This window comes from Capra hircus, chromosome 2 (genome assembly GCF_001704415.2).
Source record: "Capra hircus breed San Clemente chromosome 2, ASM170441v1, whole genome shotgun sequence".
Lineage (NCBI taxonomy): Eukaryota > Metazoa > Chordata > Mammalia > Artiodactyla > Bovidae > Capra > Capra hircus.
Genome location: NC_030809.1, coordinates 17,239,760 through 17,361,655, shown reverse-complemented (window position 1 = coordinate 17,361,655; position 121,896 = coordinate 17,239,760). Strand labels below are relative to the sequence as shown.

The window sequence follows — 121,896 nt, the reverse complement described above, 5'->3', positions numbered from 1 at the left end:
CTACATGATCCGGGTCCTAACCTCCATCTCCGTCTGGAGAGAAGCCTCTTGCCTCTGCATTCCCATGACAGTGTCGCAGGTTTCTGTTGTCAACCCCTGGCTACACTGGTGAAGCAACCCTGTAGTCAGGACACCTTAGACCCTTGCACCTAAGATGTCAACCCACATCACCAACTGGGCTCCACTCTCCAGCCCCAGGGCCTTGGAGGTTCTTCTCCTACCCCTGGCTGATTTCTAGGAATGCTAAAAATGTTCTCCCCACTTTATAAAGCTGAGCATTTGGGCTTGCTTCTGCTCGGTGTCCAAATGCTGGGACCTGACTCGGTTGGTCCAGGCTCTCTCACAGGCTGGAGAGAGGATCTGAAGTCTCTGTCTTTCCCTCTTCCCCTGACAACCATCTCAGCAAAGGGGAAGGGGCACACCTGAGTTTGCTCTTGACCCCATACTAAACTCTGAACCGCCCTGAGAAGGCAGAAGCCTGCAGACAGTTGGGGTCACGCAGATATCATTGCTGCCTTTGCACAGACAGCTGGACCCCTGGGGGCTGACCCGGCCGCTCCCTTGGCCCTCCAGGCCCTGAGTGTCTCTCCTTGTCTTGCATCCCTGGGACCACATGTCTTGATGGCTGGAAGCACCAGGGAGCTGCGGGTAGAGGGAAGGAGCCAGTGTCTGCCCAGCACAGCTCACTGGCAAGTACTTTCACTTCTGTTTTCCCCTCCATGGGCGGAGCCGCCAGCCCTGGATGAGACCCAGAGCTGACTTCCTGCTCGGCGCTCAGGGCTCCGGCAGCCTCTCCGGACCCAGGCTGGGGAGGCTGGAAGAATCAGAGGCCAAGCCCAGGCCCAGGCCAGGCTGGGCGGGAAAATGGCTGGAGAGGGCAGAGAGCTCAGCACCAGGTCAGTCTTTCTCCCTCTTCTTCCGCCTTTCCCTGTGGCCACACTGCTGTTCAGTGCTGTCTTTGGACTCTGCACCGAACCTTTGCTTTCCACCTGGTGTAGGGGAACCTTTGCCTGCCATATAGGGCTGGCCAGGAATGTGTGCCGAGGAGATGGGATTTCAAACTGCAGCCTCAGGGCGCCTGCCGGTTGAGTCCTGCTGCCACAACACACATGACTGCTTGCTTTGCAGCTACGGCTCCGCTGGCCCGTCTGCCTGAAGGCGCCTTGTCCTTTATGACGCTTTATTTCCTCGTGACCCCAGATTACTCTCATTTCCCTCTTGTCAGTTCTACCTTTGCATAGATCATTTCGAAGAAGGTAGTTTAGAAAACACAAAATTCAGGGTAAACCCCTGACATTTTGAAACCCTGGGTGGTGTGGGCTCACGTCTGTCCTGTCGGTGACACCTCTGTCAGCTCTGGAACTAATCTCGTTTCTGACTGGGGGTCCTGGGCTCCTCCTCCAGCCATCCTGAGCAAAGAAACAAAAGGAAGAGAAATGCCTCAAACTGCCCAGGGCTAACACAGGCGGAGTAATTTTACGTTTGGTTTCATTTTCTATTCTGGAACAGGTTACATCTCTACAAGGAAACAAGTCGTGTTTCTATCTTTCTCTAGTAACGGATCAGAAATAACATTACTTAATATTTTAAAATTTTAATTTTTTTAATGCAGAAGAAATACATATGCAGTCTGGCTCATAAAATTTCAAACAATACGGAAGTAGAGAGAGGGGAAAAGTCCTGTTCACCACTCACCCCCTCGCAGCTTCCAATCCCGGTCCTGTTAGAGTTGTAGGCATAACCCTCCAGATTTGCATTTATGTACATAACTCATTTTCCTACATACATAATGTGAGCCCTGTTTTTTAAAACATGGAATTATATTGTAAATGCCATTTTGCATTTTCGCTTAGTTTAATAGTGAAAATCATAGAGATCTTCTTAATAATCATGGGCTTGCCTTATTCCTTTTAACAGCCATATATAATACTATTCTGTGGAATGGACACGCCATAGTTTTATGTTGTTGTTGTTTGTTTATTTCTTTAATTGAAGTATAATAGTTTTACAATATTGTGTTAGTTTCAAGTGCACAGCAAAATAATTCAGCTGTACATATACGCGTATATATGTATAGACACATATTCTTTTTCATTCTTTTTCCATATATGTTATTACAAAATGCTGAGTAAAGTTCCCTCTGCTACAAGCAGGTCTTTGTTGTTTGTCTGTTTTATATAGTAGTGTGTATATGTTACTCCAAAATTCCTAATTTAACCCCCCTCCATATGTTCCCTTTGGAAACTGTAAGTTTGTTTCCTATGTCTGTGAGTCAGTTTCTGTTTTGTAACTAAGTTTATTTGGATCAGTTTTTTACATCCCACATATAAATGATAGATGATATTTGTCTTTCTCTGACTTACTTCACTTAATATGATAATCTCTGGGTTCATCCATGTTGCTGCGAATGGCGTTGCGTTTTTTTCCTGACTGAGTAACATTCTGTTGAATGTATATACCACATCCCCTTTACCCATTCCTCTATCGATAGATATTTAGGTTGTCTCCATGTTCTGGCTACTGTAAATAATTCTGCAATGAATACTGGGTCGCACGCATGTCTGTGAAGTATGGTTTTCTCTGTACACATGCTCAAGAGTGGGATTGCTGGACCATATGGTAGTTCTGTTTTTAGTTTCTTAAGGAACTTCCATACTGTTCTTCATAGTGGCTGCACCAATTTACATTCCCATCAATAGTGTGGGATTCCCTTTTCTCCACACCCTCTTCAGCATCTATTTGTAGACTTTTTGATGACGGCCATTCTGACTTACACCATAGTTTTTAAACCACTCCAGCGTTCTACTGACAGACCTTCAGGTAATTTTCAGTTGCTCACTTTTGCCAACAAGCTATGATAACAAAGATAATTTATTTCTTTATATTTTTTGCACATATACAAGTGTCTGTGTTGTGTCAATAACCAAATAAGTTATAGTGCTGAGGCAAAGGGCACTCATATTTAATTGTTTATAGATTCTTCCAAATGCGTAAGTAGCGGAACCAATATATCTCCCTACCAAAAGTTAGGCTTCCCTGGTGGCTCAGTGGTAAAGAATCCATCTGCTAATGCAGGATACACAGGTTCAATCCTTGGGTCAGGAAGATCCCCTGGAGGAAGGAAACGGCAACCCATTCCAGTATTTTTTGCCTGGAAAATCCCATGAACAGAGGAGCCTTCAGGGCTACAGTCCATGGGGTAGAAAAAGAGTCAGACACGACTTAGCGACTAAAAAACAACCCAAAATTAGACAAGCCATCTCCCCACACCCAAACTTTGCAGATGTGGTGGATAAAGAGTGGCATTTTGTTAACTTCATTTCAGTTCAGTCACTCAGTCCTGTCACATCAGGCTTCCCTGTCCATCACCAGCTCCCAGAGCTTACTCAAACTCATGTCCATTGAGTCAGTGATGCCATCCAACCATCTCATCCTCTGTCGTCCCCTTCTCCTTCCGTCTTCAATCTTTCCCAGAGTCAGGGTCTTTTCAAAGGAGTCAGTTGTTCACATCAGGTGGCCAAAGTATTGGAGTTTCAACCTCAGCATCAAGTCCTTCCAATGAATATTCAGGACTGATTTCCTTTAGGATTGACTGGTTGGATCTCCTTGCAGTCCAAGCTACTCTCAAGGGTCTTCTCCAACACCACAGTTCAAAAGCATCAATTCTTCAGCACTCAACTTTCTTTATAGTCTAACTCTCAGATCCATACATAACTACTGTAAAAACCATAGCTTCGGCTAGACGGACCTTTGTTGGCAAAGTAATGTCTCTGCTTTTTAATATGCTGTCTAGGCTCGTCATAGCTTTTCTTCCAAGAAGCAAGCATCTTCTAATTTCATGTCAGCAGTCACCACCTGCAGTGATTTTGGAGCCCCCCAAAATAAAGTCTTTCACTGTTTCCATTGTTTCCTAGTCTATTTGCCATGAAGTCATGGGGCTGGATGCCAGGATCTTCGTTTTCTGAATGTTGAGTTTTAAACCAACTTTTTCACTCTCCTCTTTCACTTTCATCAAGAGGCTCCTTAGTTCCTCTTCGCCTTCTGCTGTAAGGGCGGTGCCATCTGCGTATCTGTCGTTACTGACATTGCTCCTGGCAATCTTGATTCCAGCTTGTGCTTCCTCCAGCCTGGCATTTTGCGTGATGATGTTCATCTGCATATAAGTTTAACTCTGCATATAAGTTAAATAGGCAGGGTGACAATATACAGCCTTGACGGACTCCTTTCTTGATTTGGAACCAAGACAAACAACTGGACTGTTGTTCCATGTCCAGTTCTAACTGTTGCTTCTTGACCTGCATACAGATTTCTCAGGAGGCAGGTCAGGTGGTCTGGTATTCCCGTCTCTTTCAGAATTTTCCATAATTTGTTGTGATCCACACAGTCAAAGGCTTTGACATAGTCAATAAAGCAGAAGTAGATATTTTTCTGAAACTCCCTTGCTTTTTTGATGATCCAACAGATGTTGGCAATTTGATCTCTGGTTCCTCTGCCTATTCTAAACCCAGCTTGAACATCTGGAAGTTCACAATTCACTTACTGTTGAAGCCTGTCTTGGAGAAATTTAAGCTTTATTTTACTAGCACGTGAGATGAGTGCAATTGTGCATTGAAGTGAAGTCAAGTGAAGTCGCTCAGTCGTGTCCGACTCTTTGCGACCCCACGGACTGTAGCCTACCAGACTCCTCTGTCCATGGGATTTTCCAGGCAATAGTACTGGAGTGGATTGTCATTTCCTTCTCCAGGGGATCTTCCCAACCCAGGGATCGAACCCAGGTCTCCCACATTGTAGACAGACGCTTAGTTTGAACAGTTTTTGGCATTGCCTTTCTTTGAAATTGGAAAGTAAACTGAACTTTTCCAGTCCTGTGGCCACTGCTGAGTTTTCCAAATTTGCTGGCATATTGAGTGCAGCACTCTCACAGCATCATCTTTTAGGATTTGAAATAGCTCAACTGGAATTCCATCAGCTCCACTAGCTTTGTTTATATTGATGCTTCCTAAGGCCCATTTGACTTTGCATTCTAGGATATCTGGCTCTAGGTGAGTGATCACACCATCGTGGTTATCTGGGTCATGAAGATCTTTTTTGTACAGTTGTTCTGTGTATTCTTGACACCTCTTCTTAATAACTTCTGCTTCCATTAGGTCCATACCATCTCTGTCCTTTATTGTGCCCGTTTTTGCATGAAATGTTCCCTTGGTATTTCTGATTTTCTTGAAGAGAATTATTGTCTTTCCCGTTCTATTGTTTTCCTCTATTTCTTTGCATTGATTGCCGAGGAAGGCTTTCTTGTCTCTCCTTGCTGTTCTTTGGAACTGTGCATTCAAATGGGTATATCTCCTTTTCTCCTTTGCCTTTAGCTTCTCTTCTTTTCATAGCTATTTGTGAGGCTTCCTGAGACAATCATTTTGCCTTTCCTTTTCTTGGGAATAATCTTGATCACTGCCTCCTGTACAATGTCATGAACCTCCCTCCATAGTTCTTCAGGCACTCTGTCTATCAGATCTAATCCCTTGAATCTGTTTGTCACTTCCACTGTATAATCATAAGGGATTTGATTTAGGTCATACCTGAATGATCTACTGGTTTTCCTTACTTTCTTCAATTTAAGTCTGAATTTGGCAATGAGGAGTTCATGATCTGAGCCACAGTCAGCTCCCGGTCGTGTTTTTGCTGACTGTATGGAGCTTCTCCATCTTTGGCTGCAAAGAATATAATCAATCTGATTTGGGTATTGACCATATGGTGATGTCCATGTGTAAAGTCTTCTCTTGTGTTGTTGGAAGAAGGTGTTTGCTATGACCAGTGCACTCTCTTGGCAAACTCTGTTAGTCTTTGCCCTGCTTCATTTTGTACTCCAAGGCCAAATTTGCCTGTTACTCCAGGTATCTCTATCTCTTATTAACTTGATTCTCTTAATTACATGAAAGATTGAAAAATTTTTGTGTTTTCTATGATTACTGGTTAATTTATTGACAATGTGAGTTCAGATGATTGTTCTTTCTTTAACAATAAGAATTTGCTAAATATTCTGAAAGTTATGAATATACTTTTCTTGCCTTTTAACTTTGCTCATGGGGACTTTTTCTTTTTTAATATAAATGTATTTATTTTAATTGGAGGCTAATTGCTTTACAATATTGTCTTGGTTTTGCCATACATCAACCTGAATCTGCCACGGGTGTACACGTGTTCCCCATCCTGAACCCTCCTCCCACCTCCCTCCCCATCCCATCCCTCTGGGTCATCCCACTGCACCAGCCCCGAGCATCCTGTATCATGCATCCAGACTGGACTGGTGATTCATTTCATATTTGATATTATACATTATACATGTTTCAATGCCATTCTCCCAAATCATCCCACCCTCTCCCTCTCCCACAGAGTCCAAAAGACTGTTCTATACATCTGTGTCTCTTTTGCTGTCTCGCACACAGGGTGATCGTTACCATCTTTCTAAATTCCATGTATATGTGTTAGTATACTATATTGGTGTTTTTCTTCCTGGCTTACTTCACTCTGTATAATAGGCTCCAGTTTCATCCACCTCATTAGAACTGATTCAAATGTATTCTTTTTAATGGATGAGTAATACTCCATTGTGTATATGTACCACAGCTTTCTTATCCATTCATCTGCTGATGGACATCTAGGTTGTTTCCATGTCCTGGCTATTATAAACAGTGCTGCGATGAACATTGGGGTACACGTGTCTCTTTCGATTCTGGTTTCCTCAGTGTGTATGCCCAGCAGTGGGATTGCTGGGTCATACAGCAGTTCTATTTGCAATTTTTTAAGGAATCTCCACACTGTTCTCCATAGTGGCTGTACTAGTTTGCATTCCCACCAACAGTGTAAGAGGGTTCCCTTTTCTCCACACCCTCTCCAGCATTTATTGCTTGTAGACTTTTGGATCGCAACCATTCTGACTGGCATGAAATGGTACCTCATTGTGGTTTTGATTTGCATTTCTCTGATAATGAGTGATGTTGAGCATCTTTTCACGTGTTTGTTAGCCATCTGTATGTCTTCTTTGGAGAAATGCCTGTTTAGGTCCTTGGCCCATTTTTTGATTGGGTCGTTTATTTTTCTGGAATTGAGCTGCAGGAGTTGTTTGTATATTTTTGAGATTAGTTGTTTGTCAGTTGTTTCATTTGCTATTATTTTCTCCCATTCAGAAGGCTGCCTTTTCACCTTGCTTATAGTTTCCTTTGTTGTGCAGAAGCTTTTAATTTTAATTAGGTCCCATTTGTTTAGTTTTGCTTTTATTTCCAATATTCTGGGAGGTAAGTCACAGAGGATCCTACTGTGATTTATGTCAGAGAGTGTTTTGCCTATGTTCTCCTCTAGGAGTTTTATAGTTTCTGGTCTTATGTTTAGATCTTTAATCCATTTTGAGTTTATTTTTGTGTATGGTGTTAGAAAGTGTTCTAATTTCATTCTTTTACAAGTAGTTGTAAAAGACCACTTTTCCCAGCACCACTTGTTAAAGAGATTGTCTTTACTCCATTGTATATTCTTGCCTCCTTTGTCAAAGATAAGGTGTCCAAAGGTGCGTGGATTTATCTCTGGGCTTTCTATTTTGTTCCACTGATCTATATTTCTGTCATTGTGCCGGTACCATACTGTCTTGATGACTGTGGCTTTGTAGTAGAGCCTGAAGTCAGGCAGGTTAATTCCTCCAGTTCCGTTCTTCTTTCTCAAGATTGCTTTGGCTATTCGAGGTCTTTTGTATTTCCATACAAACTGTGAAATTATTTGTTCAAGCTCTTTGAAAAATACCTTTGGTAGCTTGATAGGAATTGCATTGAATCTGTAGACTTTTTTCTTATTAGAGCTTAAACTTCAGGTATAGACTTCTTATTCTATTGATTTTTCAAAACAGATTCACCCTTGTTATTTGGAATAAATAAAGCCATTCAGAAAGTTACTGATGAATTCCATGTGCACTGTCTTTAACCATAGCCCTTGTGCTCTTAAGGTGATAGATTCAATTCTACCTTTATGGTAAGGTTCTCTTCTAGTATATCCAAAATTATTTTCTTTTTCAATTTTTGGATAAAATTATTCTTTCATTGTAGCAGTTTTAGCCTTCATAGCATTTATCTGTCTTTCAACTTTTATATCTTTAGCATTTTGCTTTCTGCTCATAATGATTGTCTCAAACTTTTCTTCATGAGAATTATTTAATATTTAGTAGTTTTTGGTTTCTTGGTGTTTTTTTTTTTTTCAAGTTGACTGTGTTTATTTGGGGGATCTTAATTTGTTTCTACAGCTCTCCTAACTTGAAACATTTTGTTGTTTTATCGCCTCATCTTCGTGCTCTTTATTGTTTAGGTCTTTGTGTGATGCTCAGTGCTTTGAGGATGTTTTCTTCATCCTCTGGGTTATCTTTCCAGAGTGATTCTGTTTGCAGTTTGGTTTCACGCGCTGTTTAACTTTCTCGTTCATGCGCCTGCCATGGATTTACAGCCCATTTCACTTCAACTTGACGTGCACAGCTCGCTGGTCACCCACAGTCTTGAGTTGAGTAAATGGTTTTGTTTTTTTACCCATATTTTCTTTAGGTATCTGAGACCAAATTACTTCCTGTCTGATAAAGCGTCTACTTTAATTCTTGTCAATTTCAGTTTGAGAACCCTGTGATCGGTTAAACCATCCCTTTCCCACTGATCTGCTGTGCTCCTCTTCTCATTAGTCAAGTGGCCATATCTGCAGGGTGCTGTTTAAGTGCTCTCTCTTCTCTGCCATTGACCTATGGCAGGCTTTCCTTATGTGTCTCCATACCGTCATGGAAACAAAAGCTTCACATGAACTCCTAAAAATGGTAGAGTAAATCTTCCCATGTTCTTTTCTTTTTCCAAAGTGTTTTGGTTTTAGCATTTCCAAATCAGTTTGTCAAAATCTTGTTGAGTTTTTGTTTAAGATTGTGTTGAATATGTAGGTCAATATTGTCTTCTATGTCATTATATGGCATTTGTATGTTATTAATTTAAAAATTTTTCTAATAAGATTTTCTGCCTAGAAGTCTCACACTTCTTCTGCTAGATTTATTCATAGATACTTGACATCTTTCTGCAATTATACCTATGTAATTTCAAAATCAACTTTCTAACTGCTTGTTACTAAGATATAAAAATAAATGGAAACTTTGCCCAAAAATTCTAATAACTTGTATGGAGATATATACTTTTGTATGGACGTAAATTTATGAAACATATACGCAATGACGGCTTTGGTCCTTCTAATCTAATCCTTATTCTTCCTACTTCTCTTCTAGCCTTTCTGTGTGGGCTAGGACTTTGGGTATGGTGAACACAAGTAGTAGCAGTAATCATCTCTGTTTTGATTCTAGTTCCAAAGGGAAGGCCTTTATCATTCATTGCACAATTATGAATGATGTTTGATGTAGGTTTTCTTTTTTAATAAAACGGCTTACACAGGTTAAAGAAGTTTTATACTTGACATCTGACACTTTTCATAAATGAAATGTTTGTGGCCCTGTTTTCTCTTGTTTCTGCCAGTTCTCATGCACAAATTTTATTTTTTAAGTAAACTTCGTTTTTGGAATAACTTTATATTTACAAAAAAGTTACAAAGGTAGTACAGAAGTTTCTAAACACTGCACACCCAGTTTCATATCCTGTGATGTTACCCTCTCATATTATTGTGGTACACCTACCAAAACTAAAAAACCCCATACTGTTAGGTTATTCAGTTCAGTTCAGTCACTCAGTCGTGTCCGACTCCTTGCGACCCCATGAATCATAGCACGCCAGGCCTCCCTGTCCATCAGCAACTCCTGGAGTCTGCTCAAACTCTTGTCCATCGAGTCAGTGATGCCATCCAGCCATCTCATCCTCTGTTGTCCCCTTCTCCTCCTGCCCCCAGTCCCTCTCAGCATCAGGGTATTTTCAAACGAGTCAACTCTTCGCATGAGGGGGCCAAAGTATTGGAGTTTCAGCTTCAGCATTAGTCTTTCCAATGAACACCCAGGACTGATATCCTTTAGGATGGACTGGTTGGATCTCCTTGCAGTCCAAGGGACTCTCAAGAGTCTTCTCCAATACCACTATTCAAAAGCATCAATTCTTTGGCACTCAGCTTTCTTCACAGTCCAACTCTCACATCCACACATGAATACTGGAAAAACCATAGTCTTGACTAGACGGACCTTTGTTGGCAAAGTAGTATCTCTGCTTTTTAATATGCTACCTAGGTTAGTCATAACTTTCCTTCCAAGGAGTAAGCATCTTTTAATTTCATGGCTGCAATCATGATCTGCAGTGATTTTGGAGTCTGACACTGTTTCCACTGTTTCTATTTCCTATGAAGTGATGGGACCAGATGCCATGATCTTCGTTTTCTGAATATTGAGCGTTAAGCCAACTTTTTCACTCTCCTCTTTCACTTTCATCAAGAAGCTTTTTAGTTCCTCTTCACTCTCTGCCATAAGGGTGGTGTCATCTGCATATCTGAAGTTACTGATATTTCTCCCAGCAATCTTGATTCCAGATTAGGTTATTAGGTTACTATTAACTAAAGATGGTGGCTCAGATGAGAAAGAATCTGTGTGCAATGCAGGGGACCCGGGTTTGATCACTGGGTCTGGAAGATCCCCTGGAGAAGAAAATAGCAACCCATTCCAGTATTCTTGCCTGGAGAATTCCATGGACAGAGGAGCCTGGAGAGCTACAGCCCATGGGGTCGCAAAGGATCAGACATGACTGAGTGACTAACATCAACACTAAACATACCTAACTAGAGCCCAGACTTTTTTTGTTTCACCAGTTTTCCCACCAGTGTTCATATTCTGCTGCAGGACTGAATCCCAGGCACCGCAATGCATTGAACTGTCCAATCCCCTATTCTCTTCTGGTGTGTGACCGTTTCTCAGTCTTTTCTCGCCTTTCATGACCTTGACAGTTTGAAGAGCACCAAGCAGGCATGTTGTAGAATGTCTTTCAAGTTGGGTTGGTCTTGATGTCTTCCTCAGAAGTAGGCTGGGGTTACAGGTTTTATGAAAGAAAACCACAGAGATGAAATGTCCTTTTCATCACATCCCATCAGGGAGCATGTCAACTGACTTATCACCAGGGGTGTTGACACTGATCATTCGAATTAGGTGGTGTTTGCCAGGCTTCTCCACCTATCAAGTTACTAGTTTTTTCCTTTTTATGCTCTATTCACAGGATTATTTTGCTTATATAGCTGGTTATCTTGGACTATATACTAGCACTGTATTTGGAAAATTATTTATAGGTAAAATTTGGGGCCGCAGTGAAGGTACGAAACTTTGGAAAGGATTTCTGTTTGTTACATCCAGGTGCTTCAAGGCACCCCCTCTGGAATCTCTTAGGTACAAGCTCAGAGACTGAGAGAACCTGGGGGAATCCGGGTGATTTCACCAGGAATGCAATTCAGTAATTCCAGGGCTGTTCCTTCTTCTCTTTATTCTCTCTATGAAGATATCAAAGTCAGGAACTGGACTCCCATTGGACTCTGCACCCTATGTGGACTCTAGACTTTATTTCTGTCCATCTCACCCCTTAAGGCTCTCAAACCTGAGGTTCTGATTTTCTGGGATCAGCAAATACCCTCAAATCAAAAGTGTCTCTATGCTTTGTCCCTCCCCCTTTGCTTTTGCTGGCAAATCCTTACTGCAGTTTCATCTCTTCAGTTATTGATAACATTTTTAAATGCTCTTTCCAACTCCTAAGTTTTTTCAACAGAACACTGTAATGCTTGTGGGAGCTGGTGGGAGACAGATGTTTTGAATCCTGCTCCACCACACCAGAAACTCGCTGTCATTGATTGAAGGATTGATTAATTGGTTAACTGCCAGTTTTCAAAGTCTATGGTTTGAGGTTTGATGGTGACTCATGAAGTTTCCTCTGACTGCTTCTGAGATTTTTCTCTTAGCATTTAAACAGTAGTGAGCCTAAATTTGTTTGCCTTTTGCTTTTGTTTTGCATTTATCCTATTGGCGTTTTCAGTTTCTTTAATTTGTGACTTGATGTCTGCTTTAATTTGTGACTGATCACTTTTGGAAAACCTTAGCCATTATCTCTTCAAATATTTCTTCTGCCCTCCCCCCAGCTTCTTCCTCTCTCTTTCCAGGACTGAAATGATTATACTAGAACTGTGGCAGTTTCTCACATATTTCATGTTTTTCTGCACTTTCCCACTTTTTAAATATCTGTACCTTGGTTGCATATCTCTTATTTAGCTGTCTGTCTTCTAGTTAGCCAGTTCACAAATTTTGCCTTTTTAATTCAATCTTCTGCTAAATCCTGCTATTGAGTTTTTAATTTTTTTAAGTTGAAGTACAGTTAATTTACACTATAATATTAGTTTCAGGTGTATAACAGAGTGATTCAATATTTTTATAGATTATACTCCATTTAAAGTTATTATAAAATAATGGTTATATTTCCCTGTGCTGTATAATATATCCCTGTTGCATATTTATTTTACACAGGGTAGTTTTTGTCTCTTAATCTCATATCCCTATCTTGTCTCTCCCTACTTCCCTCTTCTCCCTGGTAACCATTAACTTGGTCTTTACATCAATGAGTCTGTTACTGTTTTGTTATATATATCTGTTTGTTTTATTTTTTAGATTCCAGGTACAATGGATAACACAGAGTTTATGTCTTTTTCTGACTTATTTCACTGAGCATAATACTCTCTAGGTCCATTCACAGTGTTGCAAATGGGAAAATTTTTAATGACTAATACTCTGATTAGTGTGTGTGTATATTTCATCCTATTTCATCTGCTAATGGGCACTTAGGTTGACTCCATGTCTTGGCGATTGTAAATAATGCTGCTATGAACCTTAAGGTGCATGTATCCATGTCCATATACTCATGTCTACCAAGGTTATCCTCCTTGTGTCTTTTTTCAAACACCTTTCATATACTGGGCTTCCCTGGTGGCTCAGACAGTAAAGAATCTCCTGCAATGCAGGAGACCCGGATCTGATCCCTGGGTCAGAAAGATCCCCTGGAGGAGGGAATGGCAACCCATTCCAGTATTCTTGCCTGGAGAATCCCGATGGACAGAGGGAGCCTGGCAGGCTACAGTCCATGGGGTCACAAAGAGTCGGACACAACTGAGCAACTAAAACTTACTTCATATACTCAGAATTCTAGCCACATTCTCCTATATATTATACTAATGCTTGATTCATTCATCCACAAATATTTCCTGACACCCTATTCCCAGCACTTAATTAGGTGCTGGAATATAAGGGTGAGTAAAGCAGACCAAGTCTCTGACCTAATGGAGATGACATTCAAGACAAAGAATGAGCAGATGAACAAATAAATTTATAATTTAATGACAGAAGGTAGTAAGGAAAAAAAAAACCTATGGGGTACATGCATAGGGTGTAATGGAAATGTTTTCTAAGAGGCTAGTATTGATATTTAATGGAAGTCATGAATGAATGAGTGAAAAGCACCACATAAATTCGTGAAGAAATGGTCCAAGTAGAGGAACAGTCAATGAAAAGTCAGGTATAGAAACATGCCTGGAATGTAAGAAGAAAACTTGGCGATTACAGTGCCAAAAGGCATTGATCCAAAAGAAGAGTAGAAAAGGAGATTGGAAAGGTACCAAGAGATAGATCATGTTGTTTCTCATAGGTCACGGTCAAGAATTTAGAATATAAATTGTGAGGGTCAGGGGAGGGTTTTTCAATAGAGTGGAATAATAGAATTTCAATTTCAAAAAGATCTCTATTGGTATTTAGAGTTTGGAGAACAGCTGCAATATGACATGAGTGTAAACAAGAAGACTAGTTGGTGGTCATTGCAGTAGCCTGGTGTTATTGTGGTTGGGACCAGGTTAGAGCAGTGGATACAAAGAAAAGATGTGGGATACTGGATATGTTTCTATGGTAAAGTGAAGGACTGTTGAAGATGGATAAAACATTAGGTATGGGAGGAATAGAAGTGTCATAGAAGACTGCAAAGGTTCTAGCCAAAGAAACTAAAGGATGGAGTTGTCATTTACCTAGAGGGCAATATTATGTAATGATTAAAGGGTCTAGACTCTGGTCCAAAGCCTCATTCTGTTCTTTAGTAGTTATGTGGCCTTGCAGATATCTCTTAACATCTCTGTACACCTGTTTCTTCATCTGTAAAATGGGATGATAAGAGCATATACCTCATGGGGGCTGTTTTATGTATTTATTAAATCCTATAGATGGAAAAGTTAGAAAAAAAGTATGTTTCAAGATGTGGCTCAGGTCTGCAATCAGTTCCTACATGGCTAAGTGTAAAAAGCCTGCTGGCATCATCACAGTGGAGATTATTGTTGTTGTCTTTTAATCACTGTTATGTCCAATTCTTTGCAACCCTATGGACTGCAGCATGCCAGGCTCCTCTCTCTATGGGATTTCACAGGCAGGAATGCTTGAGTGGGTTGCCATTTCCTGCTCCAGGGGATCTTCCTGACCTAGGGATTAAACCCACATCTCTTGTGTCAGCAGGCAGATTCTTTACCACTGAGCCACCAGGAAAGCCCAAACATGCCTACTCCATTATCAATGTTCCCCAACAGACTGGTACATTTTGTACAATTTTATGAACTTACATTGACGCTTCCCTGGTGCCTCAGCTGGTAAAGAATCCGCCTGCAATGCAGGAGACCTGGGTTTGACCCCTGGGTTGGGGACATCCCCTGGAGAAGGGAAAGGCTACCCACTCCAGTATTCTTGCCTAGAGAATTCCATGGACTGTATAGTCCATGGGGTCACAAAGAGTCGGACACAACTGAGCAACTTTCACTTTCAACCTACACAGACACATCATCATCACTCAGAGTTCGTAGATTACATGAGGATTCATCCTTGTACACTGCTGTTGCTGTTCAGGCACTAAGTCATGTCCAACTCTTTGTGACCGCATGGACTGCAGCATGTCAAGCCACTCTTTTACTATCTCCAGAGATTGCTCAAATTCAAGTCCACTGTGCACTGTGGGCTTAGACAAATATATAATGACATGTGACCACCATCACGGTATCATAGAGAGTCATTTCTCTGCACTAAAAATGCTCTGTACTCTGCCTACTTATCCCTTCCCCGAATCCCTGGCAAGAACTGATCTTCTTACTGTCTCCCTTATTTTGCCTTTTCCAGACTATCATATGGTTGGAATCATACAGTATGTAGCCTTTTCAGATTATCTTCTTTTGCTTAATAATGTGTATTTTCTTTTGGCCTGAATAGTATTCTCTTCTCTAAATGTACCGCAATTTATTTATCCATTCACTCCCTGGGGGACATTTTGGTTGCTTCCAAATTTTGGCAATTATATATAGATTTTAAAAATTTCTATATAATTGGCATATAACGTTATATTAATATCAGGGGTATATCATAGCAATTTGATATTATGAAATGATCACCACAATAAGTCCACTTAACATTCAGTACCATACATAGTTACAAATATTTTTCTTGTGATGAAAACTTGAAAATATACTTTCTTAGTATTTTTAAGCATACAATACAGTATTATTATCAATAGTCCCCACGCTCTGTGCTGCAATAGTTTCAGGTCTTACAGTTAAGTCTTTAATGCATTTTGACTTAATTTTTGTTTATGGTAAGAGAGGTCCAATTAGGTTTCTTATCCCTTCACTCTGTGAAGCTGGCTACCACCTGGGCTTCCCCAGTGATTCAGTGGTAAAAGAATCTGCCTGAAATGCAGGAGATGCTGAGAAGACCAGGATCCAGTTCCTAGAGTGGGACGATCCCCTGGGGAAGGAAATGACAACCCACTCCAGTATTCTTGCCTGAAAAATCTCATGGACAGAGGAGCCTAGCAGGCTACAGTCCATGGGGTTTCGAAGGGTTGGGCACGACTGAGTGACTAAACGACAGCAATATACATCCACACCCCATCTTCAGAAGTGTCTGCTTAACGTGTGTTCAGTGTCTGCTTAACGTGTGTTCAGTGTCCTTCCTTCCTTCCATTCTCTCATCCTTGCTTTCTGCCATGTCACTTTCTGACAAATGATCTCATGTCAGAAGGACATAATGCAGGTATGTTCAATCTGCCAGGTTTAACCAGAAGCACAGAAAGATTTTCTAACCTGTCCTGTCCTAGAATTCCTGAGATGATTCTCATGTGGTCATATCACAGTATGTTTTCATCTACCCTTGGACTGAGCTCACTAATATCTTATGAGGGGATTTAATAGTACATGTTTATAAGCAATATTAACCTACAGTTATCACTTATCTTGTGTTTACCTGGATTTGATAGCAGAAATGTGGCAGCCTCATGATGATTTGTGGTGATTAAAAAAATTTTTTTAACTTATTTTAATGATTGAAGACAAATATGTTCTGATCTTTGAAGGATGACTGGAAATTTCTCATTAAACTCTTTGAAACCGATTTCTGGGAGGGAAATGAGGAGAGGGCAGGCTTAGGACAGGTCTGGAAGGATATTATACATTTCTCCTATTCATTTTAGTTCTATTTATTTCTCAAGTTTTCTCAGTTTTGATCATTTCTATTTTCTTAAAAAGTAACAACTTTTCCTAGATTGTCAATTTATTGGTAGGAAATTATATAAGAATTTCTTTTATAAAATTTTAATCTTTTCTTTAACTAAAGACGTATCCCTTTCCTTATTCCTAGCATTGTTCATTTATGTCTTTTCTTTCATTCTCTTGATCAAATGTTCTATTTTGCTGTTCTTATCCAAGAACCTTTTGATTCTTTTGGTTCCATTACACTTATTTTTTGTTTGAGATTTAATTACTGTTTTTAAAAATAATATTTATAAAAAATTATATTTATCTATTTTTCTCTTCTTTATTCTAGCCTTCGGCTTTCTTGGGGGATTATCTTGATTTCTTATTCTAACACCTTGATTTAAAGTTTAATTTACTTTTCAATAGAGGAGAAGTATCGTATGACATCCCTTGTATGTAGAATCTAAAAAAGAAGTTATACAAATGAACTACTTACAAGACAGAAAAAACTGACAGACTTAAGAACGTATGGTTGCCAGGAGGAAGGGCTGGGGGAAAGGATAGTTAGGGAGTTTGGGATGGGCATGTAAACACCGCTGTATTTAAAATGGATAACCAACAAGGATCTACTGTATAGCACAGGGAAGTCTGCTCAATTTTATGTGGCAGCCTGGATGGGAATGGGGTTTGGGGGAGGATGGATATGTGTATATGTACATATGTGTATATGTATGGCTGAGTCCCTTTGCTGTTCATCTGAAAACATCACAACGTTGTTAACTGGCCACCAGTTCAGTTCAGTTATTCAGTTGTTCAGTTCAGTAATTGGCTATACCCCGATACAAAATAAAAAGTTCAAAAAAATCAAGTTTAACTTAGTATATAGTGTTTCCTATTTTTTAATAAATGCATTTTAGGCCATGAATGTTCGCCTTTGTGCCACTTTGAGTATGTTTATGGTTTTGTATGTATTGTTTTCATCAGCGTTTATTGCTCAACCATGTGTAATCTATATATTTATAAAATTTCATTTCATTTTGTTTATTTATTTACTTCTGTCTGCACTAAGTCATCATTGCTGCATGTGGGCTTTCTCTAGTTGCAATGTGCAGACTTCTCATTGCAGTGACTTCTCTCCTTGCGGAGCACGGGCTCCGGGCACTCAGACTCAGTAGTCATGGGGCACCAACTTGTTGCCCCTTAGCATTTGGGATATTCCCGTGGCCCTTGCATTGGTAGGCGGATTCTTTAGCACTGGACCACAGAAATCCCTGTAATTTATATTTTTATTTTCTTTTTAACTTATTTTAAAAAATTGGAATATGGTTGTTTTACAATGATTTGTTAGTTTCTGCTGTACAGTGAAGTGAATCAGCTGCATATGCACATATATCCCCTTCCTGTTGGACCTCCTTCCCACCCTTCCCACATCCTACCCTTCTAAATCATCACAGAGCAAAAGCTGAGCTCCCAGCTAAGGACTGTTGAGGAGGAGCGCTTTTTTTAATATAAATTTATTTATTTTAATTGGAGGTTAATTACTTTACAATATTGTATTGGTGTTGCCATACATCATCATGAATCCGCCACAGGTGTACACGTGTTCCCCATCCTGAACCCCCTCTCCCTCCTCCCCTCCCGTACCATCCCTCTGGGTCATCCCAGTGCACCAGCCCCAAGCATCCAGTATCATGCATCAAACCTGGACTGGCGATTCGTTTCATATATGATATTATACATGTCAATGCCATTCTCCCAAATCATCCCACCCTCTCCCTCTCCCACAGAGTCTGAAAGACTGTTCTATACATCTGTGTCTCTTTCGCTGTCTCGCATATATGGAATTTAGAAAGATGGTAACGATAACCCTGTATGCGAAGAGGAGCTTTGAAATTTTCTCAGAGGATGGTTAGGAAAGGTCTTTCTTTGCCTAGTTACTTATTCTGATCTTTTCACATATGATTAAGATTTTTTCACTTAATAGTCTACTGTTATTTCTTTTGTAGTCTAATGCTCGTCATCTTTGAGGCTTCTCCGTGTTTGAAAGACAGTATTGTGTAATGATTAATAGTGTAGTAGCTAACACCAGATAGAAGGAAGGGTAGAAGGTGAAGGGATAGGTACAAGGTTGCGAGGGATGTTTTGAACCCCAGGTCTGCCATTGTGGAGGTAGGGCAGCCTGAGTTTCCTACCTGTAGAATGTTGCTGTTCAAAAAAAGTACCCATTGTATGGGAGAGTTAAAGTGTGTTAAACCACATACAGGAGAAGGCAATGGCAACCCACTCCAGTACTCTTGCCTGGAAAATCCCATGGACGGAGGAGCCTGATAGGCTGCAGTCCATGAGGTCGCTAAGAGTCAGACACAACTAAGCGACTTCACTTTCACTTTTCACTTTCATGCACTAGAGAAGGAAATGGCAACCCACTCCAGTGTTCTTGGCTGGAGAATCCCAGGGACGGTGGAGCCTGGTGGGCTGCCATCTATGGGGTCGCACAGAGTCGGACACGACTGAAGCGACTCAGCAGCAGCAGCGACACAGCAGCAGCAGCAGCAGCAAACCACATACAAAGCCCTTAGAAGAGTACTAATAGTGAGCATTCAAAAATATCAAATGCTTACTTACAAAACAGAAACAAAGATATAGAAAACAAACTTTTGGTTACCAAAGGGAAAGAGGGGAAGGGATAAAATAGGGAGATAAGGATTCACATATAAATACTACTATACATAAAATAGACAACTAATGAGAACCTACTGTATAGCACACGGAACTCTGCTCAATACTCAGTGCTCCTTAGCTTTGTAATTGTTCGGTGTATCTATTCCAGTCCCTTGGGTTTGAATCCCATTGAGTGGTTTCATTCACATGTCCCTTAAAAATAGAATATAACTGGATTTTGTTTTCTACTCTCATACATATTTCTATATTTTGTCAGTTTTTACATTAAAATTTATTTTGACCATTAGTGTGTTTGTATTTATTCTTGCTATTATTAGTGCTTTGTGTGCATAAGGTACTCAAGAAAAATCGAAGGACAAAGCAGACAAAATTCCTATGCTTGTGGCATATGTATTTTGGGAGAAGATAGTCAGAGAATAAGATAATAAGCACTAATTAAAATAAATAAGTAATTTAGTATGTTAGGGAGTGATAAGGACATGGACAATAAAAATAGAGCCAGATTAAGAGGTTGTGAGTATGTAGTTCGGGTGGGAGGGCTGTGGTTGTGGTTTTGAGTAGGTTGATCAAAACGGTCCTAATTGAAGTGACACAGAATAAGGATTTTAAAAAGATGAGAGAGTCATTCATTATATAAATGTCTGGACAAAGAACATATCACATGGAGGAAAGAGCCAGCATCTCATTCCTAGAACTCTAGTATGCCTGGTATAGTCAAGAAAAAACAAAGAGGATGGTGAGGTACCCCAGACAGACGTGAGATAGAGGAGAGGAGAGAAGGGCTGGATCATTTTAGGTCCTCTGAGCACTCTAAGGACTTGGCTTTTACTCTGGGGGGAAGTAGGGAGCCATTGAAAGTTGTGGAGCTTTTTATATGCATAATGGTGCTTTTATTTCCACAGGATAGGTTCCAACAATATGACGGACTTCTGGGTCAATCTATGTGTCTTAAAATTTACTAGATATTGCTAAATCTTTTCTGAAAAGGCTATAGCAATTCTTGCTCATTCCAGCAATGCATGTATGTTTCTTTGAATCTTCTCCCACATTGCAAGGTCATCTAAGAAGTTATTTTTGCCAATCTAAGGGGTGAAAAATGGTTTCTCATTGCCACTTTAGTTTGTATGTATTCATATGTTTATTGGAGGCTTTTAGTGTCTCTTCTCTAAACTGTTCAAGTCCATTTTCTTTAGAATTATTTGTCATATTTTATCAACAGGCTGGAGCCTTTGTATATCATATATATTAAGCCTTTGTCATATTGGTGGAAAATATATTTATACATTGTATTTTAATGTCTATATTGTTTTTTACATTTAAACGTATTAAATCTTTTTCTACTTTCTTCTTTTAAATTAATTGTTATTGGGATAGAGTTGATTTACAATGTTGTTAGTTTCTGCTGTATAGCAAAGGGAATCAGTGATACATATCCACATACCCACTCTGTTAAATTATTTTCCCATATACTAATAGGTCATTACAGAGAACTGAGTAGAGTTCCCTGCGCTATACAGCAGGTCCTTCTTAGTTATCCAGGCTTCTTGGTGGCCCAGTGATAAAGAATCCGCCTGCTAGTACAGGAGATGCAAGAGAAGTGGGTTTGATCCCTGGGTTGGGAAGGTCCCTTGAGTAGAAAATGACAACCCACGCCAGTATTCTTGCCTGGAAAATTCCATGAACAGAGGAACCTGGTGGGATACAGTCCAGGGTGTCAGAAAGAGTCAGACACGGACTGAGTGACCAGGCATACACACAAACACACATTGGTTTTCTACTGTATACAGTCATTTGTATATGTTAATCTCAATCTCCCACTTTATTCCTCCCCGCTTTCCCGGCATCGTGTTTGTTTTCTACATCTGTGACTCTGTTTCAGTTTTGTAAATAAGTTCATTTGTACCATTTTCTTAGATTTCACATATAATTGATATCATATAGTAAGTATCTTTGTCTGACTTACTTCACTCAGTATAGCAGTCTCTAGGTCCATCTATGATGCTGCAAATGGCATTATTTTGTCCTTTTTAATGGATGGGTGATATTCCATTGTGTATATGCGCATATATGCACATACAAATGTGTGGGTATGCATATGTATGTATATATATATATACTGCATTTTCTTTATCCAGTCCTCTGTTGATGGATGTTTAAGTTGCTTCCATGTCCTGGTTATTGTAAATAGTGCTGCAATGTATGTTTTCAAATTATGGTTTTCTCTGGATATATGCCCAGGGGTGGAATCACTAGATTATATGATAGCTCCGTTTTTAGTTTTTTCAAGAAACCTCTGTACTGTTCTCCATAGAGGCTGTACAAATTTATATTTCCACCAAGAGTTGCATCCTCCACACCCTCTCCAGCATTTATTATTTGTAGATTTTTGATGATGGACATTCTGACCAGTGTCAGGCGATGCCTCAAGGTAGTTTTGATTTGCATTTCTCTAACAGTGATGTTGAGCCTCTTTTCCTGTACCTTTAGGCCATCTGTATGTCTTCTTAGGAGAAATGTCTATTTAAATTACATACAATTTCAATGGGATTACAAACTGCAAGTGTACCACACTTTTACAATAATTTTGGAAGGACTGACATTTTAAAGTTATTATGCTTTCCTGATTGGAAGCAAGTTATATTATCTCTATATATTTAGATCTTGTTTTAATACCTTCATTAAGATTTTATATAAATCTTATATTTTATATGAATCAATAATAAGATTTTATAGTTTTTCTTCATATTTTCAGGCGTTTATACACACATATATACTTGCTATTACATTTAAAATATTACTTTATTTCTTTTCAATTTATGGTGTTCCAAATAACATCTATAAATTTTGTTCAGGCACATTGGCAAATACTTTTTCTAGTTCTTATGGACTTTAGTTAGAACTCTGGGGTTTCTATGTATGCAAGTTTTTAGTATTTATACCAATCACTTCATCTTCTTATCAAAGCTTCTAAAAATATGTACATATATAATATACATATAACAATGATGGTAATAGTAGGCATCCCTGTCTTTTTTTCTATTAAAATTATTTCATCATTTCAATGTCTACGGTAATATTTGTTATTTTTGTAGACTTAATATTGTGTTCAGTATCTGTATATTTCACATAGATTTTACAAAATGGCTGTTAGGTCTTAAGAAATTCCCTTTTAAAATTATTATGAATATATTTATATACTTTTTCTCCTTTTGTTTGTTGAGGTAATAAATTGCATAAAGAGATTTCCTGATGCTAAACTATTTTTACTCATTCTCAGTGTACTATTTCCCATTTTCTTCCACTTTTAAAAAAAATAAACTCTAAACCACAAAATATCATCTTTGACCCAACAGAGTAATTTTTGTTTTGTTTCATAAACCTCTGGGTGGTTTATTTTCCTTACTATGCAGTCTATTTAGCTTCTACTGCTTATAACTTTTTGTGACATCATTTATGTTCAACACTGTGATCTGTATTGATCTGCATTTAAAGGACACTGGAGGGAAATGTTCTGTTTTCAGGTTATAAGATTAAATAATAAAATATTTTTGCTAATTTATCCAGAGCTTATATATTTTGATCATTTTTAAATATGTGAAGAGTCAAAAGCTAGAAGCGAACTGTTTCTCAATATTCATGAAACCTTTGCCCCATTATTTGTCTTTTGAATTTTGCTTTGAATTGGGTATTAATACCTTTATTTTTTGTTTTGTTTATATTTGAATACCATAACTTGCCTATCTTTGATTTAACAAATTTTGTGTCACTTTTTTTGTCTCTTGTTGGATTCTATTTTTGATCCTGTGCCTTTCAATATAATTTTTCATTTACATCTAGTGTTCTTAATGATACATTTTTCATGCTTTTTTCTTAGTTTTTAGAATTCTTTTGTTTTTCTTGTTTTGTCTTCTCTAAAAATGAAAACAATATTTCCATTTTATGTTATCTTTTAGTGCTTCACAAGGCTCTGTAAGAGTCTGATTTCACTCAACCAGTGGTTACTTTCAGCTTTTCAAAATAATTTAAATCTATATTTCTATATTTTTAGTGTTGAATTTGAAATCGTATATTCAAATTTTTCATATTTAAAAGAAATAATACAAATTTTCCTTTACCAGTAAAGTCAACACTGTTTGTTTATATAACTCAAAATCTTACATCGAACCAGTTACAGTTATGTTTTTATGCCAAGTTAAATTTGTCTCCTTCTAGAATAATTTTCTGTTTATTTCGATTCTGTATATATTTTGTTAGATTCATACCTAAATATTTTAAATTTCAATTAAATTAATTTTAAAAATACTTAGATATAAATCTAATAAAATACATACAGAATTGCTCCGTGGAAGGAAAGCTATGACAGATCTAGACAGAATATTTATAGGCAGAGACATCACTTTGCTGACAAAGGTCCATCTAGTGAAAGCTGTAGTTTTTCCAGTCGTTGTGTGTGGTTGTGAGAGTTGGATCATAAAGAAGGCTGAGCATTGAAGAACTGGTGCTTTTGAAGTGTGGTGTTGGAGAGGCTTGAAAGCCTCTTGGACTGTAAGGAGATCAAACCAGTCAATCTTCAAGGAAATCAACTCTCAATATTGATTGGAAAGACTTCCGTATCAGCTTGGGAGGCCAAAGATGAAGCTCCAATACTTTGGCCACCTGATGTGAAGAGCTGACTCATTGGAAAAGACCCTGATGATGAGAAAGACTGAGCAGGAGGAGAAGTGGCGACAGAGGATGAGATGGTTGGATGGCATCACCTACTTAATGGATGTGAGTTTGAGCAAACTTAGGGAGATGGCGAAGGACAGGGAAGCCTAGCATGCTGCTGTCCATGGGATCGCAAAGAGCTGGACACGACTTAACGACTGAACAACAGCAAATACCTAAATATTTTATATTTTTGGTGCTATTGTAAATGGTGTTGTCTTCAGTTCAGTTCAGTGTTCAGTCGTGTCCGACTCTTTGCGACCCCATGAATTGCAGCACGCCAGGCCTCCCTGTCCATCACCCACTCCCAGAGTTCACTCTAACTCACGTCCATCGAGTCAGTGATGCCATCCAGCCATCTCATCCTCTGTCGTCCCCTTTTCCTCCTGCCCCCAATCCCGCCCAGCATCAGAGTCTTTTCCAATGAGTCAGCTCTTCGCATAAGGTGGCCGAAGTACTGGAGTTTCAGCTTTAGCATCATTCCTTCCAAAGAAATTCCAGGGCTGATCTCCTTTAGAATGGACTGGTTGGATCTCCTTGCAGTCCAAGGGACTCTCAGGAGTCTTCTCCAACACCACAGTTCAAAAGCATCGTTTCTTCGGCGCTCAGCTTTCTTCACAGCCGAACTCTCACATCCATACATGACTACTGGAAAAACCATAGCCTTGACTAGATGGACCTTTGTTGGCAAAATAATGTCTCTGCTTCTCAATATGCTATATAGGTGTTGTCTTACTGCATTTCAAATTCCAAATTTGCAATGCTGGTATATACAAAAGCAATTGATCTTTGTCCAGCAACCTTGCTATACTTAACTATTAGTTTCAGATTTTGTGTGCATGTGAATTTTTGGGATTTTATACGTAGACAAACATCTTATCTGCAAACAAAGTTAGTTTTATTCCTTCCCTAACTCTGTACCTTGAATTTCCTTTGTTTCTTCTTCTTCTTCTTCTTTTTTTTTTTTTTGGTGCTAGCTGTCCCTTCCAGCACAGTGTTGAATAAGAATAGTGAAAGAGGGGATCTCTCCCTTGTTTCTGATCCTAGGAGGAAAATGTGCAGATTTTCAGCAGTATGTATGATACTAGCAACAGAGTTTTTATTAGATTTGCTTCCTCATTTTGAAGATGTTCCTATCTCTAGTGTTCTAGGGAATTCTACATGAAAAAGTGATAGAATTTGTCAAATGACTTTACTGCATCAATTAATAAGATCATTTAGATTTTTTTCTTTTACCTTGATTGATATCAAATATTACATTGATTGATATCAAATATTGAACCAGCCATGCATATCTGGAATAAGTTATACTTGGTCATGCTGTAATTTGCTAATACTTTCTTGAAAATTTTTACATCTATGTTCATGAGAGATATTGACATGTAGCTTGTCTATATCTGCTTTGGGTATTGCAGTAGTTCTGAGCTCATAGAAGAAAGTAAGTGTTCCTTCTGCTTTTATTTTCTGCACAAGAATGTGGAAAATTGGTATCATTTCTTTCTTAAATATTTGGTAGGATTAACCAGCGAAATTCTCTGGGCCTAGTACTTAGTGTTTTCAAAGTTATTAATTACTAATTCAATTTTGTAATGAATGTAGGCCTATTTAAATTATCCATTTCTCCTTGTGTGAGTTTTGGTAGTTTGTGTCTTTCTAGGGTTTGGTCAATTTTATTTATCAAATTAGTGGGAATAGATTTGTTCATACTAATCCTTTGTTATCCTCTTAATATTCGTAAATCAGTTGTGAAAATCCTACTGTCATTTCTGATATTGGTAATTTGTGATTTCTTTCTCTTCTTTTCCTTAGTTAGCCTGGGTAGAAGTTTATCAGTTTTATTGATCTTTTCCAAGAACAAGCTTTAGGTTTTGTGGAATTTTCTCTTTTGTTTCCTATTTCCAATTTCATTGATTTTTGCTCCTTTATTTCATTTCTTCTACTGTTTTAGGCTTAAGCTTTCTTCCCCCACATTCCAGCTGGAGAAACATATTGTTGATTTTACATCTTTCTTCTCTTCTCAATGGAATATATTTCTTTGTAGTCACTGCTTTTTCAGCATCCCACAAATATTGATAAGTTGTGGGTTTATTTTTATTCAGTTCAAAATATTTTAAAATTTCTCTTAAGACTTCTCCTTTGACTTGTGTGTTACCTGAATGTATTTTTAACTCTCCAAGTATTTGGGGGAATTTTTCATTTCTTTCTGTTATTTATTTGTAGTTTAATTTCTTTTTGTCTAAGAATGTACTTTTGTGATTTCTATTCTCTTACATTTAAGATGTGTTTTATAGCCCAGAGTGGATTCTCTCTTGGTAAGGGTGATTATTCCATGTGATCTTTTTAAAAATTTATTTATTTTTTAATTGAAGGATCATTGCTTTACTGATTTTTGCTGTTTTCTGCCAAACCTCAACATGAATCAGCCAGAGGAGTATGTATATTCTGCTGTGGTTGCATGGAGTATTCTAAAAGTATCAAATAGATCAAGTTGATTGGTAATGGATATTCAGGTCAGCTATATTCTGATGGCTTCTCTACCTGCTTGATCTATAAATTACTTTACAGAAAAAAAAGGGGGCTGTTTGTGTATCAAACTGAAATAGTGGATTTGTCTATTTCTGTCACTGTTCTATCAATTTTTACCATACACAATTTGATACTATGTGTTTACCATGTGTAAATAACATATTAAAGATTGTTATGTCTTCTTGAAAAACTGATCCCTTTGTCATATGTAATGCTCTCTTTCTCTTAATTAGTATTTTTTCTTGTCCTAAAGTCTTTATTTCCCTGGAAATAATATAGCTACTTTTTCTTTTGATTAGTGTTGACATGGTATCTCCTTCTCCATTCTTTTTTTAAGATTTTTTTTTTTTAACTGTGGACTATTTTTAAAGCCTTTATTGAATTTGTTGCAACACTGTTTCTGTTTTGTGTTTCAATTTTTTGGCCATGAGACATCTGGGATTTTAGCTCCCTGACCAGGAATTTAACCCCCACCCTCTACTTGGAAGGTGAAGTCTTAACCATTGGACCACCAGGGAGGTCCCTCCTTCTCCATTCTTAGCATGTGTCTTTATATTTATGGTTTTTTTCTTATTGACAATATAAGATAAGGTCTCATTTTCTCAGTCATTTTAACAATCTCTTTTTTTATTGAAATATAATTGCTTTACAATGATGTGTTCATTTCTGTGATACAATGAAGTTAATCAGCCATATGTATACATATGTCCCCTCCCTCTGGACCTTCTTCCCACCGCCTTCCCCTTCCCACCCATCTAGGTCATCACAGAGCACCACGCTGAGCTTCCTGTGCTTTGTAGACAATCTCTGCTTTTAATTGGAATATTTAGGCCATTCGCTCTGAAAGTAATTATTGATATACTGGATTACATTACCATGTTTTAACTCTTCTTTATTTACTGTATTTGTTTGTTCTGTGTCTCTTTTTACCCCGCTCTTTTTCTGCCTTCTCTAATTTTAATTGACATTTTATATGATTCCATCTTAGTCTTCTATTAACATACTAATACTTCTTTTAAAATGTTTTTGAGGGTTGTCTAGAGATTATAATACACGTTTTATAGCTCTTCCGCTGCAGCACACGTACCTTATAGCAGACTATATGCAGTTCCCTTCTCCCTTCGCTTATGACATTGTTGTCATTCATGGCACTTCTCTGTATTGGCCTTCTGGGTGGCACAGTGGTGTGAATGGAAAGGAAAATAATGATTGTATAGAAATTTTAGAGCATGCGTAAATTGTGTTTTTTAAATCTTAAATCTATATATTGACATAAGCATAAAGGAAAGAAAATTTTAGGAACAACACTCAAAATGGATGTTTGTAGAGTGAAATTTCTCAGCCCTGCATGGCTGGAGTTGTCCTGATTCACTCTGCATTTTGAAGGCCTAGATCTGTTACTGACGAGAGGTCTCAAGTTATTCTTGCCATCATCCTCAATAACTGACCAATTTCTTAATTCCTTCTGGAATATTTTAAGTTCTTCTCTGGTTTTTTAGGTGTTGGCATTTCATCACTACGTGCCTTGGTTTGGTTCTCTTTCTTAAAATTTAGTTTATTCATTTATTTTTGACTGTGTTGGGTCTTCTTTGTGGCGTGTGGGCTTCTTGGTAGCTTCTGGTTTGGTTCTTTTAAAATTCATTTTTCTAAGTCCTTTGAAGAAATTCATGTTATTCTACTCTATAGAGATCACATCTCCTTAAATAATTCTCCTGGTATGGTCCTCCTCTGCATTTTCGTGAGTATCTTCCTCGACTCTAATAAGGTTGCTGTTAGGCCTCTGAAGTCATCTTGGACTCCTGGGTGCTGTGCTGCGCTTAGTTGCTCAGTCATTTCTGCCTTTTTGTGACTCCATGGACTATAGCTTTCCACGCCTCTCTGTCCATGGGAATATTCCAGGCAAGAATACTGGAACAGGTAGACTATCCCTTCTCCAGTGAATCTTCCTGACCCAGGAATCAAACCTAGGGTTTCCTGCATTGTAAGTAGATTCTTTAAAGCTGAGTTACACTGGGAGCCCTAGACTCCTGTACTGTCTCTCAAATTTGCTCTTTTGTGTTCTTTTAATCTCTTTATTTTGGACTTCCCTGCTGACTCAGTGGTAAAGAATCTGCCTACAATGTAGGTCGGGTCAAGAAGATCCCCTGGAAAAGGAAATGGCAACCAACTCCAGTATTCTTGCCTGGGAAATCCCATGGAGAGAGGAGCCTGGCGGGCTGCAATATATGGGGTCACAAAAGGGTCAGACATGACTTAGCAACTAAACAAGAACAACAATCTATTTAATTTTCTGGGGAATTCCCCTAACTTTATTTTACAACCATTTTAGTAAATCTTAGTAAATTTCTAAAACTCAATTTTTAAAAAACATCTAATACCACTATCTCTTTCTCTGTTATTTCCTTTCTCTTTTCTTTTCTTTTTTTTTAATTTTTATTTTTATTTTATTTTACTTTACAATACTGTATTGGATTTGCCATACATTGACATGAATCTACCACGGGTGTACATAAGTTCCCAAACATGATGTTATTTCCTTTTTCTTTGTAAACAGGGGTACAATGTGTGTTCTCAAATCCTATAAAAATTTTAGAGTTTTTGGAAGTTTCTCCTACAATATCTCTGTTTCTCCTGGGGTAACCTTTTTCTCTTTTTAGTGTTATTATTTCTTCCTGAAGTTGAAGAATTTCCTCAAAAGTCTGCTGACCTGGGGTTATCTGTTTCTACTTAAAAGGAGGCTCTGGAAATCAATGCATCTGACTCACCAAATTAAAGAATAAAGAAGGAAAACTGTTGCAGGAAGGGGGACCCCTTCCAAGGCCCAAAACTGGGCTCTTGTCTAACACTCAGAAATGAATTGTCCGAGGAGACACATGTGCTGACAAAGCAAGAGATTTTACTGGGAAAGGGCACCCGGGTGGAGAGCAGTAGGGTAAGGGAACCCAGGAGAACTGCTCTGGCTCGCAGTCTTGGGTTTTATGGTCATAGGATTAGTTTCCAGGTTGTCTTTAGCCAATCATTCTGGCTCAGAGTCCTTCCTGGTGGTGCACGCCTTGTTCAGCCAAGATGGATGCTAGAGAGGATTCTGGGAGGTGGTCAGACCTGCGGGGTCTCCTTTTGACCTTTCCCAAACTCTGCTGGTTGGTGGAGGCTTATTAGTTCCGTGTTCCTTACCAGGACCTCCTGTTGTAAAACAACTTATGTAAATAGTTACTATGGTGCCTGGCCAGGGTGGAAGGTTTCAATCAGTGTGCTTCCCCTAACAAAACCATATGAACACCTCAATAGATGCATTTCATAATAATCAACATCTGACCATGGTAAAACTCTCAGTAAACTAGTAACAAACAGAAACTTCCTCTGTCACCTGTGTGTATCTGTGTGCATATAACATCATACTTGATGCATACATTAAATGCATTTTCTCTAAGGCTAGAAACAGTGTAAGGAAGAAAGAAAAAAGAAACAATTTTTGGAAAGGAAGAAGCAAAGGAGTTTTATTTTCTGATGCCATGGTTATTTTTTCTATAAAATCCAAAAGTAGTCTACAAATATATTACTAGAATATGTGAATTTAGAAAGCTCATGAATACATGGTTACTGTTTCTTAAAAATCAATTCTATGTTCATACAATTGTTAGAAATAATTTAAAAAGCAGAATCACTTAAAGTAGCCCCACAAAGAATAAAATAGCTAAGAATAAGTTTAAGGAAAGAAGTGTATGACTCCTGTGTATGTGTGTGTGTGTTCAGTCATGTTTGACTCTTTGCGACCCTATGGACTGCAGCCCACCAGGCTCCTCCGTCCATGGAATTTCCCAGGCAAGAATAGTGGAGTGGATTGACATTTCTTACTCCAGGAGATCTTCCTGACCCAGGGATCGAGCCCACATCTCTTGCTTCTCCTGCTTTGGCAAGCAGATCCTTTACCACTGCACCACCTGATACTGAAAGCTATAAACACTTCTGGCAAGACTAAGGAAAATTAAATAAATGGGTTGAACTCAGTGTTGTTAAGATGTCACTTTTCACCAAATGAGTCTAAAAGTTCGATGCAAACCCTATAAAACTCAAAAAGGCTTTTCTTGTAAAAATTGACAAATCAATTTTAAAAGACATGTGGAAAACCAAAAGACGTAGAAAATCCAAGGTAACGTTTTCCTAATAGACTTCAAGTCTTTCTATATGCTGTAGATTCAGATCAATATACTGTTGGCACAAGGGTAGGCAAACAGACAAATGGCACAGAGTAGAAAATCTAGAAATAGAACCAGGATTACACTTTAAATTAATTTTTGAATATTTTAATTAGCTTGGGGGAGGCAAAGATTTCTCAGATAGTACCTAAAGTTGTTAGCCACAGGGGAAAAAAATGATAGCTTTGGCTTTGTCAAAATTAAAAATTTCTCCTCATCAAAATACATGGTTAAGAAAATGAAGGCAAACCACAAAATGGGTGAAAATGTTCACAATACATTTCTGTTGCTGTTCAGAGGCTCAGTCGTGTCCAGCTCTTTGTGACCCCATGGACTGTAGCATGCCAGGATTCCCTGTCCTTCACTATCTCCTGGAATTTGCTCAAACTCATGTCCATTGAGTCAATGATGCCATCCAACCATCTCATCCTCTGTCATCCCCTTCTCCTCCTGCCCTCAATCTTTCCCAGCATCAGGGTCTTTTCCAATCAGTTGGCTCTTCAAATCAGGTGGCCTAAGTGTTGGAGCTTCAGCTTCAGCATCAGTCCTTCCAGTGAATATTCAGAGTTGATTTCCTTTAAGATTGACTGATTTGATTTTCTTGCAGCCCAAGGGACTCTCAAGAGTCTTCTCCAGCACCACGATTCAAAGCATCAATTCTTTGATGCTCAGCCTTCTTTATGGTCCAACTCTCACCTCCATACATGACTACTGAAAAAACCGTAGTTTTGACTATACAGACCTTTGTTGGTAAAGTGATATCTCTGCTGTTTTAATACACTGTCTAAGTTTGTCATAGATTTTCTTCCAAGGAGCAAACGTCTTTTAATTTTGTAGCTGCTGTCATTGTCTGCAGTGATTTTGGAGCTCAAGAAAATAAAGTCTGTCACTGTTTCCACTGTTTCCCTGTCTATTTGCCATGAAGTGATGGGACTGGATGCCATGATCTTAGTTTTTGAATGTTGAGTTTTAAGCCAGCTTTTTCACTCACAGTACATATATTAAACAAAACATTTCTTTTATAATATATACAAACTCCTACACATCAACAAATAATAAAAGACAACCCAGTAATATAAATGGGCCAAAGGCTTGAAAAGGCACTTCAAAAAAGAAGATTATGAATAGCCAATGAGCATATGGAAGTGTGCTCAATATTATCAGTCATTAAAAAAATACAGGTTAAAACTGTATGAAATACCATATTATATATTATAGGCTAAAATGGCTAAAACTAGAAAGCTTATTTCTAACAGACTTTGGAATAGTTTGATTAGATTTTAAAACTATTAAACATACTCCTACACAATGACCCAACAATTCCACTTCTAGTTATTTGCTAAAGGGAAATTAAAACATCTTGTCACCAAAAGCCTGTACAAGAACCACAGCTTTATCCAAACGAGTCCCGAACTAGAATACACCCAAATGTCCATAAATAGGAAAATGAATAAGTAGATTGTGGTTGGTCCACACAATGGAATATCTTCAACAATAAAAGAACCAAATTTCTGTTCATCTAACATGGATGATGAGCAAAAGAAGTCAGACACAAAGCACACGTGATGTATGTTTTCATGTATGCAGTGTTAAAGTATTAGTCACTCAGTCATGTCCAACTCTGCAAACCCATGGACCAAGGCCCTCCAGGTTCCTCTGTCATGGAATTTCCTAGCCAAGAATACTGAAGTGGGTAGCCATTCCATTCTCCAGGGGACCTTCCCAACCCAGGTCTCCTGCATTGCAGACACATTCTTTATCATCTGAGCCACCAGGGAATATGAAGTCCAATCATGCCTGCATGCTCAGTCATGTCTGACTCTTTGCAACCTGGTGGATGATAGCCCATCAGGCTCCTTGGTCAATGGAATTTTCCAGGCAAGAATATTGGAGTGGGTTGCCATGCCCTTCTCCAGGGGATCTTCCCAACCCAGGGATTGAACCCACAGCTCTTGCATCTCCTGCACCGACAGACAGGTTCTTTACCACTACTGCCACCTGGGAAGACTGTGTGAAGTTCAGTAACAAGTAAAATTAACGTATGGTTACAAAAAGGATAGCACTGTTTCCCTCTGAGTGGCTGTCTGGGTACAAGTGGTCAGGATGCAAACTGAGGGTGGAAGGTGTGATGTTCTGTTCTTAATTTTTCAAATAACGCAACAGTTTTCCACAACGTGTCTCCCTTGTGATCTCCACTGGGTCTCCAGGGTCCTGCAGGACTCACTGGTTGCTTTCCTGACCTCTGGGAGTGTTTTCCACCTACAACAGTGGTTAGCGATCCTCTGATCACTTTTTGTCTCATAAATTTTGGTAGAACCCTCTTATCTGCTCATTGCCCCTGCCATTGCCCTTGTCATTGTGAATCCAATCCCTTTATTAGCATTTTTAGTAGGGAGGCGGTGGCAATAATAAAAAGAAGATAAATTATTTTCTTTAATTGGCAGTATTTAACCAGAAACATTTTTTACAGGATGTTGATGCAATAAAGTGATTATTCCCCAATGCATTTTGGGTACTGAAAAGTATCCAAATATACCAGACAAAGGTGGATATCTTTATGATGGTTTTGATTGGGACAGACTGGAATGGGCTTCTTTAGTCCTGTACTTCAGTCGTTCTTAACTTCCACACTTCTCTTCAATTATATCATTGTTTGTTGTTTCCATTGCTTTTATTTCTTTACTGAAACCACTTATCTTATATATGTTGGTTCTTCACAATCTATCCTTTATATATAAAATGTTACAGCCTTCACAAGCATCTCGGAATCTTGATGACCATTTTCACATGATATTCTTCTTCCTTAGGGTGTCCACAGAAAATCAGAACGTGGAAGAAAGGCTTGTCTTTGAGACTGCACTCAGGCACTTCAAAAGACATAAAGTGGAGATTTCAACTGCAATTAAAAAGACATTTCCTTTCCTTGAAGGCCTTCGTGACCGCGAACTCATCACCAATAAAATGTATGAAGTAAGTGAGGTTTCTTATGTAACCATCTGGTAAACCATCCCCAAACTAAGTTATCCTTTGATATCCTGAGCACAGCTAGCTAACTGAGGAGTGTCCTACGAATAGAAGACTTCTTACTATTGTTGCAAATGTTCAAGTATTGTTGTGAGGTAGAAAGGGGAAAAGAGTGGAAACAGGCATCACTGGAGACAGTCCTTCCTCTGATTGAAGGGACGGTGCTCTTGGCAGCCACTGGAGTCAGGCAGGCTGGATCTAAAACAGTTGTGTTCCACAGATGTTTAATACACCACAGTACAGCATAAACTAAGAATTAAAAGTAAGTGTATAAATTCATGAATAATTTAAATGAGATGATTTAGTGAAGTAATAATTAACACAGCATTCCTTTTTGAAGAACATCAATTTAAATAGTTGGGCTTCCCTCATAGCTCAGTGGGTAAAGAATCTGCCTGCAATGCAGGAGACCTGGGTTTGATCCCTGGGTTGGGAAGATCCCCTGGTGAAGGATATGGCTACCCACTCCAGTATTCTTGCCTGGAGAATCCCATGGACAGAAGAGCCTGGCAGGCTACAGTCCATGGGGTCACAAGAGTCGGACATGACTTAGTGACTAAAGCAACCAATTTAGATCTGAGAACATTAAAACCCATAGGGAACTGATGTATTGTTAGGACAAACTTGGGAGTAGATGCTTGCTATTCTTTCTCCGACAGTTTTCTTTTTCCAACAGGGGTTTTTCTTTTTCCATTTATTTATTTTCTTATTTATGTGTTTATCTGTACTCTTTCTGGAGTCTTGGACTTTGAGCTAACTTTAGTGATAGACATTGTTGGAGATACAGGGGTGCAGGTCCTCAGCTTGTCCTCCGAACATGCTTTCCCTGTGGCCAAGTTCACAAAATGGAGCACTGTCCCCTGGCTTCCTTGAGCTCTTCCAGGCGAAGTCAGGATTGGTGAAGGGGCAGGAGCTGTCCAGTCAACAAAATAGTGGCTCATCACCTGCCAAGTCCATTCCTCCAAGAGTTGACCAGGCTCTTAGCTACATATTCATTAACTTTGAACCCACTTTTAATCTTCAGAATTGTGCCTTCTTACATCTAATGTAAGTTAGGATGAGCAGATCAGATTCACAAATGGATAGTTTTAAGAAGAGAGGATTTATCGTTTTACTTAGTAGTCATACAAATATACAGAAATGCTAAATCTCTACATGAAAAGATACCTATGTATGGAAATTGGAATGCATTAACTTGACGTCTCTTTCTAGGGCTCTCTTGTAACCTGGAAGTCTGTATTTATACTTTTCTTCATTCATTGTTTTTAAGGACTGTCAAGATTCTTGTACAAACCTGGTCCCTGTACCAAAAGTGGTGTACAATGTTCTCAGTAAGCTGGAGAAGACATTTAACCTGTCACTTCTGGAAGCATTGTTCAGCGATGTCAACATGCAGGAATATCCTGATTTAAATCATATTCGCAAAAGCTTTGAAAACGGTAATTAGCTTATTTTCTACCTTTTGATGTTCAAGGTCAATTCTATTCAACAAGTATATATTGAGCTCCCATCACGTGCCATACCTGGTACTGAGCAGTGGGGATATAACAGTTAACAAAGCACACTTGAGTCTTCTCGAATCAAACCTAGGTCTTCTACGTTTCAGGCAGATTCTTCACCATCTGAGCCACCAAGTTCTTCTCAAAGCTCATGTTATAAAGGCTATGGTACAACACCCACCTGGAGGTCTGCTTAACTAGACACTTAGACTCACGGGAGGACCAGAGCCACAGTGCCATCCAGTTTAGATAGAAGGACAAGTGACAGGCTGGCAGTGGCCTGCACAGCAGTCCACTGAGTTGGTTACTACCCATCTGTAGCTTAGCTATGGATATAGGATCCATCCTGGCTTAGAAACAGCAGATCAACAGGGTCAGTATCTCAACAACTCCAGAATCATAGCTTTCAGGGACCCCCTAGAGGTACAAGCCAGATTATAAGAATCACCACAGCCCAAGAATGTGGTGATTCAAAGAAGACCCAAGAACAGTCCATAAGTAGACCCTCCCAGTCCCATGTCATTTTAAACCCTCAAACCCTGGGTTGACCTGGTAACACAGAAGAAAGGCCACTTTCATCAGATTTCTAGAGTGATTAGCACAAAAGTTAACTTATATCAAATTTCCCCTTAAAGGAAAAATGGTTTTAATCATATTTTCTCCTCAAATAATCACAAAGGCTATTCTCTTCCAGGGCTTATTTTTGGTGCCACATATAACTAAATGTTGACTTTTTCCTGAGAAGGTATAATTTATCCTTTTTAAATGCTAATGACTCACATCTACACTTGCTGCCAACCCCTTGACCCTGGCAGAGGTCACTGCTGTCCACAAGAGCTTGGGTCAATGACTAAACTCCAGAGGATGGGGGCTGTGTTCAGGGCATGATATCTCTCCTGTTTCTAGGTTCCCCCTTCATCCCTGTCTCATGTGCTGAAGTCCTCCGGCCCTTAGGCCTCCTTCACCTTTTCGGGGCTTTGGGCCACTGTCCTCCTCATACCTGCCATCTGATTTTGCTGGAACTTGACCCATGCTCTGGGGAAGACAAAGTAGTACCCGTGGCTCCCACAGTCCTGTCCATCCCACCCCTTAGTGGGCATTTTCCCAGGAGGCGCTCCTGCCATCAGCTCTGAGGCAGCGTCCCACCATGTCTCCTTCCTAGACTCCTCGCAGTGATCTACCCACTAGGCCCCTTGGTTTATTTCCTTCCTCCTACATCTCCTAAGTTACCTACATGCAGGGTCTCTGGACTGGTGTCCTGGCCTCCTCTTGTTGGCAGCCTCTTGGGTCCGTGGTCCAGGAGTCGTGGGGATGCCCTGCAGTACCGCAATAGGCAATCCCTGCGTGCAGCTTCAGAGTTTCCTTTTTTGTGGGATCTGGACCACTCTGGGAGCTCCAACTAGCAACCCCAGCATGCCCCCCACCCCCTCTGGTTTGTCTCTTTGGAAACTGAGCATCCTCTCCAACACAATTAAGCCCAAACCTCCTCTTATCTAGAGCTCTCTTTAAAGTCTTTGGGCTTTCTCTTTCACACGCACACACACAGACACACACACACACACACCTCTCTAGGATCCTAGTCATTCTCCAGAAGAAATTTGTTTCTTTCTTACATTTTGAACAGCGCAGTTAACACATTTCACTTCCCCTATTTATTTTGACATGTGTTGTCCGCATGGTGTGACATTTATTGTACATGACTGACAACCTCAGGATGTTCCCAGGACTCCTTTGTCCTTATATTTGAGTGGCTCATTTCTATGCAGGGAACATAACTGCTCCCTTGCTGGGGTTTCTTTTATGTCCAAGGATGATGGGGGAACTTTACCATGAAGGTTGGGATCCACTGAGCTCTAAGTGACCCAAGAGCTGGAAATACCTAAATGTATAATTCTGAGATGATGTTCCTGGTCTCTGGTGGAGATCTCTAATTGTGTTTTCTCTTTCTCTTTTCAGCAATCCAAGAGAAACTTAGTTATGAAGAAACTGATGGAGAAGAGAGGGAGGAGAGGCCTGCCATCCAACTGAGCCTTGAGCAAGGTGATTGAGACCAAGAACAAACCAATTCTCCCTTGCTAAGAGGAAAAAGAGAAGGGGAGGTGGAGGCCCGAGTCCTGCGCAAAGATTGAGAATCAGGGAAGAAACGATGAAGGACCACGGAGAAGGCAGGCAGGGATGAGCATCTAACCAGAGGCTAAGTCCTGGAAGAGTAGCTATGACAAGAGGTTTTTGCCTCAAATACCAAGACAAAGGAAGAGGAACCCAAGGAGTCCGTAACCAGATTTAAAGAGAAGGACTGCCTGGAAGTCATTGTGATTTGGAAAGAATCCTATAGGAGAAGATCAATGTCAAGTTGTGATGGGCTAATCACTATGGGCCCAAGGTCAATGTAAGAGAGGAGGCCATTGATGATGGCAGAAGAAAGGACTGACTTAAATGTGGGGGAGATTGTTCAAGAGCAGAATATTCAAGGAGAAAGGTGGTCATATGGATTCAGTGGTGAGGAATAGTAGAGATGTGGAGGAGAAAATGTGGGTATTTGAGAGAGAGGGGAGAAGAAAAAGAAGAAATGAAAGGAGAAAGGGGTCAAGGACACAACAAAAACAAGCAAATTAATAACAGCTCACTTGATTGAAAGTTTCTTCTGGCAGTTGTGGGTTTAGTGCCATTGGATGGTATTATCACTTATGTGCCCATTTTGCAGATAAGGAAGCTGAAATCTAGAAAGACCATGTATGTAGTCGGCCTGGGATCAAATGAGCAAGGATGGAATCAGGCATTCTGAACCCAGAGCCTGTGTTTTCAACCCTGGATACTCCCTGGTAGCCTAATGGGACAGACAGAACCCAGAAACAAAAGGAGGGCAATATACAAAGAGGGAAGTGAAGTGAAAGCCACTCTGTCATGTCTGACTCTTTTCGACTCCATGGACTGTAGTCCACCAGGCTCCTCTATCCATGGGATTTCCCAAGCAAGAATACTGGAGTGCGTTGCCATTCTGGAGAAAGTGGAGGGGAATCAGATGTTGAATCCTCAGGGAGAGGCCAACAAGACAGATTAAACAGACTTGTGCAGGGAGGGAGTGGACGAAGAGAGGGTGGGGACTTTGTAGGAAGTAAGGTAAGCCGCCAGTCAGGGCAACTCTAGGGACGAAGGCCGGTTCACCATGGCTGTGGAAGTCAAGATAAGCCATCGCTAGGTACTGAATGGCTGGTGGAGATCATGCGGTGAGATGGCCTGGCCAAAGCCCTCTCAGCCAGGAGTGCCCCTGACCTGCCTTCCACTCGAGGATTTGGGGTCAGGCTACAAGAGTTGGATGAGATCCATCAGACCCAGATGGCCTCTGTATTGTTGTCTACCAGGGAGTCTCAAGCTTCTTATTTATAAAAAAAAAGAAAAAGAAAGAAAAGAAAAGGGGAATTAGGGGAGGGTGGCTCTTCATTCCCTACTTCAATTTCTGAAATAAATTTTAAATTTTCCCCCTAGGAACTTCCAGAGGCCTGACTTGGTCTGGTGGAGAATCCGCATCTTCTGATGGTCTGTTGCTGACTCTGTTGTGTGTGATGCTCTGCTGCTTGTGCCCCTTCTAGGCTGTGCTGGGGGCGGAGCGGCTGCTTCTTTTGTCAGAAATCTGTTAGTCTTTGCACCTGCAGTTTCTCCAAGGGTCAGTACTCTGAGTTGCTGGGAGGTCGCTGCTTCTGGGCTCCTTAAATGCACTTGCTGCCAGTCCCCAGGGACTCTGGGCCTGACTGTTTTGCCCCAGCATCCGGCTTCACCATTTTCTGTTCTGTTTTTTTGATCAGGCAGTGATCTTGGTGCTTCGATGTCATGTCTGGCAGAAACCAGTGCTACAACCAGAACGGTGGAAGAAGCAGGTGATGGGCGTTCCTCGGGGCAGGGGGTGGGGGTGGGGGAGGGGGAGTCCTCCCATAATTTCAATTAACCCATAACGTTCTTAATGATGTTATTTAAATTTTATTGCTCAGCTTTCTCATTTGTAATATAGAGATATTACATGCAGATTGTCATGAGGTTATGAAATGGAACAAGGATGGGAATGCATTTAACAGTCACTAGGTATTCACTGGGTTTCCCTGGTGGCTCAGTAGCACTGTTGACAATAGCTAGGACATGGAAACAACCTAGATGTCCATCGGCAGATGCATGGATAAGGAAGTTGTGATACATATACACGATGAAATATTGCTCAACTCTAAAAAAAGAACACATTTGAGCCAGTTTTAATGAGTTGGATGAAACTGGAGCCTATTATACAGAGTGAAGTAAGCCAGAAAGAGAAACACCAATACAGTATATTAACGCACAGATATGGAATTTAGAAAGAGGGTAACGATGACCCATATGCAAGACAGCAAAAGAGACACAGATGTAGAGAACAGACTTTTGGACTATGGAGGAGAAGACAAGGGTGGGACAATATGAGAGAACAGCACTGAACCATGTATACCACCATATGTAAAATAGATGACCAGCGCAAGTTCAGTGATGAAGCAGGGCACTCAAAGCTGGTGCTCTAAGACAACCCAGAGGGACGGGGTGGGGAGGAAGGTGGGAGGGGGGTTCAGGATGGTGGGACACATGTGCACCCATGGTTGATTCACGTCGATGTATGGCAAAAACCATCACAATATTGTAAAGTAATTCGCCTCCAATTAAAGTTAATAAGTTAATTTTAAAAAAAAAGAAGAATCTGCCTGCAATGCCGGAGACCCAGGTTCAGTCCCTGGGGCAGGAAGATCCTCTGGAGAAGGGAATGACTACCCACTCCAGTATTCTTGCCTGGAAAATCCCATGGACAGAGGAGCCTGGCAGGCTACAGTCCATGGGGTTGCAAAAGAATAGGACACACCTTAGCAACTAAACAACAACAAGGTACTCAGTACATGTTTGTTCCCTGAATAAAAAGTACTGGTACAAAAAGTATACGTAATGATTTGATTTTTTTGATCATGGTATCCCATATATTGATGCAGCCAGTAGTTCATTTAATCTTCCCCCAAACCTGAAAATGTGTATATATTATCCTTGTTTTTCAGATGAAAAAGAATCAGCTTAGAGGATTCGGTTATTTGTACAAGTTCACCCAGCTGAAAATTAGGATTGAGCGCTGCTCTACGCAGTGTCACAGCAGGAATTCAGGGGCCCGTAGCCTGGCTTCAGCTTCTACCTCAAGATCTTGGGGTAGTGACTAGCCCTCTTTGTTCCTCAGTTTCATCATCTGTAAAATGGACATGATAATAGCACCTATTTCAGAAGGTGATGGATTTTAAACAAGTTACACCATATAAAGCGTTCACAGTCTCGTCTGGGGCTATATCGGTGTTCCACGCATTTGTCATTATTACTGCCTTTAATCATCATCTTTATTTGTGTCTGGTGCCAGAGTCCATGCTTTTAACTGTTACATTCGTAGTACACTTTGAGATTTTTTTCTCTCATAGGTGTTCATTGGATTTACTGATTCCTCAGGCTGGAAAAGCAGTGAGAATAGCAATGCCACCTTCTGGCCCAGGAAGATAGATTGAAGGTCATAGTTTTCCCTGCTTACAGCACACTACTCTATAGCAAATTTTAAGTCTTTATTCCATGACTCACCTTAGTAAGTAAGGAACATAGAGGAGTCTTAGGAAACTATGTACAACATGAAAGGCTCTTACTATGTAGCTTCCCTTAGGGATGTATTATTTTAAAAAGAATGTTCTAAATTAGTAATATGTTTTTATAAGAAGAACTTTCAAAGTGATTTTTGGAAGCACAGTAATACTTTTTTGCTACTTTAGCTTCTTTTAATTGAAGGATATTTGCTTTACAGAACTTTGTGGTTTTCTGTCAAATACTAACAAGAATCAGCCATAGGTACACCCATGTCCCCTCCCTCCCATTTTCCTCCCCATCCCACTCTTCTAGATTGTCACAGAGCCCATTTGAGTTCCCTGAGTCATACAGCAAATTCCCATTGGCTATCTATATTATATACAGTATTGTAAGTTTCCATTTTACTCTCTCCTTTATTTCATCCTTTCCCTCCTCCTCACTCCACGTCCATACGTCTGTTTCTCTCCTGCTGCCCTGAAAATTTATTGATCAGTATAATCTTTCTAGATTCCATATGTAGGTGTCAGTATACAATATTTATATTTCTCTTTCTGACTTACTTCACTCTGTATAACAGGCCCTAGGTTCATCCGCCTCATTAGAACTGACTCAAATGCATTTCTTTGTATGGCCGAGTAATATTCCACTGTATATATGTACCACAGCTTCTTTATCCATTCATCTGTAGATGGACATCTAGGTTGCTTCCATGTTCTAGCTATTGTAAAAAATGACACAATGAACATTAGGGTACATGTGTCTTTTTCAATTTTGGCTTCCTCACGGTATATGCCTAGGAATGGGATTGCTGGGTCATATGATGGTTTCATTCCTAGCTTTTTCAGGAATCTCCATACCATCTTCCATAGTGGCTGTATCAATTTACATTCCCACCAGCAATGTGAGAGGGTTCCCTTTTCTCCACACCCTCTCTAGCATTTATCGTTTGTAGACTTTCTGACATTGGCCATTCTGACTGGTGTAAGGTGGTTATCTCATTGTAGTTTCAATTTGCATTTCTCTAATAATGAGCAGTGTTGAGCGTATTTTCATATGTTTGTTAGCCATTTGTATGTCTTCTTTGGAGAAATGTCCATTTTGGTCTTATTCCCACTTTTTGATTGTTTTTTTTTTCTGGTATTGAGTTGTATGAGCTGCTTGTATATTTTGGAAATTAATTCTTTGTCAGTTGTTTCCTTTGAGATTATTTTCTCCCATTCTTGTTTATAGTTTCCTTTGCTGAAAAACACAGTAATACGTTTAACAAATCACATTTATTCAAAACGTTAAGAGTTTAAAACACATATGGATGAATATATATTGCCCATTCATCTGCTAGTACAGCTGATGGAAACAGGGAAGGATAAGCGGATGGAATTGTGACAAGCAATGAGCAGAAGAGAAAGGATTCAGTGTGTGTGTGTGTGTGTGTGTGTGTGTGTGTGTGTGTAGGGTGTGGAGAGAGGAGGCAATGAAGTTCTCCGAAATTCACAGCATGGTCTGGGAGCACCCTTACCAGGAAATGAAATCCCAGAGCATCTTGATGTTGAGGAACAAGGAATATAAAGAGAGAAACTTCAACCTAGGACCCAAATGATACACAGCAAGTTACCAGTAAATGTGTTCGAGCGTCTGACCTGACAAGGTGGGCTGATGTGCCCAGGTGAGAGGAGCACTCTGTCTCACGCCCGCCCCCCCACCCCAAGGGGAGGCTCCCAGTCCTGAGGATATGGCACAAAACAAGCACCAGGACCCACATTCCATACTAAAACTTTGGGAAATAATTTTAAATCATGCTTCATGTTAATTACTTTGTCCAGAAAAATAACACTAAGAGAGAAAAATCCAAACTGCAGTGAAAAATATGTCTATGTGTTCATACATTATTGAGGCTGGAGGGGACAGAGTGGGAGGGGTTGATGGAATCAGTGAGGACCAGAGATGGTTGCCATGGAGGAAGGGCGTGTGTGCTGGTCCTGGGTGGTTTGCCCGGGGATTCAGTCCTTCCCCTCCCCTGCTCTGCTCGGCCCTCTGTCTCTGGCCACTGGCCCCTGCGGACTTGTTTGTTAGGTCCCCTTGCTGCTGACTCCCTGCTGGGTTCCTAACATGGAGACCCTGGCAGGAGAGTGGGAGTAAGGGAGCAGCCAGGTGTTTCTCCATCACTGCCTCCAGCTGCAATCCTGGCAGCAGCTGCATCTCAGCCTTGACTGCACCTTCCACAAAGCAGGCAAATCATGGTCCAGCCTCTGCCTGCCCAGTGACCTCAGCCCGTGACTTCCTCTATCCCTCTCGTAGCTTCCTGCTGACTCTTCTTTATGTTGTCACATTCTTCCCCTTGATCTTCCGTGCTCTTCCGTCAGCTGTGTAGCCAATCCCTGGATTAAACATCCTCTGCTCTAAAAACTTGGAGTGCTTTGTATTTTCCTGTTGGATTCTGCTGGACGTTGGAGGAAAATAAAATATTTATAAATCAAAATGTGGTTTAGGTACAGCCTCCCCTGAAAATAGACTCTCAGATTACCTCAGTGAAACAGAAGAGATAAATACAAAGAGGAATGATACACCCAGCAACCAGAACGATGCACTGGAAAGCCAACAAGCAAATGAACAATGTGACCAAGAATCTGAACCAGCAGGTAAGGCTGGCTGGCTTTGCCTGGGGAGTAGAGATGCTTACCACGGGGGAAGGGTACGTCCAGGACGTGCTGGTCCTGGGAGGTTTGCCCAGGGATTCGGTCCTTACCCTCTTAAAGGGGTCAGGAGGGCCTGACTGGTGGCAGAGAATGAATTCATGCACCACTCAAGGAAACATCTATTAACAAAGAAAGGGGAAATTACACGGACACTGAGGGCAGGAACTGAGCCTGATGTACTGATGGGAAAGACCTGGAGGAAGAAAGGGAGAAAAGAAAAACTAGGAAGGTGAAGTGTCCCAGACCCACCGAGGAAGAGAAACAGAAACAAGAGTCAGGGAGAGACTGGCTCCAGAATCAGTGCAGCGTGGCACTGTCGTGGGGTAAAGTAGCAATAAATGCAGACAGGCTCAAAGCAGACACATAAGAAGGAAAGAGAAGTTGGCGAAGAGGCAAGAAAATGGAAATAGGGCAAAGCAAAGCTCTGCTGGATGTCAGCTGTGGTCTTCTTTATTTTCAGAGTTCTGTGAACCAGCACCTATCCAATCAAATAATGCAGATGCCGGGGAGGAGACACCCAACCCATTGCCTTCTAACAAAGAAAGTAATTATTACTTACCCTACCTATTTTCTTTCTTTTTCAATTTTTATTTTATCCTTTTTTTTTTAATAGCCATGTTACATGCACGTGAGATCTTAGTTTCCTGAAGAGGATTGAGCCCATGTCCCCCGCATTGGAAACGCAGTCTTAACCATTGAATTGCCAGGGAAGTGTCATATCTTACCAATTTTCTAATTATAGCTTTGTTTTTCTAAGAGCCTAAAAGCTTTCCTTTGCTCTCCCATACTACCTCACCCCTTCCAGATCCTAACACCATCCAAGACAATGCAGCCTTACCCACAAGCTCTAGCTGATTTAGCAGGTGTAAATTGCAATGGAGAAGGAAAGCTGAACTCTTTGGTGGACAGGGTGTCCCTGGGAAGACGGTGCAAAAAGGAAGAATAGGAAAAGGTGGACTGGGGAGCATCAAATAACAAAGTACAAGAATGAGATAGATTTTAGATACCTTGATATGGAATCCAAATAACGCCATGTTGTGGAGTTGATGAAAAGAATTAAGTTGCAACTTCCTTTTCAGAGGTTATAGCAAAAACACGGAAATCACGTGAAGATGCTGCAGGTCAGATTTGCATGAAAGGAAGCTCAGGTGAAGGGCCTTCTATAAAGAAAGTGACAGGTAGAGGGATGTGGTGCTTTGGACACTGGCGAAACAGGGAGAACTTTGGTGGCGATCTGAGAGCTTAAATGAGGAAAATATATAGAATGACATAATTGACACAGAGGAGACATACAGAGTATTAATATGACCTCTGAGAATAGGAGAATAGGAGAAAGGGAACTTAATAGAGAATGGATACATTGAAAAAGCAAGTAGGGGACAGCAGGGTCAGGTCAAGGGTGAGACCCTACTAGTGGCACCTTCGTGAGTCCTGGGCACCTCCTTTGCCTCATCCTAGACACTGCTAGGTCTTGGGGACAGTGATTTTAAAAATGCAGAGGAAAAGAGATGAATAGAGAAAGATATTAATGAAAAAAAATACAAAAAAAAAAAAAACCAACAACAGGAAACTGGAGGTGGGAGAGGCACAAAGAGGATAACTTGACAACAAATGAAAAACTGGTAGAGAGTGGACCATACAGAGAGAGGAGACAAACCAAGACGCTATCCCATTAGAGGAGACTGTCATCAAAAAGGAGGCACAAGGAATCTGTAATGATCAAAATAGCCCTGGAACCCCCTAGATAAAAACATAATTTTATAATGTTCTCCCCATAATTATCTCCCCAGTCATCTTCACCCTCCCCACAGTCTCCACAACACCCATGAGCTATTGTTTCTTGAACGTACATCTTCAGCCTCCACTTGATCTCTAGACTCATTCCACCAAGTGCCTGGAGATCTTTATTCAAAGATCTGTTGGAAGGATTTCCCTAGTAGTCCAGGGGTTAGGGCTCCGTGCTTCCACTGCAGGGGGCAAAGGTTAGATCCCTGGTTGGGGAATTGAGATCCCACGTGCCACACAGCATGGCCAAAAAAAAAGGTCTGTTGGACATCTCAATTCAGAAGCCATATCTGTAACTATCTATTGCTGTGTAACTAACAGTCACAAAACTGAGCGGATTAAACCAATCATGGTTTTCCTTCTCACTTCCATCGATTCTAACTTTAAAATCTTTCCAGCTTGTCCAATTGTTCTCCAGTCTTTGCCATGCCCATGCTAAGTCGCTTCAGTTGTGTCCGACTCTGCTACCCCATGGGCTGTAGCCCACCAGACTTCTCTGTCCCTGGGATTTCCCAGGCAAGAATACTGGAGTAGGTGGTCATGCCCTCCTCCAGGGGACCTTCCCGACGCAGGGACTGATTCAGAGTCTTTACAAGTCTCCTGCATTGGCGGGCGAGTTCTTTACCACAAGGCTCGCTGTGATCCATGTCTTGTCATTTCTCACTTCAAATAGAACAGTCTCCTGCTCGTTCCTTCCCTCCTGTCTCACTTCCTTCAGATTCTCCCTCTGCATTTTAGCTCAGTAGACCTTTCCAAAATGCAGACCAGTTCATAAGGTTCTCCTGTTTAAAGCCCAATGCCATCCCTGGGTTGGGAAGATCTCCTGGGGGAGGGCATGGCAACCCACCCCAGTATTCTTGCCTGGGAAATCCCATGGACAGAGGATCCTGGCAGGCTACAGTCCATGGGACTGCCAAGAGTCAGACATGACTTGGCACGCATGCACGCACCTTCTTGTGGCCCTCAGCATGAAGTCAAAGCTGCAGGTGTGGAGTACTGACACATACCTACCAGTTGTGTATTTCCCCATTAAACTACATTCCCATCACACCAAACTCCTTTTAGTTACTTAAATTTGATAAGCTCTCTCACCCATCCCTGCCTTTGCACATGCTTTTGGAAAACAGTTTTGTATAATCTTTCAAAGTAGAAAATACAGATAGCTTGTGACTTAGCAATTACACTCTTCAACAAATCAACAGAAATGTATATTATCACCACACACACAAAAGAATGTTCACCAAAGCATTATTTGTCATAGTCTAAAACGTGAGCCAGCACAAATGGAGATTTTTTAGTTTTATTTTTTAATGGATAATTTCTGTAATGGAATGCTATACAGCAGTGAGAAAATACATATAACTGGATACAGATGACTATTGCACACATAATGTTGATAAAAGAAGCTAAATCCATATCCACCCTGCCCCCAAAAGAACAGACAGAACAAGAGTGAATGATTCCACTCAACAGTGTTAGTCACTCAGTCATGTCGGACTCTTTGCAACCACCTGGACTGTAGCCCATCAGGTACCTCTCTCCAAGGAATTTCCTAGGAAAGAATACTAGTGTGGGCTGTCTTTCCCTTCTTCAGGGGACCTTCCTGACCCAAGGATCAAACCCGGACTCCTGCATTGCAAGCAGATTCTTTACCATCTGAGCCACTAGGGAAGCTCTGATTCCACTTAGAGTTGAGAGGGGCATGAAGGAAGGGACAGAGTTGAGCAGCAAACAGGAAAAGGGTGGGGAGGAGCCTCCCTCTGTAGTAAGATGACAGGAAGAAGACTTCTTAATGCTAGTGAGCTCCTTTTGGGGGAGACAAATTAAAATTTTTCATTCGTTAAAATTTGATCTAGGAGCAAAGGCATCCAACTATGGACTACAAATCAATTCCTGTTCTGTCCATCTAGTGGATATAAAGAAGGAAAAGCCATTTTTTAACTCAGAAGTTCGACTGCGAGCCCAAGCAAGGACTGGCTATAACCGAGTATCTGACATAATAGGTAAGGCTGACAAAGAGAAAGTGGAGTTGGGGGTCACAGGAACCAGGCAAGAGGCTGGGGCATCAGGGTCCAGCCAGCCAGTCCAGGTGGCTTCCTCTGCTTGGGCAGAGGAAAGAAGGGCAGGGAACCAGCACCCTGTGCTGTGAGTTTAGCAGAAGAGATTCCCCAGGGACCCAAAAAGTATCAGAAGACAGATGATGGGTAATAAATATTGATGTCCAGGAGATTATTTCCAAAGTAAGAGAGGAAGTATGAGAAAGAAAGAAAAGGGGGGGAAAAGTAGAGAGCCAAGATATTCAAGAGAGTAGATGGAAAAGAAACACATGAAGACAAAGTGAGGTATCAAGAGATACCGTCCCTGGAATGAGAGGCATAAGTAAGGAAAAGGGGCCAATTGGAAAGTGAAGAGGTAAAATGAGAATGGAAGAAAGAGGTAGAATGGGATAGAGGGTCAGAGGTAGATCTAGGGTGGGGGTGAGGGGTAGCAGGAGGGTGGGGCACGGAAGTATGGGCCCTCTGCGTGTGAGCGTCATCACTGTTCATGCAGGACCAGGAGCAACCTGCAGCTCACCCACATTCAAGCACAGGCCACGTGCCTTGAATTAACTTAGCTTCTAGGTCTCCCCGGTGCTCTCATTCTGGGGTTTCCTACTGTGTGGGCTCCACCCTGAGATCCTAAGGGGAAGTTGTTCCTCTGTGCAGTGATCAGCAGTGAGGACTCTGCAGAATCCAGTGATGGAGACGAGTTCCCAGAACCCTCCACGTCAACACCAAGGATAACTGGTAAGGAAGTGGGAGAGCAAGGCCAGGGCTGCAGGAATCTGCACGAGAGCTACTGTTTCTGGAGCATCTTACTCGGAGCCCTTTCTGAACCATGGATCCAATTTTTCTTGGAATCATATCCTCTGAATTTTACTGTTATGGGAAATGCAGGATGATATGAAATCTCTATCTGAGGATGAGGTCTGTTAACTGATGGTTGTTGCCATTTAGTCACTCAGTAGTGTCCAACACTTTTGCGATTCCAGGGACTTTAGTCCATCAGGCTCTTCTGTCCATGGGATTTCCCAGGCAAGAATACTAGAATGGGTTGCTATTTCTTTCTCCACTACTCATTGATGGGTCCCATTAATTAATACATGTTTTCTATTTTATTATATAAAGAAATAAATTTTAAAAGTAATGGGTGTGTTTAAAACTACTAGTTGCTGTGTCTATAAAATGTTAGATTTTTTCAATGATATTATTTATTACATATTTATTCCTGGCCGTGCTGGGTCTCCATTGCTGCCGTGGGTTTTCTCTGCTTGTAGCAAGCAGGGGCTACTCTAGTGATGGGCCTTAGGCTCTCTCATTGCAGTGGCTTCTCTTGTTGGGGAGCACAGGCTCTGGGACACGTGGACTTCAGTAATTGTGGCCCACAGGCTCAGCAGTTCAGGCTCCTCTAGAGCATGGACGGAGGAACCTGATAGTCCATGGGGTCGCAAAGAGTCGGACATGACTGAGCGACTTCACTTTCACTTTCATATTATTATCTGATCACAAACTTGAATCATGTCACAAGATAACTCATCTAGCTCTCTATTATTACCAGAAATAAAGACTTCAGATAAGGTATTCTGAAACCCAAAGTGTTTTTGACAATTCTTCAGCAAGTCATGGCATATATAGTGATTTTTCAAAGGACTTTTTGCAAACAATCTTACAACAACCTTAAAGGGTAAGCAGGACAGACATTGCTATCATTGTTTCTAGATGAGAAAACACAATCACATAAATGTTTCAAGGTCTCTAATAAGTCTCATGAGAGATGAAAGGGAATAACAAAGCTGGCATTCTGGATTCCACATTATTTCCTTTGTAAAACTGGAGCTCCAAATGATTATCTAAATGTTGTTTCCTCAGTCCTGGCAACAGCCAGATTTGCCATAAGATCTGTATTTCTGTAGTGTACAAACTGGTGATTTTTCCCCTCCCTTTCCACTTTCTAGACACAGACAATATTAGAAACATACCTATTTATAGAAACACACTAGGAAAAGTGCTATAAAAAAAAGCAAAAATATTCCTTGATCTTGATACTACAAAAGAGTAATATTTTAAATAAAACATTCAATCTGCTTACTCACTAGATTTACCAAGTATATGTTAGTTGCTCAGTTGTGTCCAACTCTGTGCGACTCTATGGACTGTAGCCTGCCAGGCTCCTCTGTCCATGGAATTCTGTAGGCAAGAATACTGGAGTTGGTTGCCATTCCCTTCTCCAGGGAATCTTTCCAACCCAGGGATCAAACCTGTGTCTCCCACATTGCCTGCAGAGTCTTTACCATCTGAGCCACCAGGGAAGCCCCAAGTAAAATATAAATTTGCTTCAGTTTTTGGGGAGTCCACCTTCTACTTTCATCTTAGTTGAGTAGGTAAATGGCTCTAAAATATAGTCCCCAAACAAATCTATGGTTCAGACACATAAGAAGATTATTTTCCAGGCTTGCAAATAGTTCAAAGGCAGCAGGTTGGCAGGGGTGGAAGGAGGTGGGAAGAGGAGACTCAGCCTTGAACAGGTTTTCAAGGTACCCTACATGAGAAACAGCAGATGAATGACGTGTGAAGAAGACAGTAGAAGGGGTCAGAAGTAGAAGGCAGAGAAGGGTAGGATGGTTAAGTTTCAAGCAGAGCAAAGTCTCCCCTTGCATTTGAATTGTCTCTGCTGTGGGGATAAGGGATGGAGCATCACTAACCTAAATGGTAGGCGACTTAGATGAACAGACCACACTTTCCTTGGCTTTTCAAGACTTCGTGAGTTTTCTTATTAGGGAATTTCCTGCTCAGTGGGTTCCTTGGTCACACACCCAGACTCTTCAAGAAGTTCCTTTGTGCAGAGGCCAATAACCTTGAGTCTTTAGGATCAAGTGAGGGAGGAGAGGCCCAAGAAGCCACCGTCTCTCCATCCTAGATGGTTCAAGTAGGAAGATCAGGATTGCAGCCCTGGACCACAAATATCCAGAGTCTAAATCCAGAGTTCTGTTTTTCTGATGAATCTTATTCTGACCATTCTCCATATGCCTTGATTTAATTACTTCTAGGATATTATTTTCCACATTTAACTTCTCTGGCCATGTTGGGAAGTGGAAAGAGGCAAGAAGGTGTTATATATAGACTGTTGTTTAACTGGGTGAACCCAATCTGTTGCTATATTGAAACTGTACTAAAAATATGTTAGTAAAATGATATTTTTAGTACACACTGTCACAGCTACTAATACTAAAGAGTGGAAATAGTATTCTCCAGCATGCTTTTATTCTATAGAGCATACTAAGCAAAGTATTCCTCTAAGCATTGTTAATATTGTCTTTAGTCCCCACTTTAGAAAGTCTTCACAGAGTAATTTGTGCTTCTGTTAAATTATTGATGCAAAATGGCTTCAGACTAAATACTCTCAAACCCTAATTATAGTTAAACCATTGGCTAACAGTGATTTCTCATAGGGTTTTTGTAAATGAAGCTTCATCTTGTTTTTACAAAAACCTTAACAGGGAGTGAGGGTAACCAGCTTCTCCCAGGTTTATAGATGAGGAAACTGGAATTGGTAATGTTGGAGGGTCTTCCCAGTTGGCCCTAGTGGTAAAGAACCCACGTGCTAATGGGGGAGATGTGAGAGACTCAGGTTCAATCGCTGGGTCAGGAAAGGTCTCCTGGAGGAGAGCATGGCAACCCACTCCAGCATTCTTGCCTGGAGAATGCCATGGACAGAGGAGCCTTGTGGGCTGTGGTCCACAGGGTCCCATAGAGTCAGACAAGACTGAAGTGACTCAGCACGCATGCAAGCATTCATGAGTATTTTTAATGGATTCACATGGAGAGTACAAGGCAGTACTGGGTAGGACTCCAACACGACCTACCTGCAACATGACATGGACCTATAGTCAATTCAAAAATATCTTCAGAAATAAAGTATCCTTTTATGTTCATAACAACCTAAAATGTCAGTCAGAAGACTATTGTTCCCTCATTTCACAGATGAGAAAACTCCAGCACATAAACATTTAAGGGTCCTTTACACATCATATTGATAAAAGTAAAAGTGTTAGTCTCTCGGTCATGTCCAACTCTTTATGAACCCAAGAACTGTAGCCCACCAGGCTCCATGGAATTCTCCAGGCCAGAATATTGGAGTGGGTGGCCATTCTCTTCTCCAGGGGATTTTCCCGACCTAGGGATCAAACCCAGGTCTACCACATTGCAGGCAGATTCTTTATCATCCTGAGCCACCAGGGAAGCCCCAAGAATACTGAAGTGGGTAGCCATTCGCTTCCCCAGGGGATCTTCTCAACCCGAGGCCTGAATCCACATCTCCTCCTTGGCAGGTGGATTCTTTATCATCTGAGCCACCAGGGAAGCCCATTACACATCATATATGGAAACTTACAGAAACTCACCAGAAGAGACAGAACTAACAATCTGGACTCTTAGGAAACATTTGTAATCCTTTATTCAAAATGTTTAACACAACGTTATAAAGCAACTATACCCCAATAAAAATTGATAAAAATTTTAAAACCAGATATAAAATAATAATGCTTTATTATTTAAGAATGGCAGTGTGGTGTATATCCTATAGATTACAAGACAACCCAATAAGTTTTGGACAGAATCTCATTCTCAAATAGACTGTGTTGGTGTTCCTGCAACAAACTGTGTGAATTCACATCAACTGTGATAAATATTTGTTGAACTCATGGCTGCCGAAGTCCAGGTTCGTTGCCAAATTAGTTAGCTGCAAGCCTATGAAAAAATACTGGTTTTCAAAACTTCTTTGACTTTGCAACTAAGATTGAAGGATTGGGAGTCTTCACTCCATTTGGTAGTGATCTTTTTCCCTTAGATGAAACAAGACAGTAAGTTCATCATTGCGTCTTTATAGCCTACGTCCTGTCTGGAATGTGAGTAGTCATAAGTTCATAACTCTTTTTAATATAGATTACTGGTTGTATTTTCCTTTGCTTACTAGATCCATCAGCCATTGGAAGCACGTCTATCTTCAGAACGAGCAGTAGGAAGAGACGTAAGAACAATTAAAACTCTTGCAATAACAAATATCTTTCTTTGCTACAAAACCCCCCTTCAACTTTTTGGTTATATCATTGAAAATGAAGTGATAGATTTATAAGTATTTTAGATGATTTACATTTATTTTGAATTAGGTGAGCTGGACTAATTGATGTAACACATAGACCTCAAGAAGTTGAGTGTCGCAGTGCAATACAAGTTTACTCTTCACTCACATGAAAGGATAAAGCGGTTCCCAGGTTGGAGGGATGCTCACTGAGGGCCCAGCTGATGGAGCCTCTGATGTTGAAATTGTTGCTTCCATGGTCTCTTTGGATAAGAGACAGCGTGGAAGAAGGAATGTTAATATGTACAGACAAGAGAAAAAGGAAAAGCTAGAGACCAAAGGGAGTGCCTTCCATAGCAAAAGTTGTGTCCACTTCCAGCCTTGGGGGTGGTTCCTGGAGCAACTTTGACCGCCAGGTCAGATGGAGCCATGGGGTGGCCTGGTGGAAGAATTATCCTTAACCCTCTTACACAAGCTTCCCTTTTCCAAATTTCCTTTTAAAGAATTCCATGCTATATTGGTCCTAGGACACAGACTGAGATTGTAAAGGACTTTTATTTCTTTCGGCAGGGATGAGCGGTGGTGACTCTTCAGACTTGAGTAATGAAGGAGAGCCTCAGGCAACATCTAGTTCAGCCCTAAGAGATGGGTCAGGTAAAGAAGATTAGGATGTCCAGCCTTGGCCTGCAGCATGTCAGGAGTCTGAATTTAAAGCTACTGCTTCCAGATGCATTTCATTCTGAGCTCCCTGACTACCTTGTATCCAGTTAATCCTGGGAACTACTTCTGGGATTTTTAGAAAATGGAAGGAGGCAGGAAATTATTATAAACTCACACTTAACAAAATGAGTATAATAATATAATATAATAATGTGTGCGTGCTCAGTCATGTCCAACTCTTTGTGACCCCATGAACTGTAGCCTGCCACGTTCCTCTGTCCATGGGATTTCCCAGGCAAGAATACTGGACTGGTTTGCCTTTTCCTACTCCAAGGGAACTTCCCCATTCAGGGCTTGACCCCACAGTTCCTGCACTGGCAGGTGGATTCCTTCCCACTGCACCACCTGGGAAGCCCTAGTAACTAAATGTGTACTTTTGTATTCCTATTTTAGCGGAAACAATTACCACAATGATGGTATCTTTTTAAGCACTTACTGTCATGTCTACTAACACCGAGATCCTAGATTTCTATAGTGCTATACTGGTTGGCACTAATGCCATTTGTAATTATAAAAACATCAAAAGACAACTGGTCCTGCTGTGTAATTATAGGCAGAAATAAAAGCTTCAGATGAACCATTGTAAAACTTTAGCATAGATTTTGTCAGATACTCAATGTATTGTGTTTGGATTGTCTGGCAGTATTTTAAACTCCTTTGGCAAATAAGACCTTACTCTGTCATTGCAAAGTCTTTAAGACTTAGGCAGAATAGCTATTGCTTCCCCATTTGGGGATGAGGAAATATTAATGGATGTACAGATGTTTAAGGATAAAAACGAGTGACTATTTTATGTCACAGGAAGACAAGAGATGTGTTGTGTGATCAGAGTCCAAAGAGGAGATACGGGGATCTGGCATAGTCACAGGGGAATGTATCAGTGTCTGATGCAAGAAAGTATAATTAACAATAATAAATGCATGTCATCTAGTCCCATTACTTCATGGCAAATAGATGGGAAAACAATGGAAACAGTGAGAGACTTTATTTTCTTGGACTCCAAAATCACTGCAGATGATGACTACGGCCATGAAATTAAATGACAATTGCTCCTTGGAAGAAAAGCTATGACAAGCCTAGACAGCATATTAAAAAGCAGAGACATTAATTTGCCAGCAAAGGTCCATATAGTCAAAGCTATGGTTTTTCCAGTAGTTATGTATGTATGTGGAAGTTGGACCATAAAGAAGGCTGAGCACTGAAGGACTGATGCTTTTGAACTGTGGTGTGGGAGAAGACTCTTTGAGAGTCCTTTGGACTGCAAGGAGATCAAACCAGTCAATCCAAAAGGAAATCAACCCTGAATGTTCATTGGAAGGACTGATGCTGAAGCTGAAGCTCTGATACTTAGGCCACCTGATGTGAAGATCTGGCTCATTAGAAAAGACTCCAATGCTGGGAAAGATTGAAGGCAGGAGGAGAAGGGGACAACAGAGGATGAGATGGTTGGATGGCATCACTGACTCGATGGACAAGAGTTTGAGCAGACTCCAGGAGTTGCTGATGGACGGGGAAGCCTGGTGTGCTGCAGTCCATGGGGTTGCAGAGTCAGACACGACTGAGCAACTGAACAACAAATAAATGCATGTGTATATATGTATGTGTGTATATGTATGTGACATATACACACATATATGCATATATATGTGTATATATTGATGAATATATTTAACCACCAGTATTAGTGTGAATATTGAAATATATATATATCCAGATTGAGAGGGAAAATGCAAAAACCATAAACAAAGAGAGTGGGAATGGAACCAGCTATATGGCGTACAAAACACCTAAAAAGATAAGACGAAAAAGGATAAACAGAGAAATTTTTCAGAAAACAGATGTTAACAATGTGACTGGACTTCCCTGGTGGTCCAGTGGTTAAAAGTCTGCCTTGCAACACAGGAGACACAGGCTTGATCCCTGATCCGGGAAGATCCCACCTGACATGGAGCAACCAAGTCTGCGTGCTGTAACTACTGAGCCCAGGCACTCTGGAGCCCATGTGCCACAGTTAACACCCAATGCAGCCAAATAAATAAACATTAAAAGTACAGGACCTGCAATTAAATTTGAATTTCAAATAAACAATGAATAATTCTTTAAAAAAAAAAGAGTATAACTGATGAAATGAGAGAAATCAACACAGAAGACACGAGAAATCAGGGGCAGAGAAGCTCACAGAATCACAGTAATGGAGATAAATTTTCTAAGGAGACCATAAAGGGGAAGAGAAGGAGGAGGTGTGGCTAGGTAGAAAGAGAGCAAATCTCCGTTGGATATGAAGAGTGGTCATCGGAGCAGATGTGTTTCTCCTCAGCCCATCTGAGTTGTGGATATTTGAGTATGTTTCAAGCTTCACAAGACCCAAATGTCACCAGATTGGGAAGTGTTATAGAGGAAGGTGGGTAATTTTCAAGGTATCTCTAGGAACTTTCCCATAAACATGATAATAAAGTCTGTGATTGACAGGCCTGTGATGCGGGAAACTCATATGCAGAAGTAATAATAACAGAGTGGCCAGCGTCCAAAGAAGAAGCAAATGGTGACAATGAAAGTGATAAACTGTGAGATGAAGCTAAATATCACTGAAGAAAAAAACAGATAAATGCAAAAACTGTAATATTCTAAAGCCAAAAGATCAAGGTAAAATTGAAAAAGAAGAAAAATTAGAAAGGGATGTGACAGTATAGAGAGGATCACTTCAATAATAACACTAGCTCCAGAGACTGAAGCATAGAAAGCCAGATGGAATGAGATACATACAGGAAGTAATCAGTGGAGGGGATAAAGACGAGGCACAGAGAAATGGTTGGATGGCATCACTGACTCAATGGGCATGCATCTGAGTAAGCTCCAGGAGTTGGTGATGGACAGGCAAGCCTGGCGTGCTGCAGTCCATGGGGTCGCAAAGAGTCAGACATGACTGAGTGACTGAACTGAAATGAACAGAGAGATAAATGGTTAAAAGATGAGGAAAAAAAAATGGTAAGAGAGAGAAGCAGGGTAGTGCAAAAGAAAGAGAGGAGAGAAATAGAGAAGTTGTGGATCTGAGATGCTCATGAGACCAAAGCAGCATTGTTCACAGTGGCAGTAAGTTTTCAGGGTAAGGTGTTCCCAGGTATCAAAATGGCTCCTGTAACTCACCCAGTTCATAAGAGACATCGCCAATGGAGTTTCATGCACTCTTACAGCTTCAATAACCATCTACAATCAAATTGTTCCTAAACCCACATTTCCAGTCCAGCCTGACTCTGTCTTCTGTGCTTTCAAACTCAGTTATACAAATATCAGAAAGACCTGGCCAAGGTCCTAAGGTTTTAGACTTCTCCACTTAGATATCTCTCAAAGACCTTCAAACTCAACACTTTCAGAACTGAGCACATCATCTTTCCCCTGAAAACCAGAATCTGCTCCTCCAATGTTCTCTATCTCTAAAACACTTACTAACTGACTCATTCTTTCAACTTGAACTTCTCAGTCATCCATGACAGAGACATCTCAATTGATATAATCCATCTGTCACCTGAGCTTCCCTAGTGGCTCAGAGATAAAGAATTCGCCTGCCAGGGCAGGAGATGCAGGTTTGATCTCTGGGTTGAGAAGATCCCCTGGAGAAGGAAATGGCGACCCACTCCAGTATTCTTGCCTGGGAAATCCCATCGACAGATGAGGCTGGTGGGCTACAGTCCATGGGGGTCACAAAACAATCAGACCTGACTTAGCAACTAAACAACAATCTGTCACCTAACTCTATCCTTTTAAATGTTATTCCTTTTAAATGTCTCCAGCCTGCCCACTTGTTTCCATCTCCATGTCAGTACCCTTATCCATGTCTGTATCACTTCTCACTTGATCCACTGCTATGGGCTCCTGTTTGTTCTCCTTCTTCTAACACTGTTCCCACCAAACACAGTCTAAGTGATTTAGCTAAGCTGATCTTTCAAAAATGTGAATGTGTTCACGCTGCTCTCCTATGCCATAGCCAAATGTCCTTTAATTTTCCTTTGGCATAAATTAATTCTTTGAGTGACTTCCAAACTCCCTACCTGAGGCCCCTGCATCTTTCTCCATCCTCATCATTGCCTCTCCTTGTCTCACTCGGTGTTCAGACACACTGAACTCTTCTTGGTTTCCTGCACTTGCTGAATCCAGACTTTGGTATGTGCACTTCCATCCATTTGGGGCTGTCGTCTTAGTCACCTTTCTCCCTAATCTGTTTACCTCCTTCTTCCATGATTCTTCCGCTAGAAAAGGTCCCTCATTTCAAACCAGGCTAGTTCTTCCTGCCTTCTGCATCCCCAGAGTAGACTGTACAATGTGTCTTAACAGTCTCCGTGTTTCAATGTGCATCCGTCTTTGTGCATCAGTTCCCTAGTTGCTCCTAAGATTGATAAGCACTGATGCGTCAGTAGTCTTCTGCCCTGCGTCGTCACCATCATTCACCTGAGCACCTGACACGTGAGAGATGCTCAGCAACCTTGTTGAGTGAATAGAAAAAAAAAGTCTACCTTCTGTGTTTCAACATTTGGACATTTGTCTGGCAAAAATTCATATATTACGGTATTTATATGAGAATATCTACTAAAGTTACTTTAATAATTGAATATGTGTATAAAGGAACTAAAAAGCCTCTTGATGAAAGTGAAAGAGGAGAGTGAAAAAGTTGGCTTAAAACTCAACATTCAGAAAACGAAGATCATGGCATCTGGTCCCATCACTTCATGGGAAATAGATGGGGAAACAGTGGAAACAGTGGCAGACTTTATTTTGGGGGGCTCCAAAATCACTGCAGATGGTGACTGCAGCCATGAAATTAAAAGATGCTTACTCCTTGGAAGGAAAATTATGATCAACCTAGATAGCATATTCAAAAGCAGAGACATTACTTTGTCAACGAAGGTCCATCCAGTCAAGGTTATGGTTTTTCCTGTTGTCATGTATGGATGTGAGAGTTGGACTGTGAAGAAAGCTGAGCACCGAGGAATTGATGCGTTTGAAGTGTGGTGTTGGAGAAGACTCTTGAGAGTCCCTTGGACTGCAAGGAGATCCAACCAGTCCATTCTAAAGGAGATCAGTCCTGGGTGTTCTTTGGAAGGACTGATGCTAAAGCTGAAACTCCAGTACTTTGGCCACCTCATGCGGAGAGTTGACTCATGGGAAAAGACTCTGATGCTGGGAGGAACTGGGGGCAGGAGGAGAAGGGGACGACAGAGGATGAGATGGCTGGATGGCATCACCGACTCGATGGATGTGAGTTTGAGTGAACTCCGGGAGTTGGTGATGGACAGGGGAGTCCGGCGTGCTGCAATTCATGGGGTCGCAAAGAGTCGGACATGACTGAGCGACTGAAGTGAACTGAACTGAATATATATAAATGTAACAAACAGTATTTTTGGAAAAGAATAATGTCACATAAAAGTACAAATGTATGTAAAAAATGTCATCAATGAGTGGATTGGAGAAGTATATAAAGAAAAGAATAGAAAAATAAAAATGCATATTTTGGGTGAAGAGTAAAAACAGATTAAAAGGAAGGGACAAGGACAGTGAGGAGCAGTAACAAGAGAAAGAGATGTCAGAGGCAGAGTCACCCTGTGATGTGGGAGTCAGGGAAAGAGGAGGGGAGGAGATGTAAGTGAAAATTTCTTTACAAGCCATAACTTAGGAGCAGAGCTCCAAGGGCTTAGAAGTGCTCCTGTGTCATGTATTCTCCAAAAAGTGTTCCAAGAGGCCAAGAAGCAATGACTGAAAGTCACCAAGCATGGATAGGACGGGTAAGGCCACCCAAGGTCAGGGTAGAGGTGGTTAAATAGATACCCCAGACCCAGGAGCAGCTGTGCAAGGTGATCAGTGTTCAAGGAGAACTTCAAGCAGCTCCCAACAGGGGGTGGACCAGTTACAGAAGGTGCAGGTCACAGGACCTTGGGCTGCAGGATGTCAGGAGTCTGAAATCAGAGCTCCCAGTCCTGATGCACTTGAGTCTAAACACACTTTGACAGGGAGTGCACTCAGTTCACGTCACAACCTTATTCTCTGCACTTACTTGACCTGACCCTTTGGGGAACTGCAGGGAGGAAAGAATTCTATTTAACAGAATGGGTCCAACTGATTATACCTGTGTGATATAGTTGAAACACACTGATGAAATCGACAATATCATGGGGCAAAGAAATAAATGTGTTCTTCTGCTGGAAGATAATAGCGTCATTTTGTCACAACCTTGGAAAGACCTCAAAAGACAAACAATCCTTTACGCTATCAGAAAAAAAAGACCTCAGACAACTATTTGTAAACTCATTAGATAGTTTTGGAGGAGGCCTTCTAACATATTACTGATTTATATAGTGATTTTTCATTAGCTTTTGCAAATAAAATCTTATTTAATCTTCATAAAAAATGTAAAACCTGAGTGGCATACCTGTTGCTATCCCTGATTCATAAATGAGGAAACTGATGCACATAAGTAGTGAAGAGATTTTTCAGGTTTACAGTTTTTTTAAGTTTCTGACCACCACCTGTTACTTTCTAGATTCCACGGATATTGGAAGCAATTCTACTTTGGGAAAACACGGTGGGAAAAGAAGTAAGACTATATAAGAATTTACTCGATTTTCATGTTACAAATGAACAACTTTTTAATTTATTTTAATTGGAGGTTAATTACTTCACAATATTGTATTGGTTTTGCCATACATCATCATGAAGTTTATTATATTTTCTATACCTTTAATAAGAAAAAGATTCATGCCTTTTAAAGTAATTATTTTTCAAAATGCTCATATCTTCATGTGAATATCTTGCTTTTTATTCTTACTTTAAAATGTTTCTTGTAAATATTAACATATACATTTCCACAATTTTTCTATGCATGTGTTAACACCTTTTGTAATACAGTTTTATTTATCTAAATAGAGTAATTCTATGTATACTCTCTCTCTTAAAAATTATATCATATCTAGAAAATTAAAATACATAACATTTTAAGTTGAACTACAAAAAACCTTTTTTAAAGGATGCTTTAACATGCACTCTTTCCATTTTTAGTGTGGTTGAGTATTTTCCATTTGTTATTGGTCATTTTTTTTCCTTCTTCATAGAATGCTTTGTCATGGAATGCTCGGTCAGTGTCTCCTGTTGTGATCTTTTTCTTTTTCTTACTATACTGCATAACTATAGAGATCTTTGTATCAGATACATGCACACTAAATCTTGTTCCTATATGTTCCTAATATTTTGTCCCATTTGTTGTTTTTCTTTTAGGTTTGTTAACGGAATATTTTGTCTTAAAGAAGTTATAAATTTTTAGGAGGTCAAATTTGTTAGCCTTTTTCTCTCTAGTTCTTTGGTTTCCTATCATATTTATAATAGCCATTTCTAGATTTTTAAAAATATTGCTCTGTATTTGATTCTAGAATATTTGAAGTACCTGATAATTTTTATTATTTTCATAAAGTTTTGCCATGAGTTTCGCCTATTTGTATATAGGCACTTTGATCACACAGCACCTTTACTTGTCTGAATATTAGTTTTTCTTTTATGAAAACATTGCAGGAGAAAAGGGAGAGCTCAGAAGTAGCAACAGACTGATGCTAGGGGTGAATTTTAGAATTCGCTCAAGATGCCCTCCCTGTCTCCTTCCCAAGTTCTTTGGAAACTCTAATTAAAAATACATTGATTTTGCAGAATGATTTAGGGAGAACAGAGACATACCCATTTGTTTATGTCTTATTTAATGTTCTTCCACTAAGAATTTTCTTAACACTTAAAAAAAATTTATATACTGTACACATTTGTTTCCGTCTATAAATATCTTTTTCCCATTACAAAAGAGCTGGGATAAATTTAAATGAGATAAGACTCTCGAAATCTTTTTAAGTAGGAAATCTATGGTCATTTTATTGCCTATTTGCATATGAGGAAATCAGAATGCCAGGTATCTTTTTCTGATTTAATATAAAATCTTAGGAGCATCTATATAATAGTTTAAGGATCTACCTGCCACTTAAAATATTAGGGCCAGGCCTCCAAATGATCAAGACAACCAATCAGAATTAAGTTTCTTAAGAAATTTGTAATAAGTGGCAATACTTTCTAATGAGGAGAGTATTACAAGACCCTTCCACAAAACTCTTTCAAGGCAAATTTACATCACAGAGAACAGAACAAATTGGTAATGGTTACAAACAGACATGTCTTACCTTCTTATGAAAACTCTCAATACTGTCAAGGCAATTCTTGTTTTGAATTTATTTATTTATTTTAATTGGAGGATAATTACTTTACAATATTATGATGTTTTTGCCATACATCAATATGAATTGGCCATAGATATACATATGTCCCCTCCATTCATATGCTTTATGTGGGACATCTCCCCCATGAATTCTTTGTGTTAGTTTTATGGTAGAGAATTCTGTCTCTCCTTCTAAAGCTATGGGTTGAGAGGGCTTCCCCTTGTTCTCTTTGTGTAATTCTTTGTTAGGTACAAAGACTTACATTTAAAAAATCTGGTCTCTGGAATTTGACTAGTTAGCCTTATACAAAACACAGACCCACAGAGTTGGATTTTGTTGGCAGAAATAGAGAAAGTATTTGGAAAGAATCTTACCTAAAAACAGTAAAATATGATGAATACAGATTTTTCTACTACAGTCTCCAATCTTGTTGCTAAATCTGAACTAGTTTGAGATCCTTTATCTTTTTTCTATTCAGATTTCCTTTCTTGTCTTCACCTAAAGATATAACGTAAATGATTTGTTCAGTGATTTAAGCGAGGATATTTACAACATCCTTTTTAAGACGATCTCTCTCATATAGTATTTATAAGTATTTACTACTTATAGGTTAATTATTATTCCCAGCATTGTCAAAATATTTTCTGTAATGTTCTTTGATCTCCAAATACTGAGCACCCTTCTTTATACACCTTCTATTTATCAGACCTCATCCTTATGGGCCTCGTCCCATTTCCACACCTCTCAACTTACCCATTTCATGCTCTCAACCTTTCTACAACTTCTCCTTCCTGAAAAATCAGACCACATCTCTACTAATGGCTACTGAAACTCAGTCTTTCCTCATGGTACTCATTTTGGGTGAAGATATGTTAACAGACTTCAAAAGTGAGCATTATTACTGGTGTTGTGTGGGAATTTAGCATAATTGAAGGAAAAGCCAGATTTGGGGTGTCCCCGAAAACAAAAGTATAGAAGGCTTCCAAGATTTTGAAAGACTTTGGCCAAGCTTGCACTCATGCTAAAGACCGAGTTGCTGTTGGCTGTAGATAAAGTTCCCATAGCTCATCCTATAGAACATGGCAGGATAATTGATAATGATTCCCTACTTCCACAGAATAAAGAAGTGAACTCAGAGCTTCCCTTTTTAAAAAAATTCTGAGTTTCACCCAGAGGCAAAGAGTCAAGCGTCTCATTTGCAACATAGCTCAGGGTCCGGTCACAATAGAGGTTCCCAGTGACAAATAGACATATTGACACAGCCTCACAATCTAGCAACCTTAGGTGCTAAATGTAAGGTGGGAACCTCCATATTTTTCCACCATGATGAAACCAAGAAGGACTAATTCCACAAGATTAAGCCAATGACATATCCCAAATACTTGGAGTGATTTATGCCTCCAACTATACTTGGCCCAGGTTAAAAGTACTAGCACCATGTGGCAGGTGAGAAGAAATTCTGCATTAGAAATAGTTAAGCTTCTGTATATTGATGCATCTAAGAATGTGTTGGAAGAGTAATTTAAATGACTCATTCTATCAGTCTGTGAAAAGTTTAATCCAAGTATATGATTGTATACTTATATCTGGGGGAAAAATGTTAAAATAAAGGGAGGGATAAGGAAATGTTAGGAAACTACAAATTAGAAGGTTGGTCAGCTTTCATTGTTGGTTCTTTGTCATGTACAGTGATGTAATCAGTGTTGTTGGCTAAGGAAGATTCTCTGTAGATCTCATCGCAATGGTAAGGATGCCTCTACACCACATGCTCCCAAGGAGACTATACATATTGACCATAGATGAGCAGCTCTGCTGACCTCATGGGTGAGGCAGGAGTAGGCAGCAGGCATGGGGAGCATTGAGGATGGGGAGGCAGACCTCCTCCCAGGAGCCTGGGCTTTAGACCTGAAGGGATCTCTTTCTAACAAGCTCGCTTCTCCAGTCAAGAGGATGAAGCTGGTTGGCCTATCAGAGGGAGGTCTGATCATGGTCTTTCTGACTGGGAGGTTGTTAGTTGCTTCTTGCTTCCTAACACCTGGTGGGTCTTGGCATCACTGTGATCAGGTGAGTAAGCTGGGAGAATGTGATGCATTCTCTTGTCTGCTAAAGTATCACAATCTCCTACTTGCTTATAGCTCCTTCCTGGTCATTCATTGGTAATGTTGCTCAGAGAGTTGATAGTTGTGGTACTGTTGGTGGTGATGGTCCCTTCATGGCTTCCTATATCTACATGTTGGAGTGTAGCTGAAATAGCATCCCTAGATATTTCGTCCAGTCTGGTAGCTATAAATTCTATCCATATGTTAATGACCACCAATTTTATTTCACCTCCTTTGGTCCCTCTATTGAACTGCCAAGTCATAAGTTCAACTTCTGACTCCAAACTTCCACTTGGAGTCTCAGATTTGACACATGAAACCCATTTCTTTATTTCACTCCCAAACCTGTCACCCACCACCTTTCTCTCACTAAATGGCATTATTTCTACTCAGTTTGCTTGAGTCAAAAGTATAAAATAATGTGCTTGATTCCTCTTTTTTTCCCCAGTTCCTCCACATCCATTCACAAAAATGTTTCAAAACTATATATATATTTTAAAAAAAAGAACCAAATATAGATACGTATAACATCTGAAATCAAAAACAATGAAAAAATTGGGTGGACTCTGAAAATACATTGTGTGTGTGTGCATGTGTATACAAATACAGCCAGTTCTCATTATTCATGGTATAGAGGTTATATGAAGTCATCCCAAACCCAAAGTAGCTAATAGCAAAGCTTTGCTTCCAAAAGAAATAGAGGGTTTGGTTCCTGTGAGCCTCTGGTCCTATTTTTGTAAACCAATAAACATAGATCTTTGTTTCATGAGCGTTTCTGTTTAAAGACACCTAATTTATTATACACGTTGATTCATTAATGTTGAACTCACATCCAACGGCGTTATAACTCATGCCTGATTGGAGCTCGTCTAACACACGTGTTTTCTCCATAAGACACGTCACAGTCTTAAGAGCACTAGACAGCACTTCAGCACTAGGCTTGAGGCCATTTTAAGCAGCATAATTACCAACAAAAAGCACAAAAATGAGAACAACATGGAATTAAGTAGATGGCAAAAGGATGCTTGTTTACAAAATGAGCTGGAACAAGGAGGCAGAGCTTTGTCTTATTCAGCCTCTGCTGGGAACACGTGCGTCTGGCAACACAAATTTTTCACTGCTCTGCACACCACCACGAATGACCATGGAAACGCCATGAGAACTGACTTGGGAGTTTCAAATCAATTTTAGACAGTGGGTGACTTCACAAATTTGGAATATGTGAGTAATGAAGATTGGCTGTATATATACATATTTTCATTCTTTCTAGATTAGTTTTTTAAATTAAATAATACATAGGTTCTCACAGGCAATATTTTTATTGTTGCTTGCCAGACAGCCTGCAATTTGGATTTATATTTACTCTCTGACCCAAGAGTTGTTTAACAGAGGGTGGGAGAAAGTGTACATTCTCTATTTCCATTTTCTAGGTATGAAGTTGAATGTATATCAGCAATATCAACCTTGTTAAAATGTATTATTTGGGTCTTTCATACCCTTCTCCTTCTGTCCACTTGATCATTTGTGGACTGAGGGTAATAAAAAATAAGATTGTCTACTAGTAGAGTGTTTTTACCTCTTATGATATTTCCTGTAATTTCTATTTGCTTAAAATATTTTGTCCTGGATTATACTTTTTTTGATAATCATATCAGGATTCCCTGGTTTCTTTTGTTGATGTATGCCGAAATTACCTTTGCCTGTACATTGATTTTCAGCGTTTAAAAATGTGTTTTTATTTGAGTCTTTTGTATATGGTTAAAAGGTGGGATTTACTTTGTAATTTAATTACAAAATATATTATTTAAATAAGTGAGTTAAGTCCATGTCCTTTTATTGTTAGGACCAAAATGTTTGAACTAGTTTCTGTCATGTTAATTTGTACTGATAACTCATCTTGTTCTAGTGTCTTGGATATTAAAAATGTCAACACCCTGCATTCTGTCTTCAATGCATTTATGTGCATGTGCACACCTGTGATACTTAGGAAGGTTTGCATTTTGGTTGCAGTGGTTAAAGCTGGGCACAGGAGTGCTTAGCTGAGACTCACCCTCCCAACTGGTCTTGCAGTTAGCCCTGCCACATTTCTCCTGAGTAGGAGAAACATGAGCCACTTCTTTCCTTTAAAAGAAATGAATGGTTGAGTTCTTATTCATTTCCCATATTTCCTTTGGTTGGGAGTATATACTTTCATTTACAAAGGTTTATTCTTTTGTTGTAGTAATTACTCTCAGAAGTACCTTTATATGGCACCTTTGATCCTCTCTGAAGACAGATCCCGTTAATTTCCCACCCAGTAGATCTGCAAAATTAGCATGTATCCTATATTTCTCTGTCCAGTCTCTTTCCTCTCCCACCCAATTTAGGCCACACGTTCCCTTTATTTTTTACCTCTCATATATAAAAAGTGCTTTATACTTTTCCTTTATTTATCCAAATAATACCCCTTGACTCCCAACAGTAAAACAGACAATGACCTTGCTCTACCACTCATATTTCTGCCTTCCTCTGCAATTTTTTTGGTATTACATTATATCTATATTTTCAGGACATATACACTTATCACTCTGGTCTTTCACCTCATTTACATTTTTATTTTAATCTTCTTGCCAAAATGTCTCAGTCCTGTCTTGGTTTGCTAAAGTGGACCCTCTATCCGTTTTCTCAATAAGTACTCATAGGACCAATATTTCCAAAATATCCCTATTCAAAAGTACTTGCTTTTATTATTTGTACCTGAAAATAATTTGCTTGTTCTTTACTTCTAGAACTGTCTTGTAGGATTTTCCCAAAACCTTCTGTGGCATTCAATGTTACTATAGAAAATTCTACAGCCAAAGAGATTCCTCTCCCTTGAAAATGACTTGGGCTTTGGGCCCGGGCTGCCCATTCAATTCTTTATCTTTAAAGTCCAGTAAGTTTGCTGGAATATATTTCAGGGTTGACTGGAATCTATTTTCTCTGCTACAGAGTGAAAATGCATGTACTTACACAAAGGATACTTGATTTTTTAAAATAATTTCGGAAAATGTTTTCTTGAACTTATCTTCAGTTGTGTCTTCTCTTACTTTGGTTCTCTTCTTCAAGAATGCTAAGGATTTGTTCACTGCTTTCTGTTGATAGGGATATCACCCACATTTTTCTTCTAATGGAAAGACCCAGACTATTCTGCTCACATCCCATTGGCCCACACTTGGTCACATGGCCAGAGCTACGTGCAAGGGGAGGCTGCAGGCAGCCAAGCGTCCTATGAAAGAAAAGAGGGAAAAAAAAGAAAAAGAAAGAAAAGAGGGAAAATTTATGGGTGACAAACAGCAATCTGCTTACTTGTTCTCCACGTTTTCCTCCCAAGTCCCTGATTTCCTCAAAGAGGCAAAGTCAGACTCTTTGTTGGTTCAAGCCTGGCCTTGTTGTCTCCTGAGGCACTTGGGCAATAAAAGGAGCTGGAATGTGGATGCAACCCAGAGCTTTGTGGCCAGAGACAAGTTAGCGTTGAGTGGAAAATAAGGGAGAAAGTGTTAGAAAAGTCTGTTGTAACTGATGAACACAGCTCTCAATGGAATGAGGAGAAGCAGACAAGAGAGAATTTAATCAATTAACCAGAAGGCAGACTCCTGGTATCACATCAGATCTATGCCCAATATACACAATTACGTAAACCAAACTCAGAGCACACACCACACTGTTGGTGCCGTAGAGACAGGTGACACCCCATTCTCTGAACTGAGTTCTGTGATTTTCACTTCTACCTCGTTCCTTGTATTCTCTTCTTTATCTCTCTTCTTTTTCCTGCTCCCTTCCCGTTCTACTAATATTTTTCTTCTCTACTCTATTTCTTTTGGTCATTCTTTAAAATCATATCCTATAAAACACTGCTGCTGGGTTTGCCTGGCGCTGTAGAGATGACAAGATTTTTCTTCTGGAGCTGAAAACATATTTGGATATACATTTCTTTCATTTGGAAGAAATCCTTTCAATTTCTTCTGATTATTTCTAATACTAGATACATATTTGAATATATTATTATTATTATATATTAAATATATTTTAAACTATAGTAGTAGTATTAGTCACTCAGTCATGTCTCTTTGTGATCCCATGGACTGTAGCCTGCCATGCTCCTCTGTCCATGGAATTCTCCAGGCAAGAAAACTGGAGTGGGTTGTGCACACTTCAGCAGCAGCTTGTGGGCTCAGAAGCTTCAGTTCCCAGGCTCGAGAGCACAGGCTCAGTAGTTTCAATGCATGGCTTAGTGACTCCACAGCATGTGGGATCTTCTTCCCCAACCAGGGATCAAACCCATGTCTCCTGCATTGGCAGGCCTATTCTCAGCCACCAGGGAAGCATCCCATACTTATCTTTATCATCTTGTTTATTTCCCAGGTTATACTTACCTGGTCTAAGAATTCTGTCCTCTGAGTTTTTGTGAAATCTCACTGCCATATTTGATTTAATAGTTGGAATGAGAAATCTAAGCACAGATCACATGTTTTTCCTTCTCCTACTTCCTTCCTTATCAAACCTGTTCTCTTAAATAGTTCTTTCTGTGCCACAGGATGAAGTCTTAAATAAGCCCCAGAGTTGTGTTAATCCTTTTCAGCAGCAGTGATATTCTCACTCAACATTTAAAAGACTGAGCTGATATAGTATTAAAACTGTAAAACAGGTAGGGGGGAAATTGGGTAAGACCAGCCTCTTCGGCCATCTACACATCTTCTCTAATGCTGTTCAGTATCTACTGCTTTTGGCTGATTCAAGTTGGGGAGGAAGGAGAGAAGGAAGTAGTCAAGAGCAGGAATGGCCCTCTAACAATAAACCCTTCACTCCTCCCAGAAATGGCAGAGCCATGAGTCACATCTGTGGGTTCTTCAGAGATCCTCCCCCTTCGGGGAGAATTTCTCAACTGAAGTTCCCCTGATGCAGGAAATCCAACTGATGGCTTACCACTTCCTTCTTAGCCTCCCAGCTTCCAGGAGGTCCACACCCCTCCTAGGGTCACCTCTTTCATCCAAAACGTTCTCCTGGACACAGTATCTCTCAAGAATTAACTGAACCTCTCCCTTCCCAGGGAAGGCTCATGCCTCTTCATGGTCTTCAGACTTTCTAGGCCCCTCTCTAGACTTTCCAGGTTTGAGTCTTTAAACACCGCTGCCTCCCTTAAGCCCTTGGAGACACAGATTAATTATCTTGGAAGCTTCCTCACTTGCCTTGAGGGGAGGGGAGCACTGAACTTCTATAGCAAGTCTCTGGTGCCAATAGATAGTCTATTTGAATAGGAAACCCAAGAACAACCACTCTACTTTCTGTGGTCTATTGAGAGAGAAACTTCACAAAGAACACTTATTACCTGGACTTAAACCGCAAAGCTCCCAGTAAGGAGAACTCTTAAGCTAAACCAGACTACTTATGTATCTTTAATTTATTTGGCCTAGCAGGTTTGCCTGGTGGCTCAGACGGTAAAGCATTTGCCTACAATGCGGGAAACCCAGGTTCAGTCCCTGGGTCAGGAAGATCTCCTGGAGAAGGAACTGGCAACCCACTCCAGTACTCTTGCCCGGAAAATCCCATGGATGGAGGAACCTGGTAGGCTACAGTCCATGGGATCACAAAGAGTCGGACACGACTGAGCGACTTCATTTCACAACAGGTTTGAAGGAAGGTGAATCAAGCAGTGCCAGAGAAAAACAGGAAGAGAAGATATTTTTTGTTCACCTAAGAACCTACGGTTAAACAGGCCCAAACTGTAGTCCAGTGCAAGAAAGAGAAAGAAACAAAGGAAGGAAGAGGGAAAAGGGGAAAGAATGAAGGGGAGAGATGCAAACAAAGAATAAAAGAAGGGAGGGAGGAGAGGTGCACATTCCACGGCCCTGCCTTGGGAATCAACATGTTTGAACACGGCCTTCAAGAAATTCACCTGCACAAGCCCCCTCATCGTTCCTCTCACAGCCTCTTATATCTGAGAGCCTATTCACCTGAGATAGGGTTTCAATCAACCTTTTTTGATATCTCTCACCCTAAGATTTTCTGTGACTTGAAATTATATTTCTACAAATTCTACTTTGGCAATTTCTCTTGGTTAATTCTTTAGATCTTTTTTTGTCCAAACCCATGTGAACAAGCTCTTTTGTCTCTTTCATATTTTCAGCCCAAAAGCCTTCATTCAGGGTTAAGATGATGGCCAATGTGTTATTTGTGTAGGTCACCATCACATATCCCTGCTGCTGCTAAGTCACTTCAGTCGTGTCCGACTGTCTGCGACCCCAGAGACAGCAGCCCACTAGGCTCCCCCATCCCTGGGATTCTGCAGGCAAGAACACTGGAGTGGGTTGCCATTTCCTTCTCCAGTGAATGAAAGTGAAAAGTGAAAGGGAAGTCGCTCAGTCGTGTCCGACTCTTAGCGACCCCATGAACTGAAGCCCACCAGGCTCCTCCGTCCATGGGATTCTCTAGGCAAGAGTACTGGAGTAGGATGCCATTGCCTTCTCCGTCACATATCCCTAGATAATCCAAATTCTTGCATTACTGCATTGATTCTGCCTCTCAAGCAAAGGAAACCTGGATTGCTAAACTTAATTTTTTAAATTTCAGGATGCTTCAGTTTCTTTATAGGTAATGGGGATAGTAAAACTCCCTAAGATAAATTAGTAAATGTAAGGGTCTTAATTTGTGTCTAGCATATAATAAGCACGTAACAACTGTTCAGTTCGTCGCTCAGTCGCGTCCGACTCTTTGCGACCCCTTGGACTGCAGCACAGCAGGCTTCCCTGTCCATCACCAACTCTCGGAGTTTGATCAAACTCATGTCCATTGAGTCAGTGATGCCATCCAACCATCTCATCCTCTGTTGTCTCCTTCTCCGCCTGCCTTCAGTCTTTCCCAGAATCAGGGTCTTTTCCAATTAGTCAGTTCTTTGCATCAGGTGGCCAAAGTATGGGAGTTTCAGCTTCAGCATCAGTCCTTCCAATGAATATTCAGGACTGATTTCCTTTAGGATTGAGTGTTTTGAACTCCTTGCTGTCCAAGGGACTCTAAAGAGTCTTCTCCAACACCACAGTTCAAAAGTATCAATTCTCTGGGACTCAGCTTTTTTTTCTAGTCCAACTCTCACATATATACATGACTACTGGAAAAACCATAGCTTTGACTAGAGGGAACTTTGCTGGCAAAATAATGTCTCTACTTTTTAATATGGCATCTGGGTTGGTCATAGCTTTTCTTCCAAGGAGCAAGCATCTTTTAATTTCATGGCTGCAGTCACCAACTGCAGTGAGTTTGGAGCCCAAAAAATTAAAGTCTCTCATTGTTTCCATTATTTCCACATCTATTTGCCAAGAAGTAATGGGACTGGGTGCCATGATTTTAGTTTTTTGAATGTGGAGTTTTAAGCCAGCTTTTTTACTCTCCTTCATTTTCAGCTTTCATTATTATCATTCTCAAAGTGTTCCTTTAGATACAAGAAATAAAACTTGGCTTAAGTTCTTTTAAATGTAGACATATGTGTTTGGATTAGTGTGAGAGTAAACAACATGAAATCTAGGAACCCAGGTTAACCATCAAAGGCTTGGTAAGTGCAAGGCTCTGGAGCATTTATTTTTCTTTATGCAGTAGGATCTTGACAATTTACAGTAAAATGGAATTTTTTAAAAGTATTATTACATGCAATGCAACTTTTCAGCAGCATCTGTTTTATATTTTTCTATTTTCTCAGAAAGAGGGGAAAGACATAGAATTGAGATTCTGAGTAACAGAGCCTCAAAGAGGCAAACCAAGAGGAAATAAATATATAAATAAATGTTCAATAACTAAACATCTAAATTCATATGTTTTATTCTACACTTTTATTAATAGGCTTATTTCTCTAATTACTTTCTATAGCTACTAACCATTGAGAAATATACCAGATTTAGTCAACTTCTAAAACATGACAGGGAGACAAAGATGATACTTCAAACAAGTAGCATAGTGGTGGAATCTGCAACCAGAACCCAAGGCCCAAGGGCTTCTGCAGTGCTGAACTGATAACTTTTGAGGCTGGAAATAGTTGTAGCTATAAAACACTGGGTAACTCACAAGTGATGACACTGTCCTGCCCCACGTCCCACCCCCGTGAGGCAGTCCTGTGGACTTGGGTCCGTCACATTGCCCCTTCTGCCTGAGTTTATTCCTCTGTAAAGTGAAATAATAATAAAGAGACTAACTGGCCAGCAAGGCCCACCTCAGCTTCATACATGAGCTGTTTTCTCCTGGAACCAGCATTACCAAAGTAGTACTCTAGGATTCTAGCCGTGGGAACTGAATGATGGGCACAGACCTTTAGCTAAAAAGCATCCCTGACTTCAACGTTCAGACACTGCTGAATGATGGCACATGGACATGCCTGATCTTTTCGGATGCAATCAGCAATTGAATCAGATACTACATTTTTCTGAAATATCTAAGTCAACATTTTGTGCTATCTCTAACCCTACCTACAACTTTAGGAACTTAGGCATCAATTTTACATTGAAGGCAAAAAGAGAAGGGGGCAGCAGAGGATGAGATGGTTAGATAATATCAATGATTCAATGGACATGATTTTGAGCAAACTCTGGGAGATAGTGGAGGACAGAGGAGCCTGGCATGCTACAGTCCATGAGGTCACAAAGTCAGACACGACCTAGTGATGGAAAAACAGCAACAAAAACAAAAATCAATTTTATAAGCTTCCCTTCTTTGGGCCATTGAACTAGTTTGTTTGTTCGTTTTTTTGTCAGTCCTTGCTCATTTTTGCCACCATTTTTTATCAAAAAGCTTTCAAGTTTAGTTTTGCGGCAGTTACCTGACCTACAGAATTGAGCATAAAGTTTTCCTTGAGACCTAATATTACTACCTTTAATCGCTGCCTCTTTATAAATCTTCAGTGCTTTTATTTAATTTGTATTTTTAGCTGTGCACATCAATTTTCTCATCTGTAAGATGAGGATAGTATTAGTTCTTATTTGATAAATTTGCTCTAAGGATAAAGTAAATCAATAGAGACAGGTTCTAAGGATCGTTCCTGGTGCACAATAAAGAATTGACAGATGTCCAGCTTCATTACTCTGCTCACATTGCTGCTCTGTTACTTGGGAAATGTGTAAGACATGGTTTCAATTTTATTTGGAATGACTGGGAAATGTTAGTAAAAGAAATACAGGATATATCTTGCATCATCTTTGTAACTAAGTCTAGACCACGGTTCCCCAAACTAAGGTCCACAGGGCAAAGTCAATCCATGAACTGTTTCATTAATGAATTTTTAGTGGAACACAGCCAGAGCCACATCTTACCATTTATGAATTGTCTATGGATGCCTTCACAATAAAACAGTAGAGCTGAGTAATCACAAAAGAAATTGTGGTCCATAGCACCTTAAATATTTTCTTCTCTGGCCCTTTACAGAAAAAACCCCTAACTCCTTATCAAGGTATTTGACATTTTTCCTGATGTACTAGACAGACTCCTGAAAAGTGACATTTGAATGGTATTTTTGCAAAATACTATTTGCAACAAAATGTTGTAAAAAGACACATTTATGTTATCTTTCTACTTTCTCCCAGGGATAGAAACAGTCTGCACTGAGTCTTTGAAAAGAGGCAGAAAAAGAGGTAAAAAAATAAATGATTAATGCATTTTTAACTAAACTAATGCAAATTTCTATTTTATAATTCATGTTTTTAGTGATCAGTCAATTTTCTTAATTAACTTATAGAGCCAGTAACAAATGTTAGGATAGTTCCTGCTCCTGCTCAGTTTCAACAACATGACAGGCAGCCGCTTCACTGATTAGTCAATTGATCTGTGAGAGACCCCCAGGCCTCCTGAGCAGGTCTCCCCTCACCATGGTGATAACTTTTGAGGAAGGAAATATGAAGAAATGTATCTAAAGAGTATGACTCACATAGTATTTAGCTCATTCATCTCTTGCCTACATAGAGAGCCATAGGCTAGCCACCAAAGGGGACTCTGAGTGGCAACGGGACCTGTTACCAAAGAAATTCCTAAAATTTCTTTGATTGTATAACTTTGGCTGGTCACTCATTTTTTTGGCCTCAATTTCCTCCTCTGTAAATCGGTGGGTGGCAGGTGAATTTGAATGGCCTCCTGCACCCACCCAACTCTAATAGAACTGACTCTGGAAGGACTGTCCACAGCCTACCCTCCCCATCAAGAGAGAAGGCCCAACATTGGTCTTTAATGGATCCCCTGCAATACTGGCCAGAAGGGCAAGAGAAAATGTTCCCACTACTGACATTCTTTCTAAGATTTTCAGCACCTGCTTCAGAGGAATCAGACCTCAGCACCCTCACCCCAGGGAATACAGAGGCCCTCTCCCTGAGCAATTTGTGGTTTCTTTTAGAGCAAGTTACATTGTAGGAGCAGAGAAAGCTCACATGAAAGAGAAGTGAAGCAAAGCAGAAAGCAAGGCGGGAAGGTGGAACTGACCCGCTGGGGGCCCATTGCAATCCTGCTTTGTTGCCCCAGTTGAGCCCTCACACAGGGAGAAAAAATGAAAAATTGAGGCTTTTTCTCCATCTGTATAACTTCAAAGCAATGATATGACTATAAATCTTCCTTCAAAACAGCAGGAAGAAAATGATCGTGCAATAGGTAGCTGGGGCTGGCAAGCTTGGGAATTCAGATCCTGCTTCAAGAGGTGTGTATTTAGGATTTCAGAGGATTGGGATATAAAGTGACATTAGGTTTATGGACCTAACCTGCCATAAAGAAAGACCTAGATATGTATCTAATTCATGGGAGAAATCCTCCTATTACATTTTAAGTTATAAAGAAGGATCTCAAGATGGGGGAGGAGAGACCATTTTAGAGCAAGATGGAATGAAAAAAAACGCATGCTTCCTTGCAGGTCCAAGAGTTCCCAGAGATACAAATATGGATTTTCAACGTGATCAGCTTCCCGTGACTTGTGGTGAGGCGAAGGGAATTTTATATAAGGAGAAAATGAAAAAAGGTGGGCTTCACAATATTCTACACTTTTCAGTTAGAAAACTCCCATGTGAATGATGTATTGTACAGGTTGTGGACCCTTGTTGGGGGGAGGGACATGTTTCTAAGACTGTCCCCAGGTCTGGTGGTTCTCTAGGAAGACTGAAAGGACTCAGCATATTGTTGAACTCGTGGCTGTTATTTATTCTATTGAAAAGGCACACCAAAAAAATCAGCAAGGGGAAGAAGCACATGGTACAGATGTCAGTTTCCAAAGTCCTCTCCCAGAGGGGTCACCGTGACGCACTTAATTCTCCAGCAATGATGTGCAGTGTTGTCTGCGAGGGAAGCTGCCCTGAGCCTGAGAGTCCAGGGCTTTTACCAGGGGTTAGTTACGTAAGTACCCTCTGGCTAGCACATGCCAAAATTCCAAACTCTTGGAAGGAAAGCAGGCATTCCACACACACTATATCGTTTATACCAACAGTTCAAGCACAGTGAGCCACTCTTAAGCCTGGGAATAGTGAGACCCCCTTCCCAAGACCACGTTCCCAGATGCCAGCCAAGGGCCATCTGGGAACCAGACTTTCTGAAGAAAGCAGGCTCAATTCTTCTCTGTTGGCTCTTTTCCACATAGCATCCTAGAGAAGCTGGGGGAAAGACAGCATTTCCACACTTAATAAATTAATGAACATTAGCTAAACAGGCCATCTCCTCTCCTGCCATGGAAAGTGCCCAAGGGTTCCCATCTGCACCCAATACAAGGGCAAGTGCTTCAATAACAGGATGGAAGATGTACACATTTGAGAAACCCAACAACAGCCTTCACAGTCGATTCCCTGTAATGTCTGTCTGGCCTTTGGCTCACTGAAAAAGAGCACAGCCTTTAGGCTCAGAAGACCTGAATTTGAGTTTCAGCTGTACCAAGAGTGTCTATTTTGTGTGGGTCAATGTAGTATCTCTCATACTGAACTTAGTCTTCACCCAAATGGGAATAATAATAAAACTTGCCTTACCATATTATGAGAAAAAAGCAAGATAATAGATGTAAAAGCTTGCAAATTATAATTGTTATAGTACAAATGCTCAACTTGCTCATCTATCCTAACTGATTCCCTCCTCCCAAAATATAGTTCATTCGATACCAACAAGTATTGGGTTGGGCAAAAAGTTTGTTCAGGTTTTCCATATCTTACAGAAAACTCCAAATGAGCTTTTTGGCCAATCCAACATAAATGGGTTTTTTGCGTTTGCGTGTATGTTAGTTGCTCAGTCATGTCCGACTCTTTGCCACCCTATGGACTGGTAGCCTGACAGGTTCCACTGTCTGTGGGATTCATCAGGCAAGGTAGGTAAACCATTCCCTTCTCCACAGAATCTTCCTGACCCCGGGATCAGACCTAGGTCTCCCTCATTGCAGGCAGATTCTTTACCGTCTGAACCACCAGGGAAGTCCATATATAAATGTTTGCCTAATGACTATATCAGATCAGTTCAGTCACTCAGTTGCGTCCGACTCTTTGCAACCCCATGGACTGCAGCACGCCAGGCCTCCCTGTCCATCACCCACTCCCAGAGTTCACTCAGACTCACGTCCATTGAGTCAGTGATGCCATCCAACCATCTCATCCTCTGTTGTCCCCTTCTCCTCCCCTCTTCAATCTTTCCCAGTATCAGGGTCTTTTCTAATGAGTCAGTTCTTCATATCAGGTGGCCATAGCACATATATAATATAACTTTTCCCACTTTATAGCATTTTCTAATTTCTTTTAACATAAAATAGCTTGAGTTCAAAATATGAGAAAAAGTTGCTTGCCGTGAGCTGAAATGATCAATTTTGTACAAGAGAAGGCAGATGTAGCTGTGGTGACCCCCGTGTGACCTGACTTGCCCCCTCAGAAGCTCAGCCTGGTTCTATCTCAGGTCTCAGAGAAGGGAAGAGAAAGAATCTTCCCTACTCATGTTTAGATTCATTCATTTTTTTTCTCTTTTGGACATAATACTTTTTTATGTAAATGTGGGTAGTAACTGGGGGCTTCCCAGGTGGCACTGGTGGTAAAGAACCTGCCTGCCAATGCAGGAGACATAGAGATGAGGGTTCGATCCCTGAGTTGGAAAGATCCCCTGGAGGAGGGAATGGCAACCCACTCCAGTATTCTTGCCTGGAGAATCCCATGGACAGGGGAGCTTGGCAGGCTGCAGTCCATAGGTCCCAAAGAGTCGGACACGACTGAAGTGAGTTAGAACGTGCTCCTGGGTAGTAATTACTGTCCTTCTCATTGCATGAAGGTCAAAGTATGCACACTGGACAGGAAGCTGGCTCCTACCCTTGCCTTTCAGACTGCTCTGGGTCCCTCTCAAGAGGGGACTCTGCTCTCCTGTTGCCGATTCTGAACCCAAAACGGGTGGCCCAGATTCATGTGGTGGGAGGTCAAGTCTTGGGGTTCTCACAGGCCGGTGTATGCCCTGGCAAGAAAGGGAGCTCACCTTGTCTTGGTCTCACAGGCTCCTCAGAAAAGTGTATAAAGGATAAAAATGGAAAGTGGTTCACCCTCAAGGAGTTTGAAGATGAAGGAGGCCGCAAAGCCTCCAAGAACTGGAAGCAGAGTGTGCGCTGCGGGGGATGGCCCCTGAAAAACTTGATTCAGGTATTCTAGCATCAGAGCGCTGCCATCAAGGGTTTTGTGCCATGGGTCACTGGTTTCAAGCTTTAGCAGGACACTTCCAGAAAATCACCATGCCTAGGTCACAATGCATATATTACCCCTAATAGTTCATGTGAGTGCTATCTTCGCTGGTTTTCATTACAACTCAATTCTCTAAGTGTGTAAACTTTTACACTTAAATTTTTAAATTTTTTATTCAATTTTTAAAAGTTACTTTCCACTTCCAATTATTACAAAATATTGGCTATATTCCCCGCATTGTACAATACATCCTTGAGCCTGTCTTATACCCGCTAGTTGTATCTCCCACTTCCCTACTTCTATGTTGTTCCTCTCCCCACTTCACTGTTAACCACTGGTTTGTTCTCTATATCTCTGAGTCTGCTTTTTTTATGTTATATTTACAATGTTTTATATATATATATATATATATTTAGATTCTACATGTAAGTGATGCCATGCTTACATTTGTCTTTCTCTGTCTGACATTCGCTTACTTAGCATAATGCCCTTCAAGTCCATGTATGTGGCTGCAAATGGCAAAATTTTGTTCTTTTCTATGGCTGAGTAGTATTCAAACTCTTACAATTTTGGAGGTAGAACAGTAAAAATTGTGACCTTGGCGCTGCCACTAATAATTGCCATTGTATAATTTGGTCACAGGAGAGTAAATTAAATTTAATAAATTTAATTTGGCGGGGGAAGATCTTAGGCTTTGTCGGGGGAATGTTAAAATAACAATAATAGAACTGTGTATCTGAAAATAATGCATCAGAATGAGTGTTTTCTAGATAGATTTATGAAGTTCATTCTTGAAAAAGGATATTTTAAAATTAAATATCTCTTTGATCCTCATATCAGCCCCTGATGTGAACAAAACAGGCCAGATCTCTGTTACAGATGAACTCGTGCCTCCTGGCTCTGTACCACATGCCCCAGATGGTCCTTCCTTGTGCCAGTCTACTGATGAGAAGATAGTTATTGAATACGTCTAAAGCCACAGGGACTGTAAAGTGCGGCCCCCAGGCCCTAACCAGGAAGGCAACTACTCATTTATAAGCACAGGACGGCACAGCTCATGGGGAGGATAAAGCTGGCAAGAAGAGACACAGTAGCTCAGGGGAGGGAAGGTGGTTTCTGTCTTTGAAGTTGAGGCCAGTTTCACGGAACAGTTTGCACTGAGCTAGGTCTTAAAAGAAGACTAGTTCCAACAAGCAAAAAGGTAGGACTGAGAAATTCTGCATAGAAAGGATGGTATGATTTGTCAAGAAGTTGTGAGTGCTAAGGCTTCCTACATGAACAGGGCTGACTGTAGAGGCCTTGAGGCCCAAGGCAGAAGACTGAGCCTTTCATTTAATCATGGGGCAGTTGTGAGGGGTTTGGGTTCGGGACTGACTAAGTTGAAAGAGTGTTGTAGAGGTAAGAATCTGATCAGGGAATGCAAGGTAGATTACAGGGTGGGGAACTTTAACCCACGGAGACGTCAAATGACCTCCATCACCTTTCCACCTGATCAACCCCACTCACCCTGCAAGGCCCAGCTCAAACAGCACACTCTGCTGGAGTCCTTGGAAATTCCCTGAGCTTGCTTCCTGTTGCAGCGGTAACAATTTCCCACAAACTTAGTGCCTTAAGACAACGTAAATCTATTATCACACAGTTCTGCCAACCAGAAGCATGAGATCAGTTTCACAGGACTCAAGTCAAGGTTCAGCAGGGCTGGTTCCTCCTGGAGCCTTCCAGGGAGAATCTGCCCCTTGCTTTTTTCAGCTTTTGGAAGCAGCCTTCATTCCTTGGCTTGCGGCCCCTTCCTCACACCACTCCAGCTCTTGTTCTGCCATCACATCTCCCACTACTGACTCTGGTCCTCCTGTCCCCTCTACTAGGGGCCAAAGTCCCTTTTACTGTATAACTTAGCACATTCATGGGTCTGGGGATTGGGATGTGAACATCTTGGTGGGGATGGGGGAGTGTGGGGAACAACGGACTTTATTTAGCCTACTATACTTACCCATCTCTGGATCCTGAAATATTCTGAGAGCACAGTTAAAACTTTATCATTCTTACCAATTCTGTGCCAGCTTTTTCCCACTTGTCTCCCCAAAGAGAGTGTGTGTCCAAGGCCACTGATAAGGCCTGCCACCTGTCAATCACTCACTAGGTATGTACCAATGGAGTACCTATAGTACTCGAGGTATAAATAAATAATTTAGAGGGATACTGGGGGATGGGAAGGAAGCGGTTGTAAAGGAAATTCTGGCAAGACTTTATGAGGAGAGCAAGAGTGAGGATGCAGTTTCTAAAGCTGACTTCAAATCTGAGGCTGGGTGACAGAGAGCAATGCATTACAGACTTGGGGAGGGAGGTTATTTCCCATGAAGATCCCTTGAACTTGTGTTGAGAGTGGCACATGAGTGAAAGGCAGTTGGAATTACTGAGCTCACAAAGTAGAAACAAGGACCCATCGCAGCATGAATCTCATTTTTCTTTCAGGAAGGGTTCCTACCAAACCCATCAAGAAAAAGGAAAAAGGTAACTATTAGCTTCTGTCTCACCTACCATATTGTTGATTTTCTGTCTCTCTGGCTTTATTTCATAGTTTCTAAATTAACCAATTATGATGAAGCTTGACTTTATAGTATGGAGTTTTTGCTACTTCCAAACATTTATGTGTGTGAAGCTGGGACTCCTTTGAGTTTTAAAATATTTGAGATAGAGGGTGGAGATGATCCTTAAAAATAGACAACAAGGCAGAACTGACCTTCTACATTTGTTTTAGAAAAATAGATGAGTAAGTCCCCTGTATAGGAACGTTAAATTTGCAAGCTTTCAAAGATGCGAACGTGCGTTCGCGTGTTCAATCACGTTAGTTCACGTGTCTGGCTTGCATTGTCGTGTATGTGAATCCTCCACAGCTGATTGGGCCTTTGAGTACTTTACTGTACAGTGCAGTATAGAACACAGTGGTACAGTATCTTTATTTCTAGTCCAGGATGTCTGGAAGCAACTGTAAAAGCAGCAGTGATGTAGCTGGTATGGCTAAGAAACTCCAGGAACTGGAGGCCCAGAGGAAGGATGAAAAGAAACAAGAGGAAGCAACTGCAGAACTGAAGAGACTCAGGAGGCAGGACATGGCAAGGGGATTTTGTTTATCTGAAGAGGCAGCCTTAGTGTCTGAGGCACAGGACTCGGACGTAGAACGGAACATGAAGGTTGTTGCAGCCGTTCAGAGTGCAGTCCGGTGCTACCGTATCATCCATGATGGGAAAAACAGAGCCTCTACCCAGACATCACTGGATCATTTTTTAAAGCGAGTAGACAGAGTTGAATCCAGCAAAGAACTGGAACCTGTGTCATCAATGTCAGGCATGAGTGAAATTGCAGCTTGCCCTCCATCTCCTATTGCCGACGATCCTTCAGCTCTGCCGTCTTCCACCTCCTGTCCCTCCTCCAGTCAGTAACCCTCCTTGCCTGTTCACGCAATGCCAGCTGTTGTACTGTACTCCTGCACTTCTCAAGGTACTCTAACTGTACATTAAAAATGTTTTCTTCACTCTTTGTGTTTGTTTGCTTTTTCTGTATTATTTGTGTGAAAAGTGACAAGTTTATTACAGTACAGTATCATAGAGTTGATTGTGTTAGCTGGGTACCTAGGCTAACTTTGTTGGACTAACCAACAGATTGGACTTTCATTATGCTCTCGGAGTGGAGCTCATTAGGAGGTAGGCGAGTTTCTGTACTGTCTTTCTTAAAAAAGTGTTTATTGGAGTACAGTCGACTTGAAGGTTGTATTAGTTTCAGGTATACAGCAAAGTGAGTCAGTTATGTATATACATATATCCACTCTTTTTTTAAAAATTCTTTTCCCATATAAGCCACTGCAGTGGGTATACTGTCTTAAAATTAGACATAAAAGATGGAGCTAGAGGTGGAAAAGCATGATTTGGGAAGGCACAAAAAAAGTGTGTTTAATGATGGTTGCTTTTGCAACACTGACTGTATTTTCATTGGCTTTTCTGGGTTCTGGCTTTAATGAAATAAAGATTGAGCAAAATGGAAACATCTCATGGTCACTCCAGCTGACCTAGTATAGACCTAATGTAGACATCCCCTTCAGAACGAATATACAGCCATATGTCACCTGGTAAAGCAAAAACAAAACAAAACCTCTTCTTCACATGCACACAGCCACTGACACTGAGTCCTGCCTCAGGGGGTCTGTTTTCAAGGTAAATTTTATTTCCTTCATGGAGATGACACTTCAAAGAATAGAGTGATTGGGAAGCGGAGGTGCCCTGTAGAAGAGGCTGCTAACTTGGAAAATCTTTTTATTTGTGGAGTTGCCCTTCAACCCCATCAGAGGGGTTAGTGCAGACCTTAGTGCCACTGATGAAGGCAAATTCTCTCCTTCAAAGTAACGTGTGACAATCATGGACCAGCACTGTCTGTGTTGTGTGGATTCTGGGGAAGGCGTCAGATAGTTGATGTCTTCCTCTCCAAGACAGTGTGTGAGAGAGAAGCTATGAGGTGAAAAAGAGGAAATAGAACAGCTTCCATTTTCCTAACTTCCAGCAGAGGTAACCTTGGCCATCTCTGCCAAACCAGGAAGTCATGATCTTCACAAAGCTGGTTTCTGGGGATACCTGCTCCACTGACTATATGCTAGAGATTCAGTAACTAGGATCTGCATCCACTGGGTTTTCTGGAGAAACAGATGCTATTTGCACTGTTCATTAAGACCAATGCTTCCACCTGGTCCTAGGGAGTGAATGCTAGGCTATGCATGCATGCTCAGTTGTGTCCGTCTTGTTGCAACCCCATGGACGACAGCCCACCTGGCCTCCCTGCCGGTGGGATCATCCCAGGCAAGCATACTGGGGTGGGTTGCCATTTCCTCCTCCAGGGGATCTTCCTGATCATGGGATCAAACCCGTGTCTCCTTGGCTCCTGCATTGGCCAGCAGATTCTTTACCACTAAGCCACTGGGGAAGCCCTAGTCCTAGGGGGTCAAGGGTAGTTCGGTCTGGGTTAATCCATTAGTTGATCTTCTCCCACCCTTCATCACGGGTGCCTTCTCTTGGTTTCCTCTGGGCTTACAGCTCAAAGGTGTCACCGCCTCAGTTCTTGAAGGGTCTCTCTACAGCATCTCTTCCCTCTCTAGCCCCTTGGCTTCTGCTGCTTGTGTCTTCTTAGCACCCAAATGGCATAAGAAAGCCTGACTCAGTAGCCTAAAAATAGTGGTCAGCATCCTTGAGGGTGAGAAGAAGGAAATGCAGTTACACGGTCCTAAGTCAGGACGTCTCAAACACAGGTAGGGATGTCCCCAAGGAGCTCCCTAACAGGCCATTCCTCAAGCCCTGCTATTGACAGGGAGCCCATGCTCAAGATATGCCTTGCAGCCTAGAATTTCCTATGTGTGCACTTTGTGTCTCTTTTTCTTATATTAAAATTATAGATGCAAAGAATCTACCGATCAACATGTGTTCCAATTCACCTCAGCTCATTGGGCTCAAGGATAATATTCTGACTGTTATGCTTTGGAAATATCAGGCCATTTTGCTTTGGCTCATAATACTATAAGTAGAGGCTCTGCATTCTTGTAGCAACAGACCTCACAGAAGCACTGAGAATGACATGTATTTAAAAATTCAGATCAGCAGGACTGGTAATGGGTTGGATGTCTGGGATGGGGTAAGGGAAGGAATCCATGTTCACTTCCAGTCTCCTGGGTTCTTAATGAGATGAAGGGCACCAGAAGAGGAGCACATTCAAGACAGAAAGACAAGTACTGTGGTCTGGGGCACAATGGGTTTTAGACATAATGAAAGACATATAATTTTATGATAAAAAAAAAAAGTAGCATTTGGATGCTTGGGTACTCAAAAGAAGACCAGGAGACCAGAGGCACAGGTCTGAAAGCCCAGGGATGAATGTGGTAGGTCATGGGAGTAGTTGTGGTCATCTAGGAGAGGAAATTGTACCCCACTCCAGTACTCTTGCCTGGAAAATCCCATGGATGGGGGAGCCTGGTGGACTGCAGTCCATGGGGTCGCTAAGAGTCGGACACGACTGGGAGACTTCATTTTCACTTTTCACTTTCATGCATTGGAGAAGGAAATGGCAGCTCACTCCAGTGTTCTTGCCTGAAGAATCCCAGGGACGGGGGAGCCTGGTGGGCTGCCGTCTATGGGGTCGCACAGAGTCGGACACGACTGAAGTGACTTAGCAGCAGCAGCAGCAGCAGGAGAGGAAAATAGGCCTACAGAATTCCAACATTCCAGGTTTGGAAGCTGAAGAGAAAGAAGAAACATGTTAGAAAAATCAAAGAGAATGGAGTGTCATGGAACAAAGCATAAAGAGTGTTTCTAGAAGGAAGAGCTGAATGGCCCTCCCCACCACCTCCCCACTTCCTCAACACCCACCAGAGTCCCAGCTACCCATCACCAGGCTGGCCGGTCCCCAAATCTGTGACTGTTTTGTACCTAGACTGTCATGCAAGCACTGTCGTGTGAATTTCTTCTTCTAGCCGGTGGTGTAAAAAGGGTGGCTTCATCTGAATGAAGAGCTGCTATCCACTAGATGAACTGTTTCTCACCACACGGTTATCTTTCCACTCAGGTGGCCCAGGAGAGGGACCCATTCAGGTGCCCATTCTCTGGGCCTTTCTGCAGAACAGACCCATGACCCTCATACATAGAAATCATAGTATATAGAGATTCACATGTTATTGCCACATAGATTATCACCAAAAATAAAAAGGAAGAAATTTAATTCTTCTTGCCCACCAATGGGCTCCTTCCTTGATCATTCTTATTTTGATCTATAAATTCTATAGGGTTTTTTTTTAAGATTTTTTTTTATGTGGACCATTTTTAAAGTCTTTATTGAGTTTGTTACAATATTGCTTCTGTCTTATGTTTTGGTTTTTTGACCGTGAGGCATATGGGAGCTTAGTTCCTCAACCAGGGATTGAACCTGCACCCACTGCATTGGAAGGGGAAGTCTTAACCACTAGGGTGCCAGGGAAGTCCCCATAAATTCTGTAGTTCTAACATGTGCTGCTTGTTACTCCACGATACTTAGATGCACACACTGTCCATATTTTTCTTTTTAAAAATAAATTTTATTTATTTTTAATTGAAGGATAATTGCTTTACAGTATTGTGTTAGTTTCTGCCATACATCAGCATGAGTCAGTCATAGGTCTGTATATGTCAGCCGTAGGTATACACATGTCCCCTCTGTCTTGACCTTCCCTCTCACCTCCCACTCCATCCCAGCCCTTTAGTATGTCACTGAATGAAAGAAAATCTGGCTAAAGCCCCCACATGTTGAGCCTGGTGAAAAGTCCCTCACCAATTGACTTTGTGGGCCCTTCCATCTTCCTTACACAGGCAAAGCACCAGGTCTTCCATGGGCTCAAAAAATTAGGGTAAGACCTTGGCCTTCAACTCCAGTGGTTGCCATTGCCACAGTTCCCAGCCATTGAGAGATGGCACCTCCACACCTAGATGCCAAGCTGAGTCCTGGGATGGCTTTCCCTAGGCTTCAGAACTGGAGAGGTCTGTCGGCCCTGGCATACACCTGATTATCTGTGCCCATCGTCTTTCCAACCAGAGGCATTGTTGCAGGTTCAGGGGCTCTCCAGCACAAAATCCATAGCCCAGGAATGCCTCCCCAGGTCCTTCAATTCACAGAGAACTGACAGCAAGGAAAATGGGATGCAGTGATCTCTCAGATGTTTATCCTAGCATGTAAGTCTCAGTAGGGACTTTCCCGGCGGCCCAATGGTTATAACACTGCTACCAGTGCAGACGGTGCAGGTTCAGCCCCTGGGCAGAGAACTAAGATTCCCACACGCCGTGCAACACGGCCAAAAGACAAAAAAAAAAATTTCAGTAAATCACTCTTCAGTGAGTCACTGTGAACGATGCAGTGTAGACAGCTGGATGAGACGCTGTATTCCTGAGACAGATTTGCCTTCAGAATAATACATTTCTCAGATTATCTTTAATTTATCCTTTTTTGTGGTTGTTGAAAGACTTGTCAGAATATCTGTCTCTATAAAGAAAACTTTGAAAGTTTAACACACAGCCACTTCCTCCTGAACGTCACTGCAGACCAGACTGTCTTCTCCCTGACCTCTTGTAAACCATTTTGAGAATGGTTTCCAATTATCGCCTGGGTACAAGTAAAGGCTGTGTGTCTACAGTGCCAACCACAGGGTTGACTTTCCAGAGTCTGGCTGATCCCAGTGATGTCTATATCATTTCCCCTTCTAGCGAGAAGACTCAAATAAATGCGAGGTGTGCAGTAGAGAGAAAGAGCTGTTACCCTGTGATACGTGTCCAAGGTTCTTTCATGGGAACTGCCACATTCCACCTAAACTTGCTACCAAGTGAGTGAGACCCGGCCCCCTCCTGCCCTTCCTTCTTATGTTTCTCCCATCATGCACACTCAGACTGAAAAGTTGTCTCTTATTGTATGTGTCTTGACTCAGAAGCAGAGTCTTTATGTATCTGGATTCAGAAAGAAGATACATAGCTGTTTAACAGTGCTAGTAGCAGTAGGTTAATGAGAAGAAAACTCTTCAAGTGGTGATTAGGTATAATAGAGAAAGGAATAACCCTCACTTCCTTCTCTTGATTCCCGAACCCATGCATTTTGATGGGGTGATGACGCTCTATATTAGTTGCTGGTTTAAAACATATACCACCTGCTATGGAAATATCAATCTGAGGCTGAATTTTGCAATAAAGAACTGATGATCTGAGCCACAGTCAGCTCCAGCTCTTGCTTTTGCTGAGAATATAATAGGAGCTTCTCCATCTTTGGCTTCAAAGAACATAATCTGATTTCAGTATTGACCATCTGGTGATGTCTGGGTGCAGTCATCTCCTGGGTTGTTGGAAAGGGGTGTTTGCTTTGACCAGCATGTTCTCTTGACAAAGCTGTTAGGCTTTGCTGTCTTCATTTTGTACTCCAAGACCAAACTTGCCTGTTATTCTGGGTATCTCTTGACTTCCTGATTTTGCATTCCAATCCACTATGATGAAAAGGACACCCCTTTTTGGTGTTCATTCTAGATGTTGTAGGTCTTAATAGAACAAATCAGCTTCAGATTCTTTGGCACCAAGGGTTGGGGCATAGACTTGGATTACTATGATATTGAATGGCTTGCTTTGGAAACAAACCAAGAACATTCTGTTGTTTTTGAGATTGCACCGAATATTGTATTCTGTACCCTTTGATTGACTATGAGTCCCACTCCATTTCTTCTAAGGGAATTTGGCTCACAGTGGTAGATATAATGGTCATCTGAATAAATTTGGGCTTAAATTGAAGAAAGTAGGGAAAACCACTAGACCGTTCAGGTATGACCTAAATCAAACCCCTTACAAATATACAGTGGAGGTGACAAATTGATTCAAGGGATTAGATCCAGTATGCAAAGTGCCTACTATGGACAAAGAACTACAGACAAAGGTTTGTAACACTATCCAGGAGGCAGTGACCAAAATCATCCAAAGAAAAAGAAATGCAAAAAGGCAAAATGGTTGTCTGAGGAGGTCTTACAAACAGCTGGGGAAAGAAGAGAAGTGAAAGGCAAAGGAGAAAGGGAAAGATATACCCAACTGAAAGCAGAGTTTCAGAGAATAGCAATGAGGGCTAAGAAGGTCTTCTTCAATGAACAATGCAAAGAAATAGAGGAAAACAATAGAGCGGAAAGACTAGAGATTTCTTCAAATAAATTGGAGATATTAAGGGAACATTTCATGCAAGGCTGGACACAATAAAGGACAGAAATGGTGAGGAGGAAGAGGAGAGAGAGAAGAGGAGAGATTAAAAAGAGGTGGCAGGAATACATAGAAGAACTATACAAAAAAAGATCTTAATGACCAAATAACTGCCATGGTGTGGTCACTCATCTAGAGCCAAATATCTTAGAGTGTGAAGTCAAATGGGCCTTAGGAAGAATTAATATGAACAAAGCTAGTGGAGGTGATGGAATTCCAGTTGAGCTATTTCAAATCCTGAAAGATGATGCTGTGAAACTGCTGCACTCAACATGGCCACAAATTTGGAAAATCCAGCAGTGGCCACAGGACTGGAAAATGTCAGTTTTCATTCCAGTGCCAAAGAATGTTCAAACTACTGTACAATTGTGCTCATTTCACATGCTAGCAAGGTAACACTCAAAATACTTCAAGCTAGGCTTTAGCAGTACATGAATCAAGAACTTCCACATGTACAAGCTGGATTTAGAAAAGGCAGAGGAAAAAGAAATCAAGTTGCCAACATTCATTGGATCATGGGAAAAGCAAGAGAGTTCCAGGAAAAAGCATTTACTTCTACTTCATTGATGACATGAAAGCCTTTGACTGTGTGGATCACAAAAAAAAAAAAAAAAAACTGGAAAATTCTCAAAGAGATGGGAATACCAGACCACCTTACCTGTCTCCTGAGAAACCTGTATGGGAGTCAAGAAGCAACAGTTAGAACTGGACATGGAAAAATTGACTGGTTTAAAATTGAGAAAGGATTCCTACAAGGTTGTATATTGTCACTCTTTTTATTTAACTTGTATGAACAGTACATATGGAAAATGCTGGACTGGATAAACCACAAGCTGGAATCAAGATTACTAGGAGAAATATCAACAGTCTCAGATATGCAGATGATACCACTCTAATGGCAGAAATCAAAGAGGAAGTAAAGAAAGAAGAGAGTGGAAAAGGTGACTTAAAACCTAACATTCATAAAACTAAGATCATGGCATCTGGTCCCATCACTTCATGTCAAATAGATGGGGGGAAAGTGGAAATAGTGACAGATTTTATTTTCTTGGGCTCCAAAATCACTATAGAGGATGACTGCAGGCACAAAATTAAAAGATGCTTGCTCCTTGGAGGAAAAGCTATGACAAACCTAGACATCATATTAAAAAGCAGAGACATCTCTTTGCTAACAAAGGTCCATATAGTCAAAATTATTATTTTGCCTTTAATCATGTATGGATGTGAGAGTTGAACCGTAAAGAAAACTGAGCATCAAAGAATTGATCCTTTTGAATCATGGCACTGGAAAAGACTCCTGAGAGTTCCTTGGACTGAAAGGAGATCAAACCAGTCAATCCTAAAGGAAATCAGTCCTGAATATTCATTGCAAGGACTGATGCTGAAGCTGAAGCTCCAATACTTTGGCCACCTGATGCAAAGAGCCAATTCATTAAAAAAGACCCTAATGCTGGGAAAGATTGAAGGCAGGAGGAGAAAGGGGTGACAGAGGATGAGTTGGTTGGATGGCATCACCAATTCAATGAACATGAGTTTGAGAAAACTCCGGGAGATAGTGATGGACAGAGGAGCCTAGCATGCAACAGTCCAAGGGGTCGCAAAGAGTTGGACAAGACTGAGCGACTGATCAACAACAGCAAAATGGAAATATCACAAAGCTGACAAAGCTGGGACTGTTCTGAGCCTTCAGAAGATGATCATCTCAGTTTTATCAGGTCAGCTGATCTTGAATCTCAGGGTTCAGGATAAGATGCCTGAATTCTGTGTGTGTGAATCCACTGCTACATATCCTTTGTGATAAATTGTATCTTTGGTCAGAGGTGATGATATGTCAGATAACACATAGAAGGAGAAGGCATTCTAGAAGTAGTAGAATTCCTGTGGCCAAGGAGGAGAATCTCTACCAGGATTATGTCCATCCCTATGAGGATAGAGCACTTTTCCTGCAAAACGGGAGGAGTCTAACGTAGCTCATCTGCTCCCATGAATCTCCCAGAGATTGTGCCACCTCAGGAATTCAGCAAAGAGAGGCAATGCCAAAGAATGCTCAAACTACTGCACATTTGCACTCATCTCGCATGCTAGTAAAGTAATGCTGAAAATTCTCCAAGCAAGGCTTCAACAATACATGAACCATGAACTTCCAGATGTTCAAGTTGGTTTTAGAAAAGTCAGAGGAACCAGAGATCAAATTGCCAACATCTGCTGGATCATTGAAAAAGCAAAAGACTTCCAGAAAAATGTCTATTTCTGCTTTATTGATTATGCCAAAGCCTTTGACTGTATGGATCACAGCAAACTGTGGAAAATTCTGAAAGAGATAGGAATACCAGACCACCTGACCTGCCTCTTGAGAAACCTATATGCAGGTCAGGAAGCAACAGTTAGAACTGGACACGGAACAACAGATTGGTTCCAAATAGGAAAAGGAGTACGTCAAGGCTGTATATTGTCACCTTGCTTGTTTAACTTATATGCAGAGTACATCATGTGAAATGCCAGGCTGGATGAAGCACAAGCTGAAATCAAGATTGCCAGGAGAAATATCAATAGCCTATACATGCAGATGACACCACCCTTATCGCAGAAAGTGAAGAACTAAAAAGCCTCTTGATGAAAGTGAGATGAGAGTGAAAATGTTGGCTTAAAGCTCAACATTCGGAAAACTAAGATCATGGCATCTGGTCCAATCACATCATGGCAAATAGATGGGGAAACAGTGGCAGACTTTATTTTCTTGGGCTCCAAAATCACTGCAGATGGTGATTGCAGCCATGAAATTAAAAGATGCTTACTCCTTGGTAGGAAAGTTATGACCAATCTAGACAGCATATTAAAAAGCAGAGACATTACTTTGCCAACAAAGGTCCGTCTAGTCAAGGCTATGGTTTTTCCAGTGGTCATGTGTGGATGTGAGAGTTGGACTGTGAAGAAAGCTGAGCACCGCAGAACTGATGCTTTTTAACTGTGGTGTTGGAGAAGACTCTTGAGAGTCCCTTGGACTGCAAAGAGATCCAATCTGTCCATCCTAAAGGAAATCAGTCCTGAATATTCATTGGAAAGACTGATGTTGAAGCTGAAACTCCAATACTTTGGCCACCTGATGTGAAGAACTGATTCATTGGAAAAGACTCTGATACTGGGAAAGATTGAAGGCGGGAGGAGAAGCACACGACAAAGGATGAGATGGCTGGATGGCATCACCGACTTGATGGATATGAGTTTGAGTAAACTCTGGGAGTTGGTGATGGACATGGAGACCTGGCGTGCTGTAGTTCATGGGGTCGCAATGAGTAAGACACAATGAGCAACTGAACTGAACTGAACTGACAGGAATTCAGCATAAATGTCTGCAGCTGGGCATTCTGCAGAGGTAGAACAATTTACTTTTCTGTGGAGCTCCTGTATAGTGCAGGCCACCCTTGCACCATGGGCACTGTAACGGGTCCCCTTGAGCAACCTCTGGGGAGGCCCAGGAGAGATGCTAAATGACATCTCTAGGTTGGATCACTCTCTCTTCCTCTCAGATTATCAGGAGTGCCCCGGGACAGAGAACCTTGTAGAGAGCAAGGTTCTCCAGAGGAGAGTAGAGAGCAAATCTAGGGGCATATGAGAAACATCTGGCCCTCTCTTGGTAGATTTCCCTCCCAAGAAGTTTCTGCAGTGTAGATTCTAGATACAAAGATAGCAATGACTAAAAAAAATTATGCTTATGGCTTATGCTCTGTGCTTATTCAGCAAAGCTGAAAAGAAGGGCTGATTTCATTATTTTTACTGTGAGTTGATGGATCATCAAGGCCCGAGACTCCAGTGCTTAATATACCAATTTCCAGTTCTTACTTCTAAAAGGCAGAGTTCATGACCAAACTCACAGTAGCTCAGACAGGAACCCTAAGTTTTGAGGAGAATGAGAGTCCTGACCCACTGTGATACTTCACTTAGACCATCAGTCTTCTACCACTGTTGATGGGAGAGCTGTTTTTGGCAGCTGAGCCCAAATGGGGCTTCAGTGCAGAAGGGTGTCAGAGAGAAGTTGTATACAGGTGGAAACTACCAGTTACTCCTGAACAGAGGACTTTAGCAGCTATGGAGACAATGGTTGAGTCACAGAGAACCTGGCTTTGCTGACCTTATATTTGACCTCTCAGGAACCCATGGAGTTGCATCTTCTGCCAGATAAAGGATCTTAAAAAATGTTGCCCAGAAAGCCAGCCAATTTATCAGGAATCTGAGATCTTGCAGAAGCGGATGCTGCCTAGAGAGCAGTTGGTGAGTTGAAATGTACCTAAGCCCCCTCCTTTCTGTTTACACAAGAGAAGGAGCACCATCTTGCAGGGAGCATGAGGAAGAGTGCCCAAGGCAAGCTGCTGTGCCTTGATGTGTTCTGATCACACTACCTGACACCAAACTCCATAAGCCACAGAAAATTCCCATTCTGTGTTTGTTTTGGGAGGTCTGCAGGTTTGGGGGTTGTGCATTGATCTGAGCTTATGTAAGAGCTCATTCTTTCCAAGCTGCTCATCACTTAAAAATCTCATCTATCTTTGGCAGAAATGTGAGTTTCTCCTCTTGAAGGTCTACTGCTCTCCAAAAAGCTCCTTTTTTGTCTCAGAACCACGTTATGTAAGTAACAGCAACAAAAACTGCAAACTGTTATTTGTCAAATTTGTGATGTGAATCAATGGGCACACGTTACCAATTTCTTCACCTTGTTGGTGGATGTCTTAGTCAGCTCAGTGAGCCCTTAGAAGCTTAGGCTGTTATAACAAACTACCATAGACTGGGTGGCCGGAGGCTGAAAGGTCAAGATCAGGGTGCCAGCATGGTCAGGCCATAGGGAGGGCTTTCTTTCAGGTTGCAGACAGCCACTTCTCATCTTGTCCTCATATGGTGGAAAGGGAGAGAGAAGTCCCTGGGATCCCTTGTATAAAGGCACTAATCCTATTTGGAGGGCCCCATCCTTACAATTACTTAATTATCTCCCAGTGGTCTCACCTCCTAAGACCATCACAGTTGGGGGTGAGGATTTCAGCATATGAATTTGGGGGATACAAGCACTCAGTCCTTAACAGTGGACATCGATAGAAGGGAAACTTGGAACCACGCCTACCATGTGTCACTTTTGTCAACAGACTAGAAACACTTCTCAGGACCTTGAGGAGCCCATATGGTTAGATAAAATCAAGCACAAGCTGACGATGACCTTGTACTACCAAGTGTGGGGCTTTGTGCGGGACATGCGTCTCATTTTCCAGAACCACAAGGTAGTTTACAGGGTAAGTGGCTCTTCTTGCTTCTATTCTTCAGTTAAGTCATTTAGCCTTTCAACTTCTTGTATTAAGTAAATGTTACAATTTCCCTCAAGCTCACACAGGTAAAAAGTCTGACAGTTTTCTACAAGCCCTGTGGGCAATGGTAGGGAACATAATAACAGATCAGAACGGATTGCTGGAAGCATTACCCTTGGACCTCAGAGTTGACTTCTCCATATTTCCTTCTTCAGTTTGCCCATAAAGAACACTGGTGCTCTGCTCAATCATGTCTGACTCTTTGTGACCCCATGGACTACAGTCTGCCAGGCTCCTCTGTCCATGGGATTTTCCAGGCAAGAATACTGGAGTGGGTTGCCATTTCCTATGCCAGGGCATCTTCCCGACCCAGGGATCAAACCCGTGACTCTTGTGTCTCCTGCATCAACAGACGGATTCTTTACCAAGGCGCCACCTGGGAAGCCCAAGGAAAAGTTGACTGCAGACCCAGGACCTTCCACAGGAAATGGAAGTACTTTTTTTTTATTGGACCTGGCAGTACTGTGTGTGCCTCAGAAGTCCCTGCCATTGGCCTAGGCTTCTATCCTCATTCATCCCAGACTTGGAGACCATCCCGGGGAGTCTGGATGCTGAGGCATCGTAGGTCCATGTGCAGTTTGCTGCTGTGCACTTGCCCTCTGGCATCTGGGCCCTCAGAAATGTGTGTACAGGGGCCTCCCCCCAACACCTGAGCATCTCCCTATTTCCAGCATTTCTGGATGGGAAACAGAACTCTCATGCCCTTGGTGCTCATATTTTGATTTTTTTTACACTGACCATTTTTAAAGTTTTTATTGAATTTGTTACAATATTGTTTCTGTTTTGTGTTTTGATTTTTTGGCCTCAAGGCATCTAGGATCTTAGTTCCCCAACCAGGGATCAAACCCACACACCGTGCATTGGAAAGCAAAGTCTTAACCACTGGACCATCAGGAATGTCCCTAGAAGCACGTTTTAAAGGCAACTTGTGCTTCTCTCCTCTAAAGGAAGATAACAGATCACTTTTCTCAAATTTAAAAATCTTGGATCTTTTTACATTCACATTTCCTACTGCTGTATCTAAAAGTTAATAAGGATTATCTCAAGGGGTGGGAATGAATAATAAAGGAAGACACCATAAACTTACCTTAGACCTTTCTGTACTTTCATACTGTCACGTGGAATATGGGCTATGTTCAAAATCAAATAGCTAGAATTGTTTTTTAATCAAAAAATTTCTGATGAAGAATTAGATTGCAATACAGTGCCATTTTTGCTCCTACGTCTTCCAGATAAAGAGAAAAAATCCAGCTATCAGGGGACATAAGCTACTCTCAACTGGATCAATTCTCACTTGACATTTGGGAGTCTAAAATAAAGCTCTGGATTAACCGAAACATCAGGTGTCTAAGCTCATTAGCAGTCTATGACTATTACTATTTCTGTCTTTGCTTTTTCAGAACAATAAATTCATCAATCTGGGACGTCAACTAGAGGCTCAATTTGAGAACGATTTCAAAGACATTTTTGGCATCCGGGAAATAAGTACAAACAGCACTTAGTTTGAGCCATTCTTTTATAATGGAGCCCATTTCTAGTTGTCCCTTCAGAGCCTCCAGCAGCTGCATAAGACTGTACCTGTGGCCTCACTGACCATCTGCCCACTTCTGTGCAAATAACACACTCCTTTTTCAAACTTGTTGTTGTTGACATTCCTGCTCATTTATTTTTCTAAATAAAATTAAAAATTTTCAGATTCTTTTACTGGGTGATAAGGGGTGAAATTCACAAAGGAAAATGTCAGGTCTTTCTATAAAGGATCATATTTTGTGCTTCCATTTACTTAAATCTTTATTAGGTTCTTAAGTAAACTTTTCTCTTTTCTCCTCCCCACACAAGACTTGTTGGTATTGTTTAGTCATTGTGTCCGACTCTTTGCTGCCCCATAGACTACAGCCCACCAGGCTCCTTCTGTCCATGGGATTTCCCAGCAAGAATACTGGAGTGGGTTGCCGTTTCCTCCTCCAGGGGATCTTCCTGATCCAGGGATCGGATCTGCGTCTCGGGCATTGGCAGGCAGATTCTTTACCACTGAGCCACCAGGGAAGCCCACAGAGGACTTAGTCATTTCTTATTTTCAGTTCAGTTCAGTTCAGTTGCTCAGTCGTGTCCAACTCTTCACGATCCCATGGACGGCAGCACACCAGGCCTCCCTGTCCATCGCCAACTCCCAGAGTTTACTCAAACTCATGTCCATCAAGTCGGTGATGATGCCATCCAACCGTCTCATCCTCTGCCGTCCCCTTCTTCTCCTGCCTTCAATCTTTCCCAGCATCAGGGTCTTTTCCAATGAGTCAGTTCTTCACATCAGCTGGCCAAAGTATTGGAGTTTCAGCTTCAACATCAGTCCTTCCATTGAATATTCAGGACTGATTTCTTTTAGGATGGACTGGTTGGATCTCCTTGCAGTCCAAGGGACTCTCAAGAGTCTTCTCCAACACCACAGTTCAAAAGCATCAATTCTTCAGCATTCAGCTTTCTTTATAGTCCAACTCTCATGTCCATACATGACTACTGGAAAAACCATAGCCTTGACTAGATGGACATTTATTGGCAAAGTAATGTCTCTGATTTTTAATATGCTGTCTAGGTTGGTCCTAACTTTTCTTCCACGGAGCAAGTGTCTTTTAATTTCATGGCTGCAGCCACCATCTGCAGTGATTATGGAACCCCAAAAAATAAAACGTCACTGTTTCCACTGTTTCCCCATCTATTTGCCATGAAGTGATGGGACTGGATGCCATGATTTTAGTTTTCTGAATGTTGAGATTTAGGCAACTTTTTCACTCTTCTCTTTCACTTTCTACAAGTGGCTCTTTAGTTCCTCTTCACTTTCTACCATAAGGGTAGTGTCATCTGCATATCTGAGGTTATTGATATTTCTCCCGGCAATCTTGATTCCAGCTTGTGCTTCATTGATCATTTAGGAAGGCTTTCTCATCTCTCCTAGTAATTCTTTGGAACTCTGCATTCAGATGGAAGAATCTTTCCTTGTCTCCTTTGCCTTTTGCTTCTCTTCCTTTCTCAGCTATTTGTAAGGCCTTCTCAGACAACCATTTTGCCTTTTTGCATTTCTTTTTTTGAGGGATGGTTTTGATCACAGCCTCCTGTACAACGTTGCAAACCTCCACCCATAGTCCTTCAGGCTGTGAAGAACTTTTAATTGTCTGTCTATCAGATCTAATCCCTTGAATCTATGTGTCACTTTCACTGTATAATCACAAGGGATTTGATTTAGGTCATACCTGAATGGCCTAGTGGATTTCTCTACTTCCTTCGATTTAAGTCTGAGTTTTACAATAAGGAGTTCATAATCTGAACCACAGTCAGCTCCTGATCTTGTTTTTGCTGACTGTATAGAGCTTCTCCACCTTTGGCTGCAGAGAATGTAATCAATCTGATTTCGGTGTTGACCATCTGGTGACGTCCATGTGTAGAGTCATCTCTTGTGTTGTTGGAAGAGGGTGTTTGCTATGACCAGTGCATTCTCTCGGCAAAACTCTGTAGCCTTTGCCCTGCTTCATTTCGTACTCCAAGGCCAAACGTACCTTTTACTCCAGGTATCTCTTGACTTCCTGCTTTTGCATTCCAGTCCCCTATAATGAAAAGGACACCTTTATTTTGGTGTTAGTTCTAGAAGGTCTTGTAGGTCACCACAGAACGTTCAGCTTTAGCTTTTTCTTCATTATTGGTTGGGGCATGAACTTGGATTACTGTGACATTGAATGGTTTGCCTTGGAAATGAACAGAAATCATTCTGTCATTTTTGAGATTGCACCTAAGTACTGCATTTCAGACTCTTTTGTTGACTATGAAGGCTACTCCATTTCTTTCAAAGGATTCTTGCGCACAGTAGTAACTATAGTGGTCATCTGAATTAAATTTGCCCATTCCAGTCCATTTTAGTTCACTGATTCCTAAAATGTTGACGTTCACTCTTGCCATCTCCTGTTTGACCACTTCCAGTTTACCTTGATTCATAGACCTAACATTCCAGGTTCCTATGCAATACTCTTCTTTACAGCATCAGGCTTTACTTCCATCACCAGTCACATCCACAGCTGGGTGTTGTTTTCGCTTTGGCTCTGTCTCTTCATTCTTTCTGGAGTTATTTCTCCACTCTTCCCCAGTAGTATATTGGGCACCTACTGACCTGGGGAGTTCCTCTTTCAGTGTCATATCTTTTTGCCTTTTCATACTGTTCATGGGGTTCTCAAGGCAGGAATACTGAAGTGGTCTGCCATTCCCTTCTCCAGTGGACCACATTTTGCCAGAACTCTCCACCATGACCTGTCCACCTTGGGTGGCCCTACACGGCACGGCTCATGGTTTCATTGAGTTAGACAAGGCTGTGATCCATGCAGTCAGTCTCATTAGTTTTCTGTGACTGTGATTTTCATTCTGTCTGCCCTCTGATGGTTAAGAATAAGAAGCTTGTGGAAGCTTCCTGATGGGAGAGACTGATATGGGGAATCTGGATCTTGTTCTGATGGGCAGAGCCATGCTCAGTAAATTTTTAATCCAATTTAACCCAAGCAAAAACTAGAAGAGTTAATCAATACTAAACCTACCCTAAAAGAAATTTTAAAAGGTCTTCTCTAAGTATATAAAGAAAATACTACAAACTTAAGTAAAAATCTAAAGGAAAGAAAAAATCCTATTAGCAAAAACTGTGGATAAACCACTCAAATGAGCTAAATAAAGATGAAAAATCCAAAAATTGTCAAATGAACTATAGCTATAATAAACAGTTAAGGGATAAACATGAAAGTGTAACATATAACATGTAAAAAGTAAATGGGGATAGTAAAAAAATATAGACCTTTTAGAATGTACTGCTGTTGTTCAGTTGCTAAATTATGCCTGACTCTTTGCAACCCCATGGACTGCAGCACGCCAGGCTTCACTGTCCTTCACTATTTCCTAGAGTTTGCTCAGTTCCATGTCCATTGAGTCAGTGATGCTATCCAGCCATCTCATTCTCTTCTACCATTGTCTCCTCCTGCCCTCAATCTCTCCCAGAATCAGGGGCTTTTCCAATGAGTCAGCTCTTTGCATCAGGTATCAAAGTATTGGAGCTTCAGCTTCAGCATCAGTCCTTCCAATGAATATTCAGGGTTGATTTCCTTTAGGATTGACTGGTTTGATCTCCTTGCTGTTCAAGGGACCCTCAAGAGTCTTCTCCAGCACCATAATTTGAAAGCATCAGCCCTCTTTACAGTCCAACTCTCACATCTGTACATGACTACTGGAAAAACCATGGCTTTGATTAGATGGATCTCTGTCAGCAAAGGGATGTCTCTGCTTTTCCGATGTCGAGGTTTGTCATAGCTTTTCTTCCAAGGAGCAAAGGTCTTCTAATTTCATGGCTACTGTAACAGTCTGCAGTGATTTTTGGAGCCCAAGAAAATAAAATCTGTCACTGTTTCCATTGTTTCCCGATCTATTTGCCATGAAGTGGTGGGACCTGATATGCCATGATCTTAGTATTTTGAATGTTGAGTTTTAAGCCAGCTTTTTCACTCCTCTCTTTCACCCTCATCTCAAGGCTCTTTAGTTCCTCTTTGCTTTCTGCCTTTAGGGTGGTACCATCAGCATATCTGAGGCTATTGATATTTCTCCTGGCATTCTTGATTCCAGCTTGTGATCCATCCAGCCCTGCATTTCTCATGATGTAGCCTGCATATCAGTTAAATAAGTAGGGTGATGATATACAGCCTTGACGTACTCCTTTCCAAATTTGGAACCAGTCCTTTGTTCCATGTTGGGTTCTAACTGTTGATTCTTGTTCTGCATACAGGTTTCTAAGGAGGCAGGTAAGGTGGTCTGGTATTTCTGTCTCTTCAAGAATTTTCCACAGTGTGTTGTGATCCACACAGTAAAAGGATTTAGCATAGTCAATGAAGCAAAAGTAGATTTTTTTGGAATTCCCTTGCTTTTTCTGTGATCCAACAAATGTTATCAATTTGATCTCTTTTTCTTTTTTTTGTATACATTTTATTTTATTATTTTTTTTAATTATTTTTTTTTTAATTTTAAAATCTTTAATTCTTACATGCGTTCCCAAACATGAACCCCCCTCCCACCTCCCTCCCCATAACATCTCTCTGGGTCATCCCTTCATCTTCCTTTTCTAAACCCAGCTTCTACATCTGGAAGTTCTCAGTTCATGTACTGTTGAAGCCTAGTTTGAAAGACTTTGAGCACTATCTTGCTTTTAGAATGTGTTTGAACTTAAATTACTACCAATTTAAAGCAAGTAGATGTAATTACAGGTCAACACAGATGAACATCACAGTAACCACAAATAAACAGCCAACAATAGATACACAAAAAAGAGAAACACAAATACACCACTAAAGGAAATTATAAAATCACAAAAACAGAAACTAAAAGAGAAAAGAACAGAGACAAACTACAAAAACAACCAGAAAAACAAGTAAGAAAATGATAATAAGTACATATCTATTAACAATTAATTTATGTCAACGGATGTGCCAAAGGCTCCAATCAAATGACAAAGGGTATAGATATTTCACCTCTTTGGTTAAGTTTATTCTTAGGCATTTTATTCTTTTTGATTAATTTTTATTAGATCCCTCAAAAAACTAGAACTAGCATGTGACCCAGCAACTTCACTCCTGGGTATATATCCAAAGAAAATGAAAACACTAATTCAAAAAGATACATGCACCCCCATATTGAAAGCAGCATTGTTTAAAATAGCCACAATATTGAAGCAGTCTAAGCGTCCATCAACAGATGGATGAATAAAGAAGATGTGGTATGTATATAATGGAAAACTGTACTCAGCCATAAAAAAGAATTTGATTCTGCCATTTGCAACAACATGGATGGATCTGAAGGGTATTAAGGTTAGTGAAATAAGTCAGACAGAGAAAAAAGTTTGAGTGTATGTTATCCCTTATATGTTTCAATATAAAAAATAAAACAGATGAATGAGTATAACAAAACAGAAACAGACTCACAGAGAAAGAGAACAAACTAGTGTTCACCAGCAGGGACAGGAAAGGGGGGAAGCACAAGTTAGGAGTAGGGGATTAAGGGATACAAACTACTGTGTATAAAATAAATTAGCTACAAGTATATATTATACAGCACAGGGAATACAGCCAATATTTTACAATAACTTAAAGTTGAATATAATCCATAAAAATATTAAATCATTATATTGCACACTTAAAACTAATATAGTACTGTAAGTCAACTATACCTCAATAAAATATTTTATATATCAGATATGTGTGTTAGTCTCTCAGTCGTGTCCGACTCTTTGCAACCACATGGACTGTGTAGCCTGCCAGGCTTCTCTATCCATGGAATTCTCCAGGTGAGAATACCGGAGTGGATTGCCATTCCCTCCTCCAGAGAAACTTCCCAACCCAGGGATCGAACCCTGGTCTCCTTCTTCACAGGCATATTCTTAAACGCTTGAGCTACAGGGAAGTGTGGCCAATTTGAGTCAAAGTTGTTGTTATTTAGTCAATAAATCGTCTCCAACTCTTTTGTGACCCCGGGAGCCTGCCAAGCTCCTCTGTCTGTGGAATTTTCCAGGTCAAAATACTGGAGGAGGTTGCCCTTTTCTTCTCCATGAGGTCTTCCTGACTCAGGGATTGAACCCACCTCTCCTGACGGCAGGCAGATCCTTTCCCGCTGAGTCCCCTGGGAAGCCCACCTGGCTCCAGCAGTGCCTTGATCACGGCTCCCATTATGAGGGACACTCTAGGCGTCTTATATCTAAGCCACATCTCCCAATCTAGTTTCTTGAGGGTTTTTTATGTCCCCCAATCCAGGTTCTTAAGGGTTGGTTTTTTTCTTTCTTTCTTTTTTTTCTTTTTTCTTTTTTTTTTTTTTTGACCACACCACATGGAATGTGGGATCTTAGTTCCTGAACCAGGGATGGAACTCCATGCCCCCTGCCTTGGAAGCTCAGTCTTAACCACTGGACCATCTGGGAATTCTGCCAATCCAGTTTTGATTAGTACTAAAGCTGAGGTTACAATCTCCAAATGGTTGACTCTATATCTCTCCCTTAAGTGGATCTGAACTCAAGCAAGTAAAATGTGTGTTATTGTGAAGCCTCCTCAAATCCCTACCGAAACCAAGAGAGACACATAGCTATAGCCTTTGCTTGGAGAGGTGCCTGTTATAAATGAAGCTACCTTCCTAGACAGATCCAACACTGATTTATCAGTGGTGTGGCCAGAGCACAGGGCTCAAAGGGCCAGTGAAAATCAACAGGTTTTAAATATCCAAGGTGGACACCACGGAGGAGAAGGGAACCACTGGAAGCCTTGGAACTGATGATGCTCTCCCTGAAAATTTACAAAGTTTACAAGACAGATGCCACTCGCTAGGGCACTCAGATAAGTAGATTTTCCCTAGCACATAGTGCCACATTTGACCTTCAGATGGAAAGTAACCCAGGTTAAAATTAAGTTCCACAATGGACTCTAGACAGTGACCAGCAATTTTTCTTCCCTCTGCGGTTTGATCTGTTTGTTGCTCACACCCCAGATAAGAGGAAGTTTTTACTCGTGTATAGCCATTGGTGTCCTGGGATCAGATTATACATTTCTAGGTTGGCTTCAAATTTTCTTGGGTTGTTTTGTTTGTTTGTTTTGATTTCTTTGTTTAATTCTGTGTGGTGGAACCAGACTGGTGACATTCTTGTTAGTTCTGGTTACCCTCTTACTCCAGGGACTCAAGAAGCACAGGACACATAAGAGACCAAGGCATAGACGACACTGGGTTGGCAGAGCTAAAAGAACCACATCTTCCAAGAGGCATAGGCATAGTTACTGCACCCAGGACACTGAGAATCTAGTCTATACCTGGTCCTCTGCAGCTAGGTCTGAGCAGAGCAGGGACATCAGCTCGGGACACTTTGGGCGATAACCCCTTTGGGAGCTTAACTTACAAAACAGTTCAGTTCAGTTCAGTCTCAGTCGTGTCCAGCTCCCATGAACCGCAGCACACCAGGCCTCCCTGTCCATCACCAACTCCCAGAGTCCACCCAAACCCATGTCCATTGAGTCAGTGATGCCATCCAACCATCTCATCCTCTATCGTCTCCTTCTCCTCCTGTCCTCAATCTTTCCTGGCATCAGGGTCTTTTCAAATGAGTCAGCTCTTCACATCAGATGGCCAAAGTATTGGAGTTTCAGCTTCAACATCAGTCCTTCCAGTGAACACCCAGGACTGATCTTCTTTAGGATGGACTAGTTGGATCTCCTTGCAGTCCAGGGGACTCTTAAGAGTATTCTCCAACACCACAGTTAAAAAGCATCAATTCTTCAGCATTCAGCTTTCTTTATAGTCCAACTCTCATGTCCATACATGACTACTGGAAAAACCATAGCCTTGACTAGATGGACATTTATTGGCAAAGTAATGTCTCTGCTTTTTAATATGCTGTCTAGGTTGGTCATAACTTTCCTTCCAAGGAGTAAGTGTCTTTTAATTTCATGGCTGTAACCACCATCTGCAATGATTTTGGAGCCCAGAAAAATAAAGTCAGCCACTGTTTCCATTGTTTCTCCATCTATTTGCCATGAAGTGATGGGACCAGATGCCATGATCTTAGTTTTCTGAATGTTGAGCTTTAAGCCAACTTTTTCACTCTCCTCTTTCACTTTCATCAAGAGGCTCTTTAGTTCTTCTTCACTTTCTGCCATAAGGGTGGTGTCATCTTACAAAACAGGAGAGATTTTATTTGGGCCCCTGGTGACTGCAGGTATGAAATTAAAAGATGCTTGCTCCTTGGAAGAAAAGCTTTGACAAACCTGGACAGCGTATTAGAAAGCAGAGACATCACTTTGCTGACAAGGTCCGTATAGTCAGAGCTATGAGTTTTCCAGTAGTTGTGTACAGAGGTGAGAGTTGGACCATAAAGAAGGCTGAGCACCAAAGAATTGGTGCTTTTGAACTGTGGTGCTGGAAAAGACTCTTGAGAGTCCCTTAGAGTGCAAGGAGATCAAACCAGTCAATCCTAAAGGAAATCAACCCTGAATATTCATTGGGAGGACTGAGGCTGAAGCTGAAGCTTCAGTACTTTGACCACCTGATGTGAAAAGCTGACTTATTGGAAAAGACCCTGATGCTGAGAAAGACTGAGGGCAGGAAGAGAAGGGGACGACTGAGGATGAGATGGTTGGATGGCATCATTGACTCAATGGGCATGAGTTTGAGCAAATTCCAGGAGATAGTGAAGGACAGGGAAGCCTGGCATGCCACAGTCCATGCAAAGAGTTGGAAACGACTGAGCGACTGAACAACAGTTTTACTATGGGGCTTAATTATGGGAGGGGGGTCAGGAAAGATGGCAAAATGTCAAGCTCCAAACTCTGTCTCTCCACTTAGACAACAGCTGTACTAGCAGAAACTGGCCAAAGAGTGGGAGGCACCCAGCAAGGTCTCAGAGAGAGAAGAGTGAGGTCCTAACAGATCACTCAGCTCTGTAGCTCAGAGCTACACCTGAGCTTCCTATTCTGCTAGTTTCAACAAACTCCAGACAAGCACGGGCAGAAAGCACTGGGTCTCCGCTTGAAGGGAGCCTTCCAGGGGCTCTCCTCCTCTTTTCCCTAAATTTCATCCTGGGGTGAACTAGGTTTGGCCAAGGTGGACTTAATGGCAAAGGTGAAGACCTTCAGGATGAGGAAGAACTCCTGTCCCCAAAGGAAGGAATCATGATCGGATCGACAAGGGACGAGAAACTGAGACCGCGCTTGGGTAACGGTCGATCAGGCAGGAGCGGTTTTCGCCCAGCAAACACCGGATGTCGCGGGACGGGTCGGGACTTCCCCGCGGGCACAAGGTCGCTTACTGGAAGTCAGCTGCTGACGCAAGCTCAGCCCTCTGGGAGCCAGCCACGCACTTTCCCAAAGCACCCTCCCCTTGTGGGGCAGAAGTCAGCCAAGACGACCCTCTAAAGCGATGCACATTATCAAACGTGGTTTTGACGCAGTGGGTAAATAGCCGCTGCCCTGAGCCCCTTCAAGGGCCTCCCTCCACTCCCTGCTGCTCTTGCCATTGATCTTATACCTAAACACCACTACCCGCGCCACCCCACCCCAAGACCTCTCCAATCAGCAACCGATCAGTCCGGGATCCTCCAAGAACCTGCTGCAAACGGCGGCCGGTGTCAGTTTTCATCCGGAGCACACAGAGCAAGATGAAAGGAGAGGCATACCACCGGGGTCACGTTCTTAAAATTCTAATTTTAGCAAATGAAACTTCGCTTTAAATCTGCATTTTTCAGGGTAGGATGCGGGGACGTAGGAGGGATATTCAAGTGGCAGGGGACATAGGTAGACCTATGGCTGATTCATGTTGATGTGGTAGAAACCGACACAATGCTGTAAAGCAACTATCCTTCAATTTTTAAAAAAAAAATTTTTTTTTTTTTTTTTTTTTTTCATTTTTTAGGGTTTTTCCTCTACCCCGTTCCCGGCTCCAGAACCTTCAGAACGTCTACACTGCCCTCTGGTGGCTGAATGTTGTCATTGATCAGTCCCCTTTAGAAATGTCTTAAAACTTTTCCTCTCCTAATTCACCCTGTTGTCAGTCCTGAAAAAGTAGAACTTATTTTTTAATCCTCTAAACAAAGATCTCAAAATCAAGATTAGAAGTGATATTGTTTGTTTGGTTGCAAAGCCTGTCTGAATCTTTTGCCACCCCATGGGCTGTAGCCCACCAGGCTCCTCTGTCCATGGGGTTTCCCAGGCAAGAGTACTGGAGTGGGTTGCCATTTCTTTCTCCAGGGGATCTTCCCCACCCAGGGATGGAACCCACGTCTCCCGTGTCTCCTACTTGGCAGGTGGATTCTTTACCAGTGAGCTACCTGGGAAGCCCTAGAAGTGACATTGTGAAAGTCGCTCAGTCGTGTCAGACTCTTTGCGACCCCATGGACTATTCAGTCCACGGAATTCTCCAGGCCAGTACTGGAGAGGGTAGCCTTTCCCTTCTCCAAGGGATCTTTCCAACCCAGGGATTGAACCCAGGTCTCCCACACTGCAGGTGGATTCTTTACCAGCCGAGCTACAGGGGAAGCCCAAGAATACTGGAGTGGGTAGCCTATCCCTGCTTCAAGAGATCTTCCCCACCCAGGGGTCTCTCTTCCCCACTCAGGGGTCTCCTGAATTGCAGGTGTATTCTTTACCACCTGAGCTGTCAGGGGAGCCCAGAAGTGACATTATTTCCTTCTAAGTAAAAGGGAGTGAAATAATATAAGAAATTGGTGCCTGAGATAGTTTTCCTGTTTGGCAGTTCATATGCCCATAATTGAATTCATGACCTAGACAGAGAGGTCTTAGTTCAAATTGTGAGGATCCTATGTCTTTGACTCTTTTTCACTGCCACTGCTGAGCGGTCCCTGAGAATGTCCTTGGGCCTAGATGTCCTCAAGGACCAGACATCCCTGCCCTCCGGACCTCCCCCTTAGGCTGGCAGTGCTACCAGGTGAGCTTCCCTCAGGGGACTCCCGCAGGGACCAAGGGCTCTCTGAAGCTACAGGGCAGCGACACAGTGCTGCGCATTCATCTGGACAGCCTCCACCTCAGCACGCAGCCTGTTGACCTCCACTGGCTTGCCTTACAGATTTTGAATCTGAGAATGCTTCTTATAAGAGGAGTCTCATGGTGCCTTGCACAGAGAAGAAAGATCTGGGTATTAAGGCGAGCATTACCGCAGCTGACATCCGTCTTTTAAGGGGCGACGAGAAGTGGGTTGCTGTGGGTGGACATCGTCTTGGGGAGGGCTCCATCCGTGCACCGTCATAGCTGTTGCCCGGCACGAGTTCATGCGCAGGATGTGACCTCTGGAGGTGATGTGTGTAGAGAAGTGGCTTGACACCAGAGGTCATGTTCCAGTAGGAGCTCCTTCTGTGACGTGTGTGGTTGGCAGACGGAGCCAAACTCTTCATGCATTCATGAGGAGTCCCACACAGAGAACAGGGTGAGTTTTCTCAAACTGACAGTCATAACTAAGACGGCATCATGGCTCCAGTCCCAGGAAATTGTATCCACAAAAAGCATCAGGCAGGGGCAGCAGACACTGAAGCAGGAGCAACACGCCCGGAGATGAGTGTTTCCCAGTCTCGTGACAAGGAAAACAGTTCCCATAAGCAAAAGAGCTTCACATCACAAGTCCTGAAAGGAGAAATAAAATAAAAATAAAGTCTGTTCAACAGAATGTGAACTGAGAACTTCCAGATGTGCAAGCTGGATTTAGAAAAGGCAGAGGAACTGGAGATCAAATTACCAACATCCGATGGATCATAGAAAAAGCAAGGCAATTCCAAAAAAACATCTACTTCTGCTTCATTGACTATGCTAAAGCATTTGACTGTGTGGGTCACAACACACTGTGGAAAATTCTTAAAGAGATGGGAATACCAGGCCACCTTGCCTGCCTCTGTGAAACCTGTATGCAGGACAAGAAGCAACAATTAGAACCTTACTTGGAACAAAGGATGGGTTAAATTCAGAAAGGAGTGAGTCAATACTGTATAGCTACCCTGCTTATTTAACTTATATGTAGAGTACATCATGAGAAATGCCAGGCAGGATGAATCACAAGCTGGAATCAAGATTGCCAGGAGAAATATCAATAACCTCAGATATGCAGATGACACCACCCTTAAGGTAGGAAGTGAAGAGAAACTAAAGAGCCTCTTGATGAAAGTGAAAGAGGAGAGTGAAAAGGATGGCTTAAAACTCAACTTTCAAAAAACTAAAATCGTGGCATCCAGTCCCACCACTTCATGACAAATACATGGGGGAGAAAATGGAAGCAGTGACAGACTTTATTTTCTTGGGCTCCAAAATCACTGCAGATGGTGACTGTAGCCGGGAAATTAGAAGACATATGCTTCTTGGTAGAAAAGCTATGGCAAACCTAGACAGCATATTATAAAGCAGAGACATTACTTTGCTGACAAAGGTCTGTATATTCAAAGCTATGATTTTTACAGTAGCCATGTATGGATGTGAGTGTTGGACCATAAAGAAGGCTGAACACCGAAGAAGTGATGCTTTTGAATTGTGGTGCTGGAGAAGACTCTTGAGAGTCCCTTGAGCAGTAAGGAGATCAAACCAGTCAATTGTAAAGGAAATCAGTCTTGAATATTCATTGGAAGGACTGATGCTGAAGCTCCAATACTTTGAACACCTGATGCGAAGAGCCAACTCACTGGAAGACATCCTGACGCTGGGAAAGATGGAAGGCAGGAGGAGAAGAGGGCAACAGAGAATGAGATGGTTGGATGGCATCACTGATCCAATGGTCATGAGTCTGAGCAAGCTCTGGGAGACAGTGAAGGACAGGAAATCCTGGAGTGCTGCAGTCCATGGGGTTGCAAAGAATCAGACATTACTGAGTGACTGAACACCAATGTATGTATGTCTGTATGTGTGTGTGTGTGTGTGCCCGAGCTTAGTCATATCCGATGCTTCGAAACCCCATAGACTGTATCCAACCAGGCTCCTCTGTCCAGGGAATTTTCCAAGCAAGAATACTGGATCTGGTTGCCATTTCCTTCTCCAGGGGATCTTCTGGATCCAGGGATTGAACCCAATCTCTTACATCTCCTGTATTGGCAGGCAGACTTTTTACCGCTTCACCATCTGGGAAGCCAGTATGTACGTACATAACAGTTGTATGTGTATATAACTGAATCATTTAGCTGTACACCTAATGCACAATATTGTAAATCATTATATGTATAATTTTCTCAATTATAAAAATGATTATAAATACCTTCTACGATGCTGGCTAACTCTTGTAAATAATTCTCCATGTAAATAATTTTTAAAGAAGTAATCTCAGTGGTTGCTAATCAATGAAATAAGAGTTGTTACAGAGAACAAGGAGTAAGACTATGAGGAAAATAGAACAGAGTGACTTTATAGTCTGGGAGCTTGGGTGACGCAGTGGAAAAGAATCTGCCTGCCAGGAGACACGGGTTCCATCCCTGGGTCAGGAAGATCCCCTGGCGTACGAAATGGCAACCCACTCCAGAATTCTTGCCGGGAAAAATCCCATGGACGAAAGAACCTGGCAGGCTAAAGTCCATGGGATCACAAAAGAGTCGGATACAACTGAATACACACAGCCCAGCACTGTAAGGAGGGAACACTTGTCCTGTGACCTAAATTTTCATGTGCAAAATCATCCAGACACAGTGGAGTCATCCATGGAGGGAACGGTTCTGATAACCCCTTCAGTCCCTTCTAGGCACTCTGTTATAATGTCTACCATGGGGCTGTCATATGTAGTGCTTCTTTATCTTGCCTACAAAGTTACCGTGGATGAGTCACGTGTGCCTCAACTAAGGCTACATCCCTCACTGGCACACTGGACCCTGCTTGCCTCCTCAAGGGCATCTCTTCTGCAATCCTACCCTCCACCTACTCATCGTCAGGTTTTCCACTATTTCTGGCTCTTTCCCAGCAGCATAGGAACACGCCATTATCAATTCAGTTCAGTTTGGCTCAGTCACTCAGTCACAGGACAGTCGCTCACTCTTTGTGACCCCATGGACGGCAGCACACCAGGCCTCCCTGTCCATCACCAACTCCCAGATCTTGCTCAAACTCATGTCCATCGAGTTAGTGATGCCATCCAGCCATCTCATCCTCTGTCGTCCCCTTCTCCTCCTGCCTTCAATGTTTCCCAGCATCAAGGTCTTTTCCAAAGAGTCAGTTTTTCGCATCACGAGGCCAAAGTATTGGAGTTTCAGCTTCAGCATCAGTCCCTCCAATGAACATTCAGGACTGATTTCCTTTAGGAGGGACGGTTGGATCTCCTTGCAGTCCAAGGGACTCTCACTATTATCTCTCTTCCTGAAATCACCGTTTCCTGTCCCGTAGCCCCTCCACCCACTGCCGCATTTCTGTCTTTGCCTTTACAGCAAAATGCTCCAGAGAGGTCTCTGCTCACTCTCTCCACTTCCTCTTCTCGCTTCTCTCTTGAACCAGCGTAGCAGGGCTCTCAGTCCCACCACTCGCCAACACGGCTCATTGCCAGGGTCATGAGGCAACTTTACGTTGCTGAATCCAATGCTCAACCTTCATCCTTAATCTAACTGAAACTTCTGGCAGCGTTTGACACAACCCGCCACTCCCTCCTTATTACACTTGCTCTTAGCTTCAGAGACTCGACTCTCTCCTCGACTTCCTCCAGGACTGCTTTCTCTCAGTCTCCTGCTGGTTTCTCCATGTCTCCCCGGCCTCTACATGAAGACACGGCCCAGGGTTCGATTCTTGGATTTCATCCCTTTCCTAACTATTCCGTAGAGATCTCACCCAGCCTCACAGCTTTCGATACCAGCTCTGAGCGGATGATTCTCAAACACATCACCTAGCCAAATGTCTCACCTGAGCTTACATGAACATATGTGGGTATGTATGTACACATGCGTGTAGTCACTCAGTCATGTCTGACTCTTTGAGACCCCAAGGACTGTAGCCCGCCAGGCTCCTCTGTCTGAGCTCCAGGAGGTAAGGTGAGGTGAGGTGAGGTGAAGTCGCTCAGTCGTGTCTGACTCTTTGCAACCCTGTGGACTGTAACCTACTAGGCTTCTCCATCCATGGGATTCTCCAGGCAAGAATACTGGAGCGGGTTGCCATTTCCTTCTCCAGGGGATCTTCCCGACCCAGGGATCGAACTCAGGTCTCCCGAATTGGAGGCAGATGCTCCAGGAGGAGATGTTAAACAGGCAGAGGCTTCCCCGATGGCTCAAGTGGTAAAGAATCTGGCTGCCATGCAGGAGATGTGAGTTCAGTCCCTGGGGCGGGAAGATCCCCTGCAGGAGGAAATGGCAACCCACTCCAGTATTCTGGCCTGGGAAATCCCATGGACAGAGGAGCCTGGCAGGGTACAGTCCATGGCATCTCAAAGAGTCAGACACAACTCAGTGAGTGAGCATGCCTGGAGCTAGAATGATCCTTCAAAGGGTGAGGTGGATGCTGTCACTCCCTTGCTTAAAATTCTCCAGTCCTTGCAAGCTTGCTCAGGGTAAAAGCCAAGGTCATCAAACCAGTCTGTAGCGTCCTCTCCCTGGACTTCCACGACAGTCCTGAATTCATTCTAAGACCTGCTCGTACTGTAAGAAATTTGGCAGAGTTGGAACCCAATGGTCAGATACTAGTTCAAGTTCCCACAGAGCAGGTGAAGGAAGTCCCCACAAAAATGCCTCTTTGCCATTAAAATTATTTTGAGCTGAAGGCAATTAAGAAGCAGCAAACACAGGAAAAGCTCTCTCTACCCTCTGCTTTTCTGCCTAAATGCATGCGTGCTAAGTTGCTTCAGTCACGTCCAACTCTGTGCAACCTTATGGACTGTAACCTACCAGGCTCCTCTGTCCATGGACTTCTCCAGGCAAGGATACCAGAGTGGGTTGTCATTTCCTCCTCCAGGGGATCTTCCCGATCCAGGGATTGAACCCGTGTCTCTTGGGTCTCTTGCATTGGCAGGCAGATTCTTTACCACTAGTGCCATCTGGGAAGTCCCTTTCTGCCTAAAGATAGAATATAAATTATCCTTGGGCTGGCCACAGACTGTTAGCAGCCCCAGTGGAATCTGCAAGCAAGCTTTACGCCATCAGCTTCCTCCCATGCATTTATTTACCTTATCACAGTTTGTCACCCTAGGAAACCTAAACTTGCTTTCCCCCATCCTCTCATTTCTCTGCAGGTTTTTGATCTTTGTTGAAGGTGCTAATAAGCTAGGGTTGTAAGCCTGCACTTTGAGTTACTTTTTCTGGCGGTTTCTCCCACATCCTACTTGAGTTAATAAACCTTTTTTCTCTTGTTAATCTGTCTTTCTATTAGATCCCCCCATTGGAAGCTTAAGATGAGTAGAGCTAAGGTTTTGTGTCCCCTCTGAGGGCCGGGAGCAGGTCATTTCTTTGAGAAGTGGACTAAGACACACACATGATGGAGGGACTGCAGAGGGGAGGGAAAGACAGAACAAATGGCCTGTTTCTGAAGTAGGGACATCAGTGGCTCTGCCCCTGACAGGACTCCCTGAGAAACTATGGCCCACGCCCTCTGAACCAGCTCATGAAGGGAGGAGGTGGCAGCTCCATGGGCTGACTCGTGTTCTCCACTCATTGATTGCTCCCAGGGACAATAACAGCTTGGAATTTCCAAGGTTTGCTGCCTGCAGCCCAGCCAGCTCCCAGTGTCGCAGAAATCCCTCAAGGAGACAAGGAAGAGGCCAGGCACTTGGGAGGAAGCTGTGAGATGCTGGACCGTCTTCCTCAGGCTCCATCAGGGAGGAAGAGGGACTCACAGGTTGGCTGTGAGCCCCCACCAGCCTCTGATGGTTGAAGGCCAAGGACATCACACATCTGGAAACTTGACTCAAATGCTATTTCTGGCCATTTCCTTTCAAATATTCCTCTTGCCCCATATTTTCTTCTCTTTCTGTCTCTGTCCTCTGGGTCTGTTATTCTGGCCTTCGTCCCTGAGTCTGCCACTTGCTTCGGGACAAAGGCCCCGCGGTAGAGACCAATGTAATCGGCAGGCAGTGAAGGGGGGGCTGGTGAGGTGGCCTCAGAGAGCAGGCAGATAGACAGATGGCAGAGGGCCTGGGAGGCTGTTTTAGGACTTTGCTTGAACGTGAAATTGATGGACTCTGTTGGATGGTTTTAAGTTGAAAAGTTTCATGTTCTGTATCATATTCATGGGAAGTAAATTTTCCTTTCACCTTCAGAATCTCTTCTATCTCTCCCTCTTACATTTCTCATTTCTTCTTTCTCTCAAGTTCTTTCCTTCTGTCTCTCCTTTCCCAGGGTGGTTCACTCCATCCCAGCTCCTCTCTGCCTCCCTTCAACCTCAGCCTCTCTGCTCATTGCACTTTCTTCTGCTAAGTGCCCTGTAAGCCCTCTCCCATCATCCTCCTCGGTTCTCTGGCTTCTCCCTTGGTTTGGATCCCTCCCAGTCATCACTGCTCTTCTCTGCTAGTATTTACCATTCAGAAGCTTTGAGCCATGCTGTTTGCCAGCTTATGCAACAGTGAGCCTTCTGAAATATGACTCTGTCTATGACATTTTGAATCAAAAGTATCCTACCAAAAAAAAAAAATCCAGATATAAACTCCTGATGTCAAATGCATTCAGCATCTTATGCAGTTTGCAAGTTCGAGTCACGTTGTTGGTGTGACCCTGGGATCACAACACAGGGGAAAGGCATCAGCATCTGTGAGGAGTCCAGGGGGCCATGAGTTCTCTGATGACATTACACCCAGCCTGTCCCAGGCCCTGAGCCAAGAAGAAGCCTGCTTCTTGCAGAAATTGCTCTAGGCAGAGGAAGGACCAGAGACTACAGTCCTTGATCCCTCCAAGTTGGGAAAATTGTGCACTGAAATTAAGAAGCATTTTTCCATCTCCCAGGAAGTAAGGTCATGCTCAGTTACTTCAGTCGTGTCTGACTCTTTGCAACCTCATGGACTGTAGCCCACCAGCCTCCTCTGTCCATGGGATTCTCCAGGCAAGAATACTGGAGTGGGTTGCCATGCCCTTCTCCAGGGGATCTTCCAGACCCAGAGATTGAACACACGTCTCCAGTGTCTCCTGCATTACAGGCAGATTCTTTACCCACTGAGCCACCTGGGAAGCCTGGAAGTAAGATCTGAACATACTTTTGGACCATGCCTGTCCTCTGGTCTGGGAAAACCTACCTCCAAGGTCACTGAGGTAGGCAGAATTTTGGCCCTTATGACCTTCACACTCTGGTGTCACAACCTCAATTATTTTGCCTTACATGACAAAAGGGAGTTTGTAGATGTACTCAAGGCTGTTAATCAACTGCCCTTAAAATAGTGAGATAAGCTGGATTGTCCAGGTGGACCCAGTGTGACCACATGAGCCCTTGATAACAAAAGAAGTCAGAGATATTTGGAATTTGAGAAGGACTCAACCCATCAACATCAGTCAACATCACTGTTGGCTTTGAGGACAGAAGAAGGGCCACAAGTCAAGGGATGCAGGCAGCTTCTGGAAGCTGAGCAGCTCCTCCAGCTGACAACCAGTGAGGACATGGGGACCTCAGTCTTGGAATCACAAGGAAGTACATTCTGCCCACAACCTGAATGAACCTGGAAGCAGATTCTTCCCAGAGCCTCCCAGTAGGAACATAGCTGGCCAGTATCCTCATTTCAGTCTTAAGAGACCCTCAGCAGAGGTCCCTGTTGAGCCTGGCTGAGATTTCTGACCAACAGAACTTTGAGATAAAAAACATGCATTGTTTTAAGCCACTCGATGTGTGGTGGTCTGTTACGGCAGCGCTAGGAGACTAACACGTCCCCTCTGATTAGACCACTGTACGCTGGAGCTATCTGCCTGACCTCTGCAGCTGTGTGCCTTCTGGAGAGGTCTTTCTTTGCCAACTGTAGATTGTGTCAACACTGCCCCCAAGCTCAACAGGAAAATCCTCTCCCACCATTTACTCTTGGAGACTTGACCAAGATATTCTACTTCTCCCTTCCTTAAAGTAATATGTGTGAGGATAATATAATTTAAACTTCCCATCAGTTCTAGATGTTGTTGAGACCAAAGACATGATGTCTTAATCAGGGTTCTCTAGAGAAATAGAATAGGCTGTGTGTGTGTATGTGTGTGTGTGTGTGTGTGTGTACAAAGAGAAAGAATTTATTTCAAGGAATTACTGATGCAATTATGGAACTGGCAAGTCCAAAATCTGCAGGGTGAGCAGGAGGCTGGGGACCCAGGGAAAAGCCAAAGCTGTGGTTCAAGTTCAGAGGTCATCTTCTGGCAGAACTTCTTCCTGCTTGAGAGAGGTCAGTCTTTTGTGTTATTCAGGCCTTCAACTGATTGGATGAGGCCCATTCGCACTATAGGCCACTCTGTGCAGCAGTGTTGGACAAATAGCTGAGGAAAGAAGAGAAGAAAAAGCAAAGGAGAGAGGGAAAGTCACACCCAACTAAATGCGGGGTTCCAGAGAATAGCAAGGAGAGAAAAGAAGGCCTTCTCCAACGAACAATGCTAAAAAACAAAAATAGAGGAAAACAACTGAAGGGAAAAGACTAGAGATCTCTCCAAGAAAATTGGAGATATCAAAGGAGCATCTCATCCAAAGATGGGCATGAACTTGTGCAAACTCCAGGAGATGACGAGGGACAGGGAGGCCTGACGTGCTGCAGCCCATGGGGTCCCACAGAGTCGAACACAACTTGGTGACTGAACAACAACAAAATGCAGCCGTATTACCTGTTCCTTAGAATGAGATGGATCCATATGTGTGGATATGGGAATTGTGCCAAGATACGTCATTAAGCAACGAAGGCAGAGTGCACAGCAGTGCTGCTGCAGAATCCAATTTGTGGCGTTTAAAGAATCCACGTGTATTGAGTCCCACACAGCCACTGCGGAAGAACTTTTTTTGCTTTACACAGTTCTGCGATTCCCATTTTTAACTGCATGAATGTAAAACTCTTGTTTTTTAAAGTTTGTTTTTTAATGAGAAAAATGACGTGACAGCTATTAAAATGGAGTGATATTATGTGGAAAAGGTTGCGCAACAGGACGTATATGGTAATCCTATTTCTTCACGCATCTGTAATTATTTCCAAATGTATCTCTGTGCATTTTAAAAAATCTGGAAGAATTTGGCCAAAATGTTGATTGTACAAATCCCCAGTAGATACTATTTTCCCATTTGTTTCTTCAAAGTTTCTATTGTTCTACAAAGGATGTTTCAAACTTAGCACTATTGACATTTGGGGCAAGACAATTCTTTATTGTGGGGGCTGTCTTGTGTCTTACAGGATGTTTAGCAACATTACTGGCCTCCACCCACTAGATGCCAATAGCACCCCCCAGCTGTGACGACCAAAAGGTCTCCAGACATTGCTCAATGTCCCCTGGGGAGAAAAATTATATCCCCACCGACCCACACCCCCACTGTTCTACAGTAAACATGATTTATTTACATAATTAATTATTAATGTAATTAAATGGTTAAATATGTATAGATTAGACAGAAACATAGATGATAGACAAATGGATAATATGAGAGAGGAAGAGATGGATACCTACAAGACATGCAGGGTAACCACAGGGAGGCAGATATAAGTCAAGAAGCTCTTAGGAGTGTGTTAGTGACTCAGTCATGTCCTGTAGCCCCTCTGGCTCCTCTGTCCATGGAGTTCTGCAGACAGGAATACTGGAGTGAGTTGTTCCCTTCTCCAGGGGATCTTCCCTACCTAGGGATTGAACCCAGGTCTCCTGTATTGCAGGCAGATTCTTTACTGTCTGAACCACCAGGCAAGCCCAAGAAGCTCTTAGTGAGCAGCTGATGAGATCACTCCACAGAGATTTTCTTCTGACCTTTTTCCAGGTTCCTTTCAGAGAGAAATAAAGACAGTGACTGACCCCCAAATTCACCAGAAGGTACTTATCCAAATGAGTGAGTGGCCACAATACCATTCTTTGAAGGCTCTGCCTATACGCTAATGATATTGTCAATGTAAAAATATTTTTGATACTCCTCTTTGGAGTTTATCTTCAGAACAGATAGCATGAACTTTTGAATAACTTCTGAGAGGGTTAATAGTTCTTCTTTTAAGTGAAATTGCTTATGAGAAATAAACAAATGTCATTTTGATTCAAGTGTGATGAGTAAATTATATCATCAGATTAAATACTTCTGTGTGAAAATAAGCTGTGAGAATAGTTTTACATAGAATGTCTGTTGTTATTATGAGTTGAATGGTGTCCCCAAAAAAGGTATGTTGAAGCCTTAACCCTCAATATCTCAGACGGTGACTCTACTTGGAAATAGAGTCATTGCAAGTTAAAGTGAGGTCATACACTAGTAGAGCGGGGTTTTAACCCAGTCTTACTGGTGTCTTTGTAAGAGAAGAGAGCATCTTGTGAGCACAAAAACACTCAGAAAACAACGTGAAGAGGCACAGGCAGAGGGCGGCAATGTGACTACAGTGGCCTACCTCCAAGCCAAGGGCTGTCACGGGCTGCCGGCAGACACCAGAGCCAGAAGGGTCCTCTCCTACAGTCGTCAGAGACAGCAAGGCCCGGCCACCACATTTTTGGTCACACCACGCAGCTTGTGCGATCTTAGCTCCCCGATCAAGGACTGAACCCACGCCCTCAGCGGTGAGAACGTGCAGTCTTAACCACTGGACCCCCAGGCAGTTCCCCCTGCCAACCTCTTGATTCAGACTCCTAAAACTGTGAGACAGTGAATTTCTGTTGTCTTAAGCCATCCAGTTTAGAGTGCTTTGTAACAGCAGCCCTAGGAAACGAATACAGTTGACTACTTAGCACCCATTACCCTCTTTCTAATACCTAGTTTTCACTTGTGTATTCACCCCTTTTTCACACCAACCATGTACTGCAGAGGAACTGATATGCCTCCGGTCGGTCGTATCAAGTCAGACTCTGAGAGGCTTAGCCAATCAGCATCTTCCCTCCCCTCACCCGCAAGTCCCTGGTCCATGAACAGGTATCTTAAACTGGGCCAATCAGAATGACTCCCAGGATCCTCCTTAGAATGGTGGGACAGAGAGATCTCTGGAGAAGGAGGGAAACTGCTCGATGTGAAGCAGAAGACAGGAAACCTAAATTGCATCTCCAACAGCCATCTACAGACACAGCTGAGAGGGTTAGCAGCAAAGCAGAGAAACGCAAAGCCCCTGGGTCTTTGGAAAGATCTTTAAACTACAAGATCAGTCTGCCCTGAAACACTCTTATCTTGCAATTTAGAAGCGTCATCATTTAAGCCACTGTGACTTGGATTTTGCATTCCTCTCAACCCAAAGCTTCTAGCTGACAAGCTGGCATCGCAAGGCACTAGGAACCACTTCAAGCCACCGACGGGGGCTTTAAGACAGACCTTTGGAAAGCTAGATATGAAAAGGGCTTGCATCAACATCCACAGAATCTAAAGATTGGAGGTTGTCGCTGAACTCCCGCTGTGAGTCGTAGGAAGCTGGCAGCTTGCAAGAAGAGGCATAACCTGAGTGGGAATGGGAATGGCTATAACTTGGAGAGCCTGACGGGACAAAAATGGGTGTGCATCTCCCAGAGGCCAGAGCTAGACTTGAGGAAGGGAGCTGGACCAGGTCTTCTTGAGAGAGAGTCTGCCCAGAGAACCACAGCGACGTACATCAGGAGATTGAAACAGAAAGCAGAGGTCAGGGGGTGGCAGCGGGGGGCACCTACTGATAATCAGTTGGCCAGCAGAGGGAGCCATTGCCCACTTCAAGGGAACTGCAGGTGCAAGACACCTGGCAAGGTTAGAATCCCTGAAAAGCAACCCCCTCAAAAAATTGCTCCCTGAGAAAACTAGTCATAGCAACTGACATCTCTACCACGCAGAGACGGCCAGAGCCAGATTACAAGGGAGCCAGTCAGGTCACGCCTTTCCTACCACTTTTGTCTCCTCTGATGCAGCCCTGCAGAGACCAACCAGAGCAGGTAGTAGAAGTGGAAAAACATGGAGACAGAAAGACAGTCAGGTCGTCTTCCTGCTGGTGTCCAGACCACGGAAGGCCTCAGCTAGTGGCACGGGAAGGATTTAAGGACAATAAAGTATCAACCATGATGAGACTATTTTTGACCGTTGAGAGGAGTGAGTCTTCTCTTGTGACTAAAAAGGCCTGGAAAACCTGTGGCCCTTCCCTAGATCTTAACCCATTCTAGTGAACACTCACGACCATACCCCTCGGATTTCACCCTGTGCAGGAAGACCGTGTTGCCAATACCTGCAACTCTGGCTGAGGGCTTTTATCCAAGCCTTGAGCAAGGCAAACCGGGCGTGCCACAGACCTCGCGGATCTGGAAGCAGTCCGCAACCAGGGAGGAGCAGGAGGCTGCTGCTTAAGTACCAAGCCCCACAGCTGGCGTGGCTCTCGATCCCTGGCCAGAAAAGTCACTCTTCACTGGCTCACTCCCTTTCCTGTCTCACCTCCTCACTCCTCCTACCTGTGTGTTCTGGGATGGTCTCCATATGAACAGCTTGCACTCAGAGTCTGTTTCTGGGGAGAGGCAAACCAAGAGACCAGAAAAAAGACAAGATGATCTCAAAGAGCAGGTTTGAGTTTTCATGAGGGGACAAATGGCGCCTTGCAGCTTATCCAGTCAACACATCAGTCACACTGGTGTTCTGGATGTCCTCATCGCTGGGCTTCCTGTCTAACACCCGGGGACGGGAGGCCTTGGGGTTTTTCCACTCCCTTCTGCATGCTCATCAGATCTTGAAACTGAATCTGAATAGAGTCAGATACTCATCACACCACTCATGACTTCTTCCTGCCTACCGAACCCTCCACTTCCTCTCCCGCTGTCCTCGGAATGGGATGGACTGTACATGGGGTGGGGCTCACATGATGCTCCGTTCATCAGGTTGGACTTGGTGACTGACCAGTGTCAGGGACACCAGCTCTGATCAGCCCTGACTTACTCTGCCTTTTTATTTTCCTGTTAAAGTGTAATTTACTCACAGTAAAATGTAATCATTTTCGAGTTCTTTTACTTCTACCTTGCTTTCCAAATAAACTTTATTGTGGACTATAATTCAATGATTAGAAGAGCATAAAACACATATCTGGGTGGATGAATTGTCATGAAGTGGACAAACATATAACAAATTATACCATCATACACCACCACCAAGGTCAAGCAATGCCATCACACTTGTTTTCAGCTTTGGCATTTAGGACTGTGATCCATCTTAAACTAATTAATATATTGTGAGAGGTAAGGGTCAGGATTATTTTTTCCCCATGCCATTGATCCACATCATTTATTGACAAAAGTCTTTCTTTACTGACTTACCATGGAGCTTTTGCCATAAATCAAGAACCATATATGTAAGGACAGTATTTTTTAAGTCCAATTTTTCAAAATATATATTTGGATTATGTATTTATCTGGTTGCACCAGTTTTTAGTTGCAGCATGAGAGATCTTAGTTCCCTGACCAGGGATCAAACACCAGACCCCTGCCTTGGGAAGACCGCACGAAGTCTTAGCCACTAGACCACCAGGGGAGTCCAGGACAGTTTCTTAATTCTCTTTTCTATTCTGTCAATCTATTTGCCTATTCTTGCACCACCACCAGACGGTCTTAATTGTTGTAGCTTCATAGTAAGTCTTGAAATCAGGTAACGTGTCTCCATCTTTGTTTTCATTCAGAATTGCCTTGCTTGTGTGCTAAGTCAATTCAGTCGTATCCGACTCTGTGCAACCCTATGGACTGTAGCCCGCCAGGCTCCTCTGTCCGTGGAATTCTCCAGGCAAGAATACTGGAATGGGTTGTCATTTCCGCCTCCAGGGGATCTTCCCAACCCTGGGATCAAACCCACGTCTCTTATGTCTCCTGCACTGGCGGGCAGGTTTTTACCACTAGCGCCACCTGGGAAGCCCAGCATTTCCTTGGCTATTCTACATTATTTTAATTTCCACACAAATTTCAGAATCGTCATCTCAATAACCACAAAGTAACCAGTTAGGATTGTTACTGGGATTGCCCTGAATCTATAGGCAGATTTAGAAAGAACTGTCATATTTAACTTTTTAAAATATTTAGTCTTCTAATCCATCACTAGGGTAGAGATCTCCACTTTTGCCCGTCTTTAAATTCTCTCAGTAATGTTCCGTACATTTACTATGTAAATCTCAAATAACTTTCATTGGATTTTTTTTCCTGGCTATTTGATATTTCTTTAAGGTGAAGACTAGAATAAGGGGAGAGATGAGAAGGAGAGTGAATTCTTCCTTATGTTTTTATCTGTTTATTCTATGGAAGTATTGTACACAGTGTTGCAGGTATACAGCGAAGTGATTCGGTAATATATGCACCTTTTCTGTTTTAGATTCTTTTCCATTATAAGCTATTACAGATACTGAAGGCAGTTCCCTGTGCTGTACAACAGAACCCTGTTGTTTGTTTTATATATAATGGGATGTCTGTGTTCATCCCGAACTCCTAACATATCCCCTCTCTTAAATTTTGCACCCTAGGTGCTGCTCTAACTTTACCTAAAGTCCTAGCCTTGGATGTTCTCAGGTCAGTTCACTTCAGTCTCTCAGTCGTGTCCAACTCTTTGCGACCCCATGAACCACAGCATGCCAGGCCTCCCTGTCCATCACCAACTCCCAGAGTTTACCCAAATTCATGTCCATTGAGTTGGTGATGCCAACCAACCATCTCATCTTCTGTCGTCCCCTTCTCCTCCTGCCCTCAATCTTTCCTAGCATCAGCGTCTTTTCCAAGGAGTCAGTTCTTCGCATCAGGTGGCCAAAGTATTGGAGTTTCAGCTTCAACATCAGTCCTTCCAATGAACACCCAGGACTGATCTCCTTTAGGATGGACTGGTTGGATCTCCTTACAGTCCAAATAACTCTTAAGAGTCTTCTCCAACACCACAGTTTAACAGCATCAATTCTTCAGTGCTCAGCTTTCTTTATAGTCCAACTTTCACATCCATACATGACCACTGGAAAAACCATGCCAAAGGTCCGTCTAGTCAAGGCTAGGCTATGGCTGTTCTACATGATGCTTATTTAAAATTTTTATTTCTACTAGGTGGTTTCCAACATGTTAAAAATTCAGCTGACTCTTGGATACAGACTTCGTGTTCAGCAAGCTTTGCAGCCCCCACTCATACCTCCCAGAAAGCAGAGTGTGGCATCCAAGGCTTGACTTGGACCTGTTAAAGCTCCCTGATATGCAGATTCAGAAGGGGCTGCCCCACTGGCTGGAAAAGAATGGAGTTTCTGCATTTTTAGGGACCTATGGGCTGTCTTCCAAAGCTCTCCATTGCCTCCCTTGACTTCTGAGTCTCTTACCAGGCTCTCAGTATGCCACGGGCATCTGGGAATGGAGGAAGGAGAAACAGAACTCAGAGCAGGTAAATATCGGGGTGTGGGCGGGGTGGGAGCCACGAGCAGCGGAAGGAGTCAGCTTCGTCGAGTCCACAAAAGCCAGGAGTCTGCCCACCTGACTTCCTGCCTACCACCTCTTTCTTTTCCCATTCAGTTCAGTTCAGTTCAGTCGCTCAGTCGTGTCCAACTCCTTGCAACCCCATGAACCTCAGCACGCCAGGCCTCCCTGTCGATCACCAACTCCCGGAGTCCACCCAAACTTATGTCCGTTGAGTTGGTGATGCCATCCAACCATCTCATCCTCTGTCGTCCCCTTCTCCTCCTGCCCTCAATCTTTTCCAGCATCAGGGTCTTTTCAAATGAGTGAGCTCTACGCATCAGGTGTCCAAAGTATTGGAGTTTCAGCTTCAACATCAGTCCTTCCAATGAACACCCAGGACTGATCTCCTTTAGGATGGACTGTGGATCTCCTCGAAGTCCAAGAGACTCTCAAGAGTCTTCTACAACACCACAGTTCAAAAGCATCAATTTTTCGGCCCTCAGCTTTCTTTATAGTCCAACTCTCACATCCATACGTGACTACTGGAAAAACCATAGCCTTGACTAGACTGACCTTTATTGATAAAGTAACGTCTCTGCTTTTTCATATGCTGTCTAGGTTGGTCATAACTTTCCTTCCAAGGAGTAAGCGTCTTTTAATTTCATGTCTGCAGTCACCATCTGCAGTGATTTTGGAGCCCAGATAAATAAAGTCAGCCACTGCTTCCACTGTTTCCCCATCTATTTGCCATGAAATGATAGGACCAGATGCCGTGATCTTAGTTTTCTGAATGTTGAGCTTTAAGCCAACTTTTTCACTCTCCTCTTTCACTTTCATCAAGAGGCTCTTTAGTTCTTCTTCACTTTCTGCCATAAGGGTGGTATCATCTGCATATCTGAGGTTATTGATATTTCTCCCAGCAATCTTGATTCCAGCTTGTGCTTCCTCCAGCCCAGCGTTTCTCATGATGTACTCTGCGTATAAGTTAAATAAGCAGGGTGACAATATACAGCCTTGATGTACTCCTTTTCCTATTTGGAACCAATTTGTAGTTCCATGTCCAGTTCTAACTGTTGCTTCCTGACCTGCATACAGGTTTCTTAAGAGGCAGGTCAGGTGGTCTGGTATTCCCATCTCTCTCAGAATTTTCCACAGTTTATTGTGATCCACACAGTCAAAGGCTTTGGCATAGTCAATAAAGCAAAAATAGATGTTTTTCTGGAACTCTCTTGCTTTTTTGGTGATCCAGCGGATGTTGACAATTTGATCTCTGGTTCCTCTGTCTTTTCTAAAACCAGCTTGAACATCTGAAAGTTCACCGTTCACATATTGCTGAAGACTGGCTTGGAGAATTTTGAGCATTACTTTACTAGCATGTGAGATGAGTGCAATTGTGCGGTGGTTTGAGCATTCTTTGGCATTGCCTTTCTTTGGGATTGGAGTGAACACTGACCTTTTCCAGTCCTGTGGCCACTGCTGAGTTTTCCAAATTTGCTGGCATATTGAGTGCAGCACTTTCACAGCATCATCTTCCAGGATTTGAAATAGCTCAACTGGAATTCCATCACGTCCACTAGCTTTGTTCATAGTGATGCTTTCTAAGTCCCACTTGACTTCACATTCCAGGATGTCTGACTTTAGGTGAGTGATCACACCATCGTGATTATCTGGGTCGTGAAGATCTTTTTTGTACAGTTCTTCTGTGTATTCTTGCCACCTCTTCTTAATATCTTCTGCTTCTGTTAGGTCCCTACCATTTCTGTCCTTTATCTAGCCCATGTTTGCATGA

General features: G+C 41.8%; 1 protein-coding gene across 2 annotated transcripts; it reads left to right on the top strand.

Annotated features, from left to right (window-relative positions):
• Positions 690–93,869, top strand: LOC102186814 (nuclear body protein SP140-like protein). 2 transcript variants are annotated; one of them, XM_013973246.2, is made up of 22 exons: positions 690–896; positions 33,422–33,584; positions 34,909–35,077; positions 37,094–37,177; positions 38,624–38,674; positions 38,941–39,012; positions 43,240–43,389; positions 43,907–43,990; positions 47,088–47,234; positions 47,937–48,017; positions 52,243–52,296; positions 52,918–53,001; positions 59,597–59,650; positions 72,979–73,026; positions 74,286–74,390; positions 76,871–77,013; positions 79,525–79,563; positions 85,314–85,429; positions 90,977–91,097; positions 91,380–91,451; positions 91,961–92,104; positions 93,577–93,869. In XM_013973246.2, exons 1-22 carry the CDS (start codon positions 865–867, stop codon positions 93,676–93,678), a joined length of 2,115 nt encoding a protein of 704 aa, XP_013828700.2. In that variant the 5' UTR covers positions 690–864; the 3' UTR covers positions 93,679–93,869. The 2 variants fall into 2 exon arrangements, with proteins under 2 accessions (XP_013828700.2, XP_013828713.2); XM_013973259.2 differs by lacking the exons at positions 85,314–85,429; positions 90,977–91,097; positions 91,380–91,451; positions 91,961–92,104; positions 93,577–93,869 and adding an exon at positions 80,019–80,584 and having other exon boundaries at positions 697–896.

What these genes read in the sequence shown, in the direction of transcription:
- LOC102186814 (XM_013973246.2), top strand. Translation starts at nt 865, where the DNA reads ATGGCTGGAGAGGGCAGAGAGCTCAGCACCAG. An exon ending in GTCAACACCAAGGATAACTG is followed by an intron (nt 48,018 to 52,242) that starts GTAAGGAAGTGG and finishes TTTGCTTACTAG; the next exon opens with ATCCATCAGCCATTGGAAGC. An exon ending in CCACCTAAACTTGCTACCAA is followed by an intron (nt 85,430 to 90,976) that starts GTGAGTGAGACC and finishes TTGACCTCTCAG; the next exon opens with GAACCCATGGAGTTGCATCT.